Below are 140869 nucleotides of genomic sequence, written 5' to 3'. Positions count from 1 at the left end.
ATCCAAATCCAATGCAGTGTACAACAGACATCCAGAAATACAAATCCCTATTACAGGAAGAAAGGGTTTACATTTTCCTAGATGGATTGGATGACCGACTTGATCACATTTGGAGTGATGTCCTCCAACTGAAGCCATTTCCTAATATCGAACAAGCCTACACACATGTTCGAAGGGAGGACACCCGTCAGGTTGTAAAGGCATCCGGGGTAGAAACTCTAACTAATGGCGCTGTCATGGCCACTAAAGGCTCGAACTATGGCCAACAGCCAACGCTAGTGACTGGGAAGCACAACTCCTCTTTCGAACTGAAAGGCCCATTTGCTGGAAGCAAGTGCATGCACTGTGGAAATGCCAAACACACTCGTGACACCTGCTTCAAGCTACATGGGTATCCTGAGTGGTGGCATGAGTTACAAGCCAAGAAGAAAAAGGACTCAACAGCACTCGAGGATGGCACGGGCAAAGCTGCTGTGGTCACAGCTGAGCCTCATCTCTCGCTCATCCCTCTGACCGATCCTTCCACGTCTGTGGACCAAGGTAACTGTAGCTGAGTTTTCTGTAGCTCTACCACTCAGGATGCAGGGGCATGGATTATAGACTCTGGGGCTACTGACCATATGACGTTTGATTCCAAGGATTTTTCCCATACCACTCAACCACGGTGGACTAGTATTGCTAATGCAAATGGAGTTGCATATCCGGTCACAGGGGCTAGCACCGTATCATTATCGCCCTCCCTCTCCTTAACTCATACTCTCCTTGTTCCCTCATTATCAAATAAACTAATGTCTGTAAGTCAAGTAACTGAAGAGCTTAACTGTGTTGTATTGATCTACCCTACTTTCTGTCTCCTTCAGGATGTTCTCAGCAAAAAGATTATTGGGCATGGTACTAAGAGAGGGGGGCTCTACTACTTAGACGATTTCAGCCAAGGGACAACACATCACATGCATCATTAGACTAGTAACAAAGAACGAGAAATCTGGTTGTGGCATCGCCGCCTGGGGCATCCATCATTTGGATATTTGCGGCACTTATTTCTGAACTTATTTTTGTACTTACAACATGCTGAGTTTAAATGTGATACTTGTATTTTGGCTAAGAGCCATAGAATCTCTTACCTTGCAAGTTTGAATAAAAGTATAGTGCCTTTTGCTCTAATACATTCGGATGTTTGGGGACCCTCCCTAAGTATTACTCTCTCTGGTCACTGTTGGTATGTAATTTTGTTGATGACTGCACCCGCATGACATGGCTCTACCCGATGAAGACCAACGATGGGGTATTTTCAATATTCTAAGCCTTCCATGTCATGATCCGAAACCAATTTTCAGCCAACATACAAGTTCTATGGTCAGACAATGGAGGAGAATTTATCAACCAACGTTTCCAAGCATACTTCCAGCAACATGGTCTTCTTCATGAAACTTCATGCTCTCAAACCCCACAACAGAATGGCGTCGCCGAACGCAAAAATCGCCACATCCTAGAGACAGCTCGTGCTCTTCTTCTTGGTTCCCATGTTCCACCCCGCTAATGGGATGATGCAGTAGCTGCTGCGGTGTACCTACTAAATCGCATGCCCTCCAAAGTCTTGCACTTTAAAACTCCTCTAAAAGTTCTCTCCTCTCATGTCTCTCTACCTATTGTACTGATGCTCCCCCCTAGAATTTTTGGTTGTGTAGTTTTTGTTCATCTCCACAAAAATTAGTGTACCAAACTTGATCCATGTGCTGTGCGTTGTCTATTTCTGGGCTACGGGTTACATAAAAAGGGCTATAAGTGTTTTGACCCTGTTACTCACAAAACCTATACCACTATGGATGTCACCTTCCTTGAATCTGAATTTTTTTTTCCTCCCACGGTACCCAATTCAGTCCCTCAGGGGGAGTCTACGGGTGAGGAGCCGAATTGGCTCATGGCGAGCCCAGTTACAAATACCGCGAGAGAGCACGAAATTGAAATTGAGAGGACCAGAAATAATACAGAGCAGCGGACTAGAAATAATACAAAGTTGCAGCAGCATTTGAACATAGCAGAAGCTGAACATAGAGAAACTAATGTTAGTGAAGTGGCTTCGGAAGAAGATCAAGAAACCCCTCTCTCCACAGTGCCCGATTCTTCAACTGAGAACAATCCTGAGGTAAGCTCTCCCACTACTCCTCCATATACTATTGACTCGAATACCCCTGTGGAATATGTGTTGCCTTTCAGGCAAAACCGTGGCAAGCCTCCTAACAGATACTCCCCTGATGAAGAAGCAAGGAGGTCCAAATACCCCATTGCGAATTATGTGTCCACCCAGCACTTAACCGAGCCTATTAAGACCTTCACAGAAACATTATCCTCCCATCATATTCCAAATAGTGTGGAGGAAGCCTTAACCAACCCCAAATGGGCACCAGTCATACAAGAGGAGCTAGATGCTTTGCAGAAAAATAATACATGGAGGTTGATACCACGACCTGAAGGGAAAAAGATAGTAGGATGCAAATGGGTGCTTTCAATTAAATATAAAGCTGACGGATCCATTGACCGTTACAAGGCAAGGCTAGTGACAAAGGGGTTCACACAAACATACGGTATAGATTATATGGAGACTTTCTCACCGGTTGCTAAACTAAATACTGTCCGAGTTTTACTATCTCTTGCAGCGAATTTGGATTGGCCACTACTACAACTTGACGTGAAGAATGCTTTTCTCCATGGCGATCTTGAAGAAGAAGTCTATATGGATATTCCATCAGGCTATACGTCCTCTTCCAGAACCGAGGTGGTATGCAAGCTGGAACGGGCATTATATGGGCTGAAACAATCGCCTCGGGCATGGTTTGGGCGATTTGGGTTGGCCATGAGGAGGTACGGGTTTAATCAAAGCAATGTGGATCACACGCTCTTCCTAAAGCATCGGCAAGGGAAGGTGACGGCCCTAATTGTTTACGTAGATGACATAATTATTATAGGAGATGATGCCGAAGAAATTTCAAGATTACAAGAGCAATTGTCAGCTGAGTTTGAGATGAAAAATCTGGGTGGACTTAAGTATTTCTTGGGAATAGAGGTGGTAAGATCACGAAAGGGGCATTTTTTTGTCACAAAGAAAATATGTGCTGGACCTACTGTTAGAAGTGGGGCTACTGGATTGCAAGCCAGTAGACACTCCCATAGCTCAAAACCACAAACTTTCAGAATACACGGACCAAGTGCCTATGGAGAAAGGAAGGTACCAAAGGTTGGTGGGGAAACTTATTTATTTGTCACATACTCGCCCCGATATTGCTTATGCCGTAAGTGTGGTGAGTCAATTTATGCATAATCCAAGTGAAGAGCACATGGATGCGGTGATCCGAATACTTCGCTATTTAAAATCCTCACCAGTAAAGGGGCTGATGTTCTCTAAGAACAATTACTTGAACATTGAAGGATACACAGATGCGGACTGAGCAGGGAATGTTCTAGATAGAAAATTCACTTTTGGCTACTTTACATTTGTGGGAGGGAACTTAGTTACATGGAGAAGTAAAAAGCAAAAGGTGGTGGCATTGTCTAGCGCCGAAGCCGAGTTTAGAGGCATGGCCAAAAGGCTCTGTGAACTGTTATGGCTTAAAAGGTTACTGATGGAGATTGGCTGCGGTTCCAGCATGGAGATGAACTTGTTTTGCGACAATAAAGCTGCCATTGATATCTCACAAAATCCTGTCCAACATGACCGAACTAAGCACGTGGAGATAGACAGACACTTCATTAAGCAGAACCTTCAGGAGAAAATTATTTGATTTCCTTTTGTCAAGTCAGAAGATCAACTGGCGGATATACTCACAAAGGCAGTTTCTAGTAAGAATTTCCATGACTCCCTTGACAGGTTGGGCATTAGAGATATCTATGCACCAACTTGAGGGGGAGTGTTGGCGTGAGTCATTAGAATCACAAGAAAATAGGAACCTAATTGTATCAAATCCCTTAGTTTAAGGGTCAACTGTGAGTCTAGCTGAATATATTGTATGGGCTAAGAATAAGCCCTAAAAATATTCCTTCTTGTATCTATATATTCTGTAAATAGTTCAATGGAAATATACGGAAAAAGTTTACTTAGTCAAATCCATGCGGTGGAGATAGGGCATGGTTTCTCGATTGCCAAACTTACCTTTCGAGGTTACGGAGGAGATGGGGCATAGCTTTTGTCCCAATGTACTTAATTTTTTTGGTGGTTGGTGAATATATGATATCATATGATATCACTTGTTTTCCATAGACGTGACTTCCACTTGGATGAAGACCTGGTCTTGGCGGGACTTGTGCATTGGCTTTCTCAGCAGACTTGTATGACTTTTCACCTTGGATGAAGACTGGGAGAGACTTGGAAATACAACCCTAACCATTAGTTAACATATCCAATGAGAAAATTGGAAATCTATGAGTAGACTCGTATGTCTTGTTGCATTGGAAGAAGAGGGTAACTGACCAGGGAGCACGGATGCCAATTGGGTACGATGGAGCTCAGGGCAGGCTGGGGCTATGAGGGACCACCCTGATGCATGGCTTTTAACCATATCGTCCATCCATTTTACCGTATCATTTTAAGATATGAGCTCAAAAATGAGACATCCAAAAGCTCAAGTAGATCATACAATGGGGATGCCTATGGGGGATGCACAGTTGATTTTATTCAAAGAGGAAACCGTCTTGCATACATAGGTCACTGAGATGACCCTCTTGGCACCTCATCTATGTACCATTGAAGTCTTCATCCTTGGCATACAACTCCTTAAGACAGTTGAAGCTGACCACCTCATTGCTCATTGTAATAAGTAGTGATGTATGACGGTTAAGTGCATCAGCCACCTTGTTCTACTACCCTGACTTGTGCTTCAGAAAGAACGGAAATTCCTACAAAAATGTGACCCATTTAGTATACACACGGTTCACGTTAACCTGATTATTGATATACTTTAGGGCCTGTTTGATTTGTGAAGTAAATGGGAATTAAATGGGAAATAAGTAATAATTACTTACCAGCGAATTGCCCCTCGTTTCGTGTGCACTGATGTCGACGGCGTAGCCTTTTGGCGTTAAAATCAAGAATGGCTGTGAAAGGAATATAGAGCCCACTGTGATGTACATGATGTATCAACACCGTTCATCCTATATGTCAGCCTCATTTAGGCCATGAATTCAAAAATGAGGTAGATCCAAAGCTCCAGTGGACCACACCACAAGAAACAGTGGAAATTTAATGTTTGCCGTATAAAAATTTTGTGGCCCTTAGATGTTTTGGCTGAAGCTGGTATTTGTGTTTATCCCTTATCAATTTTAGACTTAGGCCCTAAAATTTTCTGATAAAATAGATGGGCGATGTAGATATGTCATACACATCACAGTGGGGTCCACAAATGCAAGTCAACTTTTTCGGACCAATTTTCGAGGCAGAGTTGCATTTGAAAATCCAAACAGGGGAAAAGGTAATAATGAACTTTTGCAAGGGTATTTCCCAATTCCCTTGAAATCAAACAGGCCCTATAGAAAGGATGGATCTGGTGCATGTTGGTCCCACATAGTGCTCCAGTAGCACAAGTCCAGCCATCAAGAGAGTGTTAACTCTTGAAGGTAACATTGATGTTTTAGACTGATCATGACATCGATGACACAAACACATGGCATCATGTATTAATGCATATGGAAAGAACCACTACTTCCTGTGATATGGTCCACTTGAGCCTTCTATCTGCCTTATTTTTGGTCCCATAGCATAAAATGGTACGATAAAATGGATAGACAGTGTGGATTAAATTCATATATCACGTGACCCTTCAAGAGCCCCTACCCCGACGGAGTCCGTCTAGTCGCGGGGCAGTAACAGTATGCAATCTGCTTCTACTGTAGGACAGAGAGCTTTTGTTCGCACAGGGCCCACAGAAATCCACGCGTTTGGAGTCGCTTGGGACCTGTTTTTTCATTAATTAAATAAATAAATAAATAAAACAAAACTGAGACGATAAGGAGCTTTGGCTTTACGATCATATTTTGTATCCTCACTTTGGCTTTCCTGCATTCACATACTCGATAATGGATCTCCCGCCTATGAACTTATGGGCATTTTGGTCATTTCTCTTTCTCTCTTCCTGTTTGTTCGGATCTTCTGCTAACTTCTCCAACGAAACTGATCGGCTTTCTTTACTGAATTTCAAACATCTGATAACTGAAGATCCTCTCAATTCCTTGAGCTCATGGAATCATACTCTCCACTTCTGTCACTGGCAAGGAGTCACATGCGGTGGTCGCCTCCATCCTCAAAGGGTCACCGCCTTGAACCTCACAGGCCAGAAATTGGTGGGACCCATATCTCCCTTCATACGGAACCTTACCTTCCTCAGGAGAATCGAACTCGCGAATAACAGCTTCAACGGGCGGATTCCTGAAGAGATGGGCCGTTTGTTCCGCTTGCAGTATCTCATGCTGACTAATAACACATTCACCGGAGAAATTCCAGCAAATCTCTCCCACTGTTCGGAACTTAAATCCCTTTTTCTCTATGGAAACCATCTCACAGGGAGGATTCCAACTGAACTTGGCTCTCTATCGAAGCTCACCAAACTGGTCATTCATGTCAACAGTCTTACAGGAAGCATCCCACCTTCACTTGGGAACCTTTCGTCTCTCATTTGGCTTTATCTCTCATATAACAGTCTGGAGGGCAGCATTCCAGACGACCTTCGTCGGTTGGTGAGCTTAGAGGTGCTCGCTATAGCTGTAAATGAACTGTCGGGTACGATTCCGCCTCAGCTATACAATCTCTCCTCTATTAATGTTTTGGACGTGAGATGGAACAGATTGCATGGAAATCTTCCACCTAACATAGGCCTCACTCTTCCTAATCTCCAAGGCCTCTGTGCTGCAGGAAACCAATTCACTGGACCCATACCAGTTTCATTATCCAATGCTTCCGGACTTGCAGTTATTAACCTTGCTAAAAATAGTTTTAGCGGATCTGTGCCTCTGAATTTTGGAAGCCTCAAGGATCTCTCTAGGTTACGTTTGTGGGGCAATGAACTTGGAATTGGAAAAGCTCATGACTTGAGTTTTCTCAATTCTTTGATCAATTGCAGCAGCTTACAAGTACTGGACGTGGGCTTTAACCGGTTCAGCGGTGCATTGCCTGACTCAGTTGCTAATCTTTCGACCCAACTGAGAGTACTAATGTTAGACAATAACATGATATTCGGAAGCATACCATCTGGGATTCAGAATCTAATCGGCTTAACAGTACTGGATGTAGGGCATAACTTTCTGACAGGTACAATTCCCATCAGTGTTGGGATGCTTAACAAGGTGGAGAGACTCTACTTTAACAGAAACGAATTATCAGGGCAAATTCCTTCTTCCTTGAGTAACATCTCCCGATTGTACATACTCACCTTATCTGGAAACAACCTAATGGGGAGAATCCCTTCAAGCCTTGGAAATTGTGTATATATGCAGTTGATATACCTCTATAATAATAATCTTAGCGGTACCTTACCCAAACAACTTTTCAACCTTACCTCTTTGATCGAATTCCATGTTGAAAATAACTCTTTTACTGGTAGTCTGCCACTGGAAGCTGGTTCCTTGAATGCTCTTGGAAGATTCATTATTTCTAATAATAAGTTATCAGGCGAAATTCCAAGCTCACTAGGCAATTGTCTCAGCCTAGAGTATCTCCAGTTGGATGGGAACTTCTTTCTAGGATCAATTCCTCTATCATTTAGTAGTCTAAGAGGCCTTCGATCCCTGGATCTTTCACGCAATAACTTGTCTGGAGAGATTCCAAAATATCTAGAGAAGCTTATTTTTCTGCAGTATCTAAATCTGTCTTTCAATAATTTCGAGGGTGAATTACCAAAACAAGGGATCTTCGGAAATGCCAGTCAAGTTTCAGTACTCGGAAATAGTAAGCTCTGTGGGGGTATTCAAGAATTACAATTGCCTCCATGCTCTAGCCAAGCTTCCAAGAAACAAGGGATGTCTGTTGCTTCAAAAGTCAAATTCTCAATAATTGGTGCTGTCCTATTTCTTATTTCATTATCATGCTTCTTTGCCACTCTTTATTGAGTAAGAAAGTCGAGAAAGAAGCCTTCTCCTTTGCCTTCTGCAGAGGATCCTTTAGTGAAAGTGTCTTATGCAGAGCTCTTTAAAGCAACAGATGGGTTCTCTTCTGCCAATTTGATCGGGGCCGGCAGTTTTGCTACTGTATATAAAGGGATTCTACATCACTTTGGGACTATGGTTGCAATGAAAGTCTTCAACCTTCAACAGCAAGGAGCTCTAAGGAGCTTCATGGCTGAATGCGAAGCCTTGAGAAACATTAGGCATCGGAATCTTGTTAAGATTTTAACTTGTTGCTCAAGCATTGATTTTAAGGGCAATGATTTTAAAGCTCTAGTTTATGAGTACATGCCCAGTGGAAGTCTAGAGACGTGGTTGCACAAAGATAGTCATGATCAGCTGACAAGGAGCTTGAAGTTTACTCAAAGGCTAAACATTGCTATAGATGTGGCTTCTGCACTAGATTATCTGCATAATCATTGCGAAACGTCAATCATTCATCGCGATTTAAAACCGAGCAACATTCTTCTTGATGATGATATGATTGCTCATGTGAGTGATTTTGGGCTAGCCAGGTTCTTATCTGAAGTTGCTCAAACTAGTTCGCTTGGAATGAAGGGATCTATTGGGTACATTGCTCCAGGTAACAATTTTATCTATTTCCTTATATACACACACACCAGTACCCCGGACTCCCAGTCTATTTGCTTGTTGGAGACTGGACCTGTGACCAAACTAGGGGTCAGCGTGGTGTGTATGTAAAATCCACTAGTCAGGTTTAATTTTCTATTCTAATCTTCCAAAAATTTCCCATACTGTATAGGTCTGGTATAATGGAACTTCTTACTGTATAGGTATGGTATTTTTATAGTGGGTCCCAGCTGTTGATTGGTTTAGGTTTTTATATGCTCCACATATGACTGAGGCCTGTTCCTTACGTGGGCTCTAGCAAGTGTGTTGCCTTGGCCTAATCGTTATGCCCACCCTTGATTTTTATCGGGGCCCACTTGAGTTGCAAAACAGAGTCATTTTTTTTTTTCTCCCAATCCTTCATCTAATAAATGAAAGGTCTATATGGCCTGGGTTGCATAGTACATCATGGAGAATGGAGTTTGCTAAGCTACAAGCACATATGGGAGCCTATTACACACCATGAATTTGTAAAATTGGTACATGAGTGCGATCTAATCCATGGGGTGGACCCAGTCAAGTACTTGACCTAGACCAGATTCAGACCTGACTTGAGCCTAAATCAAAACTAAGGCTAAAGCCTTTAGCCTCAGTTTTGCCTCAGTTATCCAAACCGAGGTTGAAACCCCTGTGGCTAAAGGCTTTAGCCTCAATTTTAGCAACCGAGGCTAAAATGACTTTTATAGCCTCGGTTCTTCAAGTGAGGCTAAAAACCTTTTTAGCTTCAATTTTCTCGAAATGAGGCTAAATCAAAATTTTAGCCTCCATTGTTTTCAACTGAGACTAAATCCAAATTTTAGCCTCAATTGCCTCCAACCGAAGCTAAATCTATTTTTAACCTCGGTTCTCAACAACCGAGGCTAAAGCCTTTAGCCACGGGAATTTCAACCTGGGTTATCAATGACCGAGGCTAAATTCAAGCCTCAATTACAAATTGAGGCTAATTTTTTTTTTAAAATATTTATTTAAACTACTAATCCATTCATTCAATCCACTCATGAAACAATCAATCATGAAAGCCACAATACCAACAAAACAGTTAACAACAGTCTATTTAAAGTTTAACTCAATCAAACTGTTACACAACATTAGGTTCCACAAATAATACAAAGTCATGGTCGCGCCTGTCATCACCGGTGCCATCAGTGCTTAATGCGGCGGACCTCATCAGGTCTATGTTGCAGACTCTCAGCCTGTAGAAATTGATAAAAACCAAGATGAGGCAGGAGAAATAAACTTATGCATTGTAACATAAGACTTTTATCCTATGAAAGACAATGCATCATAAGATATTCATTCTTCAAAAGCAATTGATATGACCTTCTTTTTCTGATCCAAGCTATGCTTTTTCACCATCTACCTCGGGTAACAAGCCAATCCACATCTATAAAATCAAAGGGTAGAGAAGACGTTTAGCACAAGTAGGATGAAATGCAGTTTGACAGTCATCATGATTATTATTATTTTTTGTTAATAATGCAACAGAGAAACATACCAGCTCATTCGATCTGTGGCATTTAGATGCAAGTAAATGAAACCCAAGATCGCCACAACAAGGATAGGAAAGGAGTATACAGTGAAATTAAGGCCTTACAAATCAGAGAAATATTGATAATTAGGAGGATTAATAAAGGAGAATCTCAAAGTGCTGCTGCAATTCCATTCAAAGAAGGCATGTGAAAGAAGTAACTATAGTGAGAATTTAAGTACCGGAGTATCCGAAGAAGGTGGATTTGGCATCATCTTTAGCTACACGCCATGATTTTTTCCAGATTCCAGTGGGGGTGATGAACCACACACATACCCAACTGGTGAATATCAAGATCATCAGCATTTTCATTAGTAGGAATGACCTTGTCAGTTGTGCTGTACAGATACAGCTGAGGGCAGGGAGGCTGGTCGCTTGAGAGGATGGAGATGATCTACCTCAACCTCCTATTTACAGCAACATACTGTTAGAAAAACTATGCACAAAAACTTTATTTCGTGACTGAGTAAGCTGCATTAACTAAGATCATCAAAAGATACAATGGTCTGTAATCATTCAATGCTGATCGAAGGAGGAGGGCAAACAAGATTAGCTAAAACATTCAGTGCTGGATGAATCACCTGCCAAATATGAACACATGCTACAAATCCAGCTGCTCAAACCCACCTTGAAGCTCCTCCCACTGTGATGATTATAAACTCAATATATCAGTCGCAGTGGATTGATATTACAGAAGTGTACATCATTGACTCTAGAAATGAGAATAATCTATCATAAACATCTATTATAAATGTTTGTAATTTAAATTCAAAGAAAAAGTGCAGTGAGAAAATAAGTTTAACCATATGATTTTTTCTCTCTTCAAATATGAGCCACTCACTATTTTACTTTGAACCATCCATTTGATAGCAATTAATTGGATGGTTAGAATTGCTTTTGGTAAGTGGATTTTTAGTGATATGCTCCATCCACAGTGGGATTCGCAGTTCATGAGGTAAATTACCAAATTCAATCACTTGAATCAAATTGTTTCATAATCATACCTTGTTAACACTACAGAAGTTAGATCATGGTCATTTGAGAACACCCTTTTGAATCATATAGCCCCAGAAATCAGAATGTCTACTTTCTCAGGCAATTCAACATCCTCAACTTTACCTTTGATCACTCGTAATATAAAGAACAAAAACCCTCACAAAAATGAGAAGAATGTAGGAACAAGGTGAGTTCGGCAAAGAACTCAAAAAAGTCAGGTATTAAGTTTAAATTGCAAAATAAAATATTCTTATAAAAAAATAATAGATCTGAATGCAATGTAGTTTCCAAGAGTACAAATTAGCCATGCAACCCATATAAATATACAATTTTGTGTTGAGTGAAAGTAGAGAAAGAAGGGATTTTGTAGTTCTTACCATTTGGGTAATCCTCTTATAGCACTAGTGCCCATGGACGACAAGTAGTCGCTCCAGAAACCGGAACTGAGCAATAGAGAAGTCACTAGGTGGTTGTTCTTGGCATCGCCTATTTTTGAAACCATCATCAAGACAAGAACTTTAGTTGCAGTTTCGCAAAAAGCAGGAGCAGGGAATCACCTGTTTTTGAAAAATAAGAAGTCGAAAAGAATCAAGAATTGTGCTTTGTTTCCCATGTGTGTGGAATTGTACTGTGTGTGTGAGTATGCACACACTAGTAAATTGCATGTGCATCACACATGGGAATGCCTAAACATTTTTCCCACATAACTACAAAAGACAGAAAGGCAGTGATTTACTTACAAGAATCCAACAACAATTTGGTTCTCATAGTTCAAGCCATCAGACATTCCTAGATCTCCAAGGTGATCACCAAGAAGTAACACATTAGTTCTCTTCTTCACTGAGGCATTGCCATCGTTTGGCTCATCAGTATCTCCTAATTGGTGATGAAGTGCTGCAGCCATATCAAGAGCATTTTAAAAACTCAAAATATGAACAGAAGAAAGAAACTGCAATACTAATACAATATACCGACCAAGACTTGCACTGTTTCCTCCAATAGCAGACATAACACAACTAAAAAATGTTGCAATTGTCTGTTACAAAACCAAAAGAAAAAAATGAATAGTTAGAGCAACCATTTGTTTCATAATCTAACTAGTTTAATTTGAGTTAGCACAAGCTTATCTTTTCCAGGGCATTGAATTACTCAGCTCTACTTTAAGTATATTGTGGGAAGTTTCTCCTTTTTGGTATTCTGACTCACGTGTGACATTCGGGGACATAAAATTCTCTGTTTCTTGGTCCATTGTTGATGGACAAAAGAAAGTAAGATATGAGAAAGGTGCTTCAGCATTTGAGAGCCCAAAATAATCATAGAAACCTATGAGTCTCAATTTGCCCACAAGTTTAGGTTGAGTTTGGATATACAGAAAAGGTCAAGAGGAAAGAATGTATTTTGCAGGTCAGAACTGACATGTAGCAGAATTTACTTGTCACGGTATAGACAGAAATGTGGGCAATGTATAATGTGGTTCCTAAAATTCTGCCACCAGAATGTGCATTGGAATGGATAACCATCCATAACCCATCGAAATATGCATTTCTGTTGAATTTTGGCATCACCCAGATGCACTCTTAGTTCACAAATGAAGTCATCACCTTGCTTTGAAAATTAAATCACAACCATTTTAGAGTTATTAGAAGCCCTAATGAGTTTTCCTTTTTTAACTTGTCCACGAGTTCAGTTCTTTGTATTTTGTACATCTAGCCATTTTTAAGAAATAGAAATCCTAAAAACCAATGAGATTCCAGTACTCATGGTCTGTAATCAGGAAAGTGCAGCACTGACTATCAGAGGCATAGTTAGATCATCTACGATTTTGAAGATTGTTGCTAATATATTACAACAAGTACAGAATCAGATGACTAATACATAATATATTAGCCAGCACGTAAAATATATGGTACCACCGAACTGGGATACCAAGTATCCTTGTAGTTTATGTTGTTCTTCCACTTCTCCTTTCTTTGTGTTATTTTTATTATTATTCCTGTCGATAAAAATATAGGTGGTACCATCCACCTTCACCAGAAAAATAAATGTATCCTCCTAAAATGAGCCAAGAACCTGCCATCAGCCAGCAAATTGCATAATCCTCTAGAAAAGCTAAAGGGAAACAATGGAAAACAAAAGCGCTGTTTTCAGGATTTCTAACATGAAATCAATGGAAAGGGAAGACAAGCTTCAGATTTTTAGCAAAAGGAAAAAAAAAAAAAAACAAATGATGAAAAAAGTTAAAACAAGTATATTATTTTATTTTATATTATTTTATATTGCACCACATAGAAATGAGCATGCTTTGTCGAAGAACCATGATTCATTAGGATAATATAAATCTCGTGTCTCGATCTAAGTGGACCGTGGCCCATACGTGGATTATGGCAATCAAAAGATTCAAGACAACCCTTTAAAATACAAACAAGAGCTCATGTGTTCCAAGTTGTTGGTTTGGTATAAACGAGATGGTGTTGCACTGAAACAAGTTGTAGGACAAAGCGTAGGAAGAGAAAATTCAGCAAATGTCTTCCCACATGGATTAAGTTGTGAATTGGCAACATTTTTGATAGCAGGGAAGCATGAGCAGAGATAATTTCTAACAGGAGATCAGAGTCACATGTATTATTAGTAGATAAGAAGCAATTGAAGGTTCCTTAGAATCTGTGTTTTATTGCAGGTTCATATATTTCAAATCACCAAAAGAAACATAAATTCCAATGAAATCTCAAAATGTATTTGAAATACATGATATTACATAAATCAAAGATAAATCTCTAAAATCTAAATACAAAAACCTAAATTACAACTTAAATCAGCAAGAATCGAAACAAAATCCAATGAAATCTCTAAGAATAAAGAGACATAAGTTGGATCAAGATCAAAACAGATCAAGCACTAGAAATCAAGAAAAAATTACAAAAACCAAACCCTAAGTGGAAAATTTTGGAGAAATGAGAAGGGGAAGCTCACCTGATTGAAAGTTAAAACCCTTCCTCTGTCCTCAAATAATGCCAATTGTAAATTTGAGTAACTTCTTCAAATGAATAATCAAACTAAGAAAAAAAAATCGAAAAGGAAGGCAATATGCATCATCAGCTTAAAACAAAAATAAAAAAGCAAAGCTCCAAACAATGAGATTTGAAAGGAAAACAGATCTATCAGCAAGAATCAGATCAAAATCCAACGAAATCTCTCAGAATCGAGAAACATAAGCGAGATTCATATTAAAATAGATTAAGCACTAAAAGTTGAGAAAAAAAAACCATAAGTGGAAAAAAACTGGAAAAAAGCTCACTGTCTTTTGTGGATCTGATGATCGGAGAGAGAGAGAGAGAGAGAGAGAGAGAGAGAGAGAGAGAGAGAGAGAGAGAGAGAGAGAGAGAGAGAGAGAGAGACGGTAGATTTGACGAAGACGAGAGAAATATTGGAGAAGACGGAGAGAAGAGCTAGGGTTCGGTTCGGTGAGGAGCTGCAATTGGTGTATATGCCCCTTGTTTATCTAGCCTACATGGAAATCGGCAATGGAGGAGCAGATTTCGCAGCAGAGAACAAGGTTTTGCTCTCAGATCGAACACCAAACCCTAATCGCTGATATTGCAATGCAGAAACTGCTCAAATCCAGCAAATGAGCTAGAAACGACAGGATTTTCCACTTCCTGAGCAAGATTTCAGTGAAAATAGCAAAAAAAAAAAAAACTCCTCAGATCGAACCAAAAAACGTGGAAATTGGATTTTGAACGGCCAAATGGGAAAAACGCACGAAAATGAGAGATTTCTGCCCTGATTTCTGATTTTCGAGAGGATTTCAGTTGAGAAATCAGTAGATAAAAAGAGACAATGAGTACCTGAAATCCGCGAAAAGATCGCTGGTGTGAAGGACAGAATTTCCTTTCGGAGTTGAGGGATTTTGAGAAGAGAGCTCTGTTAAGAGAGAGGGATTTTGAGAATTTCCTTTTATAGCGCCACACACTAATTACTTATTAGGCTTCTGAAAACTGGATTAGGCCGGCTCTCTGGTTGAGCGAGGCCTGTTCGAGATCCAAGCTTTCCATCTGGATGGCCTGGAAGGACCGACCAACTTTATTTCTAGCCGTCCATTTCGATACTAAAATCTATCAACCATTCTAGAGAAATGCTACAGCTACTCGCCATATATCCGCATCTTATTCCTCCACTTCCTGCACGTGCCAACCTCACATCTGTGTGAAACATCAAGGCCGTATATCACGTGGACCCCTCCATGTATGTTCCTTAGCCCCAGAGTTAGGCAGGTCTAGTAATCGCGTATGAGATAAATGTATGCTAAATCTGGACCGTTGGTAGTATTTTCTATATAATCCATTTTAACTGCTGGTTGTGGCTCACCTGATGATTGAGCTGGTCCGATTCAACTGCAGATTTTTGGTCGATATATCTGAGCTGGTGCCTAATTTAATTGGAACCAAGAAAAGAGTTAGAATGGTCCAGAACATTGTGATTTTTGGAACATGGCCTATTCATTATTTGATCATGAAATGGGTGGTTTCAATTTGATCAGACGGAGCAATGTTCAGACGGAACATGGCCCATTCATAAAAAATTAGACCTTTCGCCTCGGTTCCTATGCAACTGAGGTTAAAATGTAAACTTTTGGCCTCGGTTCCTATGTAACTAAGACTAAAAATTATACCTTTCACCTCGGTTCGTATGGAATTGAGGTTAAAAAGTAGACCCTTTGCCTCGGTTCTTATGCAACTGAGGCTAAAAAGTAGACCTTTCGCCTCGGTTCCTATGCAATGGAGGCTAGAATCTAAACCTTTTGCCTCAGTTCCTATGCAATGGAGGCTAGAATGTAAACCTTTCGCCTCGGTTCCTATGCAACTGAGGCTAAAAAGTAGACCTTTCGCCTCGGTTCCTATGCAACTGGTTCCTATGCAACTGTAACTAAAAAGTAGACCTTTTGCCTCGGTTCCTATGCAACTGAGGTTAAAATGTAGACTTTTGGCCTCAGTTCCTATAGAACTAAGGCTAAAAATTAGACCTTTCGCCTCGGTTCATATGGAACTGAGGTTAAAAAGTAGACCTTTCGCCTCGGTTCCTATGCAACTGAGGCTAAAAAGTAGACCTTTTGCCTCGGTTCCTATGCAACTGAGGCTAAAAAGTAGACCTTTCGCCTCGGTTCCTATGCAATTGAGGCTAACATGTAGACTTTTTGCCTCAGTTCTAATGTTGCATGTCAACTTTCACATGCCATGCTTTCTTTTCTATTTAAAAAGTTTCATGCATTCTCATACCTGTATCATTTGTGTGGAAAGAGCCATGATCCTCTGTTCCTGTGAAACAGAAATTTCTAATTCCCTGCATTTTGATTGGACCAAGTCATCGCTAATGAAATCATCACTGCTACATTAAAGAGCCGTGAGCCCATATCAAAATGAAGGTCCAATGACCTGATGCCTAACTGAACCCAATTTTATTCGCATTCAGGCCTAAAATGACCTTAGATTTGAAGGACACATACTCAGCAAGATTCAAAGTACTTGATGGCATCAAAATCTTATTGATTTTAAAGGCCTAGATATATAAAGCAGTACTCAATTGACCCCACATGAATCACACCATAGTAAAGTGTACAGACTTCTTTTTTGATAACATCTTTAGTTAAGATATGTATTACACATGAATCACACCATAATAAGGTAAAAAGAATTATTTTTTGATAATGTCTTTAGTTAAAATATGAGTTACATAAAAATCATAACAGTAAGTCATATGTTCACATGATGAGAGAAGTGTTGAGTTCTTTCATTTGAGTAGTACGATCTTGTTGAATGTAGAACATTTTTGCAAGAACTTACAAGTTCATAGCACACTATTGATGTTAGAATTTTAAATACTTAGACCAATTACTTGTTTAAATAGAATATTCCCTTTCTCTCTCTCTCTGAAAATTCAAACTTTGATATTATTTGTATCTAAATGGTTACTTACATTTTAATATGAGATGTGTAAATTACAGAGTATGCAATGAGTAGTAAAGCATCTACACAAGGAGATGTTTATAGTTATGGAATCCTTCTATTGGAGATGATCACTGGGAAGGAGCCAACTGATGACATGTTTAAGGACAATCTAAGCCTTCATCATTTTGCTAAGTTAGCTTTGCCTGATCAAGTAATGGAGATTGTTGATCCACGACTGCTCGTAGAAGAAGCTGAAGTTACTGAAGGCAATGAAAATCATATCAATATGAGAAACAGAACTCATGATTGCTTGATTTCAATGGTGAAAATCGGTGTGTTATGCTCTGCAGAATCACCAAGAGGACGAATGTGTATGAGAGATGTTGCTGCAGAAATGCATGCAATAAAGGACTTATACCTCAGGTAGGGATTCACCGAGACAAACATGTTAGGTCACATATATTACATGAAGGTTTGTCTTACCTGAGTTATTATTAAGTTATTATTGATAGTTATGATGAGAAATATTTCAAAATAAAATTAGCTTGTTGAATACTTCTTTAAATGAGTTCTAGATATATTCAGTCTTGGCTTAAGATTGTGCCAGTATTGATGTTGATCATATGAGAAGATTTATTTCTATTTCTTTGTTTTATCATGTATTAGGTGAAGGGAGATTGTGTTATGAATTTAATAAGAAAAGGCATCATCTTAATGTAATAAAAATAATATTGGGTTATTAAGATGTTTAATCATTAATATATTTTATGCAAAAGTTTTAAAATGATGTGACCATCTAAGGAATTAGTTTAGCTATTGGACTACCAACTCCCAACTTTATATTATAAGTCTGAAATCATCATCTAGGATCAACAAATCCAACGCCTAATTCCTGGTGACTAAAATGAGATAAACTCATTTTTAGGTGCTTACCAAACAGAGATGGTGTTTTACCCTTGCAGAGCAAAATGATCTCGGCTTTTCAAGGCCACAGAGCTGGGTGGATCTTTGATTGTGGGGCCAACCATGATGTATGTGTTTTATATCCACACCGTCCATCTGTTTTGCCAGCTTATTTTATGGAAATAAGCCTGATAATAAAGCAGATCCACTTCTCGAGTGGAGCACGCCTTTGGATCTGCTTCGTTTTTAGTTCATGCTCTTAAAATGAGCTGGAAAAACGAATGGACAATATGGGGTATAAAACATGTACATCACAGTTGCCTCCCCCTTCCTAGATCCACTGAATCTGTGTCCACAGGGAGAGAACATGGAACCTTACAGCCATGTCACGATGCTTTTCTGCAAAATAATTTTGTGGGACCCATTCAATCAGAAGAACAAATGCCAGAGAAGAACTGACAAAGGGAAGAGTGATGAATAGTGCACCTTTTGGATTATGGCCCATCTACAACAGGACCCACGAATTGGATAGTCTGGATCAACAAGGACCCCTGTTATGTAACACTTGCAGGTGATCCAAGCCATTCATCATGTTCAATTACTCTATGTGTGCACTTTACCAAAATCAGACTGGTCTATATAAAACTTGTTTATGATACGTGTGCAGTGCCGGACTATTATCGCACGCTTAATCTTGAAGGAATGTTAGCAAAATCAGGGCAGTTTCGTGAGAGGCATTGAGCGGCACGGGTATTTCTATGCCACCACCAGGGCGAGGGCAAGGCAAACTCATCTCCCATAAGGGGTCGTTTGGCACCATGGATTTGGGGGTTTCAAAACCCAGGCGAAATATTGGATTAAATTATCAAATCCTTCTAAGAGTTGTATGCGTAACATGTGTCACTAAGCAATTAATCTATTGGCCACATGGCCCACTGATTATATCCCGAAACAATTAGATTATCAATTCCATCACTATGATTACTTTAATACGATGTGTTGGACTCATTCATGGCTCATGCTCTCGATTGGTGTGATCCTTGGTGTAATAATGAAATGTCAGGTACACCTTTTGAGTGGTGTAGATTCTGTCGCATGCAGTAGTGATTAAGAAATTCTTCGTACTTTCATATCATGGTGAGGGTATTTTAAGAAGACGGGAGTAGATATGAGAGTGCAAATAGTCGATCCAACATATTTTAACAGCTAATATTTATTAGAGAATTCCATCAATCAAACTTCAATTTCCCATGCTAATTGACCAACCCCATCAAAGTTTGATTTGAACCATTTTACCACCAAATCAGGGAAAACATTTGGATGGCGTGAATTGTTCCACGGGCTATTCTCCGTAGACTTGACTTCTTTCCATGTAGGATAAAGATGGGGTAACTAGATTGAGGTGGGGCCTGATATGTGCATTTGGATTCAGGCCATTACATGCGACTGCCATCTTTGCCCTCAGATCTAAGGAAGGAGGAGCCGAATATGTGGTTGATTTAAACAGGCCATCAGTTTTCTTGTTTGGGCTTTTCAATCCAGTCTATTATATGGTTGCATCAGTCTCACTGCAAAGATATTAATTTGGACATCCAATTGTACAATTTGTGACCTAAATAATTTGTTTACAAAAAAAAAAAAAAAACAATGGAACAAAATAGTTGAATATTTTATTAGTAAGATGTAGATATTGTTGTTGAATATATGGAATGATTAGGGCTAGCAATGGGCCAAGCCTGGGCTAGGAAAAATCAATATTTTGAATATGGGGGAGGCAACCCAACGCCACGCGCCTTGCTCATTTTCGTCCATTGTATGTTATTTTGACCTCTAATTGGATTGAACTTTGGTGTAGTTATGAGTGAACTGTAGTCTAATTTTGGTGGATCTTGATATATTTATATTATATCTATACGATTCATCTATTTTGTAAGCTTATTTTAGGACATAAGCCCAGAAAGATGAAGTAGATCCAAAGCTCAAGTGGACCACACCATTGGAAACGTTGGTGATTGAACACCACCATTAAAAGTTCTTAAGGGCACAAAAGTTTTGAATAAAGTTGATATTTGTGTTTTCCCTTTATCTAGGTCTGGGAGACCTTATTATTGGATGGCAAATTAGTATCATAGTGGGTCCTAATAAGGTTTTAACTGTGGGTGCCTTTATCCCCGCAATGTTTTGTGGTGTGGTCCACTTGAGCTTTAGATCTGCTTCATTTTCAGGTTTATATTCTAAAAGGAGGTGGTAACATGGGTGGACAGTGTAGATATATAACATATACATCACGGTAGGCCCCACGGCACCCAGGTGAAATTCTCTTCACTCGTCATATTGAATTGTCAAATTCACCTTCGAAGTGGCGTGACGTGTGGTCCAGTATTCCGTGGACCTGGAAGTTCTTCTTACCATTGCGAGGACAATTTAGATGATTGGCCAGATATCTGACGATGTGGATTTTCTTTTTTGCTTTTTTCCAAAAAACGTGAAGCTCACTGCTTGAAATTTCGTTGGTGTAAATTAAAGAGTTGTTTGGCACATTAAATAAAATAAACTTTTATTTTTGGTTTTATCGTTTAATTTTATAGAAACTAACAAAACAATTCTTAAAAAAATAAGTGATGAAAAGTCACTTAGTTTTTAAGAGCTCATTTGACTTATACAAGTGGATAGATTTCTTTAGTTAATTTTTGGACGAGTTCTTCTTTAAACTTTTTAAGTAATTCTCATCTTGTCATCTTCTTTTCTCTTTACAATTTCTTTAGGATAGGCCTACATAATTAATGACTAATGTGGCTTCACATGATGAATGGTCCACATCAAAGTGGGCACATATAATGCACAGTCAAATCAAAGGTGGGCCCCACATAATGGATGATCTACATCAAGTGGGCCTCACATGATGGTTGGTCCACATCAAAGGTGGGATCCACATGATGGATGGTGGACTTGGAATGTGGGACCACTTGATGGAGGGTTGATATCAAAGGTGGGCTGACATGATAAACGACCCATATTGAAGGTTGAGCCCCACATGATGGATGGTCTACAGTAAAGGTGGGACCCACATGATAGATGGTGGACAACGAAGGTGGATCCCACATGATGAATGGCCCGCATCAAAATGTGACACTGTGTGATGGACTATTCACATCAAGCGGTCCCCATCTGGTGGGTGATAAACAACAAAGTGGGACTCACAAGATGAATGATGGACATCAAAGGTGGGTGCCACATTATGGATGGGCCACTTCAAAAATGTGGCCCCACATGATAGACTAAACACATTAAGTGGGCCCCACATGATGGATGGTCCATAATAAAGGTGGGACGCGCATGATGGATGGTGGAGATCAAAGGTGGACTCACATGATGAACGGCCCATATTGAAGGTATGGCTTTACATGATGAACGGTCCACATCAAGGTGGGCCCACATAATGCATGGTTCAAATCGAAGGTGGGCCCCATATGCTGGATGGTCCACATCAAAGTGTGACCCAACATGATGACCATCCACATCAAGTGGGCCCCACTTGATGGATGATGGACATTGAACGTGGGCCAACATGATGGACAATTGACATCAAAGGTGGGCTGACATGATGAACGACCCATATTGAAGGTGGGGCCCCCACGACGAATGGTCCACATCAAGGTGGGCCCACATAATGGACATCGTGGGCTTCATATGATGAATAGCCCACATCAATGTGTGACCCCTCATGATGGACAATCCACAACAAGTGGGCCCCACCTAATGGATGGTCCACATCTAAGGTCTCGCATGATAGACGACCCATATCCAAAGTGGCCCAATATGATAGATGATCTGGATAGATGGCATGTCCCATATGATAGATGGTAGATATCAAAAGTTTGCCCCACATTATGGACAATCCACTTCCAAGGTAGGGTCCACACAAAGGACAAATCAAATGTGAACTCTATGTGATGGGTGATGGATAGTGAACATGATGGATGATCCGCATAGATGGCGTGTCCCATAAGATGGATGGTAGATATCAAAAGTAGGCCCCACATCATGGACAATCCACTTCCAAGGTAGGGGCATCATGAAGTACAAATCAAATGTGAACTCCATGTGATGGGTGATAGATAGTGAATATTGAGGGGCCCCATATAAAGGACAATTAGTATTGATAGTGGGCCCCACATGATAGATGACCTACATCAAGGTGGGTTCTACATAATGGATGGTCCACATCAATTAAAGCTCAGCCCTTAATGATGAATGGTCTACATCCAAGACAGACCTCGCATGATGGATGACCCACTTTGAAGGTTTAGCTTACACGATGGATGGTCCACATCAAAGGTGGGCTCCATATGATGTACGATCCACATCCAATATCCTCCATAATAGATTGCTCAAATGTCTTTAAACACGAAGATTGTGGCCATTCATTGTTTCGTCATTTGGGATATGGTTCATCTATGGTGAGGTCCACCAAAACAACCACCTGGATTGCTTTTATTAGGATATGGTTAGTCTATGGTGAGGTCCACCAAAACAACCACCTGGATTGCTTTTATAATGGAGTGTTGTCATAATCTTTCAAAATGACATCTACCGCTACAAAAAGTTCTTATTTAAATGTTCTACTAAACATGTTTATTTCAAATAAGAGGGGATTTTTTTTTTTTTTTTCTAAAAGATGCCAAAGAAGCATGCTGGACATTTATGTTCAATATTTGGGTGGCTCTACGAAAACACCAGGCCACACATATTGCATAACTCCAAATTAGCATAAACAAATTATAAAAAAAAAAAAAAAAAAAAAAAAAGCCCATGGCCTACTCATTTCAACCATCCCTCCTAGTGGACCAAAACAAAGCCTTCGCATCCCTAAAATTCTGGAAGCCGGGCTGCCTGAAGCCAACCCGGTGCGTATAAATTCTGTAAGCCAGACTGCCTGAAACTAACCCGCACTGCTGTGTACAGATGGGGGGTGCATGTGCGTGCATAACACGCACTCACAACGGAGGATACACGGCTAGCAGAGGATACACGGCATCCCTTTTGTACCTAGACTTCCTTTTCAACGATCAGAGTAGATAGCGCATTACTTTTCTCAGTAGACTTGCACTTCTTCCACATTATGAATAGAGGGAGCAATTAGGAAATACAAGTCTAGCCAACAGTCAACATCAAATGAGAAAATTCTTTCCCAGTGGAGCACTCGGTAAATGAAAATTGTGGATCCAATATGAAGATGGCTGGCAAAACAGATGATGGCATTAATATAAAATACATACATTACAAATGCCCCACAGCGCCTTAGTGGCAGGTCACCAGGATACCACTTCCCTTGCCGTCATATTGAACTATCAGATTGACCTTTGAAGTGGCGCAAGATCCAAAGCGACCGGTGGATCTAGAACTTCTTCCTACCATTGTGAGGTTATTTTGAGATGTTTGGGGCAGATGATGGAGTAGATATTCGATTTAACACATTTTAACGATCATCAATTTTCTCCAATTTTCTATGCTAATCAACAGCTGGGACATCTCATTAATGTTTGGTTTAGACCATTTTACCATTCAAAGTAGTGAAAACAATTTGGATGGTACTCAATTGATACATCATCATTCCATGTGTTATGTGAACGGATGCATGGCTCATGGTTAGGTTGGAGGCGCTACACCAACCTAGGAAAATCAGGTTAAGGGAGGGGTGGATCAGCGTATAAATTCATGAAGTGGAGATGGGTAATGGATTCTTTATCACCAACTTACTTTTCAAAGGCGCAGGAGATGGGGCATAGCTTTTGCCAGTGTTTGGACAAAAGACAGGCATCACTTTTCTCCGTAGACTTCTTTCCATGTTGACTGAAGGCAAGACCATTTGTATGGTTGTGTAAGGTGAGTTAACGCATTGGTTTTCTCAGTAGACTCGTACGTTTTTTTTCATTTTTCATTGGATGAGACGGGAGAGCGACTACGAAACACAAGTCTAGCCCTCGGTCAACAACCAATGAAAAAATTAGACGTCTAGTCTTGGTAGACCGTGTCTTTTCACATTGGTTGAAGATGGGAATTGATCAGGAAACACAAGTCTAGCCATCAGCCTTCATTTGAAGAAGATTATGTATCTATACATTTGTTATAACGATCCTTAATCCATACACTTGTAATATCTGTATGGTGATCAGTACTAGTAAGTTCTATTTTCAAGAAATTTAAATCATACAATGCCTTTGTATTATCTGCACACCAATCCAATGCTAATTATGCCAGGACGGTTCCTCTCTAAATCCCTTGTACAATAAGCTTATTCTATTGCATATTGTCTCAGCCGGTTCTTCACTTAATAGAACAAGCTTATTCAATCGGTTACTCGGTGCTCATCATTAGACCACTTTGGAATCATAGAAAGAAACCTGATACCAAAAAAGGGCCCCTTGGGAGACTGTAATAAGCAAATTATAATTTATTTTTTTTTAAAAGCGAATTTTATATTAGACTACCTACTTAATATAAAATTTACATTTTTGTACTTTTTTTTTTTTTTCAATAAACTATTATGTTAATTGAAGTTACTATCATTGGAGTACCTTTCGAAGACTGGGTGGGTCGTGCAAGCAAGGCCTTGGCAACTCAGTTGGGCCTTATTGTAATATTTACGTGAAATCTTCTATGATCACCGGAGGCATCACCCATGTGAACACTACCCATGGGCTCGATCCTGTTGGTCAGGTGGTGGATGCTCGCGTGCTTAATATTACCACTTTGGAAGTGTGGGGTGTTATTGGTTTGATTAGGTTGCTTTCTCATTTTCTTGATTTTCTAATTCCTTAAAGAGGGTAGGATGTGGTAAGGAATATGGTTCAAAATTTGGAATTGTCACTAGCTAATCAAGCTATCAAATCTATGGTCGGCTAGAAGCTGTAGAATCACGTGAGGGTAGAGGAATCACAAAATTTTCAACTTAAGTGACTCCTGCAATTGATCTATGACCATAGGCTTTGGATAAAGGTCACAATGATAGAAGATGGAGTTAAGCATCATCTTCTACCCGTATGACATGTGGCCTCTATTTGATAGGGCTCGCAACCTTTTAGGGGGATATAATAATGTCATGTTATTTCGTAAATAGCCATACTTCACATGGTCCCTTAAGGGGACCAAGTGGGTAAAATAAGAAGGATCCTACCCTAACTTGTTAGAGTCAAATTATCTAGACTAGGCACTTAATATGCGAAATAATAATAAAGACTTAAATAAAATAAAATGCAAACTAGCTTTGCTTCATGAATTTAGGGTCCGATCTAATTAAAGTGGTATAAGAAAAAGAATATAAAATATAAATTGATGCATGAAACAAGTTAGGAATGTGTGGAGTTGGAATGCAATTTGACTTTGATCGAGATATGAGAAAGAAAATGAGAAATTGAACATCATTTTTCGGATTAAAAGGGATCTATCTTATTTTTCGGCTTAAGCTTTTGTTGTGCGGCCCCATCTGTTGTGCACCCATAGGCGTTGTGCGCTGTATGGGTCGTGCCCCCCATTGACCACCTAGTGCATAATAGGTATCGCCGATACCTGGATTTTCTTGAATTCTGAATCTCTCTCTCTCTCTCTCTCTCTCTCTCTCTCTCTCTCTCTCTCTCTCTCTCTCTCTCTCTCTCTCTCTCTCTCTCTCTCTCTCTCTCTCTCTCTCTCTCTCTGTTCCCTAATCTATCTCTCCCTCTCTGTCTCGTGCTCCATCTCCCTCTCCATCTCCCTCTCGGTTTAAAAGATTTGAAATTGCCTAATCGGGAGGTATTCAGGTCCTATTCATCTCTTTTTTGATCGGCTTTCAATGCTTCTTGGGGCATCCACACGCGGTTTTATCGCGATTTTTAGAAGAGGCGGGTTATTGGCTCCCATTCTGATTTCAGAGTTGGGTGTCTTTCAATTAGGTCTAGTGATTACTTTTATGATGTGCCTAGGGTCTTTCCTCCTGGATGTATCAGCTTTCATGACCTAAGTATAGTTTTATCGAAGCACAATCAATGGTTAAGGGAGTAACTCTTCTCAACTTAGGTGGGGTTCTACAATCCCATTTTAGGGTCATGGCCCAAAAATCACCCCAATCAGTGATCAAGTAAACCACATGATTGAAAACAGTATACAGGGCAACCCTCACCCTCCAAACTTTTGGTGTGGCTCACCTGAATCATGGATGGGCCTAATGTTTGGGCCCTAGGTGTAATTTTTGGTGTGTCATCTAATGGTTGGAATATATTTCATATAATCATCATGATGGGCCTAATAAAAATCAAGAGTGGACGTATCTCTCCGCTGTTTTCCTTTATCATGGTCCATTCACAAGTACTGCCTGATTTTTGGCCCTAGGCCTAAGGGTGACATGGGTTTACACATCTAATGGTCAGAATGGATTTCACATAGACATTATGGTGGGCCCAATACAAAGCCTGTGGGGGCCCACTATGATGTTTGAGTGACATGTGATCCGACCATTAGATGTGTCCCTCCATGCATGCCTAGATCCTGAAATCCAGCTGATTCATGAGTGAGGTGTGTTGCATCAAAAGGGAATAGTGTGGACATTTTCCTAGCCTTGCCTCAACTTGTCCGTTGGACATCCTTGCATGTTCATGTTTAAATAATCCAAAACATTCATGCGGTGGATCCAACCACTACCAGAAAAGGGGGCAAAAGGCTATGAATAAAACCCGTAGCTAAATATATCTACGGTTATAATCCGTAGAAATTAATACCGTAGCCATAGGTCTAAAAGGCATAGTATAGTTTGTAGACCTTATGCTACAAATAGCTACAGTTATAATCCGTAGTTATATTTTCTGTAGCAAAATCTACGTAAGCTACGAATAATATTTGTAGCTAAAAGTATGATATATCCGTAGCAATATGCTGAAGTTAGAAATAGCTACGGTTTTCAGATTTCCAGCTACAACTAATATCCGTAGCTACTTGCTATTTAAAAATAAAAATAATAGCATTCCATCTCTTTCCATTGTACATGCCCTGGTAGATCAACTCATCTAAAAATTCCAAATTCAACAATAAAAGAAACCAGTGCATGCACAACAAAGAATACACAACAATGCTTCTATGTAGAGAGTACCAAAAGCTCAAGCTTCTCTGTCTGCCGATCGTGTGGATGGCGGCCGAGGCGGTGTATCCCGGACGTCGGTTTACAGCATATGCTATTTTGGGCGATGACCTTTCTACAGGATACGTACCACCTTGGGGTCAGATGAGCTTTTGGGGAGCTACAGTAATTACAAGCTTAGCTAGCGCCATACCTGTAGTAGGAGATACCATAGTGACTTGGCTTTGGGGTGGTTTCTCCGTGGACAATGCCACCTTAAATCGTTTTTTTAGTCTCCATCATTTACTCCCCCTTATTTTAGTAGGTCCGGAGGCGTCTTTCCATCCTGAAACATGATAGCAAAAAAAAAAAGTTTAAAAGGCAAGGAAAACTACATTTATACTATGTTCTGCATGCCTTCATACCACTTGCATTTGCACTATAATGGAAGTACTTCCAAGTTTCCTTGATAACTACCTTCGATTAGCATTTAACAACTTGATTCTTTCTCATATGATATACTACAAGATTAGAAAATAACCAAAACCACTGAAATGATTAATGGTAAAATAGAGTTGATTTGACCACTCTAACTAATATTATACAGTTGAAACTGATCTTCTGTAGGGAAGCAGACCAAATGATAGGTTGTAGACGACCAATACAAGTAATGAAAAATTAACATAGAAAAGACAAGAAAGACAGCTTAATGATATGACTCTTTCTAGGTATTCAAAACTTGAAGGGTAAAAAACATACATATTGGATAATAAAGGACCTCAAAAAAGACAAGCATGGAGCTTAAAGCTAATGCACTTAAGAACAAATACTTACTCTGATGGCATTCTCACCCTTCTTCATTGTCTTGGTCCCTTGATCCCATCCCTTGATCACTTGGCCTATCATGAAAGAAAAACAGACCTCACAAGTAAGATGATGAGGCGCACATGCTGCAATAATGCCCTGAAAGAAGACAATTGATCAACATTTCTTTTTCTTTTTTCATTTTTTGTTTAGTATGGAAATTTATAGAAGAGTAACTTCTTCATAGAACTTTTAGCGTAGCATACCTTATCATGAATGGCCTCATGTAAACCATGTTTTTCAATGAAGTCGAATATCTCAGGCTTCATCAGCTGAAATATTAAAACAACATCAAATACAAAAATATACGCTTTTAAGAATTTAAAAAGTTCATCGCCACATTTCAGTATTAATTTTGAAGCTGCTCCCTAAAAATGATAATTAGAACGGGTACACTGACCAGTGGGGTACTTACATCAGCATATAATGCAAGTGCTTTCTCATACTGTGTGTTGATCACATACAACTCAGCTAATGCCTGAAGGGTAAAGGGACATTTTTGTGAGAAAAAGAATTACAGTGTGCTAATGGGCACATTCAGCCATGTAACTGTACAGCTGCCTCTAATGTTCTTTCGACCATCTGGATTCTGAAAGTTGGTATTTCTTAGCTTGAAAGCCCCAAATAATATGGACTGGTGTTACATCACTGATTGCAATTTAGTTTTTTTCCATTGTATTGTGGGAACTTCGTAGGTCAGGTGGTAGGAACTGGGCCCACTTGTTTTCAACTAGGCTAGCCCATCACAAACTCTTGTGATTTGGGGAGGTTCATTGCCTGGGATCTATCCCTCAGGTCTGCAGCTGATGATGCTGTTTGCAAATTATTTAGATGTGCATGGTTGCATGAATGAAAGTGATTAAGGGTAAAGCTTAAGAGTTTCAACTCCTCTCCTAAGATCCATTATCTACACCGGAAGAAGACAATGGAGACCCTGGTTAGAGTAGGGGACCCTCGATATCAAAGTCGGGATAGGAATCTGAGTTTAATAGTATTGAGGTGTTTTGGGTAAGAGATTTTGCATACCTTTTTATCTCATGTCAGTGTATGTATTTATAACCTTTTGAGGGCGTGGTGTATATCGTAATGGGCTTTACATGATGGATGACCCACATCATAGTGTGGTTCCTCGTGCTTGACGGTCCACATCCAAGTTCCCACATGATGGACAACCCATATCCAAGGCCCAACATGATGGATGATCCACATAGATGGTGTGCCCCATATATGGTGGGAACCTAGTATGTCATCTGGTGGGGAACTGGCCTCATATCATGCACTTGCTTTCATCTTGGTTAGCCCATTACCAACACTTCCAATTGAAGTGGGTTGGTTCATTGCCTGGGATCTATCCCTCAGGTCTGCAGCTGATGATGCCGTTTGCAAATTATTTAGATGTGAGCTTAGGGTTTCAACTCCTCTCCAGGCACGGCTTTTCATTCTTCTCAGGTAATGACTTTCTAACTCCTCAGGTCCTCACTGTTGGAAGTTTTATAACTTGGAAATCATGGATAATGGTAGTCCTTGGGACTGCAACTTGGCTTTGGGTGAATCCGAACCCTATCAATCCAACCTAAGTTTGGGCCAGGTGGGTTGGGCTGTTATGTCTTCAGGTTGAGTTGGGTTGTCAAGACCTTTGGGTTGGGTTCGCATGGGTTTGGGTTTTGGGTTGGGTGGTCTTGGGTTGACCTGCAACCCGACCCAACCAGTCAGCCCAAGCCAAACACACTTGAATTGGATCTCTAGTATAATCTTACTTGAGCTAGACATTTGGCTAGTTCATTATAGAATTACTTTTGGTACTTAGCAAAATTCAATTTCTTTTGCATCATTTAATCAGCTTTGGTATGCGTTATAACAGAGATCAGTGATTTCATGTCGTTAAAACTTTGATTATGAAGGTTTTGGGCTGCAACTCAGCTGGGTTATTCCAGGCCTATTCTGAGCACACCCTTGTTCGCATTTTTGTCATATACCATGTGGGGATAAACAGCCAGGATCCTTCAAAAAGTGGCTGGGGCCTGTTTGTATTGGGCCATCGTGGCCCGCCAGCTCAGGCATGGGGTTTATTTTGTGGGCTGGGATTGGACTGGCCTAAGCTTATGCGTCAGGCCAGGAAACAATTTGAAGCAGCCCTAGCCCTAGGACCTGATTAATTGATAATTAGCCCAGTTTAATAGGTTATGAGATATTTAGCAGAAGATTTCCTTCTAAGGCCCAGCCGTCCCAGCCTTAATTTTGTGGGCTTGGGCCTGAAACTGAATTTTTTTCCCTCTCAAACTTGAGTAACTTCAAAGATCAGCACACTTGGGAACCCCTCACCCACCAAAAAACATGTGTAGATGTAGTCTCTGCGGTGGACTCTTGACGTAGAGTGCGTCGCGGACAATTTCATCGTCAAGATGGACCAGAGAAGGCTCGATTGGAGGCAGAAGTGATCTGGATCATCAGAACCATAAAACAAGCGTATCTCACAAATCGGAATGAGTTATTCAACGTACCATATATGATTTTGGGGTAGGAGAATCTACTTTAGCCACCCAACTAAGCCGTGCCAGGTTCCCCACACCGAACTTGCGAGATTCCATCAAATCAACAGTCGTAAATCCATTTTATTTTCGTTTTTACTATTTATTGTAAGTTTTAGTTCAATCATAACTTTTGATCCATTGAGTTTTAGTAGTTGTGTCTTTCAGATAAATAAAGGTGGTGTGCAAATGGATGCTACAAGGCAACTAACAATTTATCATATTCATGAAAAAAATATTAGTTGGTTAGATGGTTGGATTGCATGATCAAGACAAATATCAGTTATAATACCCAACTAATGGAGGACCGGAATGGCGTAATGGCCTTGATCTCATCTTGTATGCCATGTGTTGGTACCAGAGGCACTGGATGAGCTCCTTTCATTAATGGTTGGTGCCCATGTTTCATGCACACAGCGTGCAGTGCATGAACACATTAAAAAAAAGAAGAAGAAGAAATTAGGTGAAAAAAAAAAGGTTATATAGTATTGGAAAATGATTCAAATATGCTCTGTTAGCAGACGTAGTCTTTATTATTATTATTATTATTATTATTATTATTATTATAGTATAAACATGGCATTGAAGATTAAATTAAAGTGTAAAAATTGTGAACCATAATTCGAGCTGACCATGTACCGAAAATTATTTTGATTTGATTATATAGATGGTTGATTGTTGGACAATGAGTCCACCGAATGTTAGATGATCTAAATACCTGAAATCCCGCTGCCACAAGCCAATGGCTGCTGGTCGGTGTGCTGTGGGCCCCACAATGATGTATGTGTTTCATCCATGCTGGCCATATATTTTTCTAGTTCATTTCATGGTATGAGGCAAAAATTTAGGTATATCCCAATCTCAAGTGGATCACATTCCAGTAAACTTTACTGTTTAATGAACGTCGGCCATTAAAAACTTTTTTGAGGGCCATAAAAGTTTTGGATCAAGCTTATCTTTGTTTTTCCCTTCATTCGAGATATGATAAAAACGAAAATTACCAAAAATAGTAAAACTTTCCTAAAATTACCAAGGTTTCAATGGTAGACATTCCATCCCCACTACTTTCTGCAATGTGATCCACTTGATCTTTGGATCTGTTTTATTTTTTGGGCCCAAGCCTTACAACGATCTCATCAAATGTTCGTACAGTTTAGGTCTTTTCACATTAGATGAAGACGAGGAGCAACTAGAATGACAAATCTAACCATCCGTTAACATCTAATGAGAAAAATCTTCTCCAATGGTCCCTCAGTTGAAGAAGATTGTGGATTCATTCATCTGTGCCATGTGTATGATTAGGCATTGGTTTTCTCCGAGGACTTGTATGCCTTTTCACATTGGATGAAGATGGAGAGCATCGGTTTTCTCCGAAGACTTACGCCTTTTCACATTGGATGAAGACGGCGAGCGAATAGGAAACACGAGTTTCACAATCAGTCAACGTCCAGTGAGGGAAAAAAAAATCTCCAATGGGCCCTCAGTGGAAGAAGAATGTGGATCCTTTCATCTATGGTGACATAGGAAATTGGTTCTATTAATAGACTCATATGCCTTTTTCACATTGGATTAAGACAGGAGCGACTACAAAACCCAAACTTACCATCAATATTCAACATCAAATGAGAAAATTCTTATGTGCCATGTATGTGGTTAGATAGGGCATGCATTGATTTACTCACTAGATTCACATTTCTTTACACATTGGATGAAGACAGGAGCCAATAGGAAACACGAGTCTAGCGGTCAGTCAATCCAATGAGACAAATGGTCCAATTGAGCCTTCGATATAGCTAATTTTTGGTTTTATACCCTAAAATAATATTTAAAGATAGATGGACGGCTTAGATAGAATACATATATTTTGGTGGGCCCTATAAAGCCCCTTACACGACCATTAATTATTAATGGTTTGGCAAGTTTTAGCTACGGATTAAATCTGTATTATATATAGCTACGGTTTATATCCGTAGTAAAATCATAGTCCGTAGATTTTGCTGAATTTTTTGGTAGTGAGGGTTTAAATGGTAGAAGTTCAATCCCCCACTGCTTTTTTCAGTGTGGTCCAGTTAATGGTTAGATCTGTCTTATTTTTCGTTTCAAGCCTCACGACGAGCTCACCAAATGAATGGACAGGTTGGATATAACACATACCTTATGATGAGATCCATGGAACTTGCTAATGTTGATACATCAGCTATACTTGATTCGTGGTACACCAGCCAATCCGCTTCTGATACTAATTTAGTATTTAAAAATAATAAGAATAATGATAAAGTGGTAAACTGGAATCCACAAAAATCATCCGATCATTTCTTTTTGCTAGACTTATCAAGCCATCAGTGAATATTCGGGAAGCGGATTGGCTGGTGTACCACACACCAGCTATATAGCTGCTGTAAGTAGGTGTCGTGCCAAGACGAGCACTGGTGCTCTTCGAGCTCGAGCTGTACAAACGGTTCAAAGGAGATCAGCTCCGGGTTGTACGAACGGTTTTGTATTTATTATATCTACGCTGGTCATTTATTTTTAGAGATCATTTTAGAGTATTATCCAAAAAAATTTAATCATATTCAAAGATCATTTAGACCACACCACAGGAAGCGAAGATAATGATCTTCACCATTAAAAATTTTGTAGGGCCCACCATAACTTTTACTTTCCATCTAATCTATTATAAGGTCACAAAGGCATGAATGAAGAGGAAAAACAAATTTCATATTGATCTAAGACTTCAGTAATGGCCCACAAAAAGGTTTTTAATGGTAGACTTGCATTGTGGTCCACTTGATAGTTAGATCTATCTTATTTTTCGTCTTGAGACGAAATCAACAACTGGAGGGCAGCAGTTGGGATACACTGCATATCTTATAATTAGACCCACATAACTGGCGTCGATGCAGCAGCTACTGGTGTGAGGTACACCATCCAATCGGCTTCCCTATTGTCGAGAATCCACTCAATATCTTCCATATATTTGTCACATCAGTTTGGCTTTCCTGCCTGCATTCACAAACTCTGCAATGAAGCTTCCTCCTCCAATGAGCCTATGGGCAATTTGGTCATTTCTCCTTATCTCTTCCATTCACGCTCTATGCTTCTTCGGATCTGCCGCTCACTTCTCCAACGAAACAGATCGCCTTGCTTTGCTACACTTGAAACATCTGACAACTGACGATCCTCTCCATTCCTTGAGTTCATGGAACCATACTCTCCACTTCTGTCACTGGCAAGGTGTCACATGCGGTGGTCGCCGTCATCCTGAAAGGGTCACCGCTCCGCGTCCATATATTTGCAAAATATGTGTTGAATGCCAGATTGGAAAACAAACGAGAAATTTCCGACTGTACGACCCATATATGGCCCATTTCCGAGAGGAAGCCCACCTCTTTTTACCTCCTAAGAATAAGCCCCAGTTGTACGGATGCTTTCCCAAAGGTCGAAAATGCCCCGCTTTTTAAGAAGCGGATTGGCCGGTGCTCGAAGACAAGCGCGACGCTCCTCTCATAAAATCATATAGGGTACATCAAGTAACTAATTTTAGTTTAGAAGATATTCTTGTTAAATGAATAAAGAAAGAAATGAAAGAAAGAGAGAGAAAAAATTTTATATGCTTATATATACATATTTATATAAATATGTGTTAGAGAAAATTATAGGTAGAATAAAGTTCTCCATGTAAATAAAAATAAAAAATGCATAGAATGTTGTCACGATAGTCTGTTTATGGCTACGGTTATAATCCGTAGCAATAGGGGCCGCCAGATGGGCGTGTCCCCACTAGACAGGCAACTGGCGTAGGGGCTGCTAGTTCGGCGAGCCCACCCTGGATACTCCTTTATGGCTACGAATTATGGTATAAATGGCTATCAAGTGGACCACACTGTAAAAGGTAGGGGAGGATTGAACGTCTACCATTGAAACCCTTTTAGGGGTCACTGAAGTTTTGGATCATTAAGAAATTTGTTTTTCCTATTCATCCAGGTCTTTGTGACCTTATGAATAGATTGGATGGAAAATAAATGTTATGGAATTTTCTGCTGCTCTTTGTGGTGTGGTCTAGTTGATCTTTGGATATGATTTTTTTTTTTATAGTGCTCCAAAATAATCTCGAAATAGGGATGAACGTTGTGGATATAATAAATACATAACTGTGGGGCCATGTAACTTTGATTTCTTTTGAGCCGTTCGTACAACTCGGAGTTCGAGGAGCATCAGCGCTCGTCATTGCACACCAGCCAATCCGCTTCCGAAAGAAATGGCGGGGTATTTTTCATGTGTGGTACACCAGCCAAGCCGCTTGACTTGTCAAGTCATCAGTGAATTGTCGAGAATCCACTCAATATCTTCCATATATTTGTCACATCAGTTTGGCTTTCCTGCCTGCATTCACAAACTCTGCAATGAAGCTTCCTCCTCCAATGAGCCTATGGGCAATTTGGTCATTTCTCCTTATCTCTTCCATTCACGCTCCATGCTTCTTCGGATCTGCCGCTCACTTCTCCAACGAAACAGATCGCCTTGCTTTGCTACACTTGAAACATCTGACAACTGACGATCCTCTCCATTCCTTGAGTTCATGGAACCATACTCTCCACTTCTGTCACTGGCAAGGTGTCACATGCGGTGGTCGCCGTCATCCTCAAAGGGTAACCGCCTTAAACCTCACTGGCCAGAAATTGGTGGGTCCCATATCTCCCTTCATAGGGAACCTCTCCTTCCTCAGGATAATCGATCTCTCAAACAACAGCTTCAACGGCCCAATTCCTGAAGAGATGGGCCGTTTGGTCCGCTTGCGGCTTCTTAGTCTGTACAACAATACATTCAACGGAGAAAATCCTGCAAATCTGACCCACTGTTCTGAACTCAAAGTCCTTTTGGTTTTCCGGAACCGGCTTGCAGGGAGGATTCCAACTGAGCTTGGCTCTCTATTGAAGCTCTCCAAATTGGACCTTGGTCATAACAGTCTTACAGGAAGCATCCCACCTTCACTTGGAAACCTTTCGTTTCTCACTTACCTTTTTCTTTCAGTAAACAGCCTGGAGGGCAGCATCCCAGACGACCTTGGTCGGTTGGCAAACTTAGAGAATTTTTTTATTTCTGAAAATGAAGTGTCAGGTAGGATTCCGACCCAGCTATACAATCTCTCCTCTATTATCATTTTCGACGTGGGATTGAACAGATTGCATGGAAATCTTCCTCCCAACTTAGGCCTCATTCTTCCTAATCTCCAAGAACTTTACTTCGGCCAAAACCAATTCACAGGACCCATACCAGTTTCATTATCCAATGCTTCCGGACTTGTAGTTGTTGACCTTGAAAACAATAGCTTTAGCGGATCTGTGCCCATGAATTTTGGAAGCCTCAAGGGTACTCTGTCCAAGTTACGTTTGTGGGGCAATAAACTTGGAATTGGGAAAGGTCGTGACTTGACTTTTCTTGATTCTTTGACGAATTGCAGTAGCTTACAAGTACTGGACGTAGGCATTAACCGTCTCAACGGTGCGTTGCCTGTCTCCATAGCTAATCTTTCGATCCAGCTGAGAAAACTAATTTTAGATGATAACATGATATTCGGAAGCATCCCATCTGAGATTCAGAATCTTGTCAGCTTAACAGTGTTGGGTATGGAAGATAACTTTTTAACAGGTACTATTCCCATTGGTGTTGGGAAGCTTAACAAGGTGGAACAACTTTACTTGAATACAAATGAATTATCAGGGCAAATTCCATCTTCCTTGGGCAACATCTCTCGATTGTGGCAACTCAGTTTATATGAAAACAATCTATCGGGGACCATACCTTCAACTCTTGGTAATTGCATAAACCTGCAAATCATATACCTCCACAGTAATAAGTTTAGCAGTAGCTTACCCAAACAAATTTTCAGCTTTCCATCCTTGATTGAACTTTACGTTGGAAATAATTATTTTACCGATAGTCTGCCACTGGAAGTCGGTTACTTGAAAGCTCTTGGAAAATTCAGTGTTTCTAATAACAAATTGTCAGGCGAAATTCCAAGTTCGCTGGGCAATTGTCTCAGCCTAGAGCATCTCTCGTTGGATGGAAACTTCTTTCAAGGATCAATTCCTCCAACATTTAGTACTCTAAGAGGTCTTCGATCCCTGGATCTTTCACGCAACAACTTGTCTGGGGTGATTCCAGAATACCTGGAGAAGCTTGCTTTACAGTATCTAAATCTATCCTTCAATGATTTGGAGGGTGAATTACCAAAACAAGGGGTCTTTGGAAATGCTAGTCAAGTTTCAGTGCTTGGAAACAGTAAGCTTTGTGGGGGTATTCAAGAATTAAAATTGCCTTCATGCTCTAGCCAAGCTTCCAAGAAACGGGGAAAGTCTGTTCCTTCAAAAGCAAGAATCTCAATAGCTGTTGTTGTCCCGGGTCTTATTTTACTATCATGTTTCTTCGCCACTCTTTATTGGGTAAGAAAGTTGAGAAAGAAACCTTCTGTATTGCCTTCTGCCGAGGATCCTCTTGTCAATGTGTCTTATGCGGAGCTCTTTAAAGCAACAGATGGGTTCTCTTCTGCTAATTTGGTCGGCTCCGGAAGTTTTGGTGCTGTATATAAAGGGTTTCTAGATCATGTTGGAACTATGGTGGCAATGAAAGTGTTCAACCTTCAACGACAGGGAGCTCTGAAGAGCTTTGTTGCCGAATGCGAAGCCTTGAGAAATATTAGGCATCGGAATCTTGTTAAGATCATAACTTGTTGCTCAAGCATTGATTTTAAGGGCAATGATTTTAAAGCTCTAATTTACGAGTACATGGCAAACGGAAGTCTAGAGAAGTGGTTGCATGGAGATGGTCATGATCAGCTGAAAAGGAACTTGAAGTTTATTCAAAGGCTAAACATAGCTATAGATGTGGCTTCTGCACTGGATTATCTACATAATGACTGCGAAACGTCTATCATTCATCGAGATTTAAAGCCGAGCAACATTCTTCTTGATGATGACATGACTGCTCGCGTGGGTGATTTTGGGCTGGCCAGGTTCTTATCTGAGGTTGCTCAAACTAGCTCGGTTGGAATGAAGGGATCTATTGGATACATTGCTCCAGGTAACAATCTTATCTATTTCCCTACACACACACACACACACACACACACACACACACACACCAGTACCCCGGACTCCCAGTCTATTTGCTTGTTTGAGACTGGACCTGTGACCAAACTAGGGGTCAGCGTGGTGTGCATGTAAAATCCACTAGTCAGGTTTAATTTTCTATTCTAATCTTCCAAAAATTTCCCGTATTGTATAGGTTTGGTATAATGGAACTTCTCACTGTATAGGTATGGTATTTTTATAATGGGTCCCAGCTGTTGATCGGTTTAGGTTTTTATATGCTCCACATATGACTGAGGCCTGTTCTTTACGTGGGCTCTAGCAAGTGTGTTGCCTTGGCCTAATCGTTATGCCCACCCTTGATTTTTATCGGGGCCCACTTGAGTTGCAAAACAGAGTCATTTTTTTTCTCCCAATCCTTCATCTAATCTAAGTGAAAGGTCTATATGACCTGGGCTGCATATTACATCACTGGGAATGAGGTTTGCTAAGGTACAAGCACTTATGGGAGCCTATTACACACCATGCATGTGTAAAAGTTGTACATGAGTGCTATCTAATCCATGGGGTGGGCCCAGTCAAGTACTTGACGTAGAACGGATTTAGACCTGACCCGAGCCTAAATCAAAACAAAGGTACAAGGACCTGATGGATACCCAAACTCAATTTTATCTGGATCCAGGTCCTAAAAACAATGACCTCAGATTTAAAGGACCCACATGCAGCAAGACTCAAAACTCGATGGCATCAAAATCTGATTGATTTTAAAGATCTACATGTAGCAAGCAGTAAGTCCCTTGCACCCCACATGAATCATATCATAGTAAAGTATATAGAATTCTTTTTGATAACATCTTTAGTTAAGATATGTATTACACATGAATCACACCATAATAAGGTAAAAAGAATTCTTTTCTGATAATGTACTCTTTAGTTAAAATATGTGTCACATAAAAATCATAACAATAAGCCATATGTTCACTTGATGATAGAGGTGTTGAGTTCTTTAATTCATTTGAGTAGTAGATTCTTGAATGTAGAACATTTTTGCAAGAACTTACAAGTTCATAGCACACTATTGATGTTAGAAATTTGAATACTTGTTCAAATAGAATATTCCCTTTCTCGTCTCTCTCAAAATTCAACATTTGATATTATTTCGATCTAAATGGTCACTTACATTTCAACATGAGACGTATAAATTACAGAGTATGCGATGGGCAATAAAGCATCTGCACAAGGTGATGTTTACAGCTATGGAATCCTTCTATTGGAGATGATCACTGGAAAGGGGCCAACTGATGATATGTTTAAGGACAATCTAAGCCTTCATCATTTTGCTAAGTCGGCTTTGCCTGAACAAGTAAGGGAGATTGTTGATCCACAACTGCTCGTGGAAGAAGCTGAAGTTACTCGACACAATGAAAATCATGTTGATAGAAGAAATAGAATGCATGATTGCTTGATTTCAATGGTCAAAGTCGGTGTTTTGTGCTCTGCGGAATCTCCAAGAGAACGAATGTGGATGAAAGATGTTGTTGCAGAATTGCATACAATCAAGGACCTGTATCTTGGGGTCGGGATCCACAGAGACAAACAAGTTAGGTAGCAAATATTAGATGAAGGTTCTTCCTACCTTAGTCATTAGTAAGTTATTATTGGTAGTTATGTTGAGAAAGATTTCAAAATAAAATTAGTTTGTTGAATATTTTTCTAAACAAGATCTATATATATATATATATATATATATAGCTTTGGCAGAAGAGTGTGTTTGTATTGGCGGTGATTGTATGAAAAGGTGTATTTCTTTTTCCTTGTTTTATCTTGTACTGGACAATGGGAGATTGTATCATGAATTTAATAAGAAGTCATCATCTTATTATAATTAGAAAAGTCATCATTGTAAAATGATTTTCAATCTGAAGGAACTTGTTTATTAGCTGTTGGAGTACCAACTCGCAACTTCCAACTCCCAACTTGATATTAGTCTGATTAAGCATTCATCCAATGAGTCCCATTATGGATTTGCCACAAAAAAAAAAAAAAAAAAAAAAAAAAAAAAAAGTGTATAAGGAAATAAAGAAAGGGGAAAAAAAAAAAAAAAACTTGATTGATCCACTGATTACATTCAACTGATATTCTTTTGCCTGATAAATGTGAATCCTTGCTCCGTTTTCAGATAAATAAAGGTGGTGTGCAAATGGATGCTACAAGGCAACTAACAATTTATCATATTCATGAAGAAAATATTAGTTGGTTAGATGGTTGGATTGCATGATCAAGACAAATATCAGTTATAATACCCAACTAATGGAGGACCGGAATGGCGTAATGGCCTTGATCTCATCTTGTATGCCATGTGTTGGTACCAGAGGCACTGGATGAGCTCCTTTCATTAATGGTTGGTGCCCATGTTTCATGCACACAGCGTGCAGTGCATGAACACATTAAAAAAAAGAAGAAGAAGAAGAAGAAGAAATTAGGTGGAAAAAAAAGGTTATATAGTATTGGAAAATGATTCAAATATGCTCTGTTAGCAGACGTAGTCTTTATTATTATTATTATTATTATTATTATTATTATTATAGTATAAACATGGCATTGAAGATTAAATTAAAGTGTAAAAATTGTGAACCATAATTCGAGCTGACCATGTACCGAAAATTATTTTGATTTGATTATATAGATGGTTGATTGTTGGACAATGAGTCCACCGAATGTTAGATGATCTAAATACCTGAAATCCGTCCACTAATCACAGCTTAGGATTGCTTAGACAAGATAGTTTTTGAACAATTACTGACCCATTTGCTGCAAAATTTCAATTTAGCTGGTTTTTCCTAACAATGAGTTCATCTCATTTAACAGTAACTATTTATAAGAGATTCAAATCTCTAATAATTACTTACCACCAACTAAAATGTGATGAAATCATCATATAGGATAAGGATCTCTAATGCTTAATTCCTGTTGACTAAAATATAACCTCATTTTTAGGTGCTTATCAAACAGAGCTGGTGTTTTACTAAAAGATAGGTGCCACCCTTTCAGAGCAAAATGATCTCAGCCTTTCAAGGCCACTGAGCTGGGGGGATCTTTGATTGTGGGGCCAACCATGATGTATGTGTTTTATATCCACACCGTCCATCTGTTTTGCCAGCTTATTTTATGGAAATAAGCCTGATAATAAAGCAGATCCACTTCTCATGTGGAGCACGCCACAGAAACAGTGTTGATTGATGCCCACAATTAGAAACTTTTTGGGGCCACACAAGTTTTAGATCAAGCTGAGATTTATGTTTTCCCTTCATCTAGGTTAGTGAGATCTTATTAACAGGTTGGATGCAAATAAACATTGTGATGGGCCTTAGAAAGTTTTAAATGGTGAGTGTTCAATCACTACTATTTCCCTGCTACCATATGAATAGTACAGAAATTGAGCATGGATCTCATACAAGCAATGGTCCTCAGCCTATACGAAATCGACCAAGGGATAGTGGCACAAGGCCTAGAGATTCCATCTGTAATAATCCCGGAGTCTAATTCAACAATCATATTATTTAAACCTAAATCCGCACAAATCCTCAACCCATTGAGAACTGCCTGGACGTCGGCAACCATATTCGAGACCCCTCCATAAAATTATGGAAGGCAAAGATGACTTTTCCAGAATGGTCCCTGCAAATACCTTGTCCTCCGCCCTCTCCAGGGGTACCACAAGATGATCTATCCACATTCAATTTCACCCACCTGGACTAGGGGTGTACATTGAGTCGAACCAAGTCAAGCTGGCCTCAGCTCGACTTGGTTCGGCCATTGGTTGACCTCTGCTTGAACTCGGCTCGGCTCGGTCCTCGAGCCTGACTGGCCAGCTCGGCTCAGTTCAGTCAGCAGCTCGGGCCAGCTCGAGCCGAGTTTGAGCCAAGATCGAGCCGAGTTCGCCATTGAGGCATTTCCACAAACACCTGAACTGCAACTTCAAAATCTCACTGTTTACAAACAGGGCCAATGGTTTTACAGGTATTTTATCAAACACTTTCTAAGCAATATAACAACTAAGAAAAACAAAGAGAAAAGGAGTATTTGTTTCATGTACATACCTTCCTTGCCACCAGCTACATTTCGTTGAGTCATTTTATCAAACAGTTGGTGAGCAACATCAATGGCAAAGTAACCGAGTCACCGAACTGGTTTGATTTGAGTTCGATTCAAGCAGGATTGATCCGAGTCGAGTCGAGAAAAATCAGATCGACTCGGCTCGAACTCAAACCAAGCCGAATCGAGCTAGCTCGGTTCGTGTACACCCCTGACCTGGACTTTCCCATGTGTAACTGTATTAATAGACGAAACATGTAATAGCTTATGGGATAAGAGGTATTCCAGCCCCATACATACCTTCATGCGTGCCTATGTAGGTGTGAGGGATAAGTTTTGACTCTCTCTTTTGCCATGGTCTACCAAAGTTTTGAATCAAGTTGAAAGTTGAGCTCCGAGGGTTTCATGGGGTGCTGCATCACGTGGACGGTTCAGATCTTGCACGGGTGGTAGACTCTCAGGGAGTTTCAACACCCGGTCAAGGGTTCAAGTACTCCTAGGTGGTGAAATCCTACTACGGCGGTGTGTTGAAAAAAAACAAAAAAAAAAACTCACGGGACATGAGTTTTCAACAAGTTCTCACAAGTTGTCTTGAGAACTGGTGCGCAGGTGACTATTCTTATACATCGAGAGAGAACATGTCCAGGTGATGTGTAGTCAAAATTCAATCCATCCACTGGATGAGTCACCACATGAAACTCCTACAGCCCAAAAATCAGGTGGGCCACTGCAAAGTAGGAGGGTATGCCCACCCTTGATTTTTATCGGGGGCCACTTGAATTGCAAAACAGCATTAATTTTTGTCCAACTTCTTCTAAGCCAATGGATGGCTTGGATTGCATATACACATCACGTGGAATGATCGGTACATGTGCGTGATTCCATGAATCAGGTGGGCCCAGTCAAGTACTTGACCTAGACCACATTCAGACCTGACACGAGCCCAAATCAAAACAAAGGTCTTAAGTAACTGATGGCTACTCAAACCCAATTTTCTTCGGATCCAAATCCTAAAAAAAAAAGACCTCATATTTGAAGTAACCACACCCGGTGAGATTCAAACTTGATGGCATCGAAATCTCATTGATTTCAAAGATCTAGATATTCAAACCAGTACTCAGTTGCATGCTACATGATTCACACCATAATAAGGTATAAATAATTCTTTTCCGATGATTTCTTTAGTTAAGATGTATGTTACGTAAAAATCATAACAATAACTCTTATGTTCACTTTGATTTGAGGAGGTACTAAGTTCTTTCATTTGAGTAGTAGAGTCTTGTTCAATGTATAAAATCATTGCAAGAGCCTTCTAGTTTATAGCACACCATTTGATGTTAGAAATTTGGATCCTTAAAATAGTAAAAATGTCAATCACTTATTCAAATATAATACTCCTCTCTCTCTCTCTCTCAAAATTCAAGCTTTGATAATATTTGTATCTAAACGTTCACTTACATTCCAATATATGAGATGTGTAAGTTACAGAGTACGCAATCTCTCTCTCTCTCTAAATTCAAGCTTTGATAATATTTGTATCTAAACGTTCACTTACATTCCAATATATGAGATGTATAAATTACAGAGTACGCAATGGGCAGTAAAGCATCTACACAAGGATATGTATATAGCTATGGAATCCTTCTATTGGAGATAATCATTGGAATGGGACCAACTGATGACATGTTTAAGGACGATCTAAGCCTTCATCATTTCACTAAGTCGGCTTTGCTTGAACGAGTAATAGAGATTGTTGATCTACGACTGCTCGTAGAAGAAGCTGAAGTTACTCAAAGCAATGAAAATCATATCAATACAAGAAATATAATGCATGACTATTTGATTTCAATGATCAAAATCGGTGTCTTGTGCTCTACAAAATCTCCAAGACTACAAATGTGCGTGAGAGATGTTGCTATAGAAATGCATGCAATCAAGGACTTGTATCTCAGGGTCGGGAATCAGTGAGACAGATAGGTTGGGTCACCTATATAAGATGAAGGTTTGTCTTACCCCGTCATTACTAAGTTATTATTGCTAGTTATGGTGAGAAATATTTCAAAATAAAATTAGCTTGTTGAATACTTTTCTAAACAAGCTTTAGATATATATTTAGTCTTGGCTTAAGAGTGCACTTATATTATTATTGAATATATGAGAAGATGTGTTTCTTTTTCTTTGTTTTATCTTGTATTAGGTGAAGGGAGTTTCTATCATAAATTTAATAAGTAAAATACATCATCTTATTATAAATAGGACAATATTGGGTTACTAAAATGTTTAATTAATAATATATTTTATGCAAAAGTTATTAAAATTGATGTTACAATCTTAAGGAATTATTTTAGTTGTTGGACTACTAACTTGATATTAGTCTGATGAAGTATTCATCCAATGAGTCCCACTATGGATTTGGCACAAAATAAAAATAAAGAAAATAAAATGGAGAAGAAAAAGAAAGAAAGAAAATAAAAGATAAAAGAAATTATATGATCCAATGGTTCCATTCAACTGATGTTCTTTTGCATGATGAATGTTAATCATTGCTCTGTTTTCAAATGTATATTGATTCACCACTAATAAGATGGTTAGAATTATCAGAACATGGTAGTCTCCCACATAATGGATGGTAGAAGTAGACTGTGAATACCAACAAGTGCAATTACAACTACCTCTCTCCTCTGTAAATTCGATTCTTCTGTTGGAATAAATATCAACAGAGGTTTGCGGGAAGTTTCCGGACGTGTGTTCTCACCTTTCTTCAATAAAATTGGAAAAACGAAAAAGAAAAAGAAGAGGATTGTGAGAAGGATTAGTACAGCTTGGCATGAGAAAGCATAGGTCTGTTGGGTCCACATATGAATAGAGCCCTGTCCATTGAACGCAATCACACATTCCAATGTGGATTATGTGTGACATGTACATGACAAATGAACGACCTAAACAATTTTAGAAGTTAAACAGCCTGATTGCAGTGGGTGAAAATAGTTAGCAATTCGATCTTAAAAATCAAGCCATTCCACATTTAGGTGGGCCACCATCAGCAGAAGCAACGGACTGCTGCTTGTTTTACAAAATGGCGCCCTTGAGAGTGAGTGGAATGTCCTGATGTTTTAGAATAGAAAAATCTCAAAAAGTGTGACCATATGATAAAATCTCGGATCTGATCTCATATGTAAAAAATACCCGATGTTCCAACCATTAGTAGATGGACTATTGAAAGAAAATATCAACATTTCACATTCAACTAACAAATCAATGGTTCTGAGTCATCCTTTAGCCATGGCAAATCTACAAATCCATGAACAGCGGGTGACAACCATCTAACCATCGCTTCTGGCGGCCCTATGGGTCGACATAAGTCCCCTAGCCTCACTTGTAACTCGTTTTTTTTTTTTTTCTAAGGTTTACTAGAAAACATCCGTACATGTTGCAATAGGATGCATCTATGCTTTACCAGTTGGATATGTTTTAAATAGGTGTACTGGGTGTTCGCTCCTATATCATGCTGTTTTGGGCCAATACGGGTATATTGTTGGTGGTTAATACTGATACATATGGGTTGATTTGCTAGTTTTAGACAATACTGTAAATCTTGTATGGGGGTTATTTCAATAGCGATGGCGATGGTCAGGCCTGAGGTTGGTTTAGACTATGATTTTGAATGGTCGGGTTGGTCATATTCAAATTATTGATTTTTCTGGGCCCAGTCACAACCCATTGTTACATCTATAATTTTCACTTACCCAAAACGTTTGTTGGTGGGCCTTAGTGGCTAGAGGATAATAAAAAATACTCCTAAAACATTTTCTAGCTCCAGGCCCAGCCCCTAGTTAGCCCTAATTTTTAATGATCCAAAATGTTTTACGGTGGACCTTGCGTAGATAGAGGGTTCCCAAAAGTATTCTAGGATGAAATATTCAAAACTTAAAAAGACAGGACACGTTCAAAGAAAAAGAGCTACAGGTCATATTATTAGTGTAACCATAGGCTATTCCAATTGAATCAATAGAATAGACCAAGGACATTAGAACCAACGATGACATTAATAAGCTAAGGAAATACAAGAACTTCTTGTGTGGAATTCACGGCCACTACGGGAAGAAATTAATATTGCCATTATTCTAGCAACTAGCTAACGCATGAAAAGTCAATGGACCTCGATATATGATCTACATCAATGATTCGAGGGTATGTGCATCTAATAGCGCTCAGGATACCCAGTGCATCAATGTGCCCAGATCAACCATAGGTCATATGCCTATTTATGTTGTATAATTGGATACTTGTAGAAAGGAACCATCTTAAGATGCTTTTTCCAAAAAATAAAGCAAACCTACTCATAAAGAAGTGAGCAATTGTTACATGTGTATCACTTTGGCAGATGTTTCTTTGGATAAAAATTTGAATGCAATAAACTCGATCAACGGAGGAATATTTTATTCATCTCTAGTGGTTAACATCTCTTTATTTAAATTTAAAAGATGGTAGAAGGGCAAATTTTTTTGAGAAGATGAAAGAAAGGGTTGCATATTAAAATTCACAAAATGCAATGCATTCAAGACATCTGAATCCATCAGACGCTTGGCCTTGCGTCGCCACCCGAGCCCAAAAATCAAAGAGAAATTTACGACTGTACGACCCATTTATGGCCCATTTACGAGACCAAGCCCACCTCATTTTACCTTGCAAGAATAAGCCCCAGCTATACGGACGCCTTCCCAAAGGTCGAAAATGCCCCTGCTTTTTCCTTCAAGCGGATCGGCCGCTGCTCGAAGACGAGCGCTGACGCTCCTCGAACTCTGAGTTATACGAACGGCTCAAAAGAAATCAAGTTACATGGGCCCCACAGTTATGTATTTATTATATCCACAACGTTCATCCATATTTCGAGATCATTTTGGAGCATTATCCAAAAAAAAAAAACATATCCAAAGAGCAACTGGACCACACCACAAAGAGCAGCAGAAAATTGATTTTCACCGTTGAAACTTTTGTAGGGCCCACCATAACATTTATTTTCCATCCAATCTATTCATAAGGTCACAAAGACCTGGATGAAGAGGAAAAACAAATTTCGTAATGATCCAAAACTTCCGGGACCCCTAAAAGGGTTTCAACAGTAGACGTTCAATCCTCCACTGCCTTCTACAGTGTGGTCCACTTGATAGCTAAATCTGTCTTATTTTTCTTCTCAAGACTTATTACGAGTTTGCCAAATAGATGGACGGTTTGGAGATAACACATACCTCATGATGGGACCCAAAAAAAAACAAAGATTCGACGTTTAAATTTTAAAAAAAAAAAAAAAAGCAGATTTCTTTTTTATTTTATTTTATTGGATACAAAGAGATTTGCCTACGAATTATAACCGTAGCTATATCTACCAACATCCGTACCAGATGGGGCTGTCTAGGGTGGGCGCGCCGAACTAGCGGCGCCACCTATCCAGCGAGGGCACGCCGATCTGGCGTGGCCACACCCATCTGGGTGTATTTGATATGTATCGAAGATATAACTACAGATTATAGCCGTAGCCATAATTGCAGTCCGTAAAAGTCTATGCAAATTTTATTTTATTTTTTTATTTTTATTTTTTACATGGATAACTTTATTCTACCTACAATTTTCTCTAATACATATTTATATAAATATGTATATATAAGCATATAAAAAAAATTTCTCTCTTTTTTTCATTTCTTTCTTTATTCATTTAACAAGAATATCTTCTAAACCAAAATTAGTTACTTGATGTACCCTATATGATTTTGGGGTAGGAGAAGCTACTTTAGCCAACTAACCTAGTTATTTTCCAAGATTCCATCAGGTCGATAGTCGAAAATCCATTTCATTCACTTTGCGGTCAATTTCAATTAGTTCGCGATCAATTTCATTCATTTCATTTACTTCATGGTCATTTTCATGCATTTCATGGTCAATCCCGGTGATGCCGTTTTGATTCACGGTCATTTCCATGCATTTCACGGTCAATTCCCTTCACTTCACGATCATTTCCATGCATTTCATGGTCAATTCCCTTCACTTCACGGTCATTTCCATGCATTTCACGGTCAATCCCGACGATTCCATTTTGATTCACGGTCATTTTCATGCATTTCACGGTCAATTCCCTTCACTTCACGGTCATTTCCATGCATTTCATGGTCAATTCGCTTCACTTCACGGTCATTTTCATGCATTTCATGGTCAATCCCAGCGATTCTGTTTTGATTCACGATCATTTCCATGCATTTCACGGTCAATTCCCTTCACTTCATGGTCATTTCCATGCATTTCACGGTCAATTCGCTTCACTTCATGGTCATTTCCATGCATTTCATGGTCATTCCCGACGATTCCGTGTTGATTCACGGTCATTTCCACACATTTCACGGTCAATTCCCTTCACTTCACGGTCATTTCTATGCATTTCACGGTCAATTCGCTTCACTTCACGGTCATTTTCATGCATTTCACGGTCAATCCCGGCGATTCCGTTTTGATTCACGGTCATTTCCATGCATTTCACGGTCAATTCCCTTCACTTCACGGTCATTTCCATGCATTTCACGGTCAATTCACTTCACTTCACAGTCATTTTCATGCATTTCACGGTCATTCCCGCCGATTCCGTTTTAATTCACAGTCATTTCCATGCATTTTACAGTCAATTCCCTTCACTTCATGGTCATTTCCAAGCATTTCACGGTCAATTCGCTTAACTTCACGGTCATTTCCATGCATTTCACAGTCATTCCCGGCGATTCTGTGTTAATTTCGGTCATTTCCACGCATTTCACAATCATTCCCGGTGATTCCGTATTAATTCACGGTCATTTCCACGCCAGGAATGACCATGAAATGTGTGGAAATGACCGTGAACTAAAAGGAATTGACCGTGAAATGTGTTGTGTTAATTCAGGGTCATTTCAACGCATTTCACGGTCATTTCAGCGTATCACGGTCAATTCGCTTCACTTCACGGTCATTTCCATGCATTTCACGGTCATTCCCGCATATTCCGTGTTGATTCACGGTCATTTCGACGCATTTCACGGTGAAGTGTAGCGATTGGACCGTGAAATGTGCGAAATGACCGTGAAGTGAAGGGGCATGACTGTGAATCAACACGGAATAGGCGGGAATGACCGTGATATGCATGGAAATGATCGTGAAGTGTAACAATTGGACTATGAAATGCGCGGAAATGACTGTGAAGTGAAGGGGCATGACTGTTGTTCCTTCAGATCATACAACAACCACGGAATAAGCGGGAATAACCGTGAAGTGAAGGGGCATGACCGTGAAATGCGTCGAAATGACCATGAATCAACACGGAATAGGCGGGAATGATCGTGATATGCATGGAAATGACCGTGAAGTGAGGCGATTGGACCGTGAAATGCGCGGAAATGACCGTGAAGTGAAGGGGCATGACCGTGAAATGCGCCGAAAGGACCGTGAATCAACACGAAATAGGCGGGAATGACCGTGGTATGCATGGAAATGACCGTGAAGTGAGGCGATTGGACCATGAAATGCGCGGAAATGACCGTGAAGTGAAGGGGCATGACCGTGAAATGCGTCGAAATGACCGTGAATCAACACGGAATAGGCGGGAATGACCATGATATGCATGGAAATGATCGTGAAGTGAGGCAATTGTATTGCGAAATGCGCGGAAATGACCGTGAAGTGAAGGGGCATGACCGTGAAATGCGCCGAAATGACCGTGAATCAACACGGAATAGGCAGGAATGACCGTGATATGCATGGAAATGACCATGAAGTGAAGCGATTGGACCGTGAAATGTGCGAAAATGACCGTGAAGTGAAGGGGCATGACCATGAAATGCACCGAAATGACCGTGAATCAACACGGAATAGGCGGGAATGACCGTGATATGCATGGAAATGACCATGAAGTGAGGCGATTGTACCGCGAAATGCGTGGAAATGACCGTGAAGTGAAGGGGCATGACCGTGAAATGTGCCGAAAGGACCATGAATCAACACGGAATAGGCGGGAATGACCGTGATATGAATGGAAATGACCGCGAAGTGAGGCGATTGGACCGTGAAATGCGTCGAAATGACCGTGAAGTAAATGGGCATGACCGTGAAATGCGCTGAAATGACCGTGAATCAACACGGAATAGGCGGGAATGACCATGGTATGCATGAAAATGACCGTGAAGTGTAGCGATTGACCGTGAAATGCGCAGAAATGACCATGAAGTGAAGGGGCATGACCGTGAAATGCGCTGAAATGACCGTGAATCAACACAGAATAGGCGTGAATGACCATGGTATGCATGGAAATGACCGTGAAGTGAAGCGATTGACCGTGAAATGCATGGAAATGACCGTGAAGTGAAGGGAATTGACCGTGAAATGCATGGAAATGACCATGAATCAAAATAGAATCGCTGGGATTTACTGTGAAATGCATGGAATTGATTGCGAAGTAAATGAAATGAATGAAATTGATCGCGAACTGATTGAAATTGACCGCGAAGTGAATGTCATGTTTTCCCCATTGAAATTCAAGTTTGCCCTGCACAATTTCATGTTTTCGTAACGGGGTATTCGCATATTTCTTTGAAGAGGGCAACTCTCTTGTATTGTTAAATGAATAAAGAAAGAAATGAAAAAAAGAGAGAAAAAAATTTTATATACTTATATATACATATTTATGTAAATATGTATTAGAGAAAATTGCAAGTAGAATAAAGTTCTCCATGTAAAAAAATAAAAAATAAAAAAAATAAAAATTTTTAGACTAGCACAGACTGTAGCTATGGCTACGGTTATAATCCGTAGCTATTGGTAAAATCACCTTCGATACATATCAAATACTCCTCAATATGTATTGAAAATTGCAAGATTTTTGAGGCAAACTTGCTGAATAGTTCTGGACCTTTTTCGATTAATTGAAAGACCTTCAATGCATGTAAAAGGACATATCGAAAGGGCAGGGCTTACAACTATGGCTACGGTTGTAATCCATAGATATAGAAAACCCCTAGCCATAAGTTCCTGGTTTTTTTAAATTTATTATTATTATTATTATTATCATTTGCTGTTGTAATCCCCACCGCTTTTTGTGGGTCCTATTATGAGGTATGTGTTATATCCAAACCGTCCATCTATTTGGCGAACTCATATTAAGTCTTGAGACGAAAAATAAGACAGATCTAGCTATCAAGTGGACCACACTGTAAAAGGCTGTGGAGGATTGAACGTCTGCCATTGAAACCCTTTCAGAGGTCACAGAAGTTTTGGATCATTATAAAATTTGTTTTTCCTCTTCATCCAGGTCTTTGTGACCTTATGAATAGTTTGGATGGAAAATAAATGTTATAGTGGGGCCCTACAAAACTTTTAACGGTGAAAATCAATTTTCCCGCTGCTCTTTGTGGTGTGGTCCAGTTGATCGTTGGATATGATTTTTTTTCTTGATAATGCTCCGAAATGATCTCGAAATATGGATGAACGTTGTGGATATGATAAATACATAACTGTGGGGCCCATGTAACTTTGATATCTTTTGAACCGTTCGCACAACTCGGAGTTCGAGGAACGTCAGCGCTCGTCTTCGAGCACCACCGATCCGCTACTCCCCCTGCCACCAGCCTGTTGGCTGGTGGTCGGTGCTCTGTGCACCCCACCATGATGTATGTGTTTCATCCATTCCGTTCATCCATTTTTACAGATCATTTTAGGGCTTCATCCAAAAAATTAGAGGTATATAAATCTCAGGTGGACCACTCCACAGGAAAACAATAGTGATTGAATATCCACCATTAAAATCCTCCCAAGGCCCACTGTACTGTTTATTTGACATCCAATCTGTTGATTAGGTCATACAGGCCTGGATTTTATGGAAAAAACGAATATCAGCTTGATTCAAAACTTTTATGGCCCCCAGAAGGTTTTTAATGATCGACGCTCATTCAACACTGTTTCCTGTAATGTGGTCCACTTGAGATTGGGATATACCTCATTTTTGTTCTCATACCATAAAATGATCTGGAAAAATAGATGGACGGCATGGATGAAACACATACATCATGGTGGGTCCCACAGAGCACCGACCACCAGCCATTGGCTGGTGGCAGGGGGAGTAGCCAATCCGTTTCCGTCCGTCCTGCCCGCCTGTCCGGGAACGGGCAGGAGCATATTAAAATTCACAAAATGCAATGTATTCAAGACATCTGAATCCATCAGATGCTTGGCCTTGCGTCGCCACCCGAGCCCAAAAATCAAATAAGTGGAAACTGAGGTTGGCCACAACATGGACAAGTTGAAAGAGGATGCGCGCCAATGGCATTCTCTTCTTTCTGTTGCGGTGCTGCTGCTGCATATCAAGGACATTCAGTTGGGTCCAACTTATGGATAGCCTCCTTTAAGAATTTTGGGTATATGCATGATAGGCGTGATCCGAAATCTTTTTGTTGGGACCCGCTGAATGGCTGTACATTCCTTTCATTTTTAATAAAATGCAGGTGGAATGAGTCCACTTTTTCTTTTTAAAAAAATTGAAAGAGGATGCCAACCCTTCATTTTTGTTTGGGGCCGTTACGAGGGAACAGATCTGATGGACCGATTGGAAGCGTACAGAATAGACACCCTACTTTTTCTAGCCTGGGAAACAAAAAAGAAGAAAACATGAGAGGCTACCTAAATTTGGGACATGAATTGCAGTGCCTAACAACATTGCCCTACAATCATATCACCATACTCGTTTTACAAAACATCTTGGTGGGACTCATTCAATCCATACCGAATGCCGTAGACGAATGACTAAGGGATGAAAGACGAATAACTAATCATGGGCGTGCATGGAAAATGTCATCCACACCGTTAATGTAAATGGAATTCCCCAAATCACATTTAATCTACCCATCTTAACAATCTGAACTTCGCGGACAAACAAACAGTAGCCATCAATAATTTACAGGAATCAGATGGTTATTAGCATATATGTTAGTGCACCTTTTGGATTATGGCTCATTCACAACAGGGACCCACTGATTGGATTGTCTGATCAATTGGGATCGTTTTTTTTTTTTTTTTTTTTCCTTAAAAAAATGTTTGTAATCTTATAGATTCAGACAAAAAAAGGAAAAATAAAAAAATCTTAAGATCAACAAGGTGGGTACCACAATAAGAAAGGGGCGGGCCTCACCTAAGGACCACACAGCCGCTATATAATTTTCATTTACATCCAAACAAGAGTACTCAACAAAAGGAGTCAGAAAAGGATAAGCATGCAAAGCTGGGATAAGGTGGACCGGGGAGACTTCTTGCTTTTGAGTTGGCCCAGTTGTGTAGGTTTTGCCTAAGCAGTTTCAGTATCAGCTAGTTTAACTAGTCCTGCCTTCAAGTCTCCTTCAGTAGTGGTCTCCTGTTCAGGCCTCTATTCCAGTTTGCTTCAGCAGGTTCAGCTGATATTCTGCCTTCTTAAATTCCTAATGTGGCCATTGGCTTTATGTGAGGCAGAGTTAGCGTTTAGGCAGGAGTGTGGGAATGTATCTCTTTATTTACTTGCAATGCAATACAATAGAAAGATAGAATGGTCATCTATATTTCCAAGTGAAATACACTATTATTTTATTATGACTGCCAAATCAAAGCCATTCAATCAGCAAAACAAAAACATAGAGAGCTCTCTATACATACATATCATACTTTGTATTCTCTCTTCTTTCTCCAAAACTTTCAAAAAAGCCAACCTTCATCCATTCTCCAACTTATTACAGAAGAAGATTTTTCACCCTTACTGCCTTGTTCAAAGTTACAAACAACACATCCAAGACCCCCATGTGCAATCACTGCTTCAAGCAGGACCATGCCCATCCAAAATGAATGAATGCTAATCGCTCGCGATTGATGGTGGGGGTGAATGACACCCGTCGAATTAAAAATTAATTTCTGACCTGCAATGCCATTCCGTTTGCCATATGTTACTAAATGTTTCACAGCTTGACGGTTGTTTGTAACAAAATATATCTATATATATGTATCCGAATTTGAAGCTTGCCTGATTAAGCTATGGTGGTGCTTCCCAATGATGATTCAGTGCCCATGTTGATAATGTGTGGTTGGTCTGGAATCATAATTCAATATTGGGAAAGAGAGTAAAAAGTTAGAGATCAGATGATAAAATAAGTAAGATTTTTTTTTTCTAATTGTTCTTCTTGTGCACTGGCCATGTTGGTTTTGCTAGCTACTTACGGAGTGGAGGAGTTTTGAGAACGAAGAAGCAGGCACCGATGACAACATAGCAGGGAAGGAGAACCAGTCCTTTGAGGTAGTGTGAAGTTCCATCCTGCAAATTGCATTATGTTCTTAAACTTCTAGGGAGTAGCTTCTGACTCTTAGTTTTCCCATGTTGTCGCCGTGGTTCCGTTATCCACGACCTTTGATGCTATCCTCCCCCAAAATCCCCCAGATTTGCAGATCCTAACCACTCAACCTGTGGCCTAATGATAGACATTGAAGGTGGGCACACATGATGGACGGTTAACATCAAAGGTGGGCCTACATGATGAACGACCCATATTGAGGGTGGGGCCCACACAATGAATGGTCCATATTAAAGGTGGGCGTACATAATGGACGTAATGGGCTTTACATGATGGATGACCCACATCATAGTGTGGTTCCTCGTGCTTGACGGTCCACATCCAAGTTCCCACATGATGGACAACCCATATCCAAGGCCCAACATGATGGATGATCCACATAGATGGTGTGCCCCATATATGGTGGGAACCTAGTATGTCATCTGGTGGGGAACTGGCCTCATATCATGCACTTGCTTTCATCTTGGTTAGCCCATTACCAACACTTCCAATTGAAGTGGGTTGGTTCATTGCCTGGGATCTATCCCTCAGGTCTGCAGCTGATGATGCCGTTTGCAAATTATTTAGATGTGAGCTTAGGGTTTCAACTCCTCTCCAGGCACGGCTTTTCATTCTTCTCAGGTAATGACTTTCTAACTCCTCAGGTCCTCACTGTTGGAAGTTTTATAACTTGGAAATCATGGATAATGGTAGTCCTTGGGACTGCAACTTGGCTTTGGGTGAATCCGAACCCTATCAATCCAACCTAAGTTTGGGCCAGGTGGGTTGGGCTGTCTATGTCTTCAGGTTGAGTTGGGTTGTCAAGACCTTTGGGTTGGGTTCGCATGGATTTGGGTTTTGGGTTTTGGGTTTTGGGTTGGGTGGTCTTGAGGTTGGGTTGGTCTTGGGTTGACCTGCAACCCGACCCAACCAGTCAGCCCAAGCCAAGCACACTTGAATTGGATCTCTAGTATAATCTTACTTGAGCTAGACATTTGGCTAGTTCATTATAGAATTACTTTTGGTACTTAGCAAAATTCAATTTCTTTTGCATCATTTAATCAGCTTTGGTATGCGTTATAACAGAGATCAGTGATTTCATGTCGTTAAAACTTTGATTATGAAGGTTTTGGGCTGCAACTCAGCTGGGCTATTCCAGGCCTATTTTGAGCACACCCTTGTTCAACCTGGGTCTTAGGGGACTGTAGCTTGGTCTCAGGCCTGAATTTTAGGCCCAGTAGTTGGCTGTGCTGGGCCGTTGCTTTTGAGCCTTCTTGAAGAAGACCAGTGTTGGGGACTGTGGACCAATCTCAAACCATCTTGGTATCTTGTGGGTTGGGATTGGAATCAGGTCCTCGGCTTATGCGTCAGGCCAGGAAACAATTTGAAGCAGCCCTAGCCCTAGGACCTGATTAATTGATAATTAGCCCAGTTTAATAGGTTATGAGATATTTAGCAGAAGATTTCCTTCTAAGGCCCAGCCGTCCCAGCCTTAATTTTGTGGGCTTGGGCCTGAAACTGAATTTTTTTCCCTCTCAAACTTGAGTAACTTCAAAGATCAGCACACTTGGGAACCCCTCACCCACCAAAAAACATGTGTAGATGTAGTCTCTGCGGTGGACTCTTGACGTAGAGTGTGTCGCGGACAATTTCATGGTCAAGATGGACCAGAGAAGGCTCGATTGGAGGCAAAAGTGATCTGGATCATCAGAACCATAAAACAAGCGTATCTCACAAATCGAAATGAGTTATTCAACGTACCATATATGATTTTGGGGTAGGAGAATCTACTTTAGCCACCCAACTAAGCCGTGCCAAGTTCCCCACACCGAACTTGCGAGATTCCATCAAATCAACAGTAGTAAATGTAAGACCCGTATCCTAGCCTGTACTATTCCGTAGGCTTCCGCAGTCATCCCGGTCGAATTTCGATGACCTGCGATCGGTTATCGGCGTTTGCGCGCGACCCTGAGATGTGTCCTGTATGTCTGAGTCGGCTCGACCCGAGACTTATACCAGTACGACCGCGCCGTCGCCGCGGTTCCGACGCCGCGTCTCGCTCGTTGAGGCGATACCCATGCCAGGATATGTGGGCCTGTGTTCAGATCGAGGAAAACGCCGCGCGTTGCAATCCCAAGAGAATGTCCCATCAATCATATCAAAAGTCAAGTACTCCATCCCATTAAGTCAAGTACAAGCAACATCCCTCTCTTACATCACCCTTACCTAAAGTCAACTTTCTCCCTTACACAAGTACACCCCATCACCATCACTTCTCTCTCATCATCTCTCTCTCTCTCTCTCATTTTCCCAAGCATGGAATCGTCCATGGCTCCCATGAGAAAGGTAGTGTGGCCCACCTCCCTATCTCCCATCTCCACCATCCAATGATCATCTCCACCATTGAAATTGCTTCTTTGGGACTCTATCACGCATTGGCGGAAGAAGGAAGAAGAGATCTCAAGGTGGGTGAATTTATTTTGAGTAGATATTGACCTTTGGATCATAGTGGGTGATTTGTATGATTGGTTGTTTTTTTTTTATGATGGGCAAGTGGGACCCACCAATCGATGGTGAGGATCCCATCTTGGCCCACCATGATGCATTTTGTTTCCAAGCTGTCTATCTAACGGAGACCACCTTTCTATCCATTTTGGGACAGGCATGGGTAGAGGGAAAAATATTAATATCAACCCTGATCCAAAACAGGTGGGCTACACTGACGTGGACCCCACCTGATCTGTGTGCTTCATCCATGCTTTCCACCATCCAGTAAGGGACGGTGGAGCACACTTGATATATGCGTTGAATATTCATCGCCAGCAGCGCCTGCTACTGGAGGGAACGTCAGATATAATAGCCATCTCTTGATGAATGAATTTTTGGTGGCTCACTCATGTAGACCCTACCTTAATGTATGTGTCCGATCCATACTGTCCACCCTAATTGCCAGCTCATTTTAGGCGTTGAACCGAAAAATGAAGCTGAACTGAATCTCTGGCGAGCCATATCATAGGAAATAGTGTATTTATTGTTAAAAATCTGATAGGACCCGTTGTGATGTTCTGTGCATAAAAAAAAGAAATTGGATATTAGGCTGCTAGATGCATTCCGGGGCATAGAAACCAGCCGATGGACTGGATCATCTTGATAGGGGTCCCACCTATGCAAAACCTCAATAAAATAATTTTTTAAAAAAATATATATGTCTATATCGTAGTGGACTCTGCTGCTGCCAGCGTCCAGATGCATGCAACAGGCAAAGAGAGTGGGCCCCACCTCAGGCCCCCACTGTGATGCTTGTGGAGCATCCACACTGTGCATATTGATGGTCCCCTTTAGGCACAGGAATATGCCAAAAACCAGCCATATATGAGACTTAGGTGGCCCACACCATCAAATCACTGAGGGATTGAACGTCTACCATTGAGACTTTTTTTGGGTCCCAGAAGTTTTGGACCGATATGAAATTTGTTTTTCCTCTTTAATTGGGTCCTTGTGACCTTATGAGTAGATTGGATGGAAAATAAACGTTATGGTGGGCCCCACATGGGACCCACATGTGAAAGGATTGGTTGGTGTATGTAAACACAGCTGATATAGCTGCTGTGTTGACGTCCCAAAGTTCAGTGGGTTTAATCACGAGGTACGTGCTAAATCCAAACCGCCCATCCATCTTCCTGAATGGGCAGGAGCTTTGCGTAGCCACCTTGATGATGTGGTATGCCTACCGTCCACACGTGGGACGTGTGGACCCCACCACAATGCATGAGTTGTATCTGTAACGTCCATCTCTGGACGGTACACCTTGAAGTATTCCCTTCACAGGGCCTGGACGCTGGGTCCTTCACAACATGAATAAAATAAAATAATATAATAATAATATTTATATATTATATATACATAACTCATGGTGGGCTCCACGTAAGACCCACCTTTACTGTATGTATTTCATCCACCCGTAGATCCTATCCACGTGGCCACCATCTCATGGAAAATGATCCAGACCATCCAGATGATGGACGGTATTGGGCCTGCAACCCTCACACCTGCTTATAGTTGATGTATTGCCGTCAGTGGGTGGGGTCTAATGATCCAGACCATCCATCTATGTGGACCCCACCTCCTATCAGTTTGTTGAGGATGCCAGCAAGGTTCTATGGTTCCCATGGACGATGTATGTGTTGATGATCTACGCCGTCACACGCATGGACCCCACCCTGATGTATCTGATCTCCGCCGTCCTATGACAGCGGACGGTGGGATCCATCTTGGCGTATGTATTGCATCTCTGCCGTCTAGATGGGACGGTGGGACGTACTTGATGTATGTATTCTGTCCACTGTCCACACATGGGACAGTGGGACCCACGTTGATGTATCTGTTATTTCCCACCTCTTGTAGCAGCGGACGGTGGGGCCTACCTTGATAATATGTGTTGTATACGCCTTCCTCTCATGTGGAGCCAGCCGTGATATAATTGTTATCCACACCGTCCATCTGGGCAGTGCTATGTGGGCCCAAATGATGAATGTGTTGTATCAGCACACTGTCTATTTGGATGGTGCTGCGTGGGTTAGACGGTGCCACGTGCGGCCTACCATTGATGCATGTACGGTATATCTTCGTCGTCCGTCCACCTGGCCAGTGCGACCCATCGTGACATATGTGTTTCATGCAGAATGTTCATCTCCAAGGCCCACCTGTAGCATGCAGGGCCCACTTGCTGCATGTGCAAGGCCCCCCTATGGCGTATATTTGAGGGCTACACCGTGATGTATTTGTTTCATCCGCACCGACTAGATGTTTGGACGGTGCTGGACAATTCAGATGGTGATGTGGACTCCGCCATGATGCATGTATTTTATGTCCATGCCGTCCATCTGCCGGCCCCACCTTGATGGATGTGATACATCCACACCGCCCGACCTTGATTGATGGGCCCACCTGCCATGCAATCGCAGGGCCCATTATGATATGTGTATTTCATCTATGCCGCCTACCTATATCGCCCACCTTGATGTGTGTATAGCAGGCACACTAATCATTATTGGGGCCCATTTGATATGTGTAGGGCCCACCCCGGTGTGTTGTATCCGAAGCGCCTGTCCATCTTACCAGTAGGGCTGTTGGCCCCATTATCTTGTGAGGTCCATCATGGTATACATGTGTTATACACACACTGTCCATTTATTTTTGGGCCGTAGGCGTCATTACCTTGAGGGACCCACTTAATGTATATGAGGCCCAATGATGCAGCCCAATGATGTTGCCGACTTGATGTATATGAGGCCCCCTGTAATGTATACTTGAGGCCCACTTGCAATTTATTGAGGTCCAAGGGTCGTGGTCCATTGTATTATGTATAAGGCCGTATGAGAGGCCATGGGCCTACTACGATACGTTTGGCTCTATGTGGGCCACTCCCTGAAATTCGGGGGTCGAGCATAACTCGGCTCCCGAGTTCCAAAACATCACTTATGCAACATAATTAATGAGAGATGTATGTTGAATGTATTAGCACATAAACATGGGATAGATTAAGCCAAAACGCAGATATGATTCAGGGATAAGTGAATAAAGCAAGCGGAAGACTTATAGTAAAATATGTGTACAAGTGTAAGTCCTGAATTACATATACAACCAGATCGTGTAAAAGTGTTATTTATCAAAATTTATAAGTTCAATTTACATCATTTAAGTTCCCAAAATAGTAATCCCATAGATCCCGCGCAATAGGATCGAGGCTCGCTAGAACCCGTCTCAAAACGCATATAGGAGAAGGCGGCCTCGTCGTCATCCAGCTCTCGCTCTGCCTCGACGTCGCATCCACATCTCGCAACATCGGGGCCTAAGATGCAGTCCGGTGGGTGTGAAACACCGCCCGAAACGTGGGAGTGAGTGATCAACTCGGTGGAACAATAAGGCACCGGTTAACATGTTATCAGTTCAATCAAACAATAATGATAAAGCATGACAATTATATAAATCCTAAGTACTCTTGTTAATGCAAGGATGAATGCAATATGATGCGTGCCCTCACGCGTACACCCTCAGCGTCTTCATCTTACGTTACGCATGACATCGCCTCAAAGTGCGCCACATCTACAAAGCACATGCAAATGCGGTGCATGGATATGATTACCAAGTTGTTATTAGTCCAATTCATACATCAGGATTGGGAAGCTAAGATACCTTCCTCATATCATCATCCAAACAGTGATCCATACTAGGGTCGTCAATCCTAGACATCTCATACGATCATATAGTTGAGGTCGTAGCAAAGGGCTCGTCACCAATCAATGCACGCCTTTCATGCCCTTACTACCACAGATCGGCTCGTCACCTCCTTGCGGTATCCGGGGGTGCTCGAGGTCCCGACAAAGGGCGCGGCACCACTCAATGTCGGCCGACAACAGACGAATATAGTGTCCCATACCACCATAATCGGCTCACGAGTTTAGTTGCTCACTGGTCACTACGGGGAGGCTCGTCACCCCAGCGTAGGCCGACAGCTCGACCACGGTGTCCCATACCACCATGTCCGGCTCATGAGTCTTAGCGGATCAGGGAACCATGGTTATTAGGATTTCACTGGTAAGTTCGGTACCCTAGATTCAAGCAGTAGCGTCCATACATGGTTAACATACACTGGACAATCGGGTTAGTTGACGAACTCGACTAGCACGAGCGCACGTTGAATTGAACGACATAGAGTGCGCAAACACTCCGCGTGGCCAAACCACTGCCGCCAACTCTAATACGGCTCGGGTTCGTCTAATACGTCCTACGTGGCGAAAGCAATCTCAACCACGAATATAGGGTCAATTACCGATTTCCTGGACTAAGGCATAGTCCCAAATATCCTACACTACTACAGATATTCATATGGAATGTAAAACAGTAATGGAACAATAACTCAAATCATGTTACATACACATCGAATAATATCAACGTAACATAAATGTAAGCATAGGAGATGCTTGTATTTAAATAACTTTGAATTTAAATGCATAAGTGAAATCATGCGCATCCATAGAAGTATTGAGAATCACTTCTCAACGCCTGCATTTAGTGTAATCAGTTACACTTAGGTCATTCATGCATTTCTACAAACACTTAGCAAACATGGAACAACATACATGACGCATGTTGAAATACATGCACTTAGACAATTCCTTTTATCAAGGAGTTGTCATACATGCATCTAGCATACATACATGACCAATAATCATGGCAAACATAAGTGCGTATTTTATACGTATACGGTACTTTATAAATACACTTAGAATACACAAATCTCAATATAGCACATGCATATCAGGAAAGCAATGTAAACATAACATTTGACATGTGAAATCTCATCCATAACAAGAATAAATCACTAACGCTGGGATTGAAAGCCTTGAAAACCATAACCTATACACTTAAAGTCCGCACCTTAAGCGAGGAAAGAATAGCCGAATTGATTTAGACGAGTTGTCTTCGTCAACGGCGCAAGAATACCCTAAAATAAGGATAGAAATGAGATACAACAACACCAAGTCTAATCTAAGCTCTAACACAGTTAGGGTTAGGTTAACTTACCCCAAAAAGAACTCAGAATCGTCAGAGGAACGATTCAAAGCAAAGGTTCAAAGGTGAAGAAGAACAAGGAAGAATCAAGATGATTCACCAACCAATCTCTCTCACTAACTCTCTCTTTTCCACTCTCTCTCCAAGCTAGGGTTAGAGAAAATTCGTATGGAAATGAGAGCTAGGGTTTAAGGACTATATATAGGCCTTAAAATGATGGAAATAACCCTATGGTCAAGGTATACTTAGGTAATAACCAAAGTACGCCTTTCTCGATCCAACGAAGCACTTCGGTGGGCCTATAACCACGAAAGGTCGGACTTAAGCTCACCGACCATGGATCTAGGTCAGTGAGTTTTCGCATCGACCGGCTCTTCAGATCAACCGTGGCGGACCACACTCAATTCAACGGTCACTAAATCTCATCAAGTCCACAAGCACTAGGATATGCCTGGGCCAACCATCCCGATCAAGAGGGTGAAATTGGGTCGAAATCCAACGGTGAGATAGCTTAAAATCGTCGCGCAAGCGCACGACTCAATTTCATAAAAAGCTTATTAAATTCCAACCGTTCTCACACTCTTCACTCGAACTCAATCAAATCGACCGAGAATCAGATCGACTTGATTTTGAGGTGAAGACCAAGCCCAACTCGGTGACCGCAACTAAGATCATCGCCATCGGACTTTCGATGCGCGGTCAAGGTCCGATACGGATTCTAAAAATTCCCCAGAACAACTGGATTTAGCGATGGATCCCAGATTTCAGAGTAACGTAGCGCTCACTAATCTGCACGTTTAGAGCCATGCAGATACAATTTAAAGTGATTGATGCGAATTTCACAAGCAATCAAGTAAAGCGCTAATTACCCCAAAAACAACTACTTAAGGAAAGATTAGCACAAAATTCCAAGGTCGTTACAATCTACCCCCCTTAAAGAAAATTTCGTCCTCGAAATTCATACCTTCATATAATCCTCAAGGATCAGAGGGTAGGTCTTCCTGACCTCAGCTTCAGATTCCCAAGTAGCCTCTTCTACGCCATGATGCGACCATAACACCTTCACGAGAGGGATAACCTTGCTACGCAGTACCTGCTCCTTTCTATCCAGAATACGTGTCGGTTGCAGTACATAAGTGGCATCCTCACTTAACTGCACTTGCTCCCAACTGATAATATGCGAAGGATCAGGAACGTACTTCTTCAGCATAGAGATATGAAATACGTTATGCACGCCCGCAAGAGGTGTGGGCAAAGCAAGGCGGTAAGCTACCGCTCCCACTCGATCCGAACTTGAAATGGACCAATAAATCTCGGCGTCCTTCCTTCTTACCGAACCGCAAAACTCCCTTCATAGGAGAGACCTTCGTAAAAACATGATCTCCCACTACGAACTCAAGCGGTCGACGCCTCGTATCGACATAACTCCTGCTGTGCTGCTAGAAGTCGACGTCGAATGATGTCAACCTTCTCTCAAGTCACCTGCACCAACTTCGGGCCAAGCAAACTACGCTCACCAATTTACGCCCAACAATGTGGTGCTCGCACGGCGACCATACAACGCCTCGAAGGGAGCCATACCGATACTACGGAAACTATTATTATACGCGAACTCTGCATCAGGGAGACAAATCCCAACCGTCTTTGAAATCCAAAACACAAGCTCGCAACATATCTTCCAGGACTTGATTCACGCGCTCCGTCGGCCCATCTGTTTGCGGATGAAACGCGGTGCTGAACTTCAGTTTCACACCCATCGCTTCATGGATACGAGTCCAGAAGATAGATGTAAAACGCGTGTCTCTATCAGACACAATCTCCAGGGGAACTCCATGCAGACGCACTATCTCCTTGATATACAACCTAGCCAACTCGTCTGCAGAGTAAGTGACTCGATCGGTAAGAAATGCGCCGACTTCGTTAATCGATCGACGATCACCCAAATAGAGTCAAATCCCTTCTCGTCCTCGGCAACCCAGAAATAAAATCCATAGAGATGAAATCCCACTTCCATTCAGCTATGGGCATGGGTTGCAGCAATAGAGGTCGGCGATGCTCTGCCTTGACCTGCTGGCACGTGAGACAACGAGAAACAAATTCAGCAATCTGGACCTTCATATTGTCCCACCAATAAGACCTCTTCATATCCTGATACATCTTCGTGCTACTGGATGCATCGCAAGCTTAGAACTATGGGCTAACTCGAGAACCTCACGTCTCAAGTCATGGATGTTAGGAACACATAACCGCCACGAAAACGTAGGCCCCCATCGGAACTAACACTCCTCGGAGTTCTCACCTGTACCAACCCGCCGCCTCATCTTCACCAAGAGCTCATCATCTACCTGAGCCGCAACGATCCTCTCGTCGATGACGGCCGTACACGAATGTGTGCGATAACCTCATACGGCTCAACCACCGTAAGCTTCGCTCAAAATCGCGCACGAACTCCAACATCTCCCACTCTGCTATCATCACGGAGCCGCAAACTCCAAAGCCTTCTTGCGACTCAACGCATCCGCCACAAGGTTCGCCTTACCAGGATGGTAAGAAACATCGAACTTGAAGTCCTTCAATGTTTCCATCCACCTGCGCCGCCTCATATTCAAATCACGCTGCGTGAAAATATACTTAAGGCTCTTGTGGTCGCAAAAGAGCTCGAACTCCTCACCATAAAGGTAATGTCTCCAAAGCTTTAATGCGAAGATGACAACTGCCAATTCCAAGTCGTGCGTAGGGTAATTCTCTTCGTGTTTCCTTAAGCGACGCGAAGCATAAGCAATCACCCCGTCCTTCTGCATAAGGACACAACCGAGACCAACGCGAGAGGCGTCGGTATAAATAATATACTTAACCCCTTGCTCGCAATACTAGCACAGGGGCGGACGTCAACTTGTCCTTCACCTCCTGCAAACTCCGCCCGCTCACTCCAAGCAAACTTCAAATCCTTCCGTGTCACCGCGACAACGGTCCGGCAATCTTCGAAAAGTCCTGAATAAAGCGTCGATAATACCTGCAAGGCCAAGAAAACTCCTCACCTCGAAAATCGAACCAGGCCTGCACTGCACCTACCTTGGCAAGGTCGACGGCTATACCTTCCTTGGACACCACATGTCCCAGAACTTGACTTCCTCTTTCCGGAAATCACACTTCTTGAACTGTGCGAAAAGCCGATGCTCCCTAAGAGTACCCAAAACCGCTCTTAAGTGCTCCTCGTGCTCTGCCGGCTCGCCGAATAAATCAAGATGTCATCAATAAATACAATGACGAATCGAACCAGGAAAGCGAAACACCCTGTTCATCGATCCATGAACACGGCCGGTGCGTTCGTCAGTCGAAACGACATCACAAGGAACTCATAATGACCGGAGCTGGTCCTGCGGTCTTCTGCACGTCCCCATCCTTGACGCGCAACTGATGATACCCTGACTGCAGATCAACCTTCGAAAAGTACCGTGCCCCCTTCAACTGATCAAACAGATCATCAATCCTGGGCAAGGGGTACTTATTCTTCACAGTTACCAGATTCAACCTGCGATAATCAATACACAATCGCAAGGAACCATCCTTCTTCTTCACAAACAAAACAGGCGCTCCCCAAGGAGACACACTGGGCCGAATAAAACCCAATTCTAGCAAACCATCTATCTGCTTCCTCAACTCCTCCATTTCACTCGGAGGCATCCGATAGGTGGGTAAAGAAATGGGCGCCGCACCAGGCATAAGATCGATAGCAAAATCAATCTCACGCTGAGGAGGTAATCCAGGAATCGACTCAAACACATCTTCAAACTCCTGAACTACCGGCGTACTAACCAACGCCGACTCGGCCGAACTCTCCAACAGAGAAGAATAAAAATCAATACGAATAGGGTAACTGACCTGAACCGGGAAAGTAACAGTCTCGCCCTCAGGTCTATGGATCGTCACTGATCTCGCTTCACAATCAATCTCAGCTCGCATCCTCGTGAGCCAATCCATACCCATAATAACATCGTAGTGATAAAGCGGTGCGACTAACAAATCAACACGGATCGATCCACTTCCCAGATCGACCAAACAATCCATACAACGCTTGCCCAAGGCAGAGGACATCCCCGTAGCGGTAGTAAGCGTCACTCCAGGTATAGGAACAGATCTCAAACCCAAACGCCTAACTGCCGCATAAGAAATAAGAGAAGTAGTGGACCCTGTATCCACTAGCACAGAAACGGGAATACCTTCCATATGCGCTGTCACCTCAAAGGACCTCGGCACCAAGTCAGACATAGGCGCTTCTGCTGAAAGCGCATGAACACGAGCCTGCTGCTGACGATTCGGCTGAGGAACCATGGGCCGCTGAGGTGGCCTGAAGCCAGGAACTGCAGGTCTGAAGGATGGATGAGCTGGCGCTGATCGAAGAGGAGGAGGAGAAATAACCGGAGGCATCGGACGGCTAACCCTCTGCGGTGGAGTAAAACCACCTGCTCGCATACGGGAAAAGCAGAAACGGTCCAAGTGCCCAACCTTCCCACAATAAGAACATCTCAGATCAGCTCTCATCTGCTGAGCGGGCGGCGCTGAACGCCAAGGAGGAGAATCAACACGCGGCCTCTTGCCAAGGAAAGGTGCACCCTGGAAATCCGGTCTCGGCCTAGGAGGCATCGGTGCTCGCATGCGGGACGCTCTATCTCCGTCCTGCTCTGCTCGCAAGGACATGCTCACTAGCTCCGCATATGAAGAAATGCTGGCACAGCAAATCTTCGATCGGATCTCAGGTCGCAGCCCCTCAGAAAAACGCCGCATCCTCATCGGCTGATCACCCAGGATCAAAGGAACATACCGCCCCAACTCAGTAAACCGGTTCTCATACTCCGTAACCGACAACCCTCCCTGGCGGAGGCGAAGGAACTCACTCTCCTTCTCATGTCGGTACGTCACCGGGAAATACTTCTCGTGGAAGCGCGCCTCAAACGCCTGCCACGACCACACGAAGTCCTCCTCGACAGTGCGAAGCACACTGTCCCACCACAAACTGGCCTCCTTCTCAAACATGAAGGTGGCAAGCTCAACCTGCTCGACCTCAGAGCAGTGCAACGGCCTCAGCATCTTAGAGATGCGGTCAATCCAATACTCGGCCTCCTCGGGTCTGTGAGAACCCGCAAAAGTAGGAGGTCTCAAGCGCTGGAATCGCTCGAATGTGCCGCTGGCACTAACACTGGCACTGGCACTCCCAGATGGAGGCATAGGTGAAACAGGTGGAGTCGCCCCTACTGACTGAGCAAAGATGCCAGCCATGGAAGACAGAAACTGCCACTGCTGCTGCTGAAACTGCTGCTGCTGCATCAACAACATCATCTGCTCAAACCTATCAACAGGTGAAGCAGAAGAAGGTGCATGGCTCGGCTCAGGAACCGAGGGTGTGACTGGAGGAGCCATAGGTGTCGACCCAACACCAGCACGAGATGGACCCGCCTGCGGATCTGACTGGCTATCGCTCAAGGGAGGAACCCCAGCAAGCGACTCAATCAGAGAAAGACGGGCCGAAGCCTTCGAACCCTTAGGAGGCATCCCTACATTAAATCAAAGGATGCAACCTGTCAGATTCTAAGTCACATAATCCATCCACACAACAACAACACAGCACAACACCAAAACAAACCACATGCATTCCATTAATCAAAATCGTCGCAATACAAGTAGTGCAGCAATACATGAATCACGACTAGGAAAGCATGAAAACAACAACATCTAACACTACAAACAACCACAACTACTACAACCACTAACAGCTACCACACTACAACAACTCCAACTACAAGCCAACAACGGCTACACACAGAAAGAAACACCAAACAAAGCAAAGACGGCCACGACGATGCTACTCGTCGGAGTCAGGAGACGGAGGCGGAGCACCCTTATCCTGCAAGCAACACAGGATAGACTTCAAAGTCCGGGACATCTTCTTGAACTTGTGCTTAACCAAGCCTCGAAGATCCACCATCTCTTGGTGTAAAGCAGCTTGCCCTTCTTCAAGCCGTGTAAGACGGGCAGTCTGCTCTGCGCCCTGCTCTGGCACAACAGGAGGAGAGAGATCACTCGAATCCTGTGCCTCACTCTCTTCCTCGTCTTGCTCTGCTTCTTCCTCTGACTCCGCACAACCTTCAGCATATATCTCATCATCACTCTCAGAGCAGGCCTCACCCTCGAGGCAAGCCGACCAGAACCAACCTCCATCGGCTTAAGGGTCCTCAAGTTGAGATGACGAACAGGGACCGGTTTCTCAGGCCTCAAGCCTATAGCCAAACTCATGTGCAATCTTGCAAATGAGGCGGCCAAAGGAAGAGACTCGGTCCGTCTACTCGAACGAGCGATGAGAATAATCGGGCAGGACGTACGTCGGCATACACAACTTCGCATCTGCCCCACCGATATAGAAAATCGACCATCGGCGCGTACACTCACGCGGTTGCTCCACCAGGATACACATTGAACGTAAAGATGTGGTGAAGCAAACGGAAGTCGTCCGTCATGTGAGAAGCCAAAAGACTCCTATTCTGCTGCCATTCAGACGACCACACAAGAATCAGGTGCGACGATCCTTCTCGCGCACACTGTCCACATTCTTCTCGCTGGCATGCACTTCCCCAAGTGGCACCTTCAAGAGTCGGGATATCAAAGCAACATTGACAATTCCAACTCGACCGCTACCACAGGAAATCTTGAACTGCAGCCAGCGAAGGCTCCCGAATGTTGGCATAGAAGGCCCGAACAGTGCTAGCATTCGCGCGATACTCGCCTTCGAACAAGGGACCCCAACCAGCCCCTTCTAGGCGCTCCAACAAAAAGAACTCACCAAAGAGCCGCGGATCAACATGAGCCTCAAAAAGGACTCTACGCCCCTCATAGACTCCATGCGACAATTCCGCCAACAAGGTCCTACTGACAGGAGCTCGAGGATCGAGGTCCCGCTTCGTCTGGAACTCGCGCGTGGCGGACGTGCTAGCGGCGGCACCTCTCGGCCTCCGTGCACGGGTTGGGCGGCTCGGCCCGGCTTCATCCACGGGCGCTCTCTTCTTCCCCATCAAGGAAAGAAGGGAAGAAATGGAAAAGATGGCCGTCACAATCTCAAAGAGGGCCATGAGAAATGAGAGAAAGAGAGAAATAGGAAGATGGTGAAGCTTCCACACAACTATGAGCCAAAAAGGGAATGAAAGGGCTCAAATGAGAGGGAAAGATGGAGAAATCAGCAATGGGATGGAAGATTTGAGAATGGGGTGATGGGTTTGCACGAAAATGGAAGGAAGATGAAGATTTGGGAGAGATTTGAGAGAGTTTGGAGAGGTTGTTGAAGAAAAGGAGAGCTTGGAAGAGGGTTTTGTGAAGGAAATAGATGAAAGGAAGGGTTTTAAAATGAAAACCGTGGAGGGGTGGGCCACACAAGCCTCATGGACGATCGGCCCGCGTCGGCCCGCCGACCGGCGATCCCTCGCCGAACCGGCGATGGCATCGCCGGTCTCTGGACATATCGGCGATGCCTCGCCGATTTGGCGAGGTCCTCCTGGTCCTCCTTGGTCCAAATGATGTGGTTCCCCCACTGGGTCCCACAGAAAATGCCCCGATTGGCCCCTTGTGTAATGTGAAGATTATCGGGTCAGTCTGACAGAAATGATTTCTGGAAGGTTTAAAAATGAATAATGGGAGGGTAGACCATCTACACTCATTAATAGAGGGTCTAGAACAGGTTTCGGGTCGCTGTGTGTGATCAGGTAAGGGTACAGACTCGATCTCGGTAAAGGTTTTCAGGAAACTTTCGCCGATAGAAACTACGGAGCACAAACACAAAGCGATGATAGACCCGCACCCAATTACACTATAGTGGTGACAACGTGCGGTGTGTGACCATAACCCAGGTCCGGTTTAATCCAGATCATGCTCTGATACCAACTTGTAACGCCCTGAAATTCGGGGGTCGAGCATAACTCAGCTCCCGAGTTCCAAAACATCACTTATGCAACATAATTAATGAGAGATGTATGTTGACTGTATTAGTGCATAAACATGGGATAGATTAAGCCAAAACGCAGATATGATTCATGGATAAGTGAATAACGCAAGCGGAAGACTTATAGTAAAATATGTGTACAAGTGTAAGTCCCTGAATTACATATACAACCGAGATCGTGTAAAAGTGTTATTTATCAAAATTTATAAGTACAAGTTACATCATTTCGAGTTCCCAAAATAGTAATCCCATAGATCCCGCGCATCGATCGAGGCTCGCTAGAACCCGTCAAAACCGCATATAGGAGAAGGCGGCCTCGTCGTCATCCAGCCCGCTCTGCCTCGACGTCGCATCCACATCTGCAACATCGGGGCCTAAGACAGTCTGGTGGGTGTGAAACACCGCCCGAAACGTGGGAGTGAGTGATCAACTCGGTGGAACAATAAGGCCTTTGGTTAACATGCTATCGTTCAATCAAACAAGAATGATAAAGCAGGACAATTAAATAAATCCTAAGTACTCTTGTTAATGCAGGTATGAATGCAATATGATGCGTGCCCTCACGCGTACACCCTCAGCGTCTTCATCTTACGTTACGCATGACATCGCCTCAAAGTGCGCCACATCTACAAAGCACATGCAAATGCGGTGCATGGATATGATTACCAAGTTGTTATTAGTCCAATTCATACATCAGGATTGGGAAGCTAAGATACCTTCCTCATATCATCATCCAAACAGTGATCCATACTAGGGTCGTCAATCCTAGACATCTCATACGATCATATAGTTGAGGTCGTAGCAAAGGGCTCGTCACCAATCAATGCACGCCTTTCATGCCCTTACTACCACAGATCGGCTCGTCACCTCCTTGCGGTATCCAGGTATGCTCGAGGTCACTACAAAGGGCTCGTCACCAATCAATGTAGGCCGACAGCACGAATATAGTGTCCCATACCACCATAATCGGCTCACGAGTTTAGTTGCTCACTGGTCACTACGGGGAGGCTCGTCACCCCAGCGTAGGCCGACAGCTCGACCACGGTGTCCCATACCACCATGTCCGGCTCATGAGTCTTAGCGGATCAGGTACCATGGTTATTAGGATTTCACTGGTAAGTTCGGTACCCTAGATTCAAGCAGTAGCGTCCATACATGGTTAACATACACTGGACAATCGGGTTAGTTGACGAACTCGACTAGCACGAGCGCACGTTGAATTGAACGACATAGAGTGCGCAAACACTCCGCGTGGCCAAACCACTGCCGCCAACTCTAATACGGCTCGGGTTCGTCTAATACGTCCTACGTGGCGAAAGCAATCTCAACCACGAATATAGGGTCAATTACCGATTTCCTGGACTAAGGCATAGTCCCAAACATCTTACACTACTACAGATACTCATATGGAATGTAAAACAATAATGGAACAATAACTCCAATCATGTTACATACACATCCGAATAATATCAACTTAACATAAATGTAAGCATAGGAGATGCTTGAATTTAAATAACTTGGAATGTAAATGCATAAGGAAATCATGCGCATCCATAGGAGTATTGAGAATCACTTCTCAACGCCCACATTTAGTGTAATCAGTTACACTTAGGTCATTCATGCATTTCTACAAACACTTAGCATACATGGAACAACATACATGACGCATGTTGAAATACATGCACTTAGACAATTCCTTTTATCAAGGAGTTGTCATACATGCATCTAGCATACATACATGACCAATAATCATGGCAAACATAAGTGCGTATTTTATACGTATACGGTACTTTATAAATACACTTAGAATACACAAATCTCAATATAGCACATGCATATCAGAAAGCAATGTAAACATAACATTTGACATGTGAAATCTCATCCATAACAAGAATAAATCACTAACGCTGGGATTGAAAGCCTTGAAAACCATAACCTATACACTTAAAGTCCGCACCTTAAGCGAGGAAAGAATAGCCGACGATTTAGACGAGTTGTCTTCGTCAACGGCGCAAGAATACCATATAATATGGATAGAAATGAGATACAACAACTCCAAGTCTAATCTAAGCTCTACCAATGGTTAGGGTTAGGTTAACTTACCACAAAAGAACTCAGAATCGTCAGAGGAACGATTCAAAGCAAAGGTTCAAAGGTGAAGAAGAACAAGGAAGAATCAAGATGATTCACCAACCAATCTCTCTCACTAACTCTCTCTTTTCCACTCTCTCTCCAAGCTAGGGTTAGAGAAAATTCGTATGGAAATGAGAGCTAGGGTTTAAGGACTATATATAGGCCTTAAAATGATGGAAATAACCCCGTGGTCAAGGTATACTTAGGTAATAACCAAAGTACGCCTTTCTCGATCCAACGAAGCACTTCGGTGGGCCTATAACCACGAAAGGTCGGACTTAAGCTCACCGACCATGGATCTAGGTCAGCTGAGTTTTCGTACCGACCGGCTCTTCGATCACCGTGGCGGACCACACTCAATTCAACGGTCACGGAAACTCGATCGAGTCCACAAGCACTAGGATATGCCCGGGCCAACCATCCTGATCGGAGGGTGAAATTGGGTCAAATCCAACGGTGAGATAGCTTAAAATCGTCGCGCAAGCACACGACTCAATTTCATAAAAAGCTTATTAAATTCCAACCGTTCTCACACTCTTCACTCGAACTCAATCAAATCGACCGAACATCGGATCGACTTGATTTTGAGGTGAAGACCAAGCCCAACTCGGTGACCGCAATGACTAAGATCATCGCCATCGGACTTTCGATGCGCGGTCAGTCCGATCCAGATCTTCTAAAAATTCCCCGCTACACACCTGGATTTAGCGATGGATCCCAGATTTCGAGTAACGTAGCGCTCACTAATCGCACGTTTAGAGCCATGCAGATACAATTTAAAGTGATTGATGCGAATTTCACAAGCAATCAAGTAAAGCGCTAATTACCCCAAAAACAACTACTTAAGGAAAGATTAGCACAAAAATTCCAAGGTCGTTATGGGCCACTCCTTGGGAGCAATGTTGGTTAAATGGCCACACTGTTTGGCAATGATAGTTTAATGTCCATATTGTGACCTTTCCTTAGGCCTGGTTAGCCCCATTCTCATCATTCTCTAGTGAGTTAACCCAAACGAATGGGCCCTCATTAATATTGCTTGGACCATCATCGGTCATCCATCTATGAACCCCGCCTTGAGGCCGATTAACGTGACCGATTTACCGATTCTGATTATCGATTGATTCTAATTATCATGACCGATTGCCGATTCCGATCGACGTGACCGATTTACCGATTCTGATTATCGATTGATTCTAATTATCATGACCGATTGCCGATTCCGATCGACGTGACCGATTTACCGATTCTGATTATCGATTGATTCTAATTGTCATGACCGATTGCCGATTCCGATCGACGTGACCGATTTACCGATTCTGATTATCGATTGATTCTAATTGTCATGACCGATTGCCGATTCCGATCGACGTGACCGATTTACCGATTCTGATTATCGATTGATTCTAATTATCATGACCGATTGCCGATTCCGATCGACATGACCGATTTACCGATTCTGATTATCGATTGATTCTAATTGTCATGACCGATTGCCGATTCCGATCGACGTGACCGATTTACCGATTCTGATTATCGATTGATTTCGATTGTTGTGACCGAGTGTCGATTTCAATTGTTGAGGCCGATTTCGATTGCCGAGGCTGATTGTTGAGACCTATATGATATATATGCGGCCCATATTTGAGGCCCATTGTGATGTACATTCAGCTCGTGTTTAAGGCCCAATGTGATGTATATGAGGCCTATGTGATGAGGCCCATTGTGATGCATTGAGGGTCAGGCGATGGAGTCTATTGTAATATATGTTAGGCCCATGTGAGGGGCCCATCGTGATATGTATTAAGCCCTTGAGTGAGGCCCATGGTATTGTATATTTGACCCTTATGTGAGGTCATGGGCCCACTATATACTAGGCTCTATGTGGGCCATTCCTTGGGGGCAATGTTGGTTAAATGTCCACATTGTCGAGGTCGATTGTCGATGCCGGTTGTTGATACCGGTTATGAGTATGTGACAGCATAGCATCATGATACATGCCCATACGCATCATCTGCATGTTTGTTATGAGATGTGGTTGATCATTGCATATGTCATTGAGCATGTTGTTATGAGACTCCCTGAAAGGTGGAGGTTATCTCACATGAGCACGCGGTATGCGCAGGATTGATGCATGACTGGATTGTATGACTCATACATATTGCATTATGATTACTATGCGCCCTAGCGACATCAGGGCCGTAGCCTCCACAGGCATATCGTGGATGCCCAAATGGGACACTGGAAATGTTTGGTTCTAGCATACGGGCGCCATAGATGTCCCTGGGTGAAAATCCCTAAACCTCCGTGGCCAGGAGACGCCCCAACGTCGAGACCGAGTGGATACATGAGCGCCCGAGTGCCGAATACCAGGAGGCCGCGTCTCCCACTGTGTCGTGGTCGGTTGGGAGGGGGTGTGGCCTTACCCGCCCGAGGGTAGGGGGCAATACTAGGCTGAGTTTGACCAGCTCGTGAATGGGTCCGCTATCGACGTGCCGGATAGGTATTGACAGACTATTGGTCAGGCGGATAGTGAGGTTTCTTACGCTCACTTGAACTGTGCGGCTAGGAGAGAGGCAGTGCCATTTGGAGTGTACTAAACCCCGATGATGATCCTAAAGAGGAACTGTACTGATATGTGGATTTAGTGAGCAGGAGTTGCATACTCATTCATGCATTGATTCATTCACTATCCACTCGGGTTGGTGGTGCGCAACTATTTGTTACGTGTGCTCTCGCAATGGCTAGGATTTCAGTTGGGGCGCACGACTAACCTGAGATCAGGAGTTTATCACATTGAGTCTGACTATCCAAATTTAGGTATGGGACTGGTTTGGATAGAAGTCCCTTATGATGGACCCCATAGCCCGCGATACTACGTACTATCATCCCGACTTCACACTCCAGTATGGTCATTCTATTCGCACCGCATATTGCATGACATTAGTGGCATATGACATTTTGGGTTATTGTATCTTTGCATTTATATGGTCTAGGTACGGCTGACGCTATTTGTGTTACTCATTAGGAATGTATATTGTATTGCATCCTCTGCATTTGATATTTAGCTATCTATGATTCCTCATTGCATAGTTGTTCTATATTACGTATTCTGACATTGATTGACTCATAGACTTGTCCGTATTTCCGCTTACTCTGTTATCATATGATTTATGATCTTATCAATATTTCTGCTTACTTTGATAATTCATGATCTTATCAATATTTCTGTTTATTCCGATATTGTGTGATTTATGGATTACCGGTATTTTTGGTATTGTATGATGATGTCATCATGTTGAATACTTGGCACTTACCTTGTACACACACTTACACCACCCTCTAAGCTTTCTATAAGCTTATGCATGATAGATGCGTGCAGATGATGATAAGTTGCAGCAGTGTTGAGCCTGGAGTGTGCAGCGGTCTTCTTGAGCTTAACTTTCGATTTATGTATTTCATTTTCAGTATTGTATTCAAATGTTTATATTAGTGGATATGTGATGATGATGTTGTCATTGTAATTTGGGTATACTTGTGATTATGCTTATTACGAGTTAAACGTATGTTAAAAAAAAAAAAAATTTCCTCCTTGTAGGATCCTAGGATCGGAATCTGGCGTATAAATGCTAGGAGCTGAGAATGGGGTACTACGGAGGCTGTCGGCACCAAATTCGACGATCGGGATTCTTATGAATCTGATTTTCGTGTTTGGGGCGTGACAGTAGGGCTGACCATAACTTAGGAATATCTGAAAATAACATCACATATCTGCTAATAGTTACCCTTCACTGTATGATTGTTGAGAACTTAGAATGGTTAGATCCCCAAGTTCGAATAACTTAGAGATTTTCTGACATAGCCCCCTACCGTTGAGATTGCGGGACTGCATCATCCGAATATTAGTATGGTCACCATAGTGTTGATGATGCGTCTTTGGGGGCGTGGTTGAGATTAGAGAGCGTTATTTTCATCCTTTTATAGATTGATTGTGCCTTGACATATATACTTGATGATGTTTCCTCTTCTCTTGTCTATTCTGTAAATTTCGAGGATGAAATTTTTATTAGGAGGGGAGAGCTGTGAGGCCTGTATCCTAGCCCGTACTGTTCCTTAGGCTTCCGCGGTCCTCCTGATCGAATTCCAGCAACTCGCGATCTGTAATCGCTAGTTGCGCGCGACCCTACGTCATATCTTGTATTCCAAAGTTGGCTCGACCTGAGACTTCTACCCTAGCGACCGCGCCATTGCCGCGGTTCCGACGCCGCATATTACGCGCCTAGACGATACCCGGGCTAGGAGATGTGGGCCCGCATCCAGTTCGAGAAAAATGCCGCGCGTTGCAAATCCCAAGAGAATATACCATCAATCACATCAAATGTCACATCAATCCATCAAGTCAAGTACAAGCAACATCCCTCTCTTACATCACCCTTACCTAAAGTCAACTTTCTCCCTTACACAAGTACACCCCATCACCATCACTTCTCTCTCATCATCTCTCTCTCTCTCTCTCTCTCTCTCTCTCTCTCATTTTCCCAAGCATGGAATCGTCCATGGCTCCCATGAGAAAGGTAGTGTGGCCCACCTCCCTATCTCCCATCTCCACCATCCAATAATCATCTCCACCATTGAAATTGCTTCTTTGGGACTCTATCACGCATTGGCAGAAGAAGGAAGAAGAGATCTCGAGGTGGGTGAATTTATTTTGAGTAGATATTGACCTTTGGATCATAGTGGGTGATTTGTATGATTGGTTGTTTTTTTTTATGATGGGCAAGTGAGACCCACCAATCGATGGTGAGGATCCCATCTTGACCCCACCATGATGCATTTTGTTTCCAAGCGGTCTATCTAATGGAGACCACCTTTCTATCCATTTTGGGATAGGCAAGGGTAGAGGGAAAATTATTACTATCAACCCTGATCCAAAACAGGTGGGCTACACTGACGTGGACCCCACCTGATATGTGTGTTTCATCCATGCTTTCCACCGTCCAGTAAGGGACGGTGGAGCGCACTTGATATATGCGTTGAATATTCACCGCCAGCAGCGCCTGCTGCTGGAGGGAACGTCAGATATAATAGCCCTCTCTTGATGAATGAATTTTTGGTGGCCCACTCATGTAGACCCTACCTTAATGTATGTGTCCGATCCACACTGTCCATCCTAATTCCCAGCTCATTTTAGGCGTTAAACCGAAAAATGAAGCTGAACTGAATCTCTGGCGAGCCATATCATAGGAAATAGTGTATATATTGTTAAAAATCTGATAGGACCCGCTGTGATGTTCTATGCATTAAAAAATAAAATAAAATAAAATAAAATTGGATACTAGGCTTGCTAGATGCGTCTCGGGGCATAGAAACCAGCCGACGGACTGGATCATCTTGATAAGTGTCCCACCTATGCAAAAAGCTCAATAAAATAAAATTTTTAAAAAATATATATATCTATATCGTAGTGGACTCTGCTGCTGCTAGCGTCCAGATGCATGCAACAAGCAAAGAGAGTGGGCCCCACCTCAGGCCCCCACTGTGATGCTTGTGGAGCATCCACACTGTGCATATTGATGGTCCCCTTTAGGCACAGGAATATGCCAAAAACCAGCCATATATGAGACTCAGTTGGCCCACACCATCAAATCACTGAGGGATTGAACGTCTACCATTGAGACTTTTTTTTTGGGTCCCAGAAGTTTTGGACCGATATGAAATTTGTTTTTCCTCTTTAATTGGGTCCTTGTGACCTTATGAGTAGATTGGATGGAAAATAAATGTTATGGTGGGCCCCACATGGGACCCACATGTGAAAGGATTGGTTGGTGTATGTAAACACAGCTGATATAGCTGCTGTGTTGACGTCCCAAAGTTCAGTGGGTTTAATCACGAGGTACGTGCTAAATCCAAACCGCCCATCCATCTTCCTGAATGGGCAGGAGCTTTGGGTAGCCACCTTGATGATGTGGTATGCCTACCGTCCACACGTGGGACGTGTGGACCGCACCACAATGCATGAGTTGTATCTATAACGTCCATCTCTGGACGGTACACCTTGAAGTATACCCTTCACAGAGCCTGGACGCTGGGTCCTTCACAACATGAATAAAATAAAATAAAATAATAATAATATTTATATATTATATATACATAACTCATGGTGGGCTCCACGTAAGACCCACCTTTACTGTATGTATTTCATCCACCCGTAGATCCTATCCACGTGGCCACCATCTCGTGGAAAATGATCCAAACCATCCAGATGATGGATGGTATTGGGCCTGCAACCCTCACACCTGCTTATAGCTGATGTATTGCCGTCAGTGGGTGGGGTCTGATGATCCAGACCATCCATCTATGTGGACCCCACCTCCTATCAGTTTGTTGAGGACGCCAGCAAAGTTCTATGGTTCCCATGGATGATGTATGTGTTGATGATCGACGCCATCACACACGTGGACCCCACCCTGATGTATCTGATCTCCGCCGTCCTATAACAGCGGACGGTGGGATCCATCTTGGCGTATGTATTGCATCTCTACCGTCGAGATGGGACGGTGTGACGTACTTGATGTATGTATTCTGTCCACTGTCCACACATGGGACAGTGGGACCCACGTTGATGTATCTGTTATTTCCCACCTCTTGTAGCAGCGGACGGTGGGGCCTACCTTGATAATATGTGTTGTATACGCCTTCCTCTCATGTGGAGCCAGCCGTGATATAATTGTTATCCACACCGTCCATCTGGGCAGTGCTATGTGGGCCCAAATGATGAATGTGTTGTATCAGCACACTGTCTATTTGGATGGTGCTGCGTGGGTTAGACGGTGCCACGTGCAGTCTACCATTGATCTATGTGCGGTATATCTTCGTGGTCCGTCCACCTGGCCAGTGCGACCCATCGTGACGTATGTGTTTCATGCAGAACGTTCATCTCCAAGGCCCACCTGTAGCATGCAGGGCCCACTTGCTGCATGTGCAAGGCCCCCCTATGGCGTATATTTGAGGGCTACATCGTGATGTATTTGTTTCATCCGCACCGACTAGATGTTTGGACGGTGCTGGACAATTCGAATGGTGATGTGGACTCCGCCATGATGCATGTATTTTATGTCCATGCCGTCCATCTGCCGGCCCCACCTTGATGGATGTGATACATCCACACCGCCCGACCTTGATTGATGGGCCCACCTACCATGCAATCGCAGGGCCCATTATGATATGTGTATTTCATCTATGCCGCCTACCTATATTGCCCACCTTGATGTGTGTATAGCAGGCACACTAATCATTATCGGGGTCCATTTGATATGTGTAGGGCCCACCTCGGTGTGTTGTATCCGAAGCGCCTGTCCATCTTACCAGTAGGGCTGTGGGCCCCATTATCTTGTGAGGTCCATCATGGTATACATGTGTTATACACACACTGTCCATTTATTTTGGGTCGTAGGCCTCATTACCTTAAGGGACCCACTTAATGTATATGAGGCCCAATGATGCAGCCCAATGATGTTGCCGACTTGATGTATATGAGGCCCCCTGTAATGTATACTTGAGGCTCACTTGCAATTTATTGAGGTCCAAGGGTCGTGGTCCATTGTATTATGTATAAGGCCTTATGTGAGGACATGGGCCCACTACGATACGTTTGGCTCTATGTGGGCCACTCCTTGGGAGCAATGTTGGTTAAATGGCCACACTGTTTGGCAATGATAGTTTAATGTCCATATTGTGACCTTTCCTTAGGCCTGGTTAGCCCCATTCTCATCATTCTCTAGTGAGTTAACCCAAACGAATGGGCCCTCATTAATATTGCTTGGACCATCATCGGTCATCCATCTATGAACCCCGCCTTGAGGCCGATTAACGTGACCGATTTACCGATTCTGATTATCGATTGATTCTAATTATCATGACCGATTGCCGATTCCGATCGACGTGACCGATTTACCGATTCTGATTATCGATTGATTCTAATTATCATGACCGATTGCCGATTCCGATCGACGTGACCGATTTACCGATTCTGATTATCGATTGATTCTAATTGTCATGACCGATTGCCGATTCCGATCGACGTGACCGATTTACCGATTCTGATTATCGATTGATTCTAATTGTCATGACCGATTGCCGATTCCGATCGACGTGACCGATTTACCGATTCTGATTATCGATTGATTCTAATTATCATGACCGATTGCCGATTCCGATCGACATGACCGATTTACCGATTCTGATTATCGATTGATTCTAATTGTCATGACCGATTGCCGAGTCCGATCGACGTGACCGATTTACCGATTCTGATTATCGATTGATTCCGATTGTCGTGACCGAGTGTCGATTTCAATTGTTGAGGCCGATTTCGATTGCCGAGGCTGATTGTTGAGACCTATATGATATATATGCGGCCCATATTTGAGGCCCATTGTGATGTACATTCAGCTCGTGTTTAAGGCCCAATGTGATGTATATGAGGCCTATGTGATGAGGCCCATTGTGATGCATTGAGGGTCAGGCGATGGAGTCTATTGTAATATATGTTAGGCCCATGTGAGGGGCCCATCGTGATATGTATTAAGCCCTTGAGTGAGGCCCATGGTATTGTATATTTGACCCTTATGTGAGGTCATGGGCCCACTATATACTAGGCTCTATGTGGGCCATTCCTTGGGGGCAATGTTGGTTAAATGTCCACATTGTCGAGGTCGATTGTCGATGCCGGTTGTTGATACTAGTTATGAGTATGTGATAACATAGCATCATGATACATGCCCATACGCATCATCTCCAGGTTTATTATGAGATGTGGTTGACCATTGCATATGTCATTGGGCAGGTTGTTATGAGACTCCTTGACAGGTGGAGATTGTCTCACATGAGCGTACGGTATGCGCAGGATTGATGCATGACTGGATTGTATGACTCATACATATTGCATTATGATTACTATGCGCCCTAGCGACATCAGGGCTGTAGCCTCCACAGGCATATCGTGGATGCCCAAATGGGACACCGGAAATGTTTGGTTCTAGCATACGGGCGCCATAGATGTCCCTGGGTGAAAATCCCTAAACCTCCGTGGCCAGGAGACGCCCCAACGTCGAGACCGAGTGGATACATGAGCGCTCGAGTGCCGAATACCAGGAGGCCGCGTCTCCCACTGTGTCGTGGTCGGTTGGGAGGGGGTGTGGCCTTACCCGCCCGAGGGTAGGGGGCAATACTAGGCTGAGTTTGACCAGCTCGTGAATGGGTCCGCTATCGACGTGCCGGATAGGTATTGGCAGACTATTGGTCAGGCGGATAGTGAGGTTTCTTACGCTCACTTGGACTGTGCGGCTAGGAGAGCGGCAGTGCCATTTGGAGTGTACTAAACCCCGGTGATGATCCCAGAGAGGAACTGTACTGATATGTGGATTTAGTGAGCAGGAGTTGCATACTCATTCATGCATTGATTCATTCACTATCCACTCGGGTTGGTGGTGCGCAACTATTTGTTACGTGTGCTCTCGCAATGGCCAGTATTTCGGTTAGGGCGCGCGACTAACCTGAGATCAGGAGTTTACCACATTGAGTCTGAGTATCCAAATTTAGGTATGGGACTAGTTTGGATAGAAGTTCCTTGTGATGGACCCCATAGCCCGCGATACTACGTACTATCATCCCGACTTCACACTCCAGTATGGTCATTCCATTCGCACCGCATATTGCATGACATTAGCGGCATACGACATTTTGGGTTATTGTATCTTTGCATTTATATGGTCTAGGTACGGCTGACGCTATTTGTGTTACTCATTAGGAATGTATATTGTATTGCATCCTCTGCATTTGATATTTGGCTATCTATGATTCCTCATTGCATAGTTGTTCTATATTACGTATTCTGACATTGATTGACTCATAGACTTGTCCGTATTTCCGCTTACTCTGTTATCATATGATTTATGATCTTATCAATATTTCTGCTTACTTTGATAATTCATGATCTTATCAATATTTCTGTTTATTCCGATATTGTGTGATTTATGGATTACCGGTATTTTTGGTATTGTATGATGATGTCATCATGTTGAATACTTGGCACTTACCTTGTACACACATTTACACCACCCTCTAAGCTTTCTATAAGCTTATGCATGATAGATGCGTGCAGATGATGATAAGTTGCAGCAGTGTTGAGCCTGGAGTGTGCAGCGGTCTTCTTGAGCTTAACTTTCGATTTATGTATTTCATTTTCAGTATTGTATTCAAATGTTTATATTAGTGGATATGTGATGATGATGTTGTCATTGTAATTTGGGTATACTTGTGATTATGCTTATTACGAGTTAAACGTATGTTAAAAAAAAAAAAATCCTCCTTGTAGGATCCTAGGATCGGAATCTGGCGTATAAATGCTAGGAGCTGAGAATGGGGTACTACGGAGGCTGTCGGCACCAAATTCGACGATCGGGATTCTTATGAATCTGATTTTCGTGTTTGGGGCGTGACAGTAAATCCATTTTATTTTCATTTTTACTATTTATTGTAAGTTTTAGTTCAATCATAACTTTTGATCCAATGAATTTTAGTAGTTGTGTCCAACATGAAAAGTTCTTAGAAAAAGTTAGGAGAACAAAGTGGTTAGGACAAATAGGACACTTACTATTTTTAGCCAAAAACCATGAATTCTAGTAGAAGTTATGACCATCTATAAATAATAAGTTTACTATTTATTGTTTTCCTCACAGGGATAACCGTTCTGAATTCATAGAACTTCTCTGGACTCCTCACAGAGACTCCTCAAATCTACGAGAAAAAGAACAAGAAAAAGAACAAGGAAAATAAAAAATAAATTCTATAAAATTTGAATTTGACTGATTAAGGAAATAAACGAGTTCATAACCCTTTAAATAGAGATACTAAGCAATGGGAGAGAAATCAAAATCAAACTATAAATGAAACTCCTAGAATTCACAACTTACTATAAATAGTAAACTTACTATTTATAGACGGTCATGTCTACTAGGGTGCAAGGTTTTTAGCCAAAAATAGTAAGTGTATTATTTCGCTTCACCAAGCTGTTCTCCTAATCATTCTAAGCACTTTTCACATTGGGTGCAACTCCTAAAGCCCAACGGATGAAGAGTTATAATCAAACTAGCTAAAACTTACTATTTATAGTTTTTTTTTTAAAAAAAAAGAAGAAGAAGGAAATGACCATTGATCTGATGGCATTTTGCAAATCTAGCTTGTGCAACTTGACATATCGGGGTTGGGTGGCTAAAGTAGCTCGTTCTACATCAAAATCATATATTTTACATCAATAAGTCATTTCGAATTGCGAGATACGTTCGATTTAAGGTCCAATGGTCCGAATCACTTCTGTCGTCGATCGGGCTTTTCTGATCCATCATGGCCATCAAACTGTCCGCAACCCACTCTACATTAGTAAGTCATGATTTTAGGGAGTTTGAGTTGTAGTTTGATTCCGAAACTTCTTCCTAGGGTTCATATTACTACTTAAGCGATCGTGAACTCTCTTTTTTTTTTTTTTTTTAAATTATTATCAATCAATTTATTTCAGATTTTATTAAAATTTATTTCTATTTTCTATATCTCCTCGTGGATTCAAGGCATCTATGTGAGGATTCCAGAGAAGCTCCATGGATTAAGAGTAATTATCCCTTGAGGAATTTGAACCATTAATGACTATCTAGCAACAGTCCACTCCTCTAGTACTTATATAAACTGGATCATTCCAGGCAAGAATTAATCAACTCTAATAGACCTTATCAAAATTCATTTGATCTTAGCAAAAATTTCTCCTTCTGAGAATATTGCATGACAATTACTAATTTAATCTGCTAAACCATCTACAACGTTTGAAGAGTTCCTAAGTTGACCTTTCGTGATTACCACACGTATGATCTAGTAAGAAGGCTTTTCTTATTTTGAAAGCAATTTGTCTATAACCTAACAACAATTGATAATTGAGTAAATCAGGCTTTAAGGATAATGTATTCATGCATGGTTAAGCATAGTGCTAAAAATAAATAATTTTATTTTTTCGAGATTTTCACTATATTTTCCAACAAGGCAACCCAAAACATACTCCATTCACCACCATCAACCGTGACATTCACGGCTACACATAATGAGGGATGGTATATCAAAAGGACGGGAAGCTTCTGCCTCTTTGCTGGGGTCTTTTATTTTTCCTTAGTTTCTTTATAAAACATGAATTTTACAGGTCATATAGGACAGATTGTTCTCATAATTGGACCAAGGGTGTTTCTTTGAAATTTGGGGCAATCCAAACTGGGCCCCACTAAATGTATGATTCAAATTGAAAATAGGAGGGTTCTTCCAAAAAGTTAAAAACTAAAAAACAAAATGGTTACTATGACAGGCGTAATGCAGCCTTATTTTTTTTTTTTTATTTATTTATTTTTTTTTTTAATTTTTAAAAATTATTTTACGTTTGGATTCAACAGACTTTTGTAGTGACATTCACAGCCTGTCCTCCCCCGGAGTCCCCTTGGTTTGGAAGCGGATTGCGTACTGAGTAACTCAATACCCGTACTGAGTAAACTTTGTGGGGCCTACCTTAATTCATGCATTTTATCCAACCCGTTCATCCATTTTACTAGATAATTTTAGGCCATTAGCCCAAAAAAGAAGCCTGTAAAAAGATCGAGTGGACCACACCAATGTAAATAGTGTGAATTGAACTTCTATCGTTGAAAAGTTTTTAGGGGAAACAGAAGTTTTAAATCAAGCTGATATTTGTTTATTTCCCTTCATCCATTTCTGTTTGATCTTATGAACAGGTTGGATGAAAAATAAACATTACTGCATGCCTCAGAAAGGTTTCAACGGTGGAAACCAATACTTTCACTGCTTCATGTGGTATGGTCCAGTTGAGGTGTGGATATACTTCAATTTTGATCTCAATGCTTAAAATGATCTCTAAAAACGGATGGACAGTGTGGATAAACCACACGCATTCACGGTGGGCCCAACAGAGTTTACTCAGTACGATAAGAGGGTACTGAGTAACTCAGTACGCAATCCGATTTCCCCCTTTTGGTCCGCATCTCTTTCTAGGAAACAACTTTCTTTCTTTCTTTCTAATCCATTTTTATTATTATTATTATTTATTTTAATTATTTTTTTAAAATATGGACGGTCTCCTTATCCATTGCTTCATGGGCAGTTCTTAAAGATCCTTGAGGCAACCACCATCTACTGTGTACAGGGGAGCAAATGGGCTGGGTCTAGTTGAAGGAGTTACTGGGACAAATCAGGTAAGAATTTTAGACCTAGACATAACCCATTAAATTTAGGAAAGAGGCTGACCCTTTTGTTTAATGGTTCGGATGCTTCGTAATAGAGCAGAGGCAATCTAACACACGGGATCAATGTCTTGATTTGACATAATATAGTAGACCCTGCTCAGGTCATCCATATGCATCAATCCAAATTTAGGAAATCTCCTTTCCAGATGAGTCTCATGACATGTAGACAATCTAACAGACGTAAATAACATTTTTATTTGACAGATTCCAATAAATTTTGCCTAGATCATACAAGCACATAAATCCAAAATACCTATTTTTTTATTAGACAATATAAAAAGTAGAAAATCACCAATGTACCATGTAAATTTTGGTGTACCATCTAATGGTTAGAGTAGATTTTATATAATCATCAGAGTGGGCCTTATAAAAATCAAGAGTGGACATTTCTCTCCCAACCATTTCTTTTGATGTGGCCAAATTTATTCAATCACATGTTGTCTGATTTTTTGTCACTGGACATTATAAGAAGACTACACATCTAATGGTCAGAATGAATTTTAGTTACAATATGTTCATGTTATGTGGGGCTTACTGTGATGTTTGAGTGACATTCGATCAATCCCACTAGATGTGCCATCCATGCAAGCCGACATCCCGAAATCCAGCTAATCCATAATTCAAGCGTGTTGCATCAAAAGAAACAAAGGGGGACATTTGGCTAGCCGTACTTCAACCCGTCTGTTGGATAGCCTTGCATGTTCATGTTCAGATGATCTAAACGGTTCATCTGGTGGATACTAAAAAGGTGGATGTGCCATTTAGATCAAAGTTAATGATGATTGGACACTTGGATACTCTGAATTTTAATTACTATATTAACCTGTCTTATAATTATCTAAATCTAATTTACGTATAATTTCGGTTGGTAAACAATTCAATACCAGGTGAATTCTGCTTAACAATAATAAGAGCCGACATTAAGGAATAAAAAATCAACATTGCTACGAACTCTTGTATACCACAAGCCAATTATTCCTGTAATAATTTTTCTAAATGTAGCTTTAAATTCCGAAAGTCTAAAGACTGGACTACGTCTTCAAGGATCATATTCGCATGGAAAATGAAAATTAGATGAACTTACCATATTGCTCCACAGATTTCTCTTAATATTTTTTTTAATCTCACCTCATTTTTGGGCTCATGTCATTTTCAAAAATGATTTTTAAAAATGGATGAATGGCATGGATAAATGTACATTACAGTGGGCCCCGCATAGATCCTGCTTGGACCTAGTCCACCCTGGCGGGGGTATGACGAAATCCGTTGGCCCCACGGAACTCCCCGTGTTTGAGACTTTTGGGACCTCTTTTAGTGTGTGTGTGCATATATATATATATAAAGAAAACTGGGACCCACAAAAATCATCCACTCATTTCTTATTACTAGACTCCACAATTCATCAATTGTCCAGAATCCACTATATATATTTGTCTCCTCAATTTGGCTTTCATTCATTCACAAACTCGATCCTTAATGGAGCTCCCTCCAATGATCGTATTGGCAATTTGGTCATTTCTACTTGTCTCTTCCATTCACCTTCCACGCTTCTTCGGATCCGCCGCTCTCTTCTCCAATGAAACGGATCGCCTTGCTTTGCTCAAATTCAAACATCTCATAACCAGCGATCCTCTCCATTCCTTAAGCTCCTGGAATGACACTCTCCACTTCTGCCACTGGCAAGGTGTCACGTGCGGTGGTCGCTGCCATCCTCAAAGGGTCATCGCCTTACAGCTCACAGACCAGAACTTGGTGGGCCCTATATCTCCTTACATAGCAAACCTCACCTTCCTCAGGATAATCGATCTTTCAGAGAACGGCTTCCACGGGACTATTCCTGACGAGATGGGCCGTTTGTTCCGCTTGCAGTATCTCATGCTGACTAATAACACATTCACCGGAGAAATTCCAGCAAATCTCTCCCACTGTTCGGAACTTAAATCCCTTTTTCTCTATGGAAACCATCTCACAGGGAGGATTCCAACTGAACTTGGCTCTCTATCGAAGCTCACCAAACTGGTCATTCATGTCAACGGTCTTACAGGAAGCATCCCACCTTCACTTGGGAACCTTTCGTCTCTCATTTGGCTTTATCTCTCATATAACAGTTTGGAGGGTAGCATTCCAGACGACCTTCGTCGGTTGGTGAGCTTAGAGGTGCTCGTTATAGCTGTAAATGAACTGTCGGGTACGATTCCGCCTCAGCTATACAATATCTCCTCTATTAATGATCTGGACGTGGGATTGAACAGATTGCATGGAAATCTTCCACCTAACATAGGCCTCACTCTTCCTAATCTCCAAGGACTCTATGCTGGAGGAAACCAATTCACAGGACCCATACCAGTTTCATTATCCAATGCTTCCGGACTTTTACTTATTGACCTTGATAACAATAGTTTCAGCGGATCTGTGCCTCTGAATTTTGGAAGCCTCAAAGGTCTCTCTAGTTTACGTCTGTGGGGCAATGAACTTGGAATTGGAAAAGCTCATGACTTGAGTTTTCTCACTTCTTTGATCAATTGCAGCAGCTTACAAGTACTGGACGTCAGCCTTAACCGGTTCAGCGGTGCATTGCCTGACTCAGTTGCTAATCTTTCGACCCAACTGAGAACACTACGCTTAGTCTATAACATGATATTCGGAAGCATACCATCTGGGATTCAGAATCTTATCGGCTTAACATTACTGGATATGGGGCATAACTTTCTGACAGGTACAATTCCCATCGGTGTTGGGATGCTTAACAAGGTGGAGAGACTCCACTTTCCCAGAGATGAATTATCAGGGCAAATTCCGTCTTCCTTGGGTAACATCTCCCGATTGTACATACTCACCTTATCTAGAAACAATCTAATGGGTAGAATCCCTTCGAGCCTTGGAAACTGTGCATACATGCAGTGGATGTACCTCTATGATAATAATCTTAGCGGTACCTTACCCAAACAACTTTTCAACCTTACCTCTTTGATCGAATTCCGTGTTGGAAATAACTCGTTTACTGGTAGTCTGCCACTGGAAGCTGGTTCCTTGAAAGCTCTCGGACACTTCACTGTTTCTAATAACGAGTTGTCAGGCGAAATTCCAAGCTCACTAGGCAATTGTCTCAGCCTAGAGTATCTCGTGTTGGATGGGAACTTCTTTCAAGGTTCAATTCCTTCAACATTTAGTAGTCTAAGAGGCCTTCGATCCCTGGATCTTTCACGGAACAACTTGTCTGGAGAGATTCCAAAATATCTAGAGAAGCTTATTTTTCTGCAGTATCTAAATCTGTCTTTCAATAATTTCGAGGGTGAATTACCAAAACAAGGGGTCTTCAGAAATGCCAGTCAAGTTTCAGTACTAGGAAATAGTAAGCTTTGTGGGGGTATTTAAGAATTACAATTGCCTCCATGCTCTAGCCAAGCTTCCAAGAAACAAGGGATGTCTCTTGCTTCAAAAGTAAAATTCTCAATAATTGGTACTGTCCTGTTTCTTATTTCATTATCATGCTTCTTCGCCACTCTTTATTGGGTAAGAAAGTCGAGAAAGGAGCCTTCTCCTTTGCCTTCTGCAGAGGATCCTTTAGTGAACGTGTCTTATGCAGAGCTCTTTAAAGCAACAGATGGGTTCTCTTCTGCCAATTTGATCGGGGCCGGCAGTTTTGCTACTGTATATAAAGGGATTCTACATCATTTTGGGACTATGGTAGCAATGAAAGTCTTCAACCTTTAACGGCAAGGAGCACTAAGGAGCTTCATGGCTGAATGGGAAGCCTTGAGAAACATTAGGTATCGGAATCTTGTTAAGATTTTAACTTGTTGCTCAAGCATTGATTGGAATGGCAATGATTTTAAAGCTCTAGTTTATGAGTACATGCCCAGTGGAAGTCTAGAGACCTGGTTGCACAAAGATAGTCTTGATCAGCTGACAAAGAGCTTGAAGTTTACTCAAAGGCTAAACATTGCTATAGATGTGGCTTCTGCACTAGATTATCTGCATAATCAGTGCGAAACGTCAATCATTCATCGTGATTTAAAACCGAGCAACGTTCTTCTTGATAATGATATGATTGCTCATGTGAGTGATTTCGGGCTAGCCAGGTTCTTATCTGAAGTTGCTCAAACTAGTTCGGTTGGAATGAAGGGATCTATTGGGTACATTGCTCCAGGTAACAATTTTATCTATTTCCTTTCAGAATATTATTTCATGTTACACACACAAACACATATATACATGTATATATAAATATAAATATATTTCACCAGAGCTTCCCATGAGATGGAGCTATGTGGGCCCCTCCGTGCTGTGTATCAGACATCTGCGCTGTGCATTTGGTGGTCCTTTCTAGATTATGGGATATTTCAAAAAACAATTACATCTAGAGCTCAACTAGTCTGTACCAACTGTCAAAACATGACTAAAACATACAAAAGAGTTTAGTGGGGCCTACCTGAGTTTTGGATACAGCTAAAACTTGGTGTGATCCCCCATCCAAGTATGGATGGGGTGGATGTGTGAACAACATCTGAATGGGCCCTATAAATGATCATGAAGGTTTTTTTTTTTTTTGTTCTTTTTCTGTTAGCTTGTTAGTACACCCATTGTCAAATCACACTTCATTGTTAGCCACCGCCATTAGGGAATCGATGCCAAGACCTCAGTGTTGAAACGAGGTATCTGTCACTCAGTCTACCACTTGAGTCATGAAGATTTCATTGAGATGGTATATATCCACTCTCAGCTGTTGTCTGTAGTGCAGCCGACTTAAGTCATGGATTGGCCTATTTTTAGGCCCACAGCCCAACATGGAGGTGTGCATCTGACTAATGGGGTTGATGTCCGATACAAATCATGGTGGGCCCACACAGCTCAAGCTCATGGGGCCTCATACTTTCCATATATGTATAGGGAAATGGGATCCCACTGTGATGTGTAAAGGACATCCACACCATGCATTTGGTGGATCCCCTCAAAATTAATCGCATCTGGAACTCAAGTGGGCCATACCATCTTAAATTGGGGGAAATCATGACTAAAACATATAAAAGAATTTGATGGGCCCACTTGAGTCTTGGATACGGCTGGAACTTGGTGTAACCCCTCATCCAAGTGGGACATAGACAATGGATGGGCTGGATGTGTGAACCACACCTCAACAGTCCCTACAAATGATCATGAAGGTTTCAATGGGTGGATATTCACTCTCAACTGTTGTTTGTAATGCGGCTCACCTTAGTCATGGATTGGCCTCTTTTTTAGGCCCGGGGCCCACCATGGAAGGATAAATCTGAATGTTGGGTGGACGTCCAATACAAATCGCAGTGGGACCCACACACCTCGATCTCATGGGAAGCTTACAATAAGGTCATCCTCATGTCCAACCAGTTTGGGTGCAGGGCCATCATGGTGTTTGTATAACATCAACCGGCCTAGCAAGGTATTTCCACAATGAAATTGAGACCCAAAAAACTACCATATAATGATTAGGTAGTTCACACCATATAATCCAGTGAACAACTACCAAAAAAAAATAAATAATAAATAAATCTCCACATTTATGTTGAGTACACCTAATGGTCAGATCAACCTGGTTTTTGGGATGTTCCATTTTCTTGCTGGGATGATCATGTTGAACAAGTGAGATGTCTTGTTGCAGCTTTTGAGAGGGGGAAGTGGTCAACCATTTCTAAATGGTATTCTAGCCCCACACGTGCGTACTTGGGTGTGTGAGACAAGGTATAACCCCTTGCGTGAAGATAACCATGTGCAAAAGTAAGGCCGGTCCACTCATTTAGGGCAGTTTTAAGAGGGATGGCAAATATATATACTCATTCACATCACACATTTGGCCTCCCCAATGAGTGGATTGTCTGACTTCTGCTTATTGTATACTTGGGAGCATGTCAAACTCACATCTCCCACAAACTTACCAAGATATTGTTTTGCTTGTGGGGTAAACTTCGTATTCTTAATAATTAAGAAACTGTCATAAGGCTTCAACTAGCATAGATCATGTTGAATGGCTTATGAGAAATTATCTTCGTGAACCAGTTCCATAAGAACTCGCGAGAACCTTTTGAAAACTCACACCATGTGATGTGGGCACAAAATTCAATCCATCCACTCGATGAGTCACCTCAAGAAACTCCTAGGGCCCAGAATCAGGTGGGACATAGCAAAGTGGGAGGGGATGCCCACTCTTGCTATTTACCCAGGACCCACCTAACTTGCAAAACAGGGGGACTTTTGGCCCAACCCTTCGTCTAAGATAGATGAAGGGTCTGTATGGCCTAGATTACGTACATCATATGGAAAAAAGTTCGATATGCTACAAGCATGGGAACCCATTACACACTATACATGTGTAAAATTAGTACACGTGTATGATCCGATCCATCAATCAGGCAGGCCCAGTCAAGTACTTGACGTAGACCGTAGTCAGACATGAGCTGAGTAAAGATCAAGATGAGGTCTCAAAGACCTGAAGACTACCCGAAAGGGAATTTATCTAGATCCAGGTCCTAAAAGAATGACCCGAGATTAGAAGGGCCCACAGAATGATTCAAACTTGATGGCATCAAAATCTTATTGATTTCTAAGATCTAGATATACGAAGTGGTACTCACTTAAACCTCACATGAACCACACCACAATAAGGTATGAGGAATTTCCTTTTGATAATAGCTTTAGTTGTGATATGCTTTACACAAAAATCATAATAGTAACTCACATATATCTGTTCACTTCATGATTGAGAAGCTATGTTGTTTCATTTGAGTAGTAGAATCTTGTTCTATGTTCAACTTTGCAAGAACTTACAAGTTCATAGCACACCAATTGATATTAAAAATGAGATCCTTAGAATAGCAAAATTGCTAATTACTCTCAAAATTCAACTTTTATTATTTGTATTTAAATGGTTACTGACATTCCAATATATGAGATGTATAAATTACAGAGTATGCGATGGGTGATAAAGCATCTACACAAGGAGATGTTTACAGCTATGGAATCCTACTATTGGAGATGATCACCGGGAAGCGGCCAATTGATGACATGTTTAAAGACAATCTAAGCCTTCATCATTATGCTAAGTTGGCTTTGCCCGAACAAGTAATGGGGATTGCTGATCCACAACTGCTCTTAGAAGAAGCCGAAGTAACTCAATGCAATGGAAAACATATTAATACGAGAAATAAAATTCATGATTGCTTGATTTCAATGGTCAAAATCGGTGTGCTGTGCTCTGCAGAATCTCCAAGAGAAAGAATGGTGATGAGGGATGTTGATGCAGAAATGCGTGCAATCAAGGACTTGTTTCTTCGGGCTAAGATTCACTGAGACAAACAAATTAGGTTACAAATATTGGATGAAGGTTTGTCTTACCTCAATCATTAGGAAGTTATTATCAATAGTTTTGTTGCGAAAGATTTCAAAATAAAATGAGTTTGTTAAATACTTTTGTAAATAAGCTCTAGATATATTTAGTCTTGGCTTAAGGGTGTGCTTGTTTTGATATTGAATATATGAGAAAATGTATTTGTTTTTGTTTGCTTATCTTGTGTTAGATGAAGGGATATTGTGTCACGAATTTAATAAGAAAAAGACATCATCTTATTTTAATAACAATAATATTGGGTTACTAAGATGATTGATCAGTGACATATTTTGTGCAAAAGTTTTGAGAGTTATTTATGAAAATCTATTTGCCTTTAGTGTGCCAAATGATCGCACGAGTTCGCACGGAACTCGTAAGAACTTTTTTTTAGAACTAATCATACATGATGTGACTCCAAAATCTGAATGGTCCATGTGAAGCATCACCTCATGAAAACCCCCAGGCCCAATTTTTGCTTTGATCCAAAACTTTGGTGGGCCATGAAAATGAAAACAGTTTCCTCCCTTGATTAGAATTTCTCTTTCCTATGGCACACCATAATTTTAGATCAAGGTGAAAATTTATCCATTGGGGTTTCATGGGATTCCGCATCATATGGACCATTCAAATTAGATGCCCATAACACGTGTGCAAAGGTGCGCACATGCATAGGTGTGCAGGTGAGGGTGACTGTTCTCGAATACACGTCTGATTTTAAAATATCTGTGCAAACAGGATTGCTTTTTAAAACTAATGGTGAAAAAAACAACCTATTTAACTTTGACTAACGATTGGACAGGGCAGGGCGAGCATGAGAGTTTATGAGGCCCACTTTTATGGATCCAAGTGATCAACACCATCCATTTGTTTCATAAGCTCATTTTCAGCCTTGAGCTCAAAAAATGAAGCAGATCTAAATCTCAGGTGAGGTCCAGGAAACTTTCAACGAGGTCAATCTTTGGACCATGAAGTGAAATGGATCTATCTACTGTTGTCCACTTGAACATTGCGTCTGCTTTATTATTATTATTATTATAGGTCATGCCCTAAGATAATTTAGGAAAATGGATGGACGACGTAGATTTTTCAGGAACACCTGTGTTGCCCCCAGCTAGCTTTCTACTTAAGTTTGGGTAGCGGAGTAGGTGCAGCCCTGGGCTCACCAAACATGGTGCAGCGATACTGCATCCCACCTTGATTCATATATTGTATATCCACGCCAACCAACCTTTTGACAAGGTCACAGGGGCCTGGATGAAGGGGAAATATGGGCCTGGATGAAGGGGAAAAAATATATATATCATCGTGCATGGTCTAATATTTTTGTGGCTCCCAAGAAGTTTTTAATAGTTAAACACCATTGTTTCTTGTGTTTTAGTCCATCTAGATTTGGATTTGCCTAATGTTTGAGTCCATGCCCAAAAATAATTTAGAAAAGTGGATGGATGGTGTTGATATACAATACATACATGAAGGTGGGCCCCACAGTTAGGGCAGCACAATGTTAGGTGAGACTGGGTTGGACCTAATGTACTCCCCCTCCTTACGGACTCCGGTTGAGTAGTTTCATGTTTAATAGTGAGGTCATCACTAGGTAGGGCCCACTTTGATATTTGTGAGAAATCCACCTCATTCATTCATTTTGCGGGATCATTTTAGGATAAGCGACCAAAAGTAAGGTGGATCCAAACCTCAAGTGGGCCACACAAGAGGAATCAATGGTAAAGAAATGTCTACCATTGAAACCTTCTTGGCTCTACACCTTGATGTTTATATGCCATCCCAACCGTTTATTAGGTTATTCCCACTGGATGGACTGAAAATGGAAAATACCCTAGACTGATACAAAACTTTTGTGGCCATACGAATGTTTCAACATTGGTCACTCAATCCACACTATTTCCTCTTAGTGGTCTACATGAGTTTTGGATTCATTTCATTTTTTGGTCACATGTCCTAAAATGACCTCAAAAATTGGATGGATAGGTTGGATTTAGAATGAACATCATGGTGGCCCCGCCTAGCTTTTGAGTGCAGGAATTTCTTGGGAAGGGCTTTCCCATGAAGTACGTGCCGGTTTGGGTGGATCCCTGACTGCAGGCCCCATTGTGATGTATGTGCCTTACATCCATACCAACCATCTAGTTTAATAGCTCATTTTAGGGCAAGTTCCCAAAAATGAAATAAATCCAAATCCTAGGTGGGCCATACCACAAGAAATAGTTGTAATTGAACTCCTACTATTAAAAACTTTATGGGGGCCACTGGAATGTTTATTTGACATGAAAACTATTGATAAATCCATAAAGACCTCGATGAAGAGACCACACAAATATCAACTTGATCTAAAACTTTTGTATCCAACGGAGAGTTTTTAATAGTCAATTACCACACTTTCTTATATTATGGTCCTCCTAAGATGTAGATCCGCTTCATTTTATGGACTTGCCCTAAAATGAGTTTTCAAAATGAATGGCCGCATGGATATAAGACATACATCAAGGTGGGTCCATATATGTACAAGGATAACGCCCACCTTGGTGGATCCAGATCCACTCAGGCCACACCCTGATGTTACCAACCAGTATTATAGGGTGCTGACGTGATGCAAGGCTTTTAATGATGTCACTACCCCACTGCAAACTATGTTGTTTGTGAGAAATTCACTTCGTCTAGCCGTTTGGCAGGTCATTTTAAGACATGACACTAAAAATGAGTAAGATATAAAGCTCAAGTGAGGCCAGGGAAATAGTGAAAAATAATTTGCCTACAATTCAACCCTCGCTGGGGTCTACCTGCTGTTTATATGCAACTCAACCTCTCCTAAGGTCATTATCATTGGAATGAACTAAAACAAGAAAAATATTAGCCTGATCCAAAGATTTTGTAGCCCCATGGATGTTTCAATGGTGGATATACAATCTCCACTATTTTTTGTTGTGTGGCCCGCTTGAGCTTTGGATCTACCTCATTTTTTAAGTCATGCCATAAAATGAGCAGGCAAAACATATGAACTCAGTGGATTTCTACCAAACACCATGGTAGGCTCCACTTAGCTTCGAATTACCAATACCAAAGCCCCTCTCTAATGGGAGGCATATATATATATATATATAGCTATGAAATCATATGTAACCCCCACGACATGTGACAGGTGACAGTAATATAATAATGGTGACCGGAAGGCTGCCTTAAAATATGTCAACAACAATAGGCGTATTTTTTAAAATGGAACAAAAGTCAGGCAAGTTTTCATAAATAACTCAAGTTTTAAAATGATGTTAGGATCCTGAGAATTAGTTTAGCTATTTTTTTATTTTTATTTTTTTTAATGATGTTAGTAGAATATCCCTGTCCCATTTTGAGGCAATACTATTCCTTGTGATGCACTCACGTACAAACCACGTGCGCATCAGGTAATTTCAAAAAGCATAGGTCTGTTGGGTCCACATACAAATAGAGCTCTGTCCATTGAACGCAATCACACATTCTAATGTGGAGTACATGTGACATCTAGGCATTACACTAGCTAAGCCACACTTATTAGTTGACTCAAAATAAGGCCATTTCCCTCAGGTGAGCAATTCGATCTTAAACAATTTTAGAAGTTAAATAGCCTGATTTTAGTGGGTGAAAATAGTTGGCAATTCGATCTTAAAAATCAAGCCATTCCACAATTAGGTGGGCCACTACCGTCTGCAGAAGCAACGGACTGCTGCTTGTTTTACACAATGGTGCCCTTGAGAGTGTGGAATGTCCTGATTTTTATAATAGAAAAATCTCAAAAAGTGTGACCATATGATAAAATCTCGGATTTGATCTCATTTGTAAAAAATACCCGATGTTCCAACCATTAGTAGATGGACTATTTAAAGAAAATGTCAACATAGGGTTCACGTTCAACTAACAAATCAATGGTTCTGAGTCATCCTTAAGCATGGAAAATCTACAAATCCATCAACAGCGGGTGACAACTATCTAACCATCGCTTCTGGCGGCCCTGTGGGCCGACAAAAGTCACCTAGCCTCACTCGTAACTCGCTTATGTTTTTTGTTTTGCTTTCCTTTTTTCAAGGTCTGCTAGAAAAGACTTCCAAACCCACCTAATCCCACCTAATGCACTTAGGGCTGTTTGGCCCAGCAGACTGGATGGGATTAGATTGTATTGGAAGGGATTGGAAGGAGCAATCCCAGGATTGGCCCGGCGTGCCTGTTTGGCAAGTTGAACTTCTGCTTGGATTGGAGCAATCCCATGGGATTGCCAGCAATCCACTGACATCACCGTCATTACCTTCAAATCCTCCCAATCCCTCCTAATCCCATCTATTTTGCCTAGGACATGTTTGGGTGGATGGATTGGAAGGGATTGGCCGGCGTAATCCCGGGGTTGGCCAGGCGGGCCAAACATACTCGGTGGTAGATTCTCTGGATATAGTAATCCCATGGGATTGCCAGCAATCCACTGAGGCAGCCATCATTAATCTCACCCACCAGATACCTAACCAAACACTAAAAGCTCCGAGAGTAACGGTCATTGTGGGGCCCACCTAAATCTCACACGTCAATAAATTTTTTTTGCTTGGATTAGCTAGGTCCACCTCACCACTCTGTCCATCTGTATTTTGGATCATTTTAAAGCATTATCCTAAAAATCAAGAAAATCAAACCATGAGGTAGGCTATACTACATGAAATAGTAGTGATTGAACACCCTGCCACTAAAAAGTTTTTAGGGCGTAACTTAATGTTTACATAGATTTTATTTGCCATCTAATCAGTTGATAAGTTCAGATAGGCTTGGCTGAAGGGAAAAATAAATAAATATCAGCTTGATCCAAAACTTTTGTGGCCCATTAATGGTCAATCACCGCTCACTGTTTTATATGGTATGGTCGACCTGATAATTGGATCTGCTTCAAATTTTTTGTATAAGGCCATAAAATTATCTTGAAAAACAGATGAATAGAATAGATATGGAATAAACACATCGAGGTCGGTAAGGGCCCACCCTCTTGGGTGAGGCCGGGTTCTCACCTAATCCGCTCCCATGGTGCATCACAATCCAGGTAAGGACGAGAGAGAGGAGAAAACTGGTAGTGTTTACATGGAACTTCTATGGGCCATATCATGATTTATGTATCAGATCTACAGCATGCATCCATTTTTTCATACCATTTTAGGAAATGGTACCGAAAGCAAGGCAGATCCAACGCTCCAGTAGGTCACACTATAGAAACAGTAGGAACTGAATGGTTACGGTTGAAAACTTCTTGAGGCCGAAGAAGACTCTGATCAAGCTTATATGTGTGTTTTCCCTTCATCTGAGTATATGTGACCTTACGAAAAGGTTAGATGGAAAATAAAACTCATACTGGGCTTAAGAAGGTTTCGACGGCAGTTTTTTAATCCCCACTTCTTTCTGTGGTGTGGTCGACTTGAGATTTGAATGTGCCTCATTTTTATACTCACACTTTAAAATGATCTATAAAAATTTATGGACGGTGTGGATCTTAAACATAAATCATAGTTGGCCAAAGAAGTTCCATACTCTAAGAAGTCCTCCTGTGTATAGCACGCAATCTATTTAGCCGAGACAAATCAGCCTCATCTGGTTAGTTGGAGTTATTGGCGATGACGTGGATAAATGAGAAGCGGTGGCATTGGATTTTCCTGTGCCTTCAACACAGGCAATCCCAACTGTATTGATAAGACTCCTAAGTCCTCCAGTGGGCTTAGGAGGATTTTAATGGTGGATATTCAAGCATTATTGCTTTCCTGTGGTGTGGTCCACTAAGATTTATATCCGTATAATTTTCTGTATCAATCCCTAAAAAGATCTGTAAAAATGGATGAACAGAACGGATGAAACACATACATTATGGTGGGGCTCACAGAGCACCGACCATCAGCCACGGGGCTGGTGTCAGGGGGAGTAGCCAATCCGTCTCCAGAATCCACACCATGCTAGTATCTTCTCTTATAAGGTTCCTGCATTCACATGCTCTACAATGGAATCACCGCCAATGAGCTTAGGGGCAATTTGGTCATTTCTCCTTCTCTCTTCCATTCACGCTCCATGCCTCTGCGGATCTGCTGCCGCTCACTTCTCCAACGAAACAGATCGTCTTGCTCTACACTTCAAACATCTGATAACCGAAGATCCTCTCAATTCCTTGAGCTCATGGAATCATAGTACTCTCCACTTCTTTCACTGGCAAGGAATCCCATGCGGTGGTCGCCGCCATCTTCAAAGGGTCACCGCCTTAAACCTCACAAACAAGAACTTGGTGGGACCCATATCTCCCTTCATAGGGAACCTCACCTTCCTCAGAAGAATCGATCTTGCAAAAAACAGCTTTCACAGGACGATTTCTGAAGAGATGGGCCGTTTGTTCTGTAAGAACTGTATTTAGTGGGCCTCACTGATCAACAGTCTGGATTGTCATATAGTTGGATTGGATGATTGAGTAGACTAATGGGCCCCACTTCAGGTGATGCTCTGCGTACTAGGGCTGGAATGCTATAGCTGTCGTACGCAGACAGCAATTTGAGTTGCACTAGGATGCTACAATGTGGAGCGTGGGAGAGAGAGTTGTGATGGGTTTCAAACTCTCTCTCCACAGATTCTATAAAAGAGAGCTGGGTCCCCGATCCTACACCATAGCAGAAATTCGAGTCTCATCTTGTGAATTGCAAAAAGGGTGTGAAGGAGAGGAAGATCCTAAGCTCTACAGGTTTTTTGGTATTCTTATCCGGTTTCCATGGCGGTGTCTCAGCTAGATAAGCTATCCGACCCCTAATCGTCATGTCCCATGCACAGACAGATCTGTGGGCTTAGTCCGCATATAGATTAAGTCCCACATGTTCCACTTGCAATATCTCATGCTGACCAATAACACATTGACAGGAGAAATTCTAGAAAATCTGACACTGTTCTGAACTCAATGTCCTCAATCTTTACGGGAATCAGCTCACAGGGAGGATTCCAACTGAGCTTGGCTCTCTCACAAAGCTCACCAGATTGATCCTTGGTCTCAACAGTCTTACAGGAAGCATCCCACCTTCATTTGGAAACCTTTCGTCTCTCACTTACCTTCATCTATCAAGAAACAGTATAAAGGGCAGGATCCCAGATGAACTTGGTCAGTTGGTGAGGTTAAGCATTCTTGCCCTAAGTCAAAATGAAGTGTCAGGTACGATTCCGCCCCAGCTATACAATCTCTCCTCTATTAATGTTTTGGCAGTGACATGGAACAGATTGCATGGAAATCTTCCACCTAACAGAGGCCTCACTCTTCCTAATCTCCAAGGACTCTATGCTGGAGGAAACCAATTCACAGGACCCATACCAGTTTCATTATCCAATGCTTCTAGACTTACAAATATTTCCCTTGATAATAATAGTTTTAGTTGATCTGTGCCTCTAAATTTCGGAAACCTAAAAGATCTCACTGGTTTATATTTGTGGGACAATGAACTTGGAATTGGGAAAGCTCATGATTTGAGTTTTATCGATTCTTTAACGAATTGCAGTAGCTTAGTAGAACTGGAAGTAAGTGAGAATCATCTCAATGGTGCGTTGCCCAACTCAATAGCTAATCTTTGTACACAGTTAACAAGTCTATTGTTGGCGAGTAATAGGATATTCGGAAGCATCCCATCTGAGATTCAGAATCTGGTCAGCTTAACAGTGTTGGGTATGGATGATAACTTTTTAACAGGTACTATTCCCATTGGTATTGGGAGGCTTAACAAGCTGGGGAAACTTCACTTGAATATAAATGAATTATCAGGGCAAATTCCATCTTCCTTGGGCAACATCACCAGCTTGCTCACACTCAGTTTACGTGAAAACAATCTATCGGGGAGCATTCCTACTAGTCTTGGTAATTGCATAAACCTGCAATTCATATACCTCGGCAGTAATAATTTCAGCAGTAGCTTACCTATACTACTTTTCAGCTTTCGGCTTTGATTGAACTTTACGTCGAAAGTAACTCTTTTACCGGTAGTCTGCCACTGGAAGCTGGTTACTTATAAGCACTTGGAATATTCAGTGTTTCTAATAACAAATTGTCAGGCGAAATTCCAATTTCGTTGGGCAATTGTCTCAGCCTAGAGTTTCTGTGGTTGGATGGGAACTTTTTTCAAGGATCAATTCCTCCAACATTTAGTACTCTAAGAGGCCTTCAGATTCTGGATCTTTCACGCAACAACTTGTCTGGGGAGATTCCAAAATACCTGGAGAAGCTTGCTTTATAGAATCTAAATTTATCCTTCAACGATTTCGTGGGTGAATTGCCGAAACAAGGGGTCTTTGGAAATGCTAGTCAAGTTTCAGTGCTCGGAAATAGTAGGCTATGTGGGGGTATTCAAGAATTAAAATTGCTTCCATGCTCTAACCAAGCTTCCAAGAAACGGGGAAAGTCTCCTACTTCAAAAGTAAAAATCTCAATAGTTGTTGTTGTCCTGTGTCTTGTTTTACTATCATGTTTCTTTGCCACTATTTATTGGAAAAGAAAATCGAGAAGGGAACCTTCTGCTACGGTTTCTGTGGAGGATGCTTTTGTCAACGTGTCTTATGGGGAGCTCTTTAAAGCAACAGATGGCTTCTCTTCTGCCAACTTGGTCGGCACTGGAAGTTTTTTGCCGCTGTATATAAAGGGGCTCTAGATCGTGATGGAATTATGGTTGCAGTAAAAATCTTTAACCTTCATCGACAAGGAGCTCTGAGGAGCTTCATCGCCGAATGCGAAGCCTTGAGAAACATTAGGCATCGAAATCTTGTTAAGATCTTAACTTGTTGCTCAAGCATTGATTTTAATGGCAATGATTTTAAAGCTCTAGTTTATGAGTACACGCCCAATGGAAGTCTAGACAAGTGGTTGCATGGTGATGGTTATGACGAGTTGATAAGGGACCTGAAGTTTATTGAAATGCTAAACATAGCCATAGATGTGGCTTGTGCACTGGATTATCTACATAATGATTGCAAAGCGCCAATCATTCATCGAGATTTAAAGCCAAGCAACATTCTTCTTGATGATGACATGACTACCCGCATGGGTGATTTCGGGCTGGCCAGGTTTTCATCTGAGGTTGATCAAACTAGCTCAGTTGGAATGAAGGGATCTACTGGGTACATCGCTCCGGGTAACAATTTTCCCTATTACCTTAACTACTTTATTATATAAAAATATATACACAGACGCCCAGTTTGTCTGCTTGCTTCCAAGGAGACCGGACGTGCCAGCAAAGTAAGGTGGGCTTGGGTGGGCCCCACTGTGATATGCATCTGAAATCCACTCCAACTAACAGATGCATTAGCCCATGTTAGGCGCAAGGCCCAAAAATCAGATTGGTCCCTGATTTAGGTGGGCCATACCAAGGGAAACAATTGGGGAGAGTGATGCCCATCATTGTTTTTACATGGTTCACTATGAAATACACTCTGACCATCAGATAATGAGTCATCCTAAAAAATCAGGTTGACATATGAGTTAAGTAGGCTATATCAAAAGAAAATTTTAGGAAAGATCCACCTTTAATTTTTACAGGGCCCACCTCGATAATAATATGAAATCAACTCCAACGATGTGGCATACCAAAAGTAGGCCAAAGGCCAAAAAATCATGTCCATCCGTGATTCTAGTGAGCCATACGAAGGAAGATAGTTTAGTGGGGGAGCGTTGTCCAGTACATTGTTTCCAATTGTATTGTCCACCCGAATCATAAATGGGGCTGATTTTTAGGACCTGAGTGTGAAATGGGGTGACACACCTTGTGATCAGGGTGACTTTCACATTAAAATCATGGTAGAGCCCACCCTAGTCACTAACCCCTCTTGGGACCTTCTCTCTCACCCACAACTTATAGCCGACCCAACAGATGACTTATAACCTTTCAGGTACCTGCAACATCCAATTCATGCAATAGGTTGGCCTCATCACAAGGATTTCCTTGGTCTATTTATCAATTGCTAGTCATTGGTTTTTGTATATGTTGTAAAACCCATATCCTAGTCTGTACCATTCCGTAGGCTTCTACGGCCCTCCTGGTCAAATTTCGACAATCCTCGACCTGTATCCGACGTTTGCGCGCGATCCTAAACCGAGTCTTATATACCTATGTCGGCTCAACCCAAAACTTGTATCCTAGCGACCGCGCCGTCGCCGCGGTTCCAATGCCGCGACTCGCGCACCGATCCGATACCCGGGCCAGGAGATGTGGGCCAGTGTTCATTCCGAAGAAATGTCGCGCGTTGTGAATTCTGAAAGAATCTCTACAACATGTCTCATCTATCAATCAATCAATCAATCAAGTCAAGTACACTCCATACCACAAGTACAAGCAACCCATCCATTTCCCTTTCTCAAAGTCAACTCTCTCTCCACTCATTCCTTTTTCACCCAAATTTCAACCAAGCCCATACCCTAACCATCATTTCCTTACAACAACCACTCCATCCAACCCTCTCATCTATCATTTCTCTCTCTCTCTCTCTCTCTCTCTCTCTCTCTCTCTCTGATTTCTATCTATACTCTCCAATCCCAAGAGCAACAAGGTTCCAATGTCCAAGGCTTCCAAGAGCAAACCATATGTGGCCCACTTTTTCACCCTCTCATCTCCCATCTCAACCATTTATTCTTTATCAACCTCCATCAAAGTTGAAGGCAAGGAGCATACAAGTCCAAGGAGCTAAAGAAAGATGCCGATAGGTAGGTGATCTACCGTCGATTTGCATTTGAGGGCCCACTTATAGGTGGGACCCATTATGATGTATGTGTTGTATCCATGAGGGGCCCATAGTGGCCGGTTCCCTCCATCATCATCTCTCTCTTTCTCTATCTCTCTCTCTATCTATCTCTCTCTCCTTCTCATATTTTGTGGCCTACTTGATGAGTATACGTGATATCCGGACCGTCCATCCAGCAGACCACAAGGCTGTCCAAACATGGGGACTAGCCCACCTTGCTACCCTTTTTTTTGGAGGGTCTAGATGATGGAAATACAATTATTAGGTGGACCACACGGTGGCTAGATGGGCCAGCCCAGAACCTGCTAGACGTCCACTGTCCAGATCGTCCAGCAGGGTCTAGACGTTACACATCAAAAACAAAAATATTAGCTTGATTTAAAATTTCTGGTGGGCCGCTTACGTAGGTCCCACCTTGATGTATGGATCTAATCCACGCCATCCATCCTATCTCTCAGCTCATTTTAGGTGTTGAGCCGAGAAATGAAACTAATCCGATTATCTGGTGGGCCATATCTTTGAAAATAGTGATTTTACCATTAAAATCTGGTAGGGACCACTTTTATGTTTCTATACAACAAAACATGCTGAATATTGAGCTCATTTAGTCTGCCATGAGCTATATGATCCAATGGATGGAGTGGATTATCCTGATGCAGGCCCCACCTAGGAAAATTCTCAAGAAAAAAAAAATCAGGTGCAGCAGGCGCTGCTGCTGCTCATCCAGAGAATGCTGCAGCAGCGTCCTGCTGCTGCGCGTGGATAGAAAGGGTAGGGAGCCGTAGGCCCCACAGTGATGTGTGTGGTAGGCCCCACCGTGATGTGTGTGGAACATCAGGACCATGCATTTGATGGGGCCCCTTTTTACAGCGGAGCACCCCAAAATTAGCCGTATACCAGAGCTCAGGTGGTTCACGTCACAGGGAACGGTGGTGGATCTAATGTCTGCCATTGGAACCTCTCTGGTTCGAGACGTTCTAGATAAATATAAAAATTTATTTATTGTTTTGTTATGTGGTCTGTGTGACCATACCAATAGTATGGATGGAAAATAGACGATATGGTGGGCCCCACGTGGGACCCACCTGTGAAGTGGCTAGATTGGCTGGTGTGCCGTTTGGTTCTGTGGAGCCCACTTTGGTGACGTGTGCACCCGAATTGTGGACTCCTCTTTGATGTATGTGTTATATCCCAACCATCCATCCCATTCGGTGAGATCGTCCTAAGGCTTGAGACAAAAATAGACAGATCCATTATCACGTGGACCACACTGCAGGAACAGTGGAATTGAACATCTACCATTAAAACCCTTTTGGGATTTACAGAAGTTTTGAATCAACATAATATTTGTTTTTTTCCCTCCCGGTTCAAGTCTTTGTAACCTTGTGAGCAGTTTGGATGGGAAATAAATGCTATGGTGGGCCCTCTAAATTTTTAACTGTGGGAATCATTATCACCACTGCTATTTGTGGTATGGTCCAGATGATCTTTTAATCTGATTCATTGTTAGGATAATGCTCTAAAATGATCTCTATAGTTGGATGAATGGTGCGGCTTACTTAATGTATTTAAGTGATCTAATATGATGTATTCGGGGCCCATGGGTTGAGACCCATTGTGATGTATTTAGAACCCATGGGTAGAGGCCCATAACGTGTGTAATAGGCCCATTTGAATCGGCCCATTTGATTGGCCCAATTAACTTGACCCATTTGATTCGGCCCAATTAACTTGGCCCATTAATTCAGCCCATTTATATCGGCCCAATTGATTTGGCCCATTTGTACCAGCTCATTTGATCCAACCCGTTGATACGGCCTGATGTTATATACATTGGCCCATTAGTGAGGCCGAATATGATGCGTATATGCCCCATAAGTGAGGCCCATGATGATGTGTATTAGACCCTTGAACGAGGCCGTAGAACCATTATACGATTGACTCTATGAGCGTCATTCCTTGGGAGCAATGTTGGTTAAAGGTCCACATTAATGGGCAATGATGGTTGGACGTCCACATTTTGACCTTCCCTTAGGCCTTGTTAGGCCCATTCTCACCGATTCCGATCATCGAGGCCAATTGTCGATACCGATTTCGATTGTCGAGGCCGATTTCGATTATCGATACCAATTTCGATTGTCGAGGCCAGATATCGAGACCGCTTGTCAAAGCCCAATGTGATGTATATGAGGCCTATGTGATAAGGCCCATTGTGATGCATTTGAGGGCCAGGCGATGGAGCACATTGTAATGTATGTTAGGCCCATGTGAAAGGCCCATCATGATGTGTATTAAGCTCTAGAGTGAAGCTCGTGGTGTTGTATATTTGGCCCTTGAGTGAGGCCATGGGTCCACTATATGATTAGGCTCTATGTGGGCCATTCCTTGGGGGGCAATGTTGGTTAAATGTCCACATTGTCGAGGTCGGTTGTCGATGCCGCTTATTGATACTGATTTATGAGTATGTGACAGCATAAAATCATGATACATGCCTATACGCATCATCTGCATGTTTGTTACGAGATGTGATTGACCATTACATGTCATTGGATAGGTTGTTATGAGACTCCCTAATAGGCGAAGGCTATCTCACATGAGCGCACAATATGCGTAGGATTGATGCATGACTAGATTGTATAACTCATGCATCTTTCATTATATGTTGTGATTACTATACATCCTAGTGACATCAGGGCCATAGCCTCCGCAGGCATGTCATGGATAGCTAGATGGGACACCGAAAATGTTTGGTTCGAGCATGTGGGCACTTTGGATGTCCGTGGATGAAAGTCCTTAAACCTCTGTGGCCAAGATACGCCCCAATGTCGAGACCGAGTGGATACATGAGCATCCGAGTGCCGAATACTAGGAGGCTGCATCTCTCACTGTGTCATGGTCAGTTGGGAGGGGGTGTGGCCTTACACGCCCGAGCGTAGGAGGCATAGTTAGGCTGAGTTTGACCAGCTCGTGAATGGGTCCGTTATCGATGTGCCGAGTAGATATTGGCTGATTATTGGTAGGCAGATAGTGAAGTCTCTTCCACTTATATAGTCGCGCGTCAGTAGGCGACGATTTGCATGTAAAGTGTACTAGACCCCGGTGATGATCCCATAAATGAATAGTACAGATATGTGGACTTATTAGGGAGGAGTTGCATACTTATTCATTCATTCATTCACTATCTACTCCGGTTAGTGGTGCACAACTATTTGTTATGTGTACCTTCGCAATGGCTAGGATTTCGGTTGGGGCGCGCGACTAACCTAAGATCAGGAGTTTACCACATTGAGTCTAACTATCCAAATTTAGGTATGGGACTAGTTTGGATAGAAGTCACTTGTGATGGACCCCGTAGCCTACAATACTACGTACTATCATCCCGACTTCACACTCCAGCATGGTCATTCCATTTGCACCGCATATTGCATTACATCCGCAGCATATGGTATTTTGGGTCACTGTGTTTCTGCATTTATATGGTCTAGGTACAGCTGATGCTATTCATGAACTCATCAGAAATTGTATATTGCATTGCATCCTCGACATCTAATATTTGATTCTTTATGACTCCTCATTATACACAGCTGATCTGTAGTGCGTAATCTGATATTGATTGATTCATGATCTTATCAGTATTTTCGATATTGTACAATTATGACATTGTATTGGATACTTGACACTTACCTTGCGCACACACTTACACCACCCTTTAAGCTTTCTATAAGCTTATGCACAATAGATGCGTGCAGGTGGCATAGGGTTGCAGTAGCGTCGAGCTTGGAGCATGCAGCCGTCTTCTGAAGCTTTGATTTTTGATATATGTATTTCCCTTTCAGCACTGTATTCAAATGTTTATATTAGTGGATATGTGATGATGATGTTGCCTTTGTGATTTGGTTATACTTGTGGTTATGCTTCTTACGAGTAAAATGTACATTAGAAAATCCTCCTTGTAGGATCCCATGATCGGAATCTGGCATATGGGCACTGGGAGCCGAAAATGGGGTACTATGGAGGCTGTCGGCACCGGATTGGACAATCGGGATTCCTGGGAATCCGATTTCTGGGTTTGGGGCGTAACATGTGTGATGCCCAATCTATTGGAATGGTTGGATGTCACATTCACTTAAGAAGTTAGATGTTATCCGTTGGGTATATAACTTGTGGACTAGCTAGTTGGACTTCAAACCTTCTCCCCTACAAGAAGGTGAGAGAACAGGTTACAGGTTTTGTGACAAAAGGTATTCTGGCCCCATACATACCTTTACACGTGCCTACTTGGGTATATGGGAGCATGAAGACAACACTGCGCAAAAGTAAGCCTGGTCCACTCACTAGGGCTTTTTTTAAAGAGGATTGCCAAATATACTAATTCAAAGCACAGATTTGAGGATACTGGCTGACTTCTGCATACTTCTGAGCATCTCACGTTCACATCTCTTACAACCTTACTATGTTAGCGCTGTTTTTCCTGTGGAATAAACTTCTTATTTTTAGTAGTCAAGAAACTACCATAAGGCTTCAGCAAGCATAGATGTTAACTAACATAGCAAGTATATATTATTTAGATGAGCACTATCATCCACTTAAGACGTTTCATCCACATTCATTAATGCTTTCTTTTTCAGCAATAGACTTTCACACCTTCTCATCACTGTATCACTTGTGTGGAAAATATGAGCCATATAAAAGGTGGCTGTGCTACAAACATCACCACAAGTGAACATTAGACCAATGGAGATGCAAGGTGAGTGACAGACATTGTGAGTCAATACCATCAGCTGCATTTCTTAACTTTGATGGTTCAGGTTACCTGATGAGTGGACCATCCTGATTTTTATCTAAGGTCATCTTTACGGTGCATCCCACCCTTTGCATGGTTTCAATTTTCTTCATGAGTGACATAGGCGAGGGAAAACGTTGTATGTAAAAGTATGCTTACAAAATCAAATTTCTCAATTTATAGTTGTCTGGGTTATTAGATGGATGGATTCTCTTGTTGATGAATGTACCGCGACAGCATACGTGCTCACAATCATAAAATCATAGCCATCCATGAGGTGGGACAATTTCAAATATGCACTGGTATAACATTATGCTTCCGGGTTAAGTGGGTAGATCTATGTAAGTTGATCAGCCACATGTACCTTGAACATGAAACAGTAGTCATGTTTTTCTAAGCTTCCCAAATCTCCCATACTTGTGGCTGATTAATGAAACTTCTTACTATATTAGTTTCATATTTTTAGTGGGTCCCACTTGTTGAATACCTTAGGTTTTTATAAGCCCCACTTATGACTAATGCCTATTCATTAAGTGGGCTCCAGCGTGTTGCCTCAGCCTGATCATTCTTTTGATCAAGTAGGTCACTCTTATGCACTAAATGTGAAACACTAGTAAATCTTACATGAACCCAAATTTATCCAGATCTAGGTCCCGAAAGAATGACCTCATATTTGAAGGACTCACACCCGACAAGATTCAAACTTATGGCATCAAAATCTCATTGATTTCAAAGATCTAGATATACAAAGCAGTACTCACTTACACTTCACATGAATCAACCATGATAAGGTATAATGAATTCTCTTCTGATAATGCCTTAAGTTAAAATATGTGTTGCTTAAAAATCATAACTATAACTCATTTGTTCACTTAATGATGGATGCGCTGAGTTGTAGAACATCTTTGTAAGAACTTAAAACTTCATAGCACACCAATTAATGTTAGAAATTTGGATTCCCAGAATAGCAAAATTGCTAATTCTTTGTTTAAATAGAATATTCTCTCTCTCTCTCTCTAAATTTAACTTTTGAAATTATTTGTATCTAAATAGTTACTTACATTCCAATATGAGATGTATAAATTGGAGAGTATGCGATGGGCAGTAAAGCATCTACACAAGGAGATGTTTATAGCTATGGAATCCTTTTATTGGAGATGATCACTGGAAAGGAACCAACTGATGACATGTTTATGGACAATCTAAGCCTTTATCATTTCGCAAAGTTGGCTTTGCCTGAACGAGTAATGGAGATTATTGATCCACGACTACTTATAAAAGACGTTGAAGTTACTCAAGGCAATGAAGATCATATCAATACAAGAAACAGAATGCAGGACTGCTTGATTTCAATGGCCAAAATTGGTGTATTGTGCTCTGCAGAATCTCCAAGAGAACGAAGGTGCATGAGAGATGTGGCTACAGAAATGCATGCAATCAAGGACTTGTATCTCAAGGTCAGGATTCACTAAGAGAAACAATTAGGTCACATATATTGGATGCAGGTTTGTCTTACATTAGTCATTACTAAGTTATTATCGATAGTTATGTTGAGAAATATTTTAAAATAAAATTACCTTGTTGAATACTTTTCTAAACAAGCTTTAGATATTTTAGTCTTGGGTTGAGAGTGTGCTTAAATTGATACTGAATATATGAGAAGAAGTGTTTCTTTTTCATGGCTTTATACTATGTTTGGTGATGAATTTAATATGAAATGACATCATGTTATTCTAATAAGAATAATATTGGGTTACTAATATGTTTAATCGCTAATATATTTTATGCAAAAGTTTTTTTTTTTTAAAGAAAGGTGGTCATATTCCACCAGGAAAGGTGGTCATATTCCACCAGAATATTATTGAATTGACAGGATTTACAGTCATTCGGGCGGGTCCGAACAAAAAGAATTGGACCACACCTATCATATACCAAGATAAGAATATCCAAAAGTTTGAAAAGTGATGTTACAATCTTAAGGAATTATAGTTTAGCTGTTGAACTACCAACTTGTTATTAGTTTGTGAATGTTTCCATGCAACAGCAGTGTCCTCACTTAACTTTTTCTTACTCTCATTTAGTAACTGTGTGACTGAGGTTTGATTTTACTCAAATAAAATAGTGCAAATAACTTAAAGTCGCCACTAGCCAAATGAGAGTTAGAATTTACGGCAAGTTATAAATCGTAGAATAACACTTATACATTAGAGAATCAAGAGACTTCTCAATTTGAGTGACTCTTGTGGTTAGTCTACTATAGTAGATTATGAGTGAGAGCCTCAGTAATGGGAAAAGAATGGGCTTGGCACCATTTTTCATCCGTACAATATGTGATCTCTACTTTACAGGAGTTTTTCAAAAATTTGATAGAATTTTAGTCCCACTACATCTCACCTTGCTTCACAGAACCCAAAAGGTCCAAGGAGACAATGAGGAAAAGATTATGTAGCCTCTCTTCACATAGCCTTAGGTCGAGGGCATAAAGAAATTGTTATACGGCATAAAGAAATTGTTATACACAAATATTCTAAAAAATATATATTAGTAGCCTTGCTTCACATAGCCTTTGCCTTGGAGAATAAACACAGAAATTGTTATACATAAATATTGTCAAAAATTAACATCTAGTCTTCTTGAATTTCTATTCCAGCTCTCCTCTATTCAGGAAAGGTAAATATCTTCTTTAAAAGTTAAAATATCTTTTGCTTATAGAGTTTAATGAAGAAACCCCACACCAAAAGCAGGCATCCTCATGAGATGGCAACAAGCAAAAATACAGGGGGAAAAAAAAAAAAACAAAGGGCACAACATCGATAGATCGTTAGTATGGCCAACATGGTGAGTATATTTCGTCCAATCCATTCATCAGATGATCAATAGCAGGTTGAACCGATATCCAAAAGGTCAGCTTGATCCATAGCTGAGGCTGGCCACACTACATGGTCTTAAAGTTTTTAGGTGTGATTTTATGTTGTTCCCCTGATTGGGGCCCACCTCAGATATAATTAGGCCTATTCATAGCCTTCACAGTAAACATGAGAGTACGCACCTGATTGAACAGAGTGAAAATGGTGGACCCCACGGAGCATATAAAGGTTGTGGAGGACTTCATTTTAGCATAAGAGACATGCATTCTTTCCACATCGGGTGAATTAGATGGAAAGAATGGATGACTTTTGCAAACTACACATCCGGTGAATGGTCAAGATTCAATGAGCCATGGAGTAGGGTACTGATCCAACTGATGTGCCTTTTAACATGCATCCACACTTGCATTTAAAGTGTTGGGAAGCGCGGAAGGTGAGCCCTTAAGATCTGACGGTCTACACGGGTTTTGGAACCCTCATAAAGTAGAAGATAAATGCTCCAACGGCCCTAGATTGCGATCTATGGATTAGATCGTCCCAAGGACAAGCTAAAATGGACAGACTATCGTGCACACGGTATAAGTGGCCCCGGATTACGATCTATGGATTAGATCGTCCTAAGGACAAGCCAAAATGGACAGACTATCATGCACATTATATCTCTCTCTGTATACTCTCGGTATTACTTATGATGTATTTAACGACAGAGAGTCTCATCCATTTTATAGGAAGGCATAAGAGTTTAGATGAGACCATATCATCCGGTCTTATCCCTATCTCTTATAATAAACCAAATTCAAAGTTGAATTTGAAATATAACAAAAAAGAAAAAATTCGGAAGAAGCATGGGACGTACCCACTAGTGATTGCTCACCAGTGGGCCCTACTGGCCCAAGTCCAACATCTCCCACTCAATCACATTGTGGGATAGGCACAAAAGATTTGTCCATCTGACTTGTTTAATAATAATCAAAGACCAAATATCGCGATCAAAAGAATTAGAGGCGTGGGACTAGCTAGATCACCATAATCTTCTCACGGGTGCTTAAGTACTAAGTGACCACCTAACTAGTACTCAATAACTCAAGCTTTACAATACCTGTCCTAGTCCGCATGACCACACTGGATGGAGTTAACTCCCAATCTGGAGTACTCAGCCAACATACGCACTTATCCAACTTATCGAATTATTCTAAAAACAAACTTCGACTGAAACCAATTTACAGTAATACTTAAGAAAATTATTGTTTGCAAAAGTCTAATAAAAACAATTCGATACTGCTGGCAGATAAGTCTTCAAGTGCGTATTTATAGTTCTAGAAACTTGGTGTAGCTGTCACAGGATCTTCCCCACGCAGATGTGTAATTTGGAATTAATCAAGCCACTTTCTTAGCGTAATTGAGTCTGTCCAATCAATGACCCTTCGTCATAGTACATAGTAGCGACACTCAATCTCATCCTCATATACACAAGAGGAGGGTAGCTAAGGACACAAAGAGTCATCTACGGGACTGACTACTCGCACGTTGCAATGACTAGATCGAATCAAAGCAATTTGTAGGTAAAAGGTCCCAGCACGTGGCTACAATCCACGTCTTAAAGTAAACAATACTAGGTAAATGTCAGGTCTACAATACGCAGGTCATTCTACATGAGGCACGAGTCATCTCATAACCTTATAACCTAACTTTAAATTCAGGCCATAACATTGATCGCATGGAAAAAAATGGTGCAATTATGTTATTCGACTTTATCAGTCTCATCTTCAATCTTAAAAGATTGTAGGTGGATACGACTCACTCATATCCTCATCCTTTATTGTTCAAAATAAAGAGAAGTTCATACCTTAATGTATAAACATTGCTCTAAATGTACTTCTCTTGTACATTCAAGGTTGGTCAACCCGTGCAAGTGGGTGACCGGCCTGCCGACAAAAAATAGAAATTCTATATGATCTCAAGGTAAATGCCGATGATCTACTTACCTAGTTTATATTAGTGTTCAATTCTGAATAAATGAAATGTGTTATTTATTAATGAAAGATCAAAGGTACTACAAAACAAGTACATCACTCAAGCTTTTCTCAATCCCATCTGCTTGACGTGAACCTGAAATAGATCTCTAGCTATAGGTTTCGTCATGGGATCAGCCATCATCTCCTTAGTAGGAATGTAGCTGAGGGCGACCTTCTTATCTCTCACTTGATCATGGATGTAATAATACTTAATCTCAATGTGCTTAGACTTCTAGTGGTGTTTAGGGTCCTTTGCCAAGTCAATGGCAGAAGTATTGTCTATCTTCAGCGATATAAGCTGATAAACACTTGGTACAACACCCAGACTCAATAGAAATCTGTGAACCCATACACATTCCTGAACTGCAGCACAACATGAAATGTACACGGCCTACATAGATGAAAGAGATGTGGATATCTGTTTCTTACTCGACCATGAGATAGCTCCTCCTCCGAGTAAGAATACATACCCTTAAGTAGACTTTCCCTCGTCGGCATCATTACCCCAAGCAGCATCAGAATATTCTTTGAGCTCGAGGCATGTGCCTTCATAACACAACATTAGGTCTTTTATTCCTCTAAGATAGCGGAATATATGTTTGACGGCTTGCCAATGAGACTGTCCCGGGTTACTCTGATAACGGCTGATTATGTCAACTGCATAGCTAATACCGGTCTGGTGTAAAGCATAACATACATTAAGCTCCCTACTACACTTGCATAAGGTACTGAGGACATAGCTAATTTCTCAGCTTCAGTCTGGGGACACGATTTCCTATCTAGCCTGGTAGCTTTATCCATAGGAGTTTCAACAGCTTTTGAATTTTTCATCCTGAACCGCTTTAAGATCTTTTATATATAGGTTGCTTGAGACAAACCTAAAAATTTCTTGGGGTGATCCCTGATAATTTTTACCCTAAGAATAAAGTTGGCTTCACCGAGGTTTTTCATCTCAAAGTTCAAGAATAGCTAATCTTTAGTCAATATTAATAATTGTATGTCATTACCAGCTAACAGGATATCGTTTACATATACAGATAGTATCAGAAAAGATCTTCCAGACCATTTCATGTATACACAATGATCTTCTTCACTCATCGTAAATCCAAAAGTGATGATGGCCAAGTGGAACCTCATGTACCACTATCTTGCAGATTGCTTCAGCCCATAGATAGATTTCAATAACATGCAGACTTTCTTTGGATGTTTTTTCTCCACATAACCCATGGGCTATTGCATATGTATTTCTTCATTCAAGTCACCATTTAAGAATGCGGTCTTTACAACCATCTGATATAACTCTAAGTTTAAACTTGCAACAATGGACAAGATCATGCGGATTGAGGAGAACTTTACAACAGGTGAAAAAGTCTCTTTGTAATCAATGCCTTCTTGTTGTGTAAAACATTTAGCAACTAATTGTGTTTTATACTTGTCCACTATACCATCTGCCTTTCTTTTGATCTTTAGTACCCATTTATTACCTATCCCTTTGCGATTGGAAGACAGATCAACAAGTTCCAAGACTTTATTTTTCTCCATGGAAGCGATCTTTTCGTCCATAGCATTCACCCAATCTGCCGAGTTAAAAGATAATAATGCATTCTGATACGAATCAGGTTCATCATCAACAACCATAATGCAAGAGAATGTTTGCCCCTCAATATCGAAGTATCTTCAGGGAACTAATCCTCTTTCGCTTCGACGTAACTCAGGAGCCTGCTGAGATGTCCTCCCACTGTCCTGACGAACTATAGGAGCACCATCATCTTGAGGAGCAGAACTCCCACTCTCCTGAGATACATCAGGTATTTCAAAAAGTTCTATTGGAGCCTTTTGCTTCATTTGGTTGGGGTATCTATCTTCAACGAAGATCACATCTTGGAATTTTATCTCAATCCATCATCTATAATCCTTATAAACTAGAACGTATCGCTTTGAATGCATAGGGTACCTAATGAACACGCATTCAATGGTTTTACTATCAAGTTTACCTCTATGTGGAGTAGGTAGCAAAACATATCTCAAAGATCCCCAAGGGCATAAGTTGGCTAGAGAAGGAGTCCTCCCAGACCACATCTCATATGAGGTCTTAGGAATGATTTGGATGAGACTCTATTAAAGACATAGACGGCTGTTAACAGTGCGTCTCCCCAAAATGTGGTAGAGAGATTGGCTTGTGCCATCATCGATCTAACCATGTCCAATAGTGTCTTATTCCTTCTTTCTGCAACACCATTTTGTTGTGGAGTGTAAGCCATTGTGTACTGTCGAACAATGTCAACATTTTCGCAATATGATTTAAACGTTTCAGACGTATATTCGTCACCTCTATCAGATCGAAGGATTTTAATATTTTTCTCAAGCTGATTTTCCACCTCAGCTTTATATTTAAGAAAATAATCAAAAGCCTCAAATTTGTATGAGATAAGATACACATATCCATAGCGCGAGTAATCGTCAATGAAAGTGACAAAGTATTGACATCCATTTCTGGTATGTACATTGAATGGTCCACAGATATCTGAATGACTTATCTCTAGTGTGCCCATGGACCTAGCCGCTTTGGAAAATGGTTTCTTCGAAGTCTTTCTAAACACACAATGTTCACAAAATGGCAAATCAACTTTGGATAAGGAGTCTAACAGACCAGAACGTACTAGTCTTTTCATATGATTAGTTCTTATGTGACCTAACCTCACGTGCCATTTTTGATATTCAGATACTACAGTTTCATTCGACATAGCAGATAAAACAAGAGGGATATTATCACAATCTATATCTAGAATAAATAAATTTAAAATTAAATTTTCTCATATAAAGATGAGGCTATTCTGTCTCAAAGAAATTCTTGTCTCGAAAAATCGAATATCAAAACTATCATATAATAACCTAGAAACAGAAATTAAATTTCGACGCATCCCAGGTGTATAAAGAGAATCACGGAGGATTATTATTTGCCCTATGCGCGTATGGAGATGGAAAACGTCAATCCCTTGTACGTCTTCGACAGCATTATTTCTCATATATACCTTGTAACTTCCCTTGGCTGCATGCCGAAATTCTTCGAGTCCTCGACGACTCCATGTCACGTGCTTTGTTGCGCCTGAGTCCAAAATCTACTCATTAAATATAGTATCAACGGAAAGGATTTCAGAACAAACGCTTACATACAAAGTATCTAGTGAGTGAGAAATTACCGTCTTTTTATGTGCACACTGCCGAGTATAATGGCCAGAATTTTCACAGACAAAGCAGACTATTTTTGTCTTTTTCTGCTTCTTCTTTCCATTTCCCTTCTTGAGATTTGGAGGATGTGCTGTGGTTTTCTGTTCTTGGTTATTTTTTTTCACCTTCTTGCGAGCTTTGAACCGTTTCTTGTTAGCTTTCCACTTATAGGTCTCTGTTACAAAGGCTTTGGCCGAACCTAGCAGAATTACATTCATTTCAAACTCACGTACCAAGTAGCCACAAAAGTCTCTAAACGTAGTAATGGAATCAGTATGATTCAGAATTCTTTTGATTTGGGCCCAAGATTCAGGTAAGGAACGGTGCATTGCTATAATCTTTTGATTTTCAGTCAATTTACACCCAACATTATTAAGGGCACCTATCATTTGTTCCATCTTACGGATATGATCTTTAATGAGGCAGCCGACGGGCATCTTATACTCCTGGAATTCTAATTCCATTGCCCGAACTCTCGCATCTGACTTTTGCGCATAGGCATTTGTCAGTGCTTCCCAGATTCCCTTAGCAGTTTCATGCACTGTATACATAGGTATGAGTTATTTGTGCATAGTGCTAAGAAGGACATTACGAGCTAAACGATTCTGTTTTCGTCACTTATTGTAATGAGTCATCGCAACCCTATGTTCTTATAAATTTTCATTTTCAGCCAATATGGGTTCCTCTTGAACTTCATCGAGTGTGTGCGATATGTCGTCCTCGTCCAGAAGGCATCGCACCTCGCGGGACCAGTCTTCGTATTTGTTACCGTCGAAATGTTATCCTTTCAGCGATTAACGCTTTGGTGACCATCTCTACATTGCATAAATATCACTACTTAGCTATGATGTAAGGTATTGACACTAATCATCAGCATTTCTATGTGTTATACAAATTTCAGAGTATAAAAGTTGTCAGCACATCTTCACGAGATCTGAAAGTCTACATACCCGAATGAGCGGTGTAGAACAATCAAGTTCTCTTTTTAAGATGAAATTGATGCTTTTATAAAATTATAATTGTATAACTTGTAACCTTCCATTACTTGATTGCATGCATCATTTGGTGGAGGAAAATAAACTCCCACTCAGGTTATGCACAACCTTTATCTATAGGGAGCATCTAAGCACTAAGTTTTATATTTTCCAATGAAAAATTAAGGGGGACTTAGATCTAAACATATCAAGCCTAATTATATCAGACATATAAACATCATCATCAGAAAAATATAGAAAGTGCTTAAATATGAAAAGAGTTCAATTTTCGCTAGTGACCAGGCCCATTAAAAATAGTTTTGATCATCACCATTAATGATCATTGTTGATGATAGATCCTTTCATCAACATTGATCATCATGGTCGATGATCATTTGGATCACTAATGATCTCTTAATCAACAGTGAAGAAAATGTTATAAAGGAAACAACAACATTCATATACATATATATATACATGTCAAAAAAAAAGAGAAATATACATATTACTTGCAAGAAAGTTGTAGGGTTTTGGGTTATCACAAATGTGCAACTGGACCATAGTTTATTGATCCAACCGTTGATATTATGGGCCCTACATTATATATCCCGTATGTCAATAATCCAGTTAATGTAAGAATCTAATCCCTTCATTTTATTAGATGATAGGATTATTCAATCTAGGATATATTTATTTCAGGGAAGATCGATAGTGACACTAACAATCTCAGCGGTGTAGATCAATGAAATATGGGCCCAATTGTACAAAACTGAAAACTTGAGCAATATGCCAATCCTAGGTCCATATATAATACAAGCATACAGCCAACACGTGTGGCTGATGTGCACCTGGCATACAGCCAACACGTGTGGCTGATGAGCCCACGTGCACATCAGCCAACACGTGGGTACATCAGCTAACACGTGTGTATAGCTGAGTGTGTGTGTACGCAGCTAACACGTGTGTACATCAGCCAATTCAAGTGCACATCAGTAAAGAGTGTTATCGTATGGGTAGAATATATTTCATGTACATGTGCCACATTGCCACAGGTGACATGTAAATGGTAGTTTTTTGAACCGAGTAAACTGTTTTGGGCCAACTTCAAATGTATGTGGTTTATCCATGCCGTACATCCATGTGGCCCACTTGATAATTATATCTTTCCCCGGATGGATGGATGGATGGTTTGGATACAACACATACCTCGTGTTAAGACTCACATGTCTTGCTGACGTCAATTTAGTAGCTATATCGTAGCTGGTGTGATGTACATCAACCAATCCGCTTCTGACAGCAGCTATGATTTAGTTGTGTTTATATTAGTTGTGTACGTCAGCTAATAGCCAACACGTACAACACAGCTTAGAATGCAAACGGATTTTTAAAAAAAAAAGTAAGATAGTTGTGTACGCCAGCTAATATATAACAATAGTACCATCTATATTAGTTCTGACAAGTGATTCTCATTGTTTGGTAATCCAGACCATTGGATAGATCTGGACCGACCATTAGGTCTATTTCACAATCAATGATTTTCATGCAAACAATTGCACTGATCCAATGATCCAATCCATCCAAACTTGGCCTTATATCAATGGGAAATACTCCGGTACTCTCAAAAAACATTTAATTTAATAATGTTTCTGGTTGCATTGGGTCGTATGGACACACATCAGATGGTGTGATGAACATCATCCAATCAGCTCTAATATAGTAGCAATACGTGTAAAGAAGCCAACACGTGTACACGTGTACAGAAGCCAACAACGTGTACAGCACGTGTATAGAAGCCAACAACTATTGCTGTATCCAAAATGTCCATCTAACATGTGTACAGCAGCTAACACGTGTACAGAAGCCAACAACTATTGTTGTATCCTAAATGTCCATCTACCACGTGTACAGAAGCTAACACGTGTACAGAAGCCAACAAGCTATATACACGTGTACAACAGCTAACACGTGTACAGAACCCAACAACTATTGCTGTACAGCAGCTAAATATCTGAGTGCGTGACATGTCAATATATTTAGTAGTGGTGTAGTTCAATACAACAACTAATCGGTGGATATGATGTACAGGCACCGGGTAGAGCATGTGTACCATTCCATAAACCAATAAAATGGTATGCATAACGTGTATGGAAATATAATCGGGCTTACATGCACATGGCATATGTGTATATAAAATCTAATCCACCATACACATAACTTTACATGTATGGAATCAAAATCATTTTAATTGACAGGCTATTGATTCCAATCCAAAAGGAAATGAGTCATTTACCTTTTTAGATGAAAATAATTGGAGATCCGCCGTTGAATGCTCTAATACAACTGAGGGGAAGCGTGGAAGGTGAGCCCTCATGATTTGACGGTCTACACAAGTTTTGGAACCCTCATAAAACAGAAGATAAATGCTCCAACAGCCCGTTTATCTACTACTGGAGCAGATGAATCTATTCACACCTCTGATCATACGGTATAAGTGGCTCCGAATTGCGATCTATGGATTAAATTGTCCCAAGGACAAGCCAAAATGGACAGACTATTGTGCACACTATATCTCTCTCCGTATACTCTCGGTATTACTTATGATGTATTTAACGAGAGAGAGTCTCATCCATTTTATAGGAAGGCATAAGAACTTGGATGAGACCATATCATCCGGTTTTATCCCTATCTCCTATCATAAATCAAATTCAAAGTTGAATTTAAAATATAACAGAAAAGGAAAAAGTTGGAAGAAACATGGGATGTACCCACTAGTGATTGCTCACCAGTGGGCCCCACTGGCCTAGGTCCGACACAAAGATGAACAGTATTTATTCTTTGTTTCTTAAAAAAAAAAAACCAAGATCTTCATTGATATGGCAAGACAAAACTTTTTACAACTTGGGCTATTTGAACAGGGCTCAATGCTACACAACAGCCCCACCTATCATATCCTATACATTTGGGAGACTATAGTTTTCTAACAGTGCCTAGACCTACTTTGTTCAGAATAAAACGACCCTTGATTAGTCGGGGGAGGGAGGAAACCTGCCGAAAGATTCTGACAGATTAATTGCAGCCTACTCCCCTCTTTAGCTAGCCCATCGGCAGGCCCATTTACTTCGCTAGGGATGTGGGAGAAACGAAAGGTTTCCCGGGCGCTGGGTTTTTTTATTCTAGTTAGCCAATATTTCTATTTCCAAGCATAGGTTGACTTCCCGAATATGTAATCCACCACCCATTTGGAATCAGATTTTATAAGCGCATTATGTAGACCACTAGTAGACACACACATCTCCATATTGTCGAAAACAGCCCTCATTTCAGCCATGTTGTTGGACGCAGTCCCATACCCACTGAAGAAAGAAAAGATCATATCACCATTACTATTTCTACAAATACCCCCTTCACCTGCTAGCCCTAGATTGGCTAGAGCAGAGCTGTCCACATTCAAAGATGAACAGTATTTATTCACATACATGCATCACATGTATCATCATCCACGCGAATTTTTTACATTTTAGCTATTTCTTACCTCATTTGGACCACAGCATATCAAAGCAAATGAATTGCAAGAGAAATTTGAAAAAAAAAATAAAAAAACACCTGTCAAACAACTTTGTACATTTTAGCCCATCTAGTGGTAAAATTCTCTTATTTTTTAAGGCAGAAGATCTAAGCATTATTTCCAATCTTATCAAAAGTGTAGATCTCACACATGCGATGCATATTTGCACTTGTGTCCACGTGTGAATATGCATGAATCCACAGGCATGCGGAATTAGCAAACCTCAGCATATAAGAGAGTTTTTTAAACTATTCTTTTTTCTTTTTCTTCCAGGCCAATAACAAGCTAGACTGTTGCCTGCCAAAGCCTTTATCTGGAACTTCCAGCGACCGGAAGCTAGGTGTGGCTGACTGTGACCTTTGTGGGAAATTCACCCCAACCATCCGTTTTGCCAAATAATGTTAGGAAATGGGGCGAAAAATGAGACAGATCCAAAACTTAAGTTGGCTGCACGACAGGAAGCAATGAGCCGGTAAATACCTACCATTGAAACCTCTTTGGGGTCCACCGTGATGTTTATATACCATTCATACCTTTCTTAAGGTCATCTCTACTGGGATGAACTGAAAAAATAAAAATATTAGCCTGATCCAAGACTTCCATGGCCCCCCTCTAGCTGCGGACTAGCATATCAAGGCATGTTCATAGTGTAAACTACCTGCGGATTGATCCATATCTATAACATGTATGCTATAGGCCTCTGTACGGTGCTTGTGTTGCATGACCTAGTATTATATATCAAAGTCGTATTTTTAAACATGTATTGGTGGCAATGGGCCAGCGGCCTGGCTTGTAGGCTAGGGCCTGAGGACTAAGCCTAGGCTTGAAATCTAGTACATTGTCTAGGCAGGGCCGGACCAAGGCAGTGACTAATAGCCCAATTTGGCATGACTGTATAATATATTTATTTTTATTGTATAATATTGTGTGTGTGTGTAGATATAACCGGTGGATCTGAGTGGAACAGTGATTCAATGAGGGCCCTTCATGCATATATGCAGGAGAAACAGGGCGTGTTGGAAATCCATCCAGACCATTCATCAGATAGCGACCACCACGATCAACCTGCTGCATCCCCCCCCCCCCCCCCCAAAAAAAAAAAAAAAAGAAAGACATGCTAGATGATAGTTTGATCAATGGGTTCAGCATTAGATGGGCCATCTCAATGAATGGTCTAGATGATAGTTTTACCAATATTGAATTGACAGAGTTTGATGCCCCTAATCAATCAATATATTCGAGAAAGCAGGCTAGCTAGCACTATCCTCGATTGATTAATTATTAGATAAACGATGAGGAGCGATGGTCCACTTTTCTCCGCGTATGTGATTCCAATTCTTCTGAAGCAACATCAGTAGTCAAGACCAACTAGTTGAGAATCTACTTTACGGATCAGATAATCTCACTAGATTAATTTTTCACGGCCACACGAAGGGTGGCCCTCCAATAGAGGGTGGGATTAAAAAAGGAGCATGACTTCCTATCTTTTTTATTTTTTTTTGAACTTTTAGACCATATGTTGCGAAACTTCCACGTCTGACGCTCTCCATACGCATGCACAGAGAAATCAACGGGTGCCAACGAAAGCTTTGTGGGACCATCGTTATGTGTGCGTCAAACACTCCACCCGTCATTTGATCATACCAAAAATCAGGCGTGGGCCACACCACACAAAACATGTGGATGGGAATGACTATCATTGAAAGCTTCGTCAGTTCTCCGTGATGTTTATATGTCTCGTAAGGAGAGCCATCGGGATGAAGGTTTTTAAAGAACAAGGAAAAAAAAAAAACACACACATACCAGCCTGTTTGAAAACTTCAGTACCCTAATCAGCAATCCGTATTACCACTTTTCCCTGTGGCGGCTCAATTGAGTATTGAAGATGACTTTCTTTTTTAGTTTGTGTACTAACATGGACCGGTATAAATGATGGACAGAGTCGAGGCCATGCAGACGCCACAGAGAGCCTGATTTAGCTTTTCATTGTACGGAGCTTCCTGCAACACTTGTTGTAGGAAATCGGTGTTATGACCCGGAAATTGGTGTTATGAACGGGTAACTACACAAAAATCCACGGATGATTACTGACTGATTGGTGGAGATCCAACGGACTTGTATCCGTTAACCTGCTGTCACGGACCTTGTAACGTACAACAACTGAATCATCCAACGGACTTGTATCCGTTAACCTGCTGTCACGGACCTTGTAACGTACAACAACTTGAGGTACATGTATGAGGTCATTTGTAACTTTTTTTTTTTTTTTTAATTACACACAGACACCCACACTCACCCACACCACATAGGCATTCCATCCTACGGTCCCAGTGTTGAAGCAGCAATTTATCTGCCACTGAGGCATGGCCCACATGAAGCATTGCGTCCTGCTAGAATATTAAAAGACTATTGTGATTTTATAAATTTGATCGTGTGGCCCACATGAGTTTCGATTAATAGGCTGATTTTTGTTAATAACCAGCAGATTAACGGGTTTGATGAGAAATAGACACACCATGGTTGCCTAACATACAAAGCTACGGTTGGCATCCCATTATCCCCATTGCTCCCTTAGTCATTTTTACTTTCAACCCCAGAATCAATGATGGAACCTGATGTACGGACGGTGTGGATATATATATATATGGGAAAAGGTACTATGCGTTCGACCACACAATAAGCTCCCGTGAGGTTGATCTGTGTGGGCCCTACCGTGAGGCATGTCGACCATCAACATCGTGCATCTGATGGGTCCCCTTTAAATTATGGGATATCACAAAAATCAACCGTATACGGAACTCAGGTGGGCCATACCATCTAAAATCATGTGAAAACACCGTTAAAACATATAAAAGCACTTGGTGGGGCCCACCTGAAATTTATATGCGTCTAAAACTGGTCTGAACCCTCATCCAAGTGGGAAACACATAATGGATGGGCTGGATTTGCAAACCACATCTCGGTGGGCCCAAAAAATGGTTATAAAGTTTTTAATGATGCACGGCACCTCTCCACTTCCGAATGTAGTGTGGCCCACACAAGTCACGGATTGACTTGATTTTTGAGACCTAGACCCACAATGGAATGGTGCATCTGACTGATGGGGTAGATTTTCGAAACTCATCACGGTGGGGCCCACACAGGTCGACCTCATGGGACGGACTCGTGAGGTGGAGCGCATAGTACCTTTTATATATATATATATATATAAAAAGGATTCCAATGCTACACAGCAGGGTGGCGCAGAGGATTCCTGTTGCAACTAACGTGTACACGTGGCATATATACGGAAGAATCCGTACGCCTGAAATGGGATAATGGCACGCGTGGTGTACTGACAGCGTCAGTGGCGAGCTGGCTACTGACAGTATACTATGTACCTGTATTAATGTATGTATCATATCCACGCCTCCCATTCATTTTTCCACACCATTTTATTATGAAATGAAGTAGAACCGAATCTCACATGAGCAACATCACAGAAAGAGTGGTGATTAGACGCTCATCGTTTAAAACTTTCTAGGACCACAAAAGTTTTCCAGTATGCTGATAATTTTCTTTTCTCTTCGTCCTGATGTGCCTGATCTAATAGGCAGGCTGGATGACAAATAATTGGAAATTTTTAAGGATGATCATTCAATTGACATTGTTTTCTTGTAGTGTGGTCCACTCTAGATTTGGATTTCTCTCCTTACAGGCTAATGCTTTATGATTCTCTTAAAAAAATAGATGGACCACTTATATATAACACAGTATATATATATATATATATATATATATATATATATATATGAGAAAATGTATTATGCGCTCGGCCTCACGATAAGCTCCCATGAGGTCGAGCTGTGTGGGCCCCACTGTGATGTGTGTCGACCATCAACACCATGCATTTGATGGGTTCCCTTTAAATTATGGGATATCCCAAAAATCAGCTGTATACGGAACTCAGGTGGGCCATACCATCTAAAATCATGTGAAGACACCGTTAAAACATATAAAAGCACTTGGTGGGGCCCACCTGAAATTTGTATGCGTCTAAAACTTGGTTTGAACCCTCATCCAAATGGGACACACATAATGGATGGGCTGGATTTGCAAACCACATCTCAGTGAGCCTAAAAAATGATTATGAATGTTTTAATGATGCACGGCCCCCTCTCCACTTCTGTATGTGGTGTGGCCCACACAAGTCATGGATTGACTTGATTTTTGAGACCTAGGCCCACGATGGAATGGTGCATCTGACTGGAAAAGGTTCTATGAGGTCGAGCTCATGGGAACTCTCACATGAGGTCAAGCTGTGTGGGCCCACCATGATGTATGTCAAACATCAACATTATACATTTGATGGGTCCCCTTTAAATTATGGGATATCCCAAAAATCAGCGTATACTGTACTCAGGTGGGCCATACCATCTAAAATAATGTGAAGACATGCATAAAACATATGAAATCACTAAGTGGGGTCCACTTGAAATTTAGATGTGTCTGAAACTTGGTCTGACCTCTCATCCAAGTGGAACACATATAATGTATGGGCTAGACTTGTGAACCACATCTCAGTGGGCCAAAAAATGATTATGAATGTTTGAATGAAAGGTAACTCCTCTCAACTTTTATACGTGGTGTGGCTCACAAAAGTTACAGGTTAACTTGACTTTTTAGCTCTAGGCCCACCATAAAATGGTGCATCTGACTAATGTGGTAAATGTTTGACATACATCATGGTAGGCCCATAGAGCTCGATCTCACGGGGAGTTCCCGTGAGCTCTCGATCATATAGAACCTTTTCCATATATATATATATATATATATATATATGTCATTACTCAGCTGGCTACTGGCGCACGCAATCCGGCGTACGAAATTTTGGGACCAGTTTTGATTGTTTTACGCACGCAATCCGGCGTACGAAATTTTGGGACCAGTTTTGATTGATTTTCACGGATGGAAGCGGCTTCTTCCGAACTCCCGTCGGACAATAAGCCATCCGACCAGATATCTTATGGGCCGACCATAATATATTTGTTTATCCAATCCGTCCGTCCTTTTTCTCGGATCATTTTCAAATATGATCTAAAAAATGAAATAGGTCCAACCCTAAAGTAGACCACACCAGATATGTCACTTAACTCTTTGCACGTTTAATGCAACCTAAGCTCACTATTTCGTGAGGTCAACTTAAGCTTTGGATGTGCTTTATTTATGGGCTCATACCTTAAAATGATTTAAGAAAATGAATAGACCGGCTTGTATAAATAGATACATCAAGGTGGACTCGACATGAGCTCAGGTCCGACGGCATATTCGACGCAATCCACTTACGTGACAGACATGGATTAGGGGTTGTTGCACGCGCCACCACATCACAAGAAACATTGGTAGGATGAAAACCCACCCTGGAAACCATCCTCCGGCCTATTGTAGTGTTTATTTGACATCTAACCTGGTGATAAGGTCACAAGGAGGGTCCTTGCTCTTGCTCGGGTGGTAGACTCTAAGGAGTTTCAACTCCTGGTCAAAGGTTCGAGCACCCATAGGTGATGAAATTCCACTAGCGTTAGTGTGTGGGGGTGTGTGTGCGTGTGTTAAAAAAAAATAAAAAAAAATTAAAATTAAAATAAAAAATTTTTAAATTATTTTTTTCTTTTTTTAAAAAAAAAGGAAAGAGAGAAAGAGGTAACCAGGAAAACACAAATATCAGCTTAAGATATCTCCAAAACTTGTGGCTTGAAAAAGTTTTTAATGGTGGGCAGTTAATGGCTATTGCTTCTGTGCTGTGGTCCACTTAAGTTTCAGATCGGCTTTTCCTTTATGTGTTAATACTCTCAAATAAGCTAGCAAAATAAATCAACGGCTTGATATAAAACACATATATCAAGTTAGACCCCACAGGGGCAACACCACCTGAACCGCGTCTACCCAAGCAATGGAAGGTATGGCACTGGGCAGCGAACCCAGCACCGCCTCGGGACCAGACTCTGTGGGCCCGCGGTGATGTATATGTTTTCATCCACGCCATTCATCCATTTTCCCAGCTGACTTTACGATATGAGCCAAGAATTAAATCATATACAACAATCAAGTGGAGCACACCCTACGGAACAGACGGGATAATGATGTTCACCATTGAAACCTTCTTAGGACTCACTGTAATGTTTACTTGCCATCCAACCTGTTTATAAGGTCAAACACACCTGGATGAAGGGAAAGCACAAATATCTATCTTATGCAAAACTTCCGTGGCTTCAAAGATGTTCCCAATGGTAGGTGTTCAATAACGGCTTTTTTCTGTGGTGTGATTTACTTGAGCTTTGAATATACCTCAATTTTGGGTCAATGCCTAAAATTATCTCGAAAAAACAGATGAACGGCATAGATAAAATACACACATCATGGTGGGCCCCACAGAATCCAGTCACCAGAGATTTCGGGTGGTGTTGATATGATGCACGGTACAAGTGACAAGCAGCAAATATGATCCAAATTCAACCAAAAGATCTGATTGACAAACCAATCTGATTTTTGGGACATGACCAAAGTGGGCCCCACTGTTTGGGTGGTTAGTATTTGAGCCACATGACTTAGGGAAGGACCCATCAACTCGCAGTCATGACTGTCAGAGGTTATGGAGCAGTGTAAGAAAGTAGGAAAGAGTCACCAGGTTTTTGTAACAAACGGTACTAGACTGCACGTAAAAGACAAAAGCATGACCATGGCAAGGTATGGTAAAACAAGTCACTTCTCTTTATTTTCTTGCAATGTAATACAATAAAAAGATAAAATGATAATTTATTTTTCCAAGTGAAATACATTATTATTTTATTTTATTATGACTGCAAAATCAAAGCCATGCAATCAGCAAAACAAAAACATAGAGAGCTCTCCATACATACATATCATACTTTGTATTCTTCTCTCTTCTTTCTCCAAAGCTTTCAAGACAGCCAACCTTCATCCGTTCTCCAACTTAAAACTGAAGAAGATTTTTCCCCTTTACTGCCTTGTTCAAAGTTACAGACAACACATCCCAGACCCCATTGTGCAATCACTGCTTCAAGCAGGATCATGCCCATCCAAAATGAATGAATGCTAATTGCTCTCGATTGATGATGGTGATGGTGGTGGTGGTGGTGGTGGTGAACGACACTCACCGAATCGAAAATCAATTTCTGACCTGCAATGTCATTCCGTTCGCCATATGTTACTAAATGTTTCACAGCTTGACGGTTGTTAGTAACAAAATATAATATATATATATCCGAATTTGAAGCTTGCCTGATTAAGCTATGGTGGTGCTTCCCAATGATGATTCAGTGCCCATGTTGATAATGTGTGGTTGGTCTGGAATCATAATTCAATATTGGGAAAGAGAGTAAAAAGTTAGAGATCAGATGATAAAATAACAAAGATTTTATTTTTTCTAATTGTTCTTCTTGTGCACTGGCCATGTTGGTTTTGCTAGCTACTTACGGAGTGGAGTTTTGAGAACGAAGAAGCAGGCACCGATGACAACATAGCAGAGAAGGAGAACCAGTCCTTTGAGGTAGTGTGAAGTTCCATCCTGCAAATTGCATTATGTTCTTAAACTTTGAGGGAGTATAGCTTCTGACTCTATAGTTTTCCATGTTGTAACCATGGTTCCATTATCCAGACCTTTGATGCTATCCACCCCAAAAATCCCCCAGATTTGGAGTTCTTAACCAGTCAACCTGTGGCCTAATGATAGACGGTTAAGAAAAGAATGTGTCGACTTACACATCCAGTGGGAAAAGGCCAAATACCTGAGGGTTAAGAACTTCCAATATAGGAGACTTTGGAGGGGTCCGCTAACACGGTCTAGATGAAATGTAGTTTTCATAAGTTCGGAAATTCAGATAGATGATCATACTTGCAAAGTAAAGGCTGTAAGCAACACCGCGATGAAGAACGATCCAGTCTCCAAGAGGTTGAAATCAAGATCCATGCGGATGCCCATTATCCATGCAACAATTACACTTGAAGGAACCTAAATCACAATTAGGAGATGGTAAGAAAACCTTCCTACTTTGATGAGGATTCTTAATCAAGATTCTGAGTCCCCACTAAAATCTTACCACAAACATTGCAATTTGAGTTGCAGATCCCAAGGCAACGCCCAGAGAAATGTCCTGCATTATAATCCAAATTAATACTTATTAGTGAAATCAAACAATCAATGATTGAGTTTTATGCAATGGGAAGACCCTGGCATTTCTTACCAGTTTGTTCTTAAAAGCAAATATGATTGCACCAGCATGTTCTGCTGCGTTTCCAACAATCGGCAGCAGGATTATGCTAATGAAGCTGACTGAAAGACCCCATGATTCGGATGCGTCCTGATTCAGAAAGCAAATCATCCATTTAATTAGGTTGTGGAAATGAACAAGTTGGAAAGGGAGTTGATATAACTAACAATCATATATACCTCAATGGTGCCCACAACGTACTCAGATAAGAGAGCGATTACAGCTGCCATGCCTGCTAGCCAAGCAAATGCACTGGTGAATCCTATAACTGGCTCTTCGTCGGAGACAACATCATCACTATCATCGTCTTCCTGATCATATCATCTCTAGATAGTGTTAGTTATCATCTCCCACACAAATGGGTGAATTTGATTATGGCAAGAGAAGATGTAGAAACGCATACGAACAGCACATGAATTGTATTTCCTGTATATATGTGTAACAGCTAAAAGAAGTAAGAAATATGGAGATTAGAGAGGGAATCCACCTCTTGCGCCTCAAAAAGTTGGCGGTGAGTCTTCAACTGAAAGAAGAGATAGGCAATGTAGGCAATAAGCATGATGATGCAGCTGGCTCTTGAGAGCTGAAGGGTCTGATCACCCATGAGAGGAGCATTGCTAGCAGCATATTTAAACATCAAAGGCAGCATATGGCACAATAGGCCTACCAACAGAAGGCTTGTATTCACATCTGCTTGCTTCTGCGAGAGAAAAACAAGGGCAGAAGAAGTCAGAAATCAGATATAGATAAAAGTAAAGTGGGGAAAATGAAATGAAATTTTTAAAAAGAGGTGTTGGTTGGCTTACTCTATCATATCTTTGTTCCTGACGGAGGTTGGCGAGACCACCACAGAAGAGAGAGGTTCCAAGAACAAGAAGGAGATTGGAAAGGACAGAGCCAAGAAGAGAGCACTTGACCACCTCTATCTTCCCTTGGCACAAAGCGAAGAGTGCTATAATCAGCTCCGTTACATTACCACATGTTGCATTCAGAAGTCCTCCCACTGCATTTGTAAACCATGTTCGACCCTTATTATACCATCATATGCATTTCAAGATAGATTGATAAATAGAGAGAGAGAGAGAGAGAGAGAGAGAGTATACCAGTTGGACCAGTATAAAATGCAATTTGCCTGCAGGTAGAATAAAATTATGAAAAGAAAAGAAAGTCAATGTTCGAGAAAAGCCAATTTGCCTGTATATTCCTTCGAGAGAGCTAGAACAAGTCAAAGAAAGAAACTTTGAAATTGTAATATCTTACTCAGTGAGAAAGCTCACTCGCTCCGCAAGTGGGGTGAGCCCGAGCAAGCTCAAAGCAAAAACCCATGGCTGTAGCAACAAAGAGTACAACAACCCCATTTAACAAAAACAAGAGACAGTAGAAGAGAAAGAGAAGAAGAGAAACAGAAAGAGAGATGACTCACTCTCCCAAAGTTACAGTAGTGAGCAATGATAGAAAGAGGAATGGCAGGGAAGAGAATTGAGAGCTTGGTGCCCAAGAGAACCTCTTGAAGGTTAGTCAGCACCTGCCTTAGTGGGCTGCACCGCACCTTGGACACAAGTGCCAGGTCCGATTTCTTACGAAGTGAGGACGAAGACATGTTGTGTGCTGTCCGCCCGTGCTTGATCTCCTTGCTAGACCCCTTGAGGTTGCCGTTCTCAAGATGATCGTATGAAGAAGCCATTGCTATTGTTATTACTACTAGTAGTAGGAGTCTCTTCTTCTCCTCGCTTTAGTTGTAGGTGATTGCTAGAAAAGAGGGAGAGGGTGTTTGTTTTTCTGTTTTGGTGAAGAGAGTATAGATAGTAGGAGTATATAAAGGACATGTATGAAGGTAATGCTATATACGTTTAGGGGTAGAGAAGATTCGAGGAAGCTTCATACATACCTATCTTGTTTTTATCTTTGCTGGGCCACAACTGCAACGGCTCAGCACAGCACGTCTCTGTGAAATGGATGTGTGATTTGGATATTATTCACCTTCTTCACTACACTGGTTATAAAATCACAAAGATTCAATAGCAAAACTGTCTATGTTACTTTTAAATGATCATTGGGGCTATAAAACACTCGAGCTACACTACTTTAAGAGAACACCAAACAGGAATTTGTATGTGGGGCCCACTATATTGCATATATTCAATCTGATCCATTCACCAGGTGCCTCCAACCAAGATGAAAAAACAATCCAACAATCAGAATGATATAAAACCAACACTTCCTAATCCGCTTCAACTTACATTGTTCAGTACTATCTCTCATTGAGTGACCCACCTGACTTGGAAGCGGATTGCCTGTGAGGCCCGGCCTGATTGTTTTCTGTTGTGTGGTCCACTTGAGCTTTGGATCTACATCATGTTTTGGGCTCCTCCATTAAATAAGCTGGGAAAACGAATGGAGGGCATGGATATAAAACACATACATCATGGTGGGCATCATAGGGCTTGGATACTTGGGATAACGAGAAGGCTCACCTGGGCTGGATGTTACACAAACAACACATTAGAGCACAGAGGTCATGTGTTTTACTGGTTGGCTGCCTACATACAATAGGTGTATTAGAGGATTCCAACTAGTGGCTATAAAAATTAAATGGTTAGGGTCCAAATCAAACAGCAGAAAATCGATGGCTGAGATAGTCCCATGTGAAATCTTATACCATGCTCCACCTCCAATCAGTGTGACAAATATGTGAAGATTTTCAAAATCCTAGTGCGGATCTGATTTGAACACGTAGGCAATTCTAGTAACGTAACTTCTCTGGTCCGGATTTCTCGGTCTCAAATTGATTCCTAACCGCACAACACAACTTTTAACTGTGAAACTTTTATGGTACCATAGTAATTTTTGTGTTAGATCTATACCGTCCATTAATTTTATTCGGATAATTTTAGAGTATGATCTCAAAGTTGAGGTACATTTAACGCCCGAATAGATCACACCAAGAAAAAAAAAAAAAAACAGTGGTACTTGAACAAAGTACGGTTGAAACCTTTCTCAGTGCCACCCGTGAGACTTATTTTGCATATGATCTATTCATGAGATCACACGTATCCAGATGAAGTTAAAATAAAAATATCAACTTATCTCGGCCAAAAAGTTTTCAACAGTAGCATCATTTTCTACAGTTTTTTTAACGGTGTGGTCCATTTTACCTTTGAATCTTCGGATTTTATTTATTTATTTATTTGTTTTTTGGTTTTTAAAAATCTTTAAAAAAATTTTTTTACACGCACACACACTCCATACACTCACACCATAGTGGGATTTCACCACCTATGGATGCTCGCCCTTGACCAGGTGTTGAAACTCCCGAGAGTCTACCACCGGAGCAAGCCGGTTGTAGTACTTATCATGGTGCATAGATTGTTATGTTTATTCTGCATGCATCTCGTACATCCGTTTTTCCGTATCATTTTAAGTCGTTGTCCAAAATATGACCAGATCTAATTATCAAGAGAGTCATATCATAGGAAACAGTAGTGATTAACTATTAATGGACCGCAAAAGTTTTGGATCAATCTAATATTTGTTTTTTTCCTCTTCATTCAAGATTATGTGAACTTATCAAAAGATCGGATGTCAAATAAAATCTACGAGAATATTAAGGTGCTCCTAAGAAGTTTTTAATGACAAGGTGTTCAATCACCACTATTTAAGTATAATTCCACCTGATTATTGTATCTTTTTAAGTTTTGTGATAACGTAATAAAATGATCTAGAAAAATGGATGAACGGGGTAGATGCATAATACACATTGGCGCTACGGTAAATGCGGCACCGCATTGGGTGGCGTCTCATCGAATCCGCTCCCGTTGTGCCGCACATTCCGTTGTACAGAAGGAAACTGGAAGTGTTGATACGCAGGACTTATGTGGGCTTCATAATGCCGTATGTATCAGATCTGCACCGTCCATCTATTTTTCTATACTATTTTATGTAACTAGAAAAAAAAAAAAGGAAAAAAGAAAAAAGAGCAAATATAATGCTAAAGTAGGCCACACTATAGAAGCAGTGGGAATTGGATGCCTACTGTTGAAAATTTAAAGTCTCTGATAAGGTTGATATTTATGTTTTTACTTCATCCAGGTCCATGTGACCTTAATAAGAAGTTAGCTGACAAATAAACCTTACAGTAAACCCTAAAAAGGTTTCAACAATAGTCGTTCAATCACCCTGCGTGTGGTTCAAATGATATTAGGATGTGCTTCATTTTTCGGCCTATGCTCTAGAATAATCTTTAAAAATTAATAAACGGTGTGGATATAAATCATAAATGATGAGAAGTTTCACACCTTAAGAGTTTGGAGTGTGTAGCACCTCAATCTGGCGTATCTTGTTAGCTTAGTTATCGTGGATAACGTGAACCAATGAGAAGTGACGGCACCAAATTTTATTGTGCGTTTAACACATAGGCTAAGCACATGTTTTATCTAAGCCGTCCATCTATTTTATCATATCATTATAAAGCACAATCCCAAAAATGAGGGAGATAAAAATCTTTAGTAGACCACGCCATAAGGAAATAGCAGCGATTCAATGCCTGCCATTAAAATTTTCCTAAACTCGCTGTAATATTTATTTGTCATCCAGGCAAGAGAAAAAGCAAATATCAACTTAATCCAAAACTTTTGTGTTCCTAAGAAGTTTTTAAAAGGGAGTGTTCATTAATTCTTTTTGTCACAGCGTGGTCCACGTGAGATTTAGATCTACCTCATTTTAGGCTCATGACGTAAAATAGTCTCGAAAATGGATGGAAGGCAGCCATAGGTTGCATATATAATGATGGCCCACAGAGCGCTGTCAGTAGCCACCTGGCTACTGACGCTGTCAGTGACTCAGTAGGCAATCCCCGTCACACTCTATAGTATTCCACTTATGGAAAAGTGTCATAGCTTAGGTGGCCCCACGGTGGTTGTTAATGTGATTCCAGCCCGACCATTAAATGCTCGTTAACGGAATAGGGGCCATACCATGGGTGGAGTCCAGGTAATGTTAATGTGAATTCCAGCTCGACCATCAAGTGTGACACCTTATGTTAGACCCTCCATCCCTATTATAGGTGGAACATACCATTTGAAATATTGTACACCGGAAGGCTTACCCTCCAAACTCTTTTTCTTCCACTTGAATTAAGTATGGGCTTGACTTTTGGGACCCAAGCTTACCTTTTGGTATATAGTCTAATGGATGAAGTGCATTTTACATTCTCATAACAGTGACTCTGTAAAAATCTTGAGTGGACAGCTCTCTCTCAACTATTTCATTGGTATAGCTAACCTAAATCACATATAACCTTTAATTTTTTTGCTCTGAGCCTAGAATGAGATCACACGTCTGATGGTTTAGAGTGGATCTCACCTATACATCATGGTAGCCCCACCAAAAATAAGGTCACCTCGCACTATAATTTTTTTTAACAAGAAGGTTGCAAGTCCAAAGGGCTGGACCATAAGTTAAGGTCAGCCTATAACTTCCAACCTTTTATGTGTATAAGACATTAAATCTGTCTTTTAGAATAGATATGCAAAAGCTAGTTATTGGTAGACTACACTTATATATATAGATTCTGCTATTTACCCATGTCTAGATGATATTTTATATAATGTGTCCCACTTAATTTGTAGATAGGAAGAACTATTGTACTAGATGATCCTCGTGGTGAGGCTAACTTGTTAGAAGGTCTGGATGTAACTTGGACTTAATACTTGAAAAATTATCATATAATAGATTGTGGATTGTGTTCCAACCAATTGAACCTAGACCTCCTGCTCTAAAAGCGCACGATTTGCAGAGCGTAGAAGACAGCACACAGGTCACAATAATGTGTATAGGCGGCAAAGTTTTTTGGGGCCCATCATGATGTATATGTTTTATCTATGTTGTCCATTCATATTTTCATGTTATTTTAGGGCATGAGCCAAAAACGAGGTAGATTCAAAGCTCAAGTGCATACCACAGGAAACAAGGTAGATTGAACAGCTACCATTGAGAGCTTTTTAGAGGCCACTAAAGTGTTGAATCAAGCTTCATTTAGGTCTGTTCACGTTATGAATAGGTTGGATAGCAAGCAACCATCATGGTGGACCTTACAAACGTTTTCCACGGTGGGCATCATTGTTCTCATTAGTTCGTGTGGTCTAATCCACTTGAGCTTTGGAAATGCCTCATTTCAGGGGTAATGCCCTTAAATGATCTCAAAAAATGGATGGACAATATGGATAAAAATGCATACATCATGGTGGGGCCATAGAACTTTGCCATGCATAAGCATGCTTTGGTCCATGATACACAATATGAGTCTCCTTTGGGAATATGGCTCTTTTCTCTTAACCGGTGCTATTTTCTCGAAACCGGTCGGAGATAGGCTCCCACGAGTGATTTTTTAAGGGGCACACAATGGTGTGTATGTGAGATCCACTCTGACCATTAAACGTGTGATCCCATGTTAGGCCCAAAGCTAAAAAATCAGGATGATCTATGATTCAAGTGGGGCACACCAAAGAAAACAGTTAGGAGAGATGTCCACCCTTGATTTTTAACCGGCCATTGCGATGATGATGCAAAATGAGGCCAAATTTTGGGCTCATAGTGATTCAAGTGGGCCACACTAAGGAAACAAAATGAAGGGTCAGATGAACATGATGAGGTCGATCACCATCTTCCTCAAGGATAACTACTTCGAATCCACAGAACTTCTCTAGACTCCTCATAGAAACTTCTCGAATCCATGAGAAAAAAGCAGTAAAAAGTAGAAATAAATTCTATAAAATTCGTAATTTATTTAATGAATGACATAAATAAGTTCACAACCCTTTAAATAGGGATACTAAGCAATGAGAGAAATTTTAGAATCAAACTACAACTAAAACTCCTAGAATTCGCAACTTACTATAAATAGTAAACTTACTATTTATAGATGGTCGTGATGTCTACTAGTGTGCAAGGTTTTCGGCCAAAAATAGTAAGTGTTATTTGGCTTCACTACACTGTTCCCCTAATTATTCTAAGAACTTTTTGCGTTGGGCACAACTCCTAAAGCCCAACAAACGAAGAGTTATAATCAAACCAAAACTTACTATTTATAGTAAAAAAAGGAATTAAAATAGGGAAACGGTCGTCGATCTGATAGTATTTCACAAATCTGGCTTGCGCAACCCAACATAGTAGGTTGGTGACTAAAGTAACTCGTTCTACCCCAAAATCATATATTTTACGTCCGATAACTCATTCCGAATTGTGAGATATGCCTGATTTAAGGTCTAATGGTCCAGATCACTTCTGTCGTTGACCAGGCCTTTTCTGATCCATGTTAGCCATGAAACTGTCTGTGACCCACTGTACATCAATTTATCAATCAAGTGATCCAATTAAAACAAAGACGGGGTTATTTTTTAGCCCTTGGTCAAGCATGGGGTGACTCAACTAACAGTTAGGGTAGATTTCAAATTAACAATATGGTGGAGCCCACTTAAGCCATCCACTCATTTTGCAAAGTAACATTAAATGACTACTACTCCCAAGATTTATTACTATTAATTGATTCATAAATTAAGCAACAAGTTAGATTGTCTAACTAGTTGTGTGTGAGCATTAATACACACACATACAAATACATGTAAATTATTTTTGTTCACATTGGGTGTGTCACAATCCATGTACCCAATGAGAAGTCATTATGTGTCAGCACTCATGATGAACAATATAAACAAATTGTACTCGCATTAAAGAAGAATCACAAGCACCCAACAATCAACAACACATACCCTACCAAAAGCAAGCCAGCCTGCTCAAAGTCGTACACGTGTACGATAGAAAAATTGGATATCATGGACGTGACCAAGACACACATGACATTTATAGCTTTTAGCGTGCACAAGAAGTTTCCAAAGATATGCCGATAGCGGATTCCTCACAATTCAGCACCACACAATTATCCCAAATTAAAAACATATCCACAAAAAGAAAAAATTTCCTAGGACGATCGGTATTTTCTCAAAGGAAGTAAGGAACTAAAAGCAATTAAGAAAGTCCATTTACCTTTTGTATTTGTTATTTCCCTTATTTAACAGGTTTGAGCATATGAAGTTATCACAAGCCTATGTTGCCCAAAGGGCTAGGTCATCAGACATAGTCTGATCAAAATTTCATGATTTCTGAATTAGAATGCAACTAAGATGGGAAAATACAGGGCTTTAACAAAAAAATTTCCGAATGTGCGAGTAACTTGAAATATCACCTCAAACTTAATTTATTCGTGTTGTATTTTAGTATTTCTAACATTGCATATATATTATTACAAATTAACGGCGAACTCATCCTCATAGTAGATGAGGAAAATATTGCCGCTCTTGTAAAAAAGAAAATGGTCGAAAAGAGAGGTAGTGAAGGAGAGGATTGTGAGAAAGATGGTTAAGGAGATGTAGGTGGATGAGAGGAAGAACAAAACGATGAGAAAGAGTCACTATCAAACTCGGATAGTGAAATGAGAGAGTCAAGGGAGGAGAGCGGTAGAGAAGAATTGACCCCCGCTTAAAGATATTATCAGAAAATTTGAAGGATGTAAAAAAAGGAGAATAGCTACCTATGTAACGAAGTGAACTTTCTACGGGCTGAGGTGGAGTCAATGAAGGTATTTAATTAATTTTCAATTATTATCATATACAAGTCTTATTAGTTGTGATGTAACCAATATATGTGATGCTTATGTAGAATGCACGTCTCACATTAGTAGGTGTTGTTATGTAATCTCTTGGAAGTCTACCAAGCAGATGTTGAGGGTCAAATATTGCATATCAGACCTCATTTATTGCCTGAATTTACAAACGTGGTACTGTTTAACAACCTAATTTAACCGTGTTTATGCTGCAAGGTGTGTTTAGGAGCTTGAACTGAAACAGGGTGCTAAAAGCATGAAATTAACGCTTCGAAGTCACCAAGCCAAGGGACAGACTCCAAAGGACCAAGATCGACGGATTTGCATGCCAGAGATCCAAGGAAATCGAGAAACTGAAGCTCAAGTGGCATGAAAGTCGGCCAGAATGAAAGATCACAAGGTTCCCACCATCCGTTCAGCTCTAAACTTCATATATGGATTGAGGACTATAAATTAACTGTACACGTCAAATTTAAACCATTGGATCTTTGTGAAAGTATCCCAACGGATAGATCATCCTCTAAAATCCTGATTTGGGGCCCGCCTGGTACCTGTAAATGCTTTAATTTTGGTTTAAACCCTTTAAATTATATGAAAAACAAGTTGGACAGAGTAGATTTTCAGAAAACATCTTAGTGGACCCCAAGCTTGAAGCACGTGTACACAGTGCACGTGGCCTAGCCGTGCATCACAATTCAAGAACTTGGTCAGCAGGCGCTGACCGAGGATTTCTCAAGAAAACAGCTTTTCCAACAGCGTCTAACGCACGTCGTCCAGTTTTTGGTCGTGGGCCCCACCCATCATATATTTTTATGATCTTAACCCTCCATTGTATCTCTCGGGTAGGAGTGACCCTCTCCTAAGTGGCCGTTTAGCCCCATACACGTGTATTCACGTGGATCGTCGAAAAACGTAAGATTAACAATGAGTTGGTTTGATACAATGGACCGCACAAAAATTCGATAAAAACCACTCCTTCCCGATTGGTTTGTCGCTATTAATTCAATGAACAAAGTGGATTGTTCTTCTAGATCTGATCAGGGGCCCACCAAGCATCACAGCAAACTCTGTTTACGCAGCCCCTGCGTCCGAAAAATCCAAAAATTCGGGGGAGTTGTGGGCCACTATCATTGCTCTTTTTGATGATCTGAACCATCCAGATGACGCCCAGGCCCCAGCTGACCCTAACCGTGAGAAATTCTGAATTAAAACATGTTCATTGCCCCAAAAATCTAAGCTAAACGACGAGTCGGCGTGTTTTCTCCTGCGCATGTCGCTGCGCAACCGCCTTTGTGCGTAAAGACTTGCGGAAGTTTTCCACCGCCTCATGTAACACCGATTCCCAGCCGACCGACTACAGCAGCTATAAAAGGAAAGGGAGAGAGAGAGATGGATCATCCAAATCTTGGTGTGGAGCAGCCGTGGAGGCATAATTCAAGAGAAAGAAAGTATTTTAGTGTGTATTTTGTTTTGATTACTGTTTTTCTTTTTTTTTTTTAAAAAGAGATCTAGTCCAATCATGTTGGGCTAAACCTCTTAGCTAGGGCTAAGAGGTGAAGCTTGTAGCGTGATAGGAGACTCTTTGCTTGTGCCTTTTGTTTAGGCTGAACTGATGTTAATTTTAATGAAAGGAATGTTTTTAGTTTTTAATGGTCTGTTGTGACTAAAATTACAATGGATCTGCAATAGATTTGAGCATGTTTCTTTCCTTTTTATGTTTATGATATCAGGAAGCCATGTTGTTCACCATCGTCTCCTGGGCATGGTCAGATGACGGTACCCTTCTTAACCTTCATACATTGTTGATTGCTTGGTAATTAGTTTAATTTTGTTGTTTACTTTGTCTCCTGGGTATGGTTTGGTGATGAAATCCATTCTAATTCATATACCTTTCATCTCTTGAAAACTATATCAAAGGAAGTTCAGTTTGATTTTCATGGTTACACCCTTTAACTAGATGAAGATGGGACTCTAAGTCCAGTTAAGTTCTTAAAGCAAGCATAAGATCTCTCTGATCTCTACAAGTGGATCCTCTGAATCCCTAGTTTCCTTTCCCTAAATTCTTTAAGTTTTAGATAATTATTTCATCATTATTCCTCAAATTACAGTAGATTTAGATTTCATCTTAGTTTAGTTCTAGTTTTACTTAGTTTCAGATTACATACAGGTATCATTCCCTTGGGATTCGACCTCGGTTTCACCGAGTTTATTACTACATCACAACCCTATACTTGGGGAGTGAAAAGTAGACGTGTATCGCTCGGTCAACTATGGAATCTAAGTTTATTGCCTTAAAAAATGTTGAATCAAAAGCCGAGTGGCTTAAAAATCTCTTAGTTGATGTACCATTGTGGCCAAAACCTGTATTAGTCGTGTCTATTCGTTTTGATTATCGAGCAGTTATAGCAAAAGTAAAGAGTAAAATATATGATAGAAAGAGCAGGTATATTAGACTCAAATACAATATAATGAAACGCATGTTGCGTGATAGAGTCATATCTATTTACTTTGTGAGGTCAAAAAAGAATCTGTCAGATCATCTAACCAAAAAATTATCTAAAAGATTAATCAATGATACAACGAAGGAAATAGGGTTAAGCCTAATATATCAGCTGCTAGTATCGGCAACCCAATCTATATAAGTGGAGATCCCATGAGATAGGTTCAATAGGTAAATAACAAGACACGAGGTATACGATTACACTGAGATATATAAGCCCCTTTTATGGTGTAGTATGCGAGCAGCAATATAGAAGGATGACTTTCGTAGAACTCTTAATGGATCCATATCCATATATTTAGTGGTATATACAATTGTTGCATACACTTGATGAAATTTACCTATATGGGTGTGGAGGTGGAGGCCTCTTCCTATGAGAATCTAAGCGAATTCTCTAAAGCATTCATGAAATCTAGGTAATAGGATATGGTTGAAAAGCACTGAACCGCAGAATTACTTGCAGATGAAGAATTGTGCGAGTGGCATGTACTTGCGAATTACATAAAATGATTAAGGTTCAAGACTATGGTGTCACCTGATTCCTATAGATCGATCTTTCTTACTCTAATGTCGATTCAAGTCTATGGTGACACTGACACCATTGCACAACTATTACGCTTTAACCTGAAAGACTTTTTATTTTGAAACATGTTGGGATTGTTGTATTTTGTTTCAAAATTTATCTTAAAATTGAAATTTCAAATATT

The 140869-nt window shown here is 41.2% G+C and overlaps 4 protein-coding genes and 1 long non-coding RNA gene across 7 annotated transcripts; 3 read left to right on the top strand and 2 right to left on the bottom strand.

The window, feature by feature from the left end:
- The first annotated feature begins 6066 nt into the window (after positions 1-6066).
- LOC131253730 (putative receptor-like protein kinase At3g47110) lies at positions 6067-9114 on the top strand. The gene is made up of 2 exons (XM_058254866.1): positions 6067-8003; positions 8097-9114. Exons 1-2 carry the CDS (start codon positions 6067-6069, stop codon positions 8845-8847), a joined length of 2688 nt encoding a protein of 895 aa, XP_058110849.1. The 3' UTR covers positions 8848-9114.
- A 1968-nt stretch (positions 9115-11082) lies between these two features.
- On the bottom strand, positions 11083-15136 carry LOC131252525 (uncharacterized). 2 transcript variants are annotated; one of them, XR_009174512.1, is made up of 4 exons: positions 14595-15136; positions 14270-14352; positions 11677-11785; positions 11083-11422 (listed from the first exon to the last, which is right to left on the bottom strand). It is a non-coding gene; the product is annotated as an uncharacterized LOC131252525 (long non-coding RNA). The 2 variants fall into 2 exon arrangements; XR_009174511.1 differs by having other exon boundaries at positions 14270-15136.
- A 19839-nt stretch (positions 15137-34975) lies between these two features.
- On the top strand, positions 34976-39514 carry LOC131252517 (probable LRR receptor-like serine/threonine-protein kinase At3g47570). Its single transcript, XM_058253096.1, has 2 exons — positions 34976-37701; positions 38918-39514. Exons 1-2 carry the CDS (start codon positions 35025-35027, stop codon positions 39316-39318), a joined length of 3078 nt encoding a protein of 1025 aa, XP_058109079.1. The 5' UTR covers positions 34976-35024; the 3' UTR covers positions 39319-39514.
- A 13995-nt stretch (positions 39515-53509) lies between these two features.
- LOC131252516 (vacuolar cation/proton exchanger 3-like) lies at positions 53510-130824 on the bottom strand. Of its 2 annotated transcripts, XM_058253095.1 has the most exons (12): positions 130430-130820; positions 130267-130334; positions 130110-130138; positions 129813-130009; positions 129494-129706; positions 129186-129317; positions 128980-129096; positions 128836-128889; positions 128631-128747; positions 128213-128303; positions 128018-128083; positions 127504-127916 (listed from the first exon to the last, which is right to left on the bottom strand). In XM_058253095.1, the coding sequence occupies exons 1-11, from the start codon at positions 130688-130690 to the stop codon at positions 128022-128024; spliced, it is 1341 nt and encodes a 446-aa protein (XP_058109078.1). In that variant the 5' UTR covers positions 130691-130820; the 3' UTR covers positions 127504-127916; positions 128018-128021. The 2 variants fall into 2 exon arrangements, with proteins under 2 accessions (XP_058109077.1, XP_058109078.1); XM_058253094.1 differs by lacking the exons at positions 127504-127916; positions 128018-128083; positions 128213-128303 and adding exons at positions 53510-53916; positions 54045-54138 and having other exon boundaries at positions 130430-130824.
- LOC131252507 (putative receptor-like protein kinase At3g47110) lies at positions 98560-109769 on the top strand. Its single transcript, XM_058253080.1, has 6 exons — positions 98560-98956; positions 99529-99902; positions 100164-100437; positions 100632-100770; positions 101157-101704; positions 109180-109769. Exons 1-6 carry the CDS (start codon positions 98560-98562, stop codon positions 109560-109562), a joined length of 2115 nt encoding a protein of 704 aa, XP_058109063.1. The 3' UTR covers positions 109563-109769.
- Positions 130825-140869: the final 10045 nt, after the last annotated feature.

The sequence above is a fragment of the Magnolia sinica genome, chromosome 8 (genome assembly GCF_029962835.1).
Source record: "Magnolia sinica isolate HGM2019 chromosome 8, MsV1, whole genome shotgun sequence".
Classification (NCBI taxonomy): domain Eukaryota; kingdom Viridiplantae; phylum Streptophyta; class Magnoliopsida; order Magnoliales; family Magnoliaceae; genus Magnolia; species Magnolia sinica.
Note: the sequence above shows the minus strand (reverse complement) of the source record. Positions and strands in the feature narration are given on the sequence as shown.

Excerpts from the sequence above, each read along its gene's own strand:
- LOC131252517 (XM_058253096.1), top strand. The coding sequence starts at position 35,025 with ATGAAGCTTCCTCCTCCAATGAGCCTATGGGCAATTTGGTCATTTCTC. Across the intron at positions 37,702-38,917 it reads TATTGGATACATTGCTCCAG|AGTATGCGATGGGCAATAAA; the intron begins GTAACAATCTTA and ends TATAAATTACAG.
- LOC131252516 (XM_058253094.1), bottom strand. The coding sequence starts at position 130,690 with ATGGCTTCTTCATACGATCATCTTGAGAACGGCAACCTCAAGGGGTCT. Across the intron at positions 130,335-130,429 it reads ACTACTGTAACTTTGGGAGA|CCATGGGTTTTTGCTTTGAG; the intron begins GTGAGTCATCTC and ends TTGTTGCTACAG. Across the intron at positions 130,010-130,109 it reads ATTTTATACTGGTCCAACTG|TGGGAGGACTTCTGAATGCA; the intron begins GTATACTCTCTC and ends TTACAAATGCAG.
- LOC131252507 (XM_058253080.1), top strand. The coding sequence starts at position 98,560 with ATGGAATCACCGCCAATGAGCTTAGGGGCAATTTGGTCATTTCTCCTT. Across the intron at positions 98,957-99,528 it reads CCGTTTGTTCTGTAAGAACT|GGAGGATTCCAACTGAGCTT; the intron begins GTATTTAGTGGG and ends ATCAGCTCACAG. Across the intron at positions 99,903-100,163 it reads AATTCACAGGACCCATACCA|TTAACAAGTCTATTGTTGGC; the intron begins GTTTCATTATCC and ends CTTTGTACACAG.
- LOC131253730 (XM_058254866.1), top strand. The coding sequence starts at position 6,067 with ATGGATCTCCCGCCTATGAACTTATGGGCATTTTGGTCATTTCTCTTT. Across the intron at positions 8,004-8,096 it reads GCTTCCAAGAAACAAGGGAT|AAAGTCGAGAAAGAAGCCTT; the intron begins GTCTGTTGCTTC and ends TTATTGAGTAAG.